This window comes from Chelonia mydas, chromosome 15, assembly GCF_015237465.2.
Source record: "Chelonia mydas isolate rCheMyd1 chromosome 15, rCheMyd1.pri.v2, whole genome shotgun sequence".
Lineage (NCBI taxonomy): Eukaryota > Metazoa > Chordata > Testudines > Cheloniidae > Chelonia > Chelonia mydas.
Genome location: NC_057856.1, coordinates 11,254,799 through 11,360,708, shown reverse-complemented (window position 1 = coordinate 11,360,708; position 105,910 = coordinate 11,254,799). Strand labels below are relative to the sequence as shown.

Here is a 105,910-nt window from a genome sequence, read left to right as displayed (position 1 = left end):
ATTGGGATCCAGGAAGTGGGTGGGTAGAAGCGACCTCTCCCTAGCCTAAGGGGAGGATCCACAGGACCTGGAAGCCAAATGATTCTGGGGGACAACTAATGAAGGAAAAGTTACTATCCCTTAAAGGTGAAGCTCTTAACTATAGATACTTGTTTGGTTTATTGTGTATTGAAAATTTAGTTTCTTAAGCAGTCCAAGGAACTGAGGGCTTTACAAAGAGCGGTTACACTAGCTCTTAAAATAAATTTAAAGTACTACCTAAAAGTGGATTCCCACCCACCTCTTACCTAATAAGTATGTTCTGTGGCTCTTGTGGAGAGGCCTGTGGGTCTCTGATATACCACAAGGACTTAGTGCTGCACAAAAACACAGTCCAAACCTTTGGGTGTCTCCCCACAGCTCTGATCACATGATACTTCCTGTCCTGTTTTAAAAAAAAAAAAAAGAGTCAATAACCATCCTGAAAACATAATTACTAAGACTAACATAACAACCAACCCTCAGGACCAAATAATTCCTAGTTCTATTACTGGTGTAAAACATACATGCGTAGGTGCTTGTCCAGTTGGTTCTAAATTGAAGGGCACCTGTATCTGGCTAAAAACTCATCCCTTTGTAGGTTTTGGTTTAATTAACAAAAATACTAACAATAGCTCTGTTTAAGCTTGTTCCTCAGGCTTAGTTGCTCCTAGGGTTCCTACCTCAAAACTGCTTAGCCTAGACCCTCAGAAAGTAACTCATCTCTCTTATGTCCAGGAGAAATAAGGAGCTACCTGCCTCTGAGCTGGCAGAGCCCTCCTAAGCCTTTCCCAATAGGATCAACATCTCCAACAGTAACACAGCATGGTGTTTCAGGCAAGCACCACCAGCCTGCAACATAACCTTTTACAGTGCAACAAGGCTTATTCAAAGCAGACTAATAATGGGTTACACACGGAGTAATATTCTTTCTCTTTAGTGTGATGCCGGCCTACCAGGAAATACATTTGAATAATTAAATCCAAAGAAGATATTGGAAGACTGACATGGAAATGGACAGGTGTAAGAAGGGCAGTTGGGACAGCTCGGAAAGTGACTGTTTAAGAAGTAAATAGTTGGGGATTGGGTAGTTGGGAATGGACATATGGAGGCACAGTTGGTATTAGGCCCTTGAGCGCGTTGGCTAGAACTGGCGAACTGGAACAGAGCAGTCAAAAATTCAGAGGATACTACTAGAGCACAGAGACAACATAAGGGGGCCCTTGAAAAGGTGAGAGACTGGGAACAGGCTGGGTGGAATGTTAACAGAAAGCTGGATATCGTGTCAGGAGCACGATGTGAGGAAAGAAAAAGGGAAGAAGAAACCAATAGAACCTGGGAGAAAATTAGGAGAGAAAGGGTCAGAAAGACACTGAAAAATCCACCTGAAAGTCTGACTGAGCCCCATATTATCTCCCTGCACTGAGGGGCCATGGAGGATGTGAGTTGCTGCTTTACCTGCCTCTCGTCTTCCTTTTTTTTTTTTTTTTTAATAGAAAAACAAAACTTTTAGCTGAGAAAGTTCTGTTCCCTAAGGCAGTTAGTTCTGATGAATGTAAATGGGTTCAGGGTGATATCCCCACTACAGAGGTAATTATGTAACACGATCAACCTCTCAACTCGCCCAGTGCCTAAACATGGGACACAATTAGGGATGAAGACCCAAAATGGGAGACAAAAAATAAACAAGTATCTTTAAGAGTAGTAGAAATTGGACAGTGTAAATAAATTGGTCCCAGGATACGAGAGAGACAAGATGAGAGATAACTTTTACTGGACCAGCTTCAGTTGGTGTAAGGGAAAGCTTTCGAGCTCCACCAAGTTCTTCTTCAGATATAGAGAAGGTAACCAGAGGTCAAAACTAAATACAAGGTGGGACAGATTGAACCTCTTATGCTTAACAATGTCTCTTCCACACACACAAGTTGGTCCAATAAAAGATTGGACCCACCTTGTCTCTCTCATTGTGTAAAATCTCAACTTCTCTAATCAAACTTTATCAATAATATAAGATAATGAAAGCAAGGTATCACAAGATGGTGTAGGTGGGGAGCAAATTTGTATCTGAAATAACAGATGCTCCTCTGTCAAACAGTTGAGAGGTATTACATGGTGTGGTTTCAGTCATGACTGCTAGAATAAGGAACTGCAAGGCATAAAACCACATATTCAGGTACACAACCACAGCCCATTAGGGTCATGAAAGATTAAAGGGGTGTTGTGGAAAAAAATCAGAGTGGAAGTTAGATGATCTATTTTCTATTCTCAGCTCTACCATTCACTCACTCTACCATTAACACTCTGTGTGATTTTTGGTCAAGTCACTTCCCCTATCTGTGCCTCAGTTTCACTTGCTGTACAACAAAGATAATGCTTACTTGCCCTGCAGCAGTATTGAGCTTAATTCATTAATGCCTGTATGGCACTTTAGATCCTCAGATGTAAGATATTCAGATACCACAGCAATGAGTAGGATAACACCGATACGTGATATGTATTATATGCACACAAGTTTTACCAAATCTCCGATTATAAACAATCTTATTCTTAATGGGCCAGAGCCCAAGTCCTTACGCAGGTAAAACTTTTACAGAAGCCAACTGACATTTTTGAGTAAATTAAGTAAGGATCTTAGGATTTTGGGTAGCTGGTGTAAAATGCAATGATGATTGTATGATTATAAAATTAATAATCCTGTAAATGTCTGTAGTCTCTGCCTTATTTATAGTCATATGTAAAATTTATTTTTAAAGGAGCATTTTGTGTTAACTAATTTCTTCAGTTATATGACTGTTTTCTATAACTGCAAAGGCAAACCATTAATGAAAAAGTAGTTTATTCATAGTGCTGAAAAATACTCCCTTTAACACAAGGACCACTCTGGAAGCTCACAATGGAGTGTTACAGGGTTCTGTAGTGAACCCAACCATTTAGGTAAGTCTTGAGGCACAAGGCCAAAAGTTGTCTGCCTGCTCAGCCCCATAAGAAATGAATGTGTGCCACTGTAGTTACACACTCTGTCATGTCTCTTATTGAGTTTAATCCTTCATGCCAATTACACTCCGTTAATTATTGATACATTTTCCTACTCAGAAGAGCAGATAATCTTCATGTCTTGACTAGTTAATCTGTAAATGTCAGACATTAAGCACTGTTGCCTACTTAAATTACTATCTAACACATTTTATGAAATGGAGAAGATCTATCTAGAGGCAGCTTGGCTGCCCAGGGATGCCCAATTCTTGGTGTGTTCAGCAGTTAGACACTGGATTAGGAGTCAGAACACCTAGATTATATTCTAGGGTGACCAGGTGTCCGGTTTTTGACTGGAACACCCAGTCGAAAAGGGATGCCAGTGACTCCAGACAGCACCACTGACCAGGGTGTTGACTGTCCAGTTGGTGGCACCGGGCAACGGAGCTGGCAGGCTCTCTGATAGCCTCCGCACCGTGCGGCTCCCAGGAAGCAGCCAGCATGTCCCCTCTCCGGATCCTACACGTAGGGGCAGCCAGTGAGCTCCACATGCTGCCCCCGCCCCAAGCACCGCCCTCACAGCTCCTATTGGCCGGGAACTGCAGCCAATGGGAGCTGCAGGGGCAGTGCCTGCAGATGGGGCAGCATGCAGAGCCGCCTGGCTGCACAGGAGCTGGAGTGGGGACATGCCGCTGCTTCCGGGAGCTGCTTGAGGTAAGTGCCACCCAGAGCTTGCACCCCTGCCCCCCTCCTGGGCCGCCACCCCAACTCTGATCCCCCTCCTGTCCTCTGAACCCCTCAGCTCCAGCCCTGCCCCAGAATCTGCACTCCGCAGCCAGAGCCTTCACACATCTCCTGCATCCCAACCTCTCATCCCTAACCCAGAGCCCCCACTTGCCCTCCAAACCCCTCGATCCAAGCCTGGAGCATCCTCCTGCATCCCAAACCCCTCATCCCCAGCCCCACCCTAGAGCCTGCACCCGCAGCCAGAGCCTTCACTCCCTCAGCATGCCCCAACTCCTCGCCCCAGCCCTGATCCCCCTCCTGCCCTCTGAACCCCTCAGTCCCAGTCCGGAGCACCCTCCTAAACCCCAAACCCCTCATCTCCAGCCCCACCCCAGTCTGCACCCCAAGCCAAAGCCCTCTCCTGCACCCCAAATCCCTCATCCCCAGCCCCACATCAGAGCTCATATCCCCAGCTGGAGCCCTCACCCCCCAACCCCCTGCCCCAGCCTGGAGCCAGCTCCCGCACCCTGAACCTAGGGTGACCAGATGTCCTGATTTTATAGGGACAGTCCCGATATTCAGGGCTCTATTATCCCCCACCCCCGTCTAAATTTTTCACCCTTGCTATCTGGTCACACTACCTGAACCCCTCATTTCTGGCCCCACCCCAGAACCTGCATCCCCAGCCAGAGCCTGTACCTCCTCCCACACCTCAACCCCCTGCCTCTTCCCAGAGCCCCCTCCAATGCTCCGAACCCCTTGGCTCTACCTGCCAGCCCGGAGCCCCCTCCTGCACCCCAAACCCCCAGCCAGAGCCCTCACTCCCTCTCGCATCCCAACCCACTGCCTCAACCTGGAGCCCCCTCCCACACTCTGAACTCCTCATTTCTGAATGAGGGTGGGGAGAGTGAGCAATGGGGTGCGGGGGGATGGAGTGAGCAGGGACAAGGCCTCGGGAGAAGAGGCGGGGAAGGGCAAGTAGAAAGTTGGCAATCCTATTATATTCCCATCTCTGCTACAGGCTTCCTGTTTTTAAATCTGGTCACTCTGGGACTAAATGAAGTGATCAGATTTAAAACTGGTTCCTTCCACTCAGGTAACTGAAAATAGAGCCTTTCCGCTCTAGACTGTTTGGAAACACAGAAAGGAGGGATAAAGTGAGGAAAGAAGGGAGGTCGGAACACCAGGAGAAAGAAAATGTTTGTATCTAAGATGGCCACTCATGGTCATGTCAGATCAGATTTTGGGGCATTTGAGAGTAAAAAGGTTTTGCAATCAATGCTCTAGTGCAGCAGTTCTCAAACTTTAGGACTCCGAAGAGGGGGTGTGGGCTCTGGGAGGGAGTTTGGGTTCAGGATGGGGTGTGAGGTACAGGCTCTGGGAGGGAGTTTGGGTGCAGGAGTGCATGCGGGTTCTGGGCTGGGAGTTTGGGTGCAGGAGGGGGTGCAGGCTCTGGGAGGGAGTTTGGGTGTGGGAGGGGGCTCAGGGCTCAGGCAGGGGGGTGAGGTGCAGGAGGGAGTTTGGGTGCGAGAGGGAGTGGGGTGCGGGCTCTGGGCTGGGAGTTTGGGTGCGGGGGGGGCTCAGGGCTGGGGCAGAGGGGTGGAGTGTGGGAGGGAGTTTGGATGCGGGCTCTGAGCTGGGCAGGGGGTTGGGGTGCGGGAAGTGGTGAGGGGTGCAGCGCTTGCTTCGGACAGCTCCCAAAAGTGACTGGCACATCCCTCTGGCAGTGGCTCTTAGGCAGGGGGCCAAGGGGTCTCTGCACACTGCCCCTGCCTGCAGGCGCCACGGCCAATGGGAGTTGCAGAGTCAGCACTCAGGCTGGGGACAGCGTGCGGAGACCCCCCCTGCTCCCCTCAGCCCTATGCTGGGACATGCTGGGCGCTTCCAGGAGCGGCACGGAACCAGGTTCCCTATTCCACCCTCTCCCTCCCAGCACCTCCTTCACGCTGGAGTGTTCCCCAGTGTGAAGGAGGCACTGGGAGAGAGGGGGAGGAGTTGATCAGTGGTGCCCGTGGACCCCCTGGAGTACCCTTGGGGACCCCAGTTTGAGAAACACTGCTATAAGAAATTTCTATAAGCACCAACATGACTATACATCACTAAAATACATGTCCTAGCAATCTACCTGTCACACATTCACATTAATTTCTGGATACAAAATAAGTAAAATTAAGATTGACAATAAGAAGACACCCACCATTAAGAATACAGGACTTCGAATCCAGGAAAACAAAGTTCTAGGAATATTAATACATTCAAATACCCTCTTTTCAACAAAAGTATTAAGTTTTTCAAACTTCTTTAAGAAAGACCTAATCAGACACTTATTCCTTCCCTTTACCTTAGGAAGCATAATAGGACAGATAAAATTAATGTTTTCCATTCTTATTTTTATTCCATATAGTCCAAATTCTCTGGAATCCAGAAAATGTATATCTAGTCATTAGAACCAATTTATCTGTATTACAGTAGCATCTAGAGACCCAACCAAGAAGCAGGGAAGGAAGGAACCAAATTCCAGAGAAGTGTATAGAGTTTAATAAGGAGACTAAAATCAGCCAGCTAAGAAACATGTGCAGTGAAAGCAAGGGCGGGGGATAAATGGAAGATATGGAAAAGAGCAAAAGTAGACAAGCAATTAACATTTTTCAAAAGAACTTTTACCACATTAAAGACAACTAAAATACCTCCATATACTCCCAGTTACTTTTCAAGAATAAGGGCCATACTGGGTCAGATCAAAGGTCCATCTAGCCCGGTATCTCATCTTCGGACAGTGGCCAATGCCAGGTGCTTTAGAGGGAATGAACAGAACAGGTAATCCATGTAAACAATTACTAAAGTTGTCACAGAAATGTTATGCCCTCTTGAATGGGAAGAACTGTTCACATGCTTGTGAATAAGAGGGCTGGTATACCACCAACCACCATCAGTATTAAGATGCAATCCACAATACCACAGAACTTGAGAACCCTTGCTCTTTGGATCAGCTTTCCCATGGGATGCCTCCCTGTCAAAAAATAATGAACTCACAGTAACTTGTAAAACTAGGTTGTTAGGGGCCAAGGATTCTCTTAGTTCTCTTTGTGCAGTTCCTAGCACAGTGGGGTCCTGGTGCCACGGTAATACAAATAAAGTGACAATCAGCCTAATAAGTAGGGCCCTACCAAATTCACGGGCCATTTTGGTCAATTTCATGGTCACAGGATTTAAAAAATCATAAATTTAATGATTTCACCTATTTAAATCTGAAATTTCACAGTGTTGTAATTGTAGGGGTCCTGACCCAAAAAGGAGCTGTGCAAGGGACACAAAGTTATTGTAGGGGGGGGTTGCGGTACTGCTACCCTTACTTCTGCACTGTTGCTGGCGGCTGCACAGTCTTCAGAGCTGGGCAGCTGGAGAGCGGCGGCTGCTGGCTGTGAGCACAGTTCTGAAGGCAGAGCCACCACCAGCAGCAGCGCAGAAGTAAGGATGGCATGGTATTGCCAAACTTACTTCTCTGCCGTTGCTGGTGGGGTGCTGCCTTCAGAGCTGGGCATCCTGCCAACCGCTGCCGCTCTCCAGCCGCCCAGCTCTGAAGGAAGCGCAGAAGTAAGTGTGGCAATACCGTGACCCCCCTAAAATAACCTTGTGACCCCCCTGCATCTCCCTTTTGGGTCAGGACCCCCAATTTGAGAAACACTGGTCTCCCCCATGAAATCTGTATAGTAGAGGGTAAAAGCACACAGAAGACCAGATTTCATGGGGGAAGATCAGACTTCACAGTCCGTGACATGTTTTTCATGGCCATGAATTTGGTAGGGCCCTACTAATAAGTAATGAACACTGAATTCATTGCCCTTTAGAACAGTGGTATTTGACAGGAGTTAAATTCACTGAAAACTCAGGAAAGATATAATTAGTTACTAAAAGTGAAAATATGTCACCATATACTAAACTAAATACTTACTATATAGTTCAGTGAAACAGAATTAAAAAGTAAACAAGTCACATGACTGTCATTATTATACATTACTCAATTGTCTGTTAGGGATTACTCCGCTAACATGTTGTAACCCATGTGGAACAATGTCCAACTAACTAACTTAAAGGTTATCATAACTGAATCAACCTCACAAAGTGCAGAGCATCCTCAAAAGCCATGAAAGTTGAGGATGCACAACTCTTTGAGAGGATTAAGCCCTTAGTCACCCAGCAGGACCCAATTCTACCCGCCTTATTTACATCAGTGGGTCCCATTGATTTTAATGGGTACACCTGTGTGAGTAAAGTGACCAGGAATTGGGCCACTGGGACATGTGCTAAGACTATATTTATTATTAAAAAGCTAATAAAACTCCTGTGTGCTACAATTCAAATAGAGGATATAGCGCTTGATTGGGACTGGGCACCTAAAGAGAAAAAATCATCAAAAAAAGATGTGGGGACAACATAGGAGCAGGAAGAGAGCAACAGAGAAAAGTTGGATAAAGTGGATGAGAAGAATTTTTCCTGCTGACAAAAAGATATTGAACAAAAAATAAATAACATAATCAAGAGAGAGAGATTTAGGGAGAACACGACAGAGAAAGGTTTCAGAGTAGCAGCCGTGTTGGTCTGTATTCACAAAAAGAAAAGGAGTACTTGTGGCACCTTAGAGACTAACCAATTTATTTGAGCATAAGCTTTCGTGAGCTATAGCTCACTTCATCAGATGAGCTGTAGCTCACGAAAGCTTATGCTCAAATAAATTGGTTAGTCTCTAAGGTGCCACAAGTACTCCTTTTCTTTTAAATGGACTGAGAGATCAACCTGGAAAAGCAAGTGAACTCCCTGCACTGAAGGTGGGTGTGAACCCTTTAAATATAAAACTAGTTATTTGTACTCCAATTAGTACATTATCACCAAACCAGTAATTTGCTCGTTCTGATGAGGGTAAACAAGTTACAGGGTGATAATACTTCAAATAAGGTACTTACACGATGTGGTGTGTGGAGGTAGATTGCAGCCACCAGTTCAAGAATAAAGGACTCAGTCTTCCAAGTCTCAGGCCAATAATGCACAACTTGTCTTAAATATAAATTTTAAGAAATGGAGTTAAATTCTATCGAACATGCCTTATTCAACAGCTAATTTGCTACAATCTAATAGTACATATTGCATCTTAAATGAGGTAGCCTGAAATATATTTAACCTTCCAATGTTGATACAATAAATCTGTCATGGCCAGACATTGTAGTCTCATATGAACTCTTATAAATATTAAAAATACATAGAAAGCAATGTAAATGGGTCAAGTATCTATTCTACTGTGAGTGGTGAATCCTTTTAATTAAAAGCATATTTATCTAATAAATAAGTGCAAAGCTCACAAAAACAAGTAATTTATGGAGCATTTGTTAACTGATTTAAGTATTAATCATCTATCGATAGCAATATTCTTTTTCTCTCCCCCCACCACCCTCTGAATCCTCAGTCTTTGGGTTTATTCTGGTTTAAACAGCAAGAAAGCAGCTTTGTGGATGATATGCTTTAATAAAGGGAATAAAATATTGGATTCAGAAAGCTCCACGAGAGTTGGGAAATGACAGTTGATCAGATGGAGGATTGGGTGGGGGGACTATAAGGTAGGGAGGGGAGGGTTGATGGCTTGTGATTGTATATGTTTATGTTTGGGACAGAACAAGCTTGGGATAAAATTAACTTGAGTAGCAATTAAGTGATCAAGTTAAATAGAGATAGAACATGTATGTATTTTAAATCTATTTTAGCATTAAGAATAAACTGCTTTATATTTTACATGAGGGTATTTATGAGTGGTGCTTTAACAGCTGGAGAGACCATAAATATATGAAGGCCAAGGTATTAAGAGTGATAGGGTGAAAATAAAATAGATTAGATCTCAGCCTTAACACTGCAAGAGTAACCTCTGTCATGTAAAAGAGGTGAAGATACCAGTTAAATTTCTGTGTTGCTCTTGGGACTGCAGAAGGCTGCAGGTGATGATCTTTAACAGGCAAGAAACATTAATTAGAATATGAGTATGAAGAATGCTAATCCAGTGCACTATTTAATGGAAAGAATGACTGGCTTCACTTTCCACAAATAACAACACTTTGGAGTTGAATATTTAACTTTCTGAACAAATAGCAGGAAGCATGTTTTGGGTGATGCCCCTTTGCCGGAAGAGATGGAATGTTGGAACCAGAAGGTTCCATGGGAGTTGGAGAAAGGTCTTCTGAAGAAAGTGGAGCGTCAGCAGCAGGAATTCAGCTCCCCTCCCCCTTAAGGAGGAGAGACAAAGAAAAGGCAGGGGGGGAACCTTAATAGGAAACCGGGTGAGAAGAACCGTGTCAGGGAATAGGGAGCTGAATAAAGCAAAAAGAAAAATAAACCAACAGAACCACAGGGGAAAAGACACAGAACTGACTAAAACTCACCAGAAAAGATAGTGAGTTCCTGATTATCTTTGCACTGTGTGTGTGAAGCCTGTGAATTGCTGCCTGACATTTATACTTAAATACAAATATTTTTTCCTCACTATATTGAGTATTCTTGTTTCTGTGACTGGCAAATAGATCTGGAGAACAATATTACTAGCATGTAGTATCTATGCAACATGTGAATATTTAAAGTGGATTTGTCACAGTTGAATCCAAATAGTCAAATCGCCTAACTGCATGTGTGTATATGTAATATACACAAACCTTGATCCAGTGGTAAAAAGCTACACTGGCAATTCTCTGCCTTCAATGTAGACAAGCAACTCCCACTGACATCAACAGAAATACAGCACAGGGATTGAGGGCACTATATGGCCTTAAGTGTTATTACAATAACTCTGTTTTGGAAGTTGGAAGCTGGGTGTGCTCATTTGCACATCAATACCCAGAATGCTCTTTCAGCTCCACCAGTATTTTATACATGTGCTTTGGTCTGAGCTCTTGGGGGGAAAAAACTGAAAGTTTGGGATGTTCTTGGGTGAACAAAGTTCCGTATTTTCCCCAGTATAACATTTTAAGTGAAGAAACCATAATTATCAATTGATCATCTGGGAATGTTTTTAATACCAGATCGAATTCAATTTCACAAGTGTAGAAGAGTACACTTGAAGCCTGTGACTTTTTAAATACTTCCTTAGAACAAAATGTGAACTGAGTGTGGAAGTAGGGGGAACATGTGCAAACACAAACTGCTGTTGCTTCCCACACCAAGACCGAACAAGTCAAATTTAATCCAGAACTGAATTATTATGAAGCCATTAAAAAAGGATTTTATCATGGAGAGACCCTGAGGGCAGAAGGAAGCCAGTCCAGAGAAAGCCCCTTATTAAACCAAAGTAGTCAGAGCTCAGGGCCTGAGGAACCCAGCCTCACCGTGGAGGGAGCCTTCCATGGACGGATCTTGGGGCTTGCTCAGCTCCACGATCCCAATGGTCAGTACAAAGCTAAACCGGGGCAGTCCGGGTTTCCCCAACATGGAGGGACGCGGGGTTGTGTAATCGGCTGCCTCGTGCAGCTCCCCCCCGCCCCCAGGGCAGCGCTTCCCCAATTGTTAGTCTCAGGAGGGATTTTGCCCTGGGTTGGGAGCGAACTCCTGTACTCGTTTTGTCTCTTCCCCCCCATCCTTGTGCCCAGCTTTCCTGCCCAGGCGGAGAAGGGGGTACAGTGAAGGTCTAAGTACGTGGGGTGAAGGGGGGGCTGTTCTCCCTGCAGCCCCTGGCCCCTTTAGGATTAGCTTTCCTCAGGCGTGGGGAGAATAGGTGGGGGCCGCTCTGCAGCGAGTCCAGGAGGGAGGGTTTTGCATTGGACGCTTTGCGCTTGCGGGGGGGTGAGACCGCTACCCCCCCCGTCCTCTCTCCTGCGGGCGGGGTGGATGGGGGGGGGGGGAGAGCTGCAGCCTGGTTGTTTGGGGGAGGGGGTGAGTGCAGCCCCCTTCCCCCCATATGCTTCGGGCGGGGGCCTTGCTCCTGGCTCGGTATTGGAGGATCTCAGCTGGGGAGGGGGGAGGCTGCAGCCCCCAGCCCCCGCGGGCGGGGTGGGGGCTGGCCTGCTGGCTCTGGCTGCTCTTGCATTGGCGGATGCAGGGAGGGAGGGGGCAGGAAGCGGGGGGGGTGGGGGGAGCCCGAGTGGCTGGAGGGGGGGTCTCTATGAAAAGGGTGGGGGGCGTTAGAACCCCAGAAGAGAGGAAAGTTTCCGGCGCTCCTGGTGCGGGTGCAGCGAGGCAGGCGGGGCCGGGGCCGGGCCCGACGGCGGCGGCGCTTGGTCGGGGAACAGCAGCCGGGGGGCCCCCGCTGGATTTTTGTCGGGGGGGGTGGTATCGCCCCCCTCCTTCTCCTCCCCCCAGGGGTGAAAGTGCAAGAGGAAGTGCAGCCGCTGCCATCTTTCCTCCGCTCCAAACACACAGGGACGGACGGAGCCGGCAGCCCGGAGCCCCCTCCCGCCCTGCCCGCTGCAGCCGCGCCGCGCGCCCCGGCCCGCTGCGGCCTCCGCGCCTCGTGGCGGCCGGGCCCGGGCCGAGCTCGCGCCGCCTCAGCTGCTGCCGCTCGAGCTCCGTGCTGCGCGCGCGCCCCTCCGCCGCCTCAGCCTTTTGTTCCCCCCCCCCCCAATCCCCTCGCGCTTTGCAGGCAGCGCGCGCCGCCGCCGCCGTCGGGCCCGGACAGCCGCGGGGAGGGGGAGGAAGCGGCGCGCGCCGCCGGGCAGCCTGAGAGCCAGCGCCGCCTGCAGGCCGCCGGGGGCAGCGCAGCCCCATGGAGCGGGTGAGCGAGGCCGCCGCCTGCGGCCCGTCGTCGGGCTGCTACACCTACCAGGTGAGCCGGCACAGCGCCGACATGCTGCACAGCCTCAACCAGCAGCGCAAGAACGGCGGCCGCTTCTGCGACGTGCTGCTGCGGGTGGGCGACGAGAGCTTCCCGGCGCACCGGGCCGTGCTGGCCGCCTGCAGCGAGTACTTCGAGTCGGTCTTCAGCGCGCAGCTGGGCGAGGGGGCCGGCGCGGGCGGCGCGGAAGGGGGCGCCGCGGAGGCCGGCGGCGGGGGCGGCGGGCCGGCCGCGGGCGGGCGGGAGCTGGAGATGCACACCATCAGCTCCAAGGTCTTCGGGGACATCCTGGACTTCGCCTACACCTCGCGCATCGTGGTGCGGCTGGAGAGCTTCCCCGAGCTCATGACGGCCGCCAAGTTCCTCCTCATGCGCTCCGTTATCGACATCTGCCAGGAGGTCATCAAGCAGTCCAACGTGCAGATCCTGGTGCCCCCCGCCCGCCCGGACATCATGCTCTTCCGCCCCAGCGCCGCCGACCTGGGCTTCCCCCTCGACATGACCAACGGGGCTGGCCTGGCGCCCAATGGCAACGGCATCGCCGGCATGCCCGAGGACGAGGCCACGCGGGCCGCCCTCACCGCCGCCCAGTCCTCCTTGCCCGTCCTGCAAGGCGTCGACCGCCTGCCCATGGTGGCGGGACCCTTGTCGCCGCCCCTGCTGGCCTCGCCCTTCCAGAACGTGGGCACCAGTGCCCCCACTTTGGGCACCAAGAGGGGCAGGGGGCGTCCCCGCAAAGCAAACCTCTTGGACTCTATGATGTTTGGTACCCCAGGGGGCCTGCGAGAGGCTGGCATCCTTCCTTGTGGCCTCTGTGGGAAAGTGTTTACCGACGCCAATCGTCTGCGGCAGCATGAGGCTCAGCATGGGGTGACCAGCTTACAGTTGGGTTACATAGATATCCCACCGCCAAGGCTTGGTGAAAACGGGGTGCCTGGTCAGGACGATCCTGACGCCCCACGAAAGAGGAGCAGGACAAGGAAGCAGGTGGCCTGTGAGATCTGTGGCAAGATTTTTCGGGACGTGTACCACCTGAATCGGCACAAGCTGTCGCACTCCGGCGAGAAGCCATATTCTTGTCCAGTGTGTGGGCTGCGGTTCAAGCGGAAAGACAGGATGTCCTATCATGTTCGGTCTCACGATGGCTCTGTGGGAAAGCCCTACATCTGCCAGAGTTGTGGAAAAGGCTTCTCCAGGTAAGAGGACACTGATGTGAATCATAAATGGAAAAGACCCAGAAGGTTATCTATTCCACCTCTTGAGGACCAGTGTAGAATCCTACGCTGCTAGTTTTAAGTACCCCAAGGAATGGGACTTTCATCCCTTTTTTGGGGAGAATATTTTACAGCTCTGTAGAAGAGTTAACTAGTAATTAAATCACAAAATGGGGAGTTGGATGAATCCTGGGTAACATTCCCAGTTTTTTCGTGATGGTGGGCAAGTTACCCTTCTGTGAAATGGGTATTGAAATAATTGGGTGTTCAGAGGCTTAATTATGGGTTGTGAAGTGATTTGAGCCCTCCACTGCAAGTTGCTATTGAAGTGCAAAGTATTAATAGATCTTAAAATGACTTTTTTTCTGATTAACAGTCTACATTTTCATTGTCTTAACTTCACTCCATTTATCCTAGTGTGTAATCACCCATATACGAATGAAGAGTTGATATTTCAAAGTCTGTGGCAACAGCTATCTCTTTAACACATGGTCTTTGTGTCCTTTGTGTTTACAGCATCCTGAAGGGGATCTTGTTTCTACACTGCAGTATACATAAGATCTGCATTTAATGTGGCTGATATTTGTTGTCACTTAGTGAACTCCCACAAACAAGTGGATCTTTGATACTGCCTTAATATGGCTTGTGTGTATCTTTGAGTTCAGGAATGAATTTGAGACTTGGGTCCTTCTCAAGTTCAGTGTTCAATTTGAGGATAGGGTAGATAAGGGAAAAGAGTCCACACCAGCCTTCCTACTTCTATAACATCCCTAGTTAATGGATCTGAGCTCTTTCACTTGCCCTGGCTGGTGAGAAGGAACTGAGATGTTAACCAGTAAGCAGTGGAATTCTGCTTTCGATAAAGATACCCCAGGAATAGAAACTTAAAAACCTTTGACCCTGCTGAATCTGCTCTGGTAATAAGGACAAGGGCTTTTTGCTATACAAACAAACAAAATCTATGATAAAGATGAGCTCTCCAATAACTGGCAAGTTCAGGAATGTTTTAAGACAAAAAACTTGATACAGAAACAGCATCAACTTGAAATCTAGTCACCATGAGAAGATAAAAGTACTTTCACGTCCTGTACCTGCCCCTGAGATCCCCTGCCAGTTTTTATTTTCCAATCACACTTTAATAAAAGAAAAATCTCCCTGCTGTTGCTGTACTGAAAGACTTCCAGGCATAAAATAAAGTAACTGACTAATTCTCCAAGGTACTGAAAATTCAGTGTTCCCATTGAGTTCAGAAAACCAGGGCCTAATGTTAAAGGGGGAACAGTGAAAATGTCTACATGCTTTTGTAAAATAAAAAACTGAAAAATAGAGAATCTTTTTTTTCTCTAGTCTTCTAGTTTTAGTAATCTTAAGTGTTATACAAAAGTGTGTAAACAAAATAAATCAGACAGAAGTGTGATGTTTAACTTTACAGTATGCCTTTAGTTCAAGGATTGATTCAGGGGGCATCCCTGAAGTCCATAGGTATGTACTAGGAGTTTAAACCTCTGATTAGTCTTTCCAGTTTAATAGCCTCAGCGCACCTGCCCAGACATCAGGTTTAACAGCTTAACTGTGGATTTAACTCCGTCTTCAGTCTCCAGAACTGAATTCCACTCAGCTCTCTCTGACTGGCTGAGACTAGAAAGTTGGGGGAGGAGAGTTGGAGAACTAGTTTCCAAGCAGGTTTGGCCTCATACAATGAAAAGCTTTCTTTCCACCCAGAGAAACACCCACTAGGAAAATCATTAGCTATTCAGGCTTCCCTCCTTCAAAACAAGCTTTACCAATCACTGGGAATGGACTAACTTCTTTCAATAATAATTTGCTCTTCTACAGCATCTTCTAGCTGAGGCGCTCAAAGTACTTTACAAATGTTAATTATGCCTCACAGCATAGTTGTGAGGGAGGACAATATTTTTTCCATGTTATATAGGAGGAAATTGAGAGACAAAAGTGGAACTTCATGCCAAAATTTTCATACTGGGGTGCTTAAAGTTGGATTTGTAAATCCATATTTGGACACCTAAATCAAAGTGGCTTGACTTTAAAATGGTCAGCACTTCTGACACTGAGATCACTTTGATTTAGGTGTCCAAATATGAATTTAGAAGTCCAGCTGTAGGCATCCCAGTATGAAAACTTTGACCTAGATCTCCTGATTATTCTGATCAGTATTTCCTTGCAGAGGGATCGCAGGATATTGATCAGGGTAGAGCTCTGACTGTTTCTGATCTTTGTCTCCAGAAGTAAAATGTCATGGGTTTTTTGAATGAACTGGAGCCCAGACACACCAGAGAGAACTTTTCTTGGAGTGGATGCAATAGTGGCTTCTATTTTTAATGTTTGTTTTCAAGTATATATCTGTGTGTGTGTGTGTCTATATACATATATAAATACATATATATATTTTTTAAGGCCAGACCACTTGAATGGGCACATCAAACAGGTGCACACGTCGGAGAGACCTCATAAGTGTCAGGTAGGAGCAGGGGGATAAATGAGGGTTTATATCTTTTTATTTAAAAAAAAGGCAATGAATGTAATGTGTGCAAAGAATGATCAAACATTGATAGAAATATCATGTATGTGTGAACTGAGATAAATATGTTTGTAACTAATCACGGTCAACAAACTGACAGCTGCTTTACATTCCTCTCTCTACCCTCCCCCCACCACTCCCTGTTGCATCTCCTGCTGCTCTGGTCCTCCTGTCTCCCCTCCCCCTCTACCAGATGTTCTTTCTTGCTGCTCTATCCCAGTCCCCACCCTGGAAACCTTACCCTGCTGCTTTGTCCCTAGCTGTCTCAAATGATGCCCTTTTTCTCTTCTGTAGTTCAGTGGCCACTAACAAGAGGCTCAAATTCTGGCTTTAATTTTTTAATATAATTTCAAATACAGTTGATAATTTAACTTCACTTGCCGTGAAGCTCTTTGTATCACATAGCCTTCAGAACATTGCACTGAGCAAAACTGGAAGCTTTTTTTCAGCAAGGATATGGGTGACATCAGCACAGTATCCTTTGAAATGCAGTGTAATATCAACTCACATAGTTCTTTATAGTTAAACAATAAGTCTTCCATTAAGGTTTAAAACCAAATCAAGATTGACCTTTTATCATCCATTTGCGGGCCGGGTGGGAGAGTAGTTAACAGGCACCTAGGCAAAACAGTTTCCATTATGACCCCCTATCTTCAAACACTTTTATGGGAAATTTCTGAAATATTTGCTTCTTGGGCTAAAATTTTCCATGTGTGGTGTCTGAAGGAAGGTGAATTTTACAGAAAGTTGGAGCAAAATCCCGTCAATTTTCTTTGAGGTCCGTGAGGGTGGGGGAGAAATTTTTCCATTCTAAAAAATTCTAACCCCATCCTGTCTGACTGTTGCCTCTTAACCTGCATTTTTCTGTCTCCTGACACATGCCCCTGTTTTTTCTTCCAAATTGTGGGGGATTGTGGGATGTTTTTGCAGTTTAAAGTAATCCAATGAGCAGATTTTCAGAGATATAGAGCACCTAAAGCAGGGGTGGGCAAACTTTTTGGCCCAAGGGCCACATCTGGAGGGGGAAATTGTATGCAGGGCCATGAATGTAGGGCAGGGGGTTGGCGTGCGGGAGGGGGTGCAGTTGCAGGAAGGGGATCAGGGCAAGAGGTTGGGATGCGGGGTGCAGGAGGGGGCTCAGGCCAGGGGGTTGGGGTGCGGGAGGGGGCTCAGGGTAGGGGGTGCGGGATACAGGAGGGGTTCAGGCTCCGGCCCAGTGCCGCTTACCTCGAGGGGTGGCAGCAGAGCGCAGTGGAGATAAGGCAGGCTCCCTGCCTACCCTGGCCCTGCACCGCTCTCGGAACCGGTCAGCATGTCCGGCAGTGGCTCCTGGGTTTGGGGTGGGGCAGGCAGTGCTGCCATGCATTGCCCTCGCCTGCGGGTACCATCCCCAAAGCTCCCGTTGGCTGCAGTTCCCCTTTCCTGGCCAATGGGAGCTGCGGGGCCTCCAGGGGCCACAGGGACATGGTGCCAGTCGCTTCCGGGAGTGGTGTGGGGCCAGGGCAGGCAGGGAGCCTGCCTTAGCCCCGCTGCACCACGGGGCTGGCAATCCCCTGGGCCGAGTTGAAAGCCCTGACGGGCCAGATATGGCCCGCGGGCCGTAGTTTGTCCTCCCCTGACCTAAAGGCTCCTATTGACCTCATTGGGAGTTGTAGGAGCTCAGCACCTTTGAAAATCAGGCCATAGGGCCTTCAAGCCAATTAAACACCTTAAACCTATCTAAAGTCTTAAATTGGCTTAAGTTTCTTAAGATGATATAAGGCTATAGATCAGGTTAAATCAGAAGAATTCCCAAACCACAATTATTGTAAAAACAAGGTGACTAGTTGTATGTAGTGAGGACGCCTTAAAGATTTTTTTTAAATGCACACTTAACTGTGTGTGTATAAATATCTATATATAATATAGATATTCATACACAGGTATGGACATGTGTACTTAGCCTACAATGCTAGCAGAAACTCATCATTCTTTGGCCAGCTGGTGTGAAGCTTACAGAAAGTATGCAGTTTACTAGTAACACTGATAATCACTAATTGTCCTTTGCTAACTGATACCTGTTAGGAAACAGAGAAATTTTCTTTCATTTAGGAGTATTAAATGTAAAGAACTAAATTCGTGCAAATCTAAGGGTGCATTGAGCACTCAAAAGTCAAGAAATACAAAAGTTAAGGTTCAACGCACAACCTTAACTCTGCCCTTTACATATATGCATTACATGAGCACAGTTTCTTAGAATAATCTCCTATCTCTAGAATTGTAGAAAATGCCGCAAGATATTATATAAGAAAATGGTATAATTAATGGTTATTAGGATAGTGACAGAATTAAGACTGCGAGTTCAACAATAGCTTGTGCTTGACTTTTGACTGCTTAATTGTTCGAACTTAATGTGGCCATAATATTTAATATAAATAAGGTGTAGAAGATTTGTTGAAGACCTACTATCTGTCTTTGCAAAAACTACTTGGCAGCACCCTGTCAGAATTACAACATTTCTCTGCATACACACATACATCTATGTGTGTGTATGATGCACACCACAGAAAGGATATCATTCTGGAAAATAGTGCTGTAAATTTGTTTCAAATCTAAAATATGTACTGTATACTAATGTGCCTTTCATTCTAGTTGTCTTTTGAGAAATAACTTTCCCTCCCATAGAATTATCTTTCCTAGTCACCAAGTTTGGGCACGGAGGAGCAAAATAGCTCAATATTGGTATGTTGCTTCTCCACACCCCACCACCATTTTTCCTTGATTTCACTCGAAAATCAGTGAAGCTGTTTTAGCTCCCCCTAGTGGCAGTTAGAGCTCCTTTGAGAATTCTGTTATGTACAAATGACAAGGATCCTTGAACCATCGTAATTACAAAAGAGAAGTATTGTTTTGGCAAAGAGAAAAATGTTTTCCAGGCTCCTCTATTTTAAAGACATTCTTAAGAACGGTGCTGTACGATCTGTCACTTACCTGAGTCCCTACGTGCATCTCTGCATACCAGTGAGGTGCCAAAGTGGTATCACAGCACTGTGGATTCTGGGCCATCAACACAAACATAACTTCAGAGCAGCTGAAATGAATCTGTGGTGAGGAGGAGATGGCCATGTGCTAAATGCCACGTATACAGGTCACTGTTAGAATTAGTCCACACACAACACTGCACCTACCTCACTTAAAAAGAGAGCTTGTCTCTGCAGACAAGCACCTGATTCCACCTTTTCCCTTCCTCTTCAAACAGACTCCGAATGGGGAAGGACGCTCTCTACAGAGCCAGGTAATCTGAGAAATCCAATCCAATAAGTTGCTTTGGTGTCCAAGGCAGACACCAAATGGAACTCTGGATACTTTTTCTCCCTGGTAACATTTTAATTTTTTTAATCTGTCAATTAAGTGCTTGGCATGGGAGAAGGGCTAAATCAGTTTGCTGGCCATAATGGGATAGTTCAGGTTGTTGCCCTGGGGACCTGACATGGGATTGAGGTGCTTTACCTGCTGGGTTGATTACTTTGTAGGGATTGGTACTAACGTCAGGCTGCAGGGTTGGAGGAATGATGGTTTGAAAGTAATGTGGACTGAACTATCAGGGAAAGATGGGGGAGAGAGATCAGAGGTTCATTATTTCTCAGGGAAGAAGGCACAGCTGACAGTCCTAGTTAACATCTGGCAATTTAAATAAACAAGAGAAAATACAAGTTGTTAAAAATCAAGCTACATTTATTTGAAAACTACAAATAAAAACTATTTATTGAAATTTACCTAAAATTGGCATTCCAAATCCAGTGCTTTTCCCCTTGATTTCAATGCAGAATGAGTTTCTTCCTGTCCTAATTTCTCTTACTTCCTGCCTATTAGCAGGAAAATGGCAGCCATCCTGGAATAAGCTCAGAGACATCCACAGCCATAGAAAAGTTGAAACTTCAAGAGGTATTTCTTAAACAATGTTATTTTAAACTTTTTTATATATTCTTTTTTGGTCTATTTATCTACCTATGCAATGTTTGATAGGAAAGCACTGGACTTTTCCTTTATTATTAATAACAATTAATAATAAATACTTTGCACTCATTTAGCACTTTACATCTTTAAAGCCTTTTACGAACATTAACTAATATTAACTGTAAGAGGTTTTCTCCAAACCTGGTCCTGTCTCCCTTGTATGATTCAGCTAAACTGGTTCGTGCTTTCTCAACTGGACCCTTATTTTTGTTTTTTAGACTTTTTTTTTTTTTTTTTTTTGCATGTCTGATCAGTACATAGCTTATCCAGGAATGGACTCTGTAAAAATTGGCAGCAAGACTGATTACCAAACAGAAATACGATTGTATTACGCCCACCCTAAGCTTTCCACTTGATATGTTCAATGTAGGATAGATGATAGCTTTAATTTTAACATATGAGGATTTGTGTCTGTGTCATAGAACTGATGCCCAGATATTCCGAATGCATTTATACACAAGCTTGCTGTCACTTGATATTGAATTATTGGTGATGGAGCTTTTGACTTTCATGCTCCGCTGCTCAGGAACACACGTTAACTTTACTTCCAACAGGTTGATTTGTTGTTGGAACAGTCCTTACTTAAAGACTTATTTGTTTCCAGTAGCATTTTGCTAAATGAAAGCTACACCTATTTTGCTCGGCGCTGTGTCCTGAGAGTTCATATGAGGAGAAATCTCTTTCTCTTTCATGTTAAAGAAATTACTTTTTTTTTCCCTTCATCATTTGTAACTTACAAGTTTTTCTCTAGCGAGGTCAGTGAAATTCCATATATCACAGCAATCCATGTTTGTATCACTGTTTTTTTTAACTATATTAGGGACTGATCCTGCAAGGTACTGAGTGTTCTGTTTGTTGCAGAGTACCCTCAACTTCCATTGAAATAAAGTACTTAGCACCTCACAAGATTGACCCTTTAGAGCCTGATCCAAAGCCTACTGAAGCCAGCAGGTGCCTTTTTAAATAACTTCAGTGGGCTTAGGATCAGGCACTTAGTGACAGCTATGTAAAATTCTAGAGATGAACTTCTATTGTATTGCCAGTTTCATTTATTGTAAGCTACTGTGTTGTAATCGCAGTGCAGTAGTTACGTTGTTATCCTAACAAAATCTACTTTACAGTGAAACAGCTGCCTAAAAAGTAAACCACTACTTCTGAAAAGCCAAAAAATCATTCCCTAGATCACTTACTGGATTTATATAATCTCCTAGGGAGCTGTGATATAAACCATGTGTCTCAATATTTCACCTAAAGGGTGCTGTGGTACAAGCCAGTCACGGCGCAACCTTGAATTTTGTTGCTTTCATCCAATTGGACTGGTCGCTCTGATATTTCTGGTTTTCTCTGTCCTCCATATGTGAGCAATGTGTTCAGATTGCATTTTTTTCTATAACATGTTGGTAAAGATTTGATTGCTTTCATGTATGCTAATGATATGATCAGCCTTGCAAAACTGTCAAAAACATACTAGCCCAAGCACAAAATCTGCTTGCCTACATTCTGCGATTATGATGATGATGCGGGTGGGGATGGATGTCTCACTCATCTGTCAAATTATTCTCCTGGTGTGAATGGGCAAGTAGAATTTTGCAAGGTTGACATGTATAGTTATAATTATAATTATTGTTGTTTTACCCTAAGTTCATCTTGTTACGTAATAGTAACTGGAGTATGATACCATAACAGGGATCAAGTTATCCACTGTAAACAGATTACACAGTGCCATTCTGAGGTCTCTCTGGACTATGGATGCCAACATGGTTCTCCTTCTGTAGTGCCCTCTGTGATCCTGTCAGTCCAACCTTACTTTCTGGTCTCTGATGCTTTGTTTATACATCATTGGGGAAACCATAGAGACTAAAGTCAAATTGATGAGATCACAAAGTGAATGCAGGAAGGAAATAGAGGGATTGACATGAGCCTGGCTTATGTGACTATGATATCACCATAAAATGAGCTAGGATAGACTCTAATGTGACTGGAGTGGACTTTTCCAGAAGGACAATGGCAAATCTATTTACGTTACTAAATATGACTTGTGAAGTTTTAGTAACACAGATTTCAATGAGGAGCTGAGACGTTTCAGACCTGTTTTTTTACTCACATTTTACAGACTATATTGTTTCAAAGCTTCTTTCTTTATGTCAAGTCCTAATCCTGGTGCCTGCTCCTTTTTGAGCAGTAACATTGCATCCTTTGCAGTGTGGTGGTAACCTGGATTGCCTGTTTGGGGAAAATTAACTCATGATTGTCACTTGTGTCCATATGCAGGGTTTGAGAGTCTTATGGTGGGGGTCACGTAGTGTAGATATGGTTATATGAACACTTGCAGCAGATTTGGTGACTCACACTGTTCTCCTTCTACCTGCAGACCTGTAATGCTTCCTTTGCCACTCGTGACCGACTGCGCTCACACCTAGCATGCCATGAAGACAAAGTTCCATGCCAGGTGTGTGGAAAGTACTTGCGGGCAGCATACATGGCAGATCATTTGAAGAAACACAGTGAAGGACCAAGCAACTTCTGCACTATCTGTAACCGAGGTAATGATGAGCTGTCTCTTTATTTCAGGGGAATAGTGCGAGGCAGAGACAGCGCTAAGCTCTGTAATGCTGTCTGCAGCAGGAAGAGATCATACCATAGCTTCCCTTGTTGTTTTCCTCAATGAACAATAAACATCATGAAATTGATGAAAGTATTGGCCTGGCCTTTGGACATGACTAGGTGTTTAATATTCCTTCTCTGGTGAAGTTTAAATTAAATGCAGAGCCTAGCATTTTTGGATGGATCTACAATTTTTTGCCAAAATCCCCTCTCACATCCCTCCAAAGTAACCAGTTCCTGCTTGCCATGACACTATTCACTGTGCACCTGCTCACTGTCACAGGGCTGGACTAATTACCCTGGGGAGGGTCTGGGAGAAGATCTTTGGTTTCATTTTACATAAGTATATGTGATATCCTGGTTCCCTCTTAGCCTCCTGCACCAGAAGTGGAGCTCAGCTGCTCTCTCATTTGAACCCTAGCAATTGTTTTGTGCTGGGTTACATTTACAAGGTTGGCTTTGTAAGAAAAAGAGCCAGAAACAGACTTTCATTTATAAAACAAACAAAGCTAAGCTTCTCCATTACATATGTACTTTCCACAAATTGAGGAGCAAGGCCTGCAGATTTAGGTAGCATGGGACCTGAAGGTAGGCTATGGATAAACAAGACAAAGTTTCTGGAAGAAAGAAGATTTCAGAGTAGCAGTCGTGTTAGTCTGCATCCGCAAAAAGAAAAGGAGGACTTGTGGCACCTTAGGGACTAACAAATTTAGTAGCTCACGAAAGCTTATGCTCAAATAAATTTGTTAGTCTCTAAGGTGCCACAAGTACTCCTTTTCTTTTTGTGGAAGAAAGAAGCTAAAGGGTAATGGAGTCTTAAGACCAGGCTGACTGACTGATATGAGACTCTTAAAACACTGAAGTAAAGATGCTACTTCAGAACAATGCTGTAGATTGCAAAAGAGACATGCGGCTGGTGCCAGGTGAGCAAAAATACACTTGTGCAGTCTGCACACTTCTGTTAGCAGCGGTGGAATAACAACTGGTTTTCAGAGAGGGTGAAAAGATACCTAATAGAGGATTTCCTCGAATAGTCCATCTGTGTAGGAAGCATCAAAGTTAGTGATTAGGAAAGGGTTCAGAGATAGTAAAAGAGAGCAAAAGGATTCCCAGAATGAAGAGGTAGGATATAGAGGGACTCCTGACACACAAGGAAAGGACTGATCCAGGTATTATATCAAAAGCACTGTATTTTCTGGTCTCCAGAGACATTTGGCTCCTGCTTCACATATCTAGCTATACACTGGTTTATTGCTTGCACAGAACCCTGACCAACACTTCGCTAATTTTTGAAGTGTACCTGCTAGTAATTTGTAACAATTATTACAGGTAAGGGATATTTCTGCATGGAATGAACTTGGTGTTGGACAAAGTAAAACCTGTTAGGTTGTTGAATGGATTGGTTTCATGTGTGGGAACACTTTTGGTGTGTTGGAGGTGGCCGCTGTCAGTTATGGGACTGTCTTTTGGGTTTGTTGAAGGGGTCTATTTTTAGTTCCATTTTCCAATTGAAGGGAGCTGATATCTATTGAGAGAATATAGTTACATAGTTGAAAGGTTGGGGACAGTGTGCAGGATAGGAACACTTGGGTGGTTAGAGTAGATAAAGATGAGTAGTGAGCGACTTATTAAATTATGAAAGAGCCATTGTCCACAGTGGAATTGGGTCCTTAAAGTGATTGCTTTTGCATGGAAACACCAGTTTGCTAGGAAATCCTCGGGGTTCTTAAATTCCATGGATTTGGATATTAAAATGAATATAGGCCTCCTTCAAGGGAGAGCCTGACTTCTGAAAAACTTTCCTTGAACTTATCCTGACAACTCTTGCACTGAGATTCAGAAGCCCCTAATCCAAGCTCTCTTCAGCTATGTCCTCAGTCAAACCTGATGGATAGCACATTGAAAATTCATTCATGTTAACTGGAACTGGAATATTTCTTGGATTTGAGAACCTGGGATTCACCCTAGCAGCCACTGGATGTCACTGCTGCTCCTCAAAAATTCAACCAGGAAAACAAAGGCATTGGTTTGGCCATCAAACAATACAATGATTAATAAAGGCTATTTAAACGATACAGTTTTAAGCAGAAATCTAAATAAAATGTAAGTTCTGGGAGGAGGGGGGGTATGTGGAAAGGTGGAGGGGTCTGATGAGCATCCAAGATAGCAGACAGCTTTTAAAAGTGCTGCTTTTTTTCTACACTTCACTGTCTTCATATGCTTTGTCAGAGAGAGAGACATTAGGCTGTTGTGAACTTAAATTTCTACCAGCACCTACAAATAATAGTTAATCTGTTAAAGACTGGCCATCTGCAGCTAAAATTCAAGGAAGTAAGCTTATTAATCTTTTTAAGTACAGACTGAACTTGTTGAGCAATTGTGGCATCATATGCTAAGAACTCAGTGGGATACTTACTGCTTAAAAGTGACATGGATAAGAAGTTTGAAAGCCCTAATTCAAGATGTCTGATGATAGTCAGTAGACAATGTGAACTGTTCTGTCTAGAAGTCCTATAAACTGCAGACCAGCGAGAAATCATAGATATCAGGGTTGGAAGGGACCTCAGGAGGTCATCTAGTCCAACCCCCTGCTCAAAGCAGGACCAATCCCCAACTTTTGCCCCAGATCCCTAAATGGCCCCCTCAAGGATTGAACTCACAACCCTGGGTTTAGCAGGCCAATGCTCTTGAAATACACTGGAAAATTTCATACTAAAAAGCCATGATAGAGGTTCATGTCAACAGAATCTGTGGAGGTTTTTCTTCCTCCCTGGAGGTGATTGTGCTAAGAATAGTTTATTTTGATCTTCCCCTTTAAATGCGTTTTGGTGCACTGCTTCCTTGGAATGGTAACTTAAGTAATGCTGGCTTTGGTAACTGTAGAGCAAGAAGAAAAGATTTTTAAAATTTTTTAAATGAATCTGGGGCCAGATTCTGGCCAAGCTTGAGCAGCCGAGTAGGAAGAAAGCAAGGACTCTTGGGCAGATGAGAAAGAGGTTCTTGTGTGTACACATATATATTAGTGTTAAAGTGAGGATAGAAAATATGGGCTTACTTTGTTGTTTTATTCTGACAGAGAGGTTTTCTATGGAAAGCTAGTGATGTGCATCTTGCTGTCCTAAAGGTATTGGGGACTCTTCCTGGAACTTGAAAGGAACAGTCACAGATCTGTTACACACAGACACCTAGGGCATCTTTATCTTTCCTGGTTTTAAATTTTTATTTTCTTTTACAGTGGAAAGATATGGTCTTCAAAAATCACCACCTCCAAGTCAGTTCAAGGAGATTTGTATAATTAGGATGTTAATGCTTAGAATGATTATTAGCATCCATAATTAATCTTGTTTACCCTGGGAAGGTATACTTTCTGGGAAGGGGTTTCTATAAAGGAGTTGTGCAATAGAGGAACTGTAATACCTTAGAAATCTAAGTACTTAGAAAACAGTTTTCAAAAATCTATCACTGTCAGTATCTCTGTTTAGTGACTGGAACTCCTCTCTCTCTCTCTCTCTGAGGGGGCAGCCATTTTGCTGATACTTGTCAACAGGGGCTCCATTTGATGATGCAGAGTAGGGTTTAGATGGTTTTGCCAAAAGGAAGTATTGGACACTGAGATTTAAAAGTTGCTGTGAGGAAAGTTCTGTAAGTTCATTTTTAATATTGGTTTGTTTAACTGAACAGTTAATACATCGACTTTAACTTAATTTTAATAAACTTATTTTTTAATCAAAATATTCTTTATAAAGGCAAATTAATTTTATTTACTTAATCAAACTGTCAACTGCTGCTTCCTGTCTAATTGTTACATATTTTCTCTTATTCTATTCTAAGATCCTTAGAAATGTTATGTACTGGTTTAGGTTGGGTTTAGGCTCAAAGGAAGCTAGAGGAGGTAAGCATCCAACACCCTTAGACTCCTTTGACAATCTTAGCATTATTCTTTTTAATAAGATATGGTGATCAGAAAGTGCAACATAAGACAGACACTTCCTGTTAAGTACATGTCCAGTTTCCATGCCACAGGCATCGAATGAGTCAACTAATGCCACAGGTTCTGCTCCTGGTGGACTCACCTTCTGTGTAAGGTGTGGTGTTCAGACTGAGAATACGTTGTAATTATTTTGATAGAAGGATGAATTCCTGCCATTCTTCCTGCTGGGCGTAAAGTGATTGGTAGAGGCCAGAGGCTGGAGGCATTTGCCTGCTGATCTAGCTATATCCAGTTTAGACTCTATGAACAGGGTGCATCCTGCATTTCTTCTTGGGAAGAGTTCATTACAGACCAAACACTTCTGTTTGGTAGGAGGTAGGCTATTTCCTTCCTGTTCCTGTGCATGTTTGAAAGGCTTAAAATGCTAAGAAGAAGCAGGATCTGCTCCCTGGAGCCGTGAAATGTGTATGTGGATAGGACAGTAGATGAGATGGGGGTTGGGTGTTTTTTTTGTTTTGTTTTGTTTTTTTAAGACTCTTTAAATCTCACCATGGTTTGTTTTCAAGAAGGGTTTAAGAAGTGATGGATTATCCCTTGGGAATCCTCTACCTCTCTTGCTAGGATAGACACGTACTTATTTATAATTCTGGCCTTATGTAAATCTTGGACAGTGATCTTTCTCAAGATCTGATTATGCTAAAAATCTCACTTTATCTTAGTTGCCTATGAAGTAGCTTTTATTCATACTGCTTTGGTAGAAGTTGCTGGTTCACCCCTTCATCTACCAAGTGCATAGAAGAAATCAAGGTACTTTTCAGGAAACTTTCACTATATAAACTTTCATTGTATAAAAAAAAAAAAGTGTTTCCTGCAGGTGGAATCACAGAACTTCCCAAAGACTACCATGTTATGATTGTTCCCAATCTAGATCCTTTCTTTTTTGTGAACTGCAGTGAAACATAAGAATGGCCCTACTGGGTCAGACCAAAAGTCCATCTAGCCCAATATCTTGTCTTCCGACAGTGGCCAGTTCCAGGTGCCTCAGAGAGAATGAACAGAACAGGTAATCATCAAGTGATCCATCCTCTGTTGCTCATTCCCAGCTTCTGGCAAACAGAGGCTAGAGACACCATTCCTGCCCATCCTGGCTAATAGCCATTGACGGACCTATCCTCCATGAATTTATCTAGTTCTTTTTTTAACCCTGTTATGGTCTTGGCTTTCACAACATCCTCTGGCAAGGAGTTCCACAGGTTGACTGTGAGTTTTGTGAAGAAATACTTCCTTTTATTTGTTTTAAACCTGCTGCCTATTAATTTTTATTTGGTGACCCCTAGTTCTTGTGTTATGAGAAGTAGTAAACAACACTTCCTTATCTACTTTCTCTGCACCAGTCATGATTTTATAGACCTCAATTATATCTCCCCTTAGCCGTCTCTTTTCCAAGCTGAAAAGACCCAGTCTTATTAATCTCTCCTCATACGGAAGCCTTTCCATACCCCTAATCATTTTTATTGCCCTTTTCTGAACCTTTTCCAATTTCAGTATCTCTTTTTTTGAGATGGGGTGACCACATCTGCATACAGTATTCAAGATGTGAGCGTACCATGGATTTATATAGAGGCAACATGATATTTTCTGTCCATTTATCTAGCCCTTTCTTAATTATTCCCAGCATTCTGTTAGCTTTTTTGACTGCTGATGCACATTGAGTGGATGTTTTCAGAGAACTATCCACGGTGACTCCAAGATCTCTTTCTTGAGTGGTAACAGCTAATTTAGACCCCATCATTTTTTATATATAGTTGGGATTATGCTTTCCAATGTGCATTACTTTGCATTTATCAACATTAAATTTCATCTGCCATTTTGTTGACCAGTCGCCCAGTTTTGAGAGATCCTTTTGTAGCTCTTCGCAATCTGCCTGGGTCTTACTATCTTTAGTAATTCTGTCTCATCTGCAAATTTTGCCACCTCACTGTTTACCCCTTTTTCCAGATCATTTATGAATATGTTGAATAGGACTGGTCTCAGAACAGACCCCTGGGGAATACCACTACTTACCTCTCTCCATTCTGAAAACTGACCATTTATACCTACCCTTTGTTTCCTATCTTTTAACTAGTTACCAATCCATGAGAGCACCTTCCCTCTAATCCCTTGGCAGCTTACTTTGCATAAGAGCTTTTGGTGAGGGAGCTTGTCAAAGGCTTTCTGAAAATCTAAGTACACTATATCCACTGGTTCCGCTTAGTCCACCTGCTTGTTGACCCCCTCAAAGAATTCTAGTAGATTGGTGATGCATGATTTCCCTTTACTAAAACCATATTGACTCTTCCTCAACAAATTATGTTCATCTGTATGTCTGACAATATTGTTCTTTATTATAGTTTCAACCAGTTTGCCCGGTACTGAAGTCAGGCTTACAGGCCTGTAATTGCCGGGATCACCTCTGGAGCCCTTTTTAAGTATTGGCATCACATTAGCTATCCTCCAGTCATTTGGTACAGAAGCTGATTTAAATGGTAGGTTACAGACTACAGTTAGTAGTTCTGCAGTTTCACATTTGAGTTCTTTCAGAACTCTTGGGTGAATACCATCTGGTCCTGGTGACTTGTTGCTGTTTAATTTATTAATTTGTTCCAAAACCTCCTCTAACGACACCTCAATCTGGGACAGTTCCTCAGATCTGTCACCTAAAAAGTATGGCTCAGGTTTGGGAATCACCCTCACATCCTCAGCTGTGAAGACCGATGCAAAGAAGTCATTTAGTTTCTCTGCAATGGCCTTATCGTCCTTGAGTGCTCCTTTAGCACCTTGATTATCCAGTAGTCCCACTGGTTGTTTAGCATGCTTCCTGCTTCTGATGTACTTAAAAAAATATTTGCTATTACTTTTTGAGTCTTTGGCTAACTTCCTCAAATACTTTTTTGGCCTTCCTAATTGCATTTTTACACTTCATTTGCCAGTGTTTATGCTCCTTTCTATTTTCCTCACTAGGATTTAACTTCCACTTTTTAAAGGATGCCTTTTTGCCTCTCATTGCTTCTTTTACTTTGTTGTTTAATCACTGTGGTTCCTTTTTGGTTCTCTTACTATGTTTTTTAATTTGGGGTATACATTTAAGTTGAACCTCTATTATGGTGTCTTTAAAAAGTTTCTATGCAGCTTGCAGAGATTTCACTTTTGGCACTGACCCTTTAATTTCTGTTTAACTAACCTCCTCATTTGTTTAACTAACCTCCTCATTTTTGTGTAGTTTCCCTTTCTGAAATTAAATGCTACATTGTTGGCCGCTGTGGTGTTTTTCCTGCCTCAGGGAAATTAAATTTAATTATATTATGGTCACTATTATCAAGCAGTCCAGCTATATTCACCTCTTGGACCAGATCCTGTGCTCCACTTAGGACTGAATCAAGAATTGCCTCTCCTCTGGTGAGTTCCAGGACCAGCTGCTCCAAGAAGCAGTCATTTAAGGTGTCAAGAAACTTTATCTCTGCATCCTGTCCTGAGGTGACAGGTGCCTAGTCAATATGGGGATAATTGAAATCCCTCATTATTATTAGTGATTTTTTAAATTTTAATAGCCTATTTTAATTTTTAATCTCCCTGAGCATTTCATAGTCACTTTCACCATCCTGGTCAGGTGGTCGGTAATATATCCCTACCACTACAGTCTTCTTATTATTAGAACACAGAATCTCTATGGATAGAAATTTCGTGGTACATTTTGATTCATTTATGATTTTTACCTCGTTTGATTCTACGCTTTCTTTCACATATAATGCCACGACCTGTTCAGTCTTTCCGATATATTTTTACCCTGGTATTACTGATTCCCATTGATTAAGTTTCTGTGATGCCTATTATATCAATAACTTCATTTAATATGAGGCACTCTAGTTCACCCATTTTATTATTTAGACTTTTAGCATTGGTATATAAGCACTTTGTCTCCTTTTAGTGTCTGCCATTACACGAAACACAGACTTTAAAACAGTACTTAACACAGAAATCTCTGGCAAGTTGAAAATAAGTTCCTACTTCATAATCCTCTTTCACAGTTTGGTTCTGAGTTTGCTATATTGCAGCATCCACATACTTCTGGCGCACTTACTGTGAAATAAGGGAAGAAGGTTTCTATCCCTAAGTAGCTTGCAGCCTAGTTGGAAGTGTAACCATCACATCTGTATGATATGTCCATTTCACTCACAACCCAACTTTGATTCTTTCTTCATTTGCTGTGAATTTTAGCAGAGGAAGGATTATATTTTCATTGTCAATGTGATGTACTCAGTATCGCACTTTGAGTCCTTGGAGAAATCTTATTTCAGAGGAATATATCCTTCCCTTCAGTGCTTTTGACAACTGATTTGGCCAAGACACCACTGCTCTGGTTTTTTAAAAGTGAATATTTTTGCTAGGTCACTGTTGTGGTTTTCTTGTTGGATCCACAGTGCTGTCTCCATATTCTGATTCTCGGCAGCTCAGCTGCTCTCAGGAGACAGTCCTTGTTCCACCCCAGGGATAAAAGCAGCCTGTCCGCTTCCTTTTTCTTCTCCAGTGGGTTGCTATGGGCATTCTGTAATTGGGCTTGTAACTAAATCCTCTGAGATAGTAAGGATTTATGATGCATTATTCTTTCTGAACTTCAGGTTCTAGTGAAAGTCTCTGCATAGTAAGAGCCATTCTGTAGGACAGGTATGGGGATTTTTACTGTGAAACAGAGTTCAGTTTAAAGTCAATACCTGGAGTAAATTACTTTGTTTTGCCTATTAAGGCCTTGTTTGTGCGAGAAAGTTGTGCCACTGTAGTTAAAGTGGGACAACCCTCCTACTTTGGATGTATTTATATCAGCGTATTAAGGTGCTTTATACCACGATAGGCTATCCCTGTATGGGAAGGGGAATAAGCTGTACCTGTATAAGGTACCTTTATACTGATATAACTGCATCCACACAAGGGTTTGTACTGGTATAACTATATTGGTTTAAAAAAACACCTCACCAAACCAACATAATTATACCAGTACAATTTTCAAGTGTAGACCAGGCCTATGTAGGTGGCCAAAATGTAAATCTCATTCTCTTTTCTGTACATTGGGGTTTTTTTGGTTTTGTTTGTTTTTGTTTTTAACAAGCAAAAAGAAGAGTAAGTGTCTGCTCATGTGACTGTACCGGCGGAGCTTGTGCCCCATTGTGATTCTTACCGGGAAAGGTTTCTAATATGAAAGTACCACAATGACGTCAGTTATTGATAAGTACCACAATAAGTCTTTATTGATAAGGTTGAAAGATTCCTCAAATATCTGGCCTCTTTATCATCCAGTTATGGGCCTCATGATCCTCAGAGTAATTGCCACAACTTCTAAAAGCTAATGAAAGACTGCTAACAAAAATATTTGAAATAAATGATCACATTACAGGGAAAGGTGAAACAGGTGAACCCCAAAACATGAGCCCTTCTTAAAACCGTAGGAAAGTGGCAAGGAATTACTGGCAGGTTCTAAATAACAGTTATGTTTGTAATTTCTCTTAATATGTTCTCTTATAATATACTCGGCATACGCAGAAAGTTTCAGGACTTCGCTTTTGCAAGGCTGAAGGATTCTATGGTGTCTTCTTCTTTGCAGTAACATTTTGTATACACACTCATGCGCAAGTTTTGTTCTCCCCGCAGAACCAGTAAACCCTCTGTGGAAAGCTCTATTTCACATTTGATCCTTAGTTAGATCTAACATAAGGGTCCTACTTCAGCAAGTTAGTTTGAGTCTCTTAAGGGTGACTAGGGGGGAGAGAGAGAAGGATAAAAGGAACAGGGAAGGCAGATGTGTGTCTTTGCTGGTGGCAGGATCTCATCTCCTTTTATCTTGTTTAGGTTTCTCCTCTGCCTCCTACTTAAAGGTCCATGTTAAAACCCACCACGGTGTTCCCCTTCCCCAGGTCTCCAGGCACCAGGAGCCCATCCCGAATGGGGGAGCAGCGTTCCACTGCGTCAGGACCTATGGCATCAAAGGCAAGCGACTCCCTGCTCTGCACTTTGCTTCTTTGCACAGGACTTGTGTTGTGGGGGGCTGGGTTGGGCATGGGAAAGGGGAGGAGGGAAAGACTGGGTAGTCCTAAGGAGAAGCTTAGCAAGAAGTGAAGAGGTTACATAGAGCTCATTTCTATAGTTTGTGCAAGGATCTCTCTGGGTACCTTATTGGGGAAAGTAGTAGAAATACTTCAACTTTTGGTAGCTTCCTTAACTTTACAGATGGAAAAGACCTGTTAGGTCATCCAGCTCCTCTTCCTGTGAGCAGATTATGCTTGAATCTTACCTGAGGGTTGTGAGTTGGGAAGGATAAACGTATAGCTCAGTCTAGAATCTAGTACTGCCAAGATTCCCCAGTTGCTCTTGAAATGATCCAAGACTGATTCCAACCCCTGTATAGCCCAATTTCTGATTCCCGTGGAGGGAAAGTCCGGAAGATGCTTGTCTGATAGGAGTCATGACAGTCCATTTATTTCAGCTCAAATAGGTGAGGAGCCACACAGATATTTTTAGTTAAACTTTTTTTTGCCTCTCTTACACTGTGGTTGAGAAGAAGGATAAAGATATTGACTGCTTCTTTTTAGATATCACTAATATTTAGTTTTGCTTTTGCTTAAAGTAAGTTATCTTTTTCAGAGTGGTTAAAATTATTTAATTTGTAAATATCCTCTGTAAAATTAGTTATTAATATGTGCACAGTAATTTCCTTTTTGCCTCTCAGTTTTGGACCATCTGTATCCTTGGTCGAAGCTGGAACAGCAGAAAACCTCTCTCTGATATCGGAAACCATGGCTGTCCCAAAAAATTGGGGTTACTTTTGCCCTGGAGATCAGAACAGAGCTGAGTTAAGCATACCCTGTGCTCTGTCTTGTGCTGATGGGATGTCACAGTTGTGTAGCTTTCTTTCTATAGGAGTCCTCGCAGAGTTGCTCCGGAAGCTCCTTGGTTGTGTGCTGATTTAAAAAGGGCTTCTCCCTAGTGGGATCTTGATTTCATGCATGTCCTGTTTTGATTGCTAATGCTGATTCCACAGAAAGTCTGTCTTATGAAACATGGCCTTTCAGGGTTAGGAGTAGAATTAAGTTTGTATTCTGAGATTTGTTTGGGGAGTATGTCTGGGTTTGCCATGCTTATACATATGTCATGAGAGAGGATCATAGAAAAGCTTTCTTGGTACATTGCCAGAATAGGATGGGGGAACACCCCAAACATACCAGTGACACGGCTAGGGTATGTGTTGAAGTAACTGAGAATAATGCACTTTATTCTGAGGAGCCTCTTGAGACTATATAGAACTGCATCTCCAGGAGCAGAGCAACCCCTACTCCCATGCTGGGATATTGGTGATGGAATAGTTCCAGGTTTCTTCACCTCTTGCCCTAAACGGTTGTGCACTGTGATTCCACCCAGAAGTGCCTGCTTCATTTCAGTGCTGGGTGAAGTGACTCCAGCATCTAAACATGCATAATAATACCTCCAGTAGAACCTCAGAGTTACGAACATCTTGGGAATGGAGGTTGTTTGTAACTCTGAAATGTTCGTAACTGAACAAAACGTTATAGTTGTTCTTTCAAAAGTTTACAACTGAACATTGACTTAATACAGCTTTGAAACTTCACTGTGCAGAAGAAAAATGCTGCTTTTAACCATCTTAATTTAAATGAAACAAGCACAGAGACAGTTTCCTTATCTTGTCAAATCTTTTTGTAAACTTTCCCTTTATTTTTTTAGTAGTTTACATTTAACAGAATACTGTACATGGTGGGGTTTTTTTGTTTGTTTGTTTTTTGGTCTGCTGCTGCTGCCTGATTCCATGCTTCCAGCTCCAAATTAGATGTGTGGTTGACCCGTCAGTTCGTAACTCTGGTGTTCGTAACTCTGAGGTTCTACTGTACATTTATATAGTGTCTTACATCTCAAAGGGGGCATCATAAGGGCACTATATAAATATAAGAGGATATTCTGGATACCTCCACTATCACTACAAATCTGTAATATAAACTCGGGGTGCTGGGAGATGGAGCATGTCCAGGCTCTGCAGAAGAGAGAGACCTAAAGGGGCACAGTGCTTCATTACATGGAGGAGTATATCTAGTAGGTCTGTAGCATTCTGTTATTTTGGGTAATAGTGAATCAGCTGGTGACTACACCTTTTACTTAAAAGCATTTTAGAATAGCACTCTTGGGAGATAAGGTTCTGAAAACTTGTCTTGTTGTTTTTTCCATAGAAGGCCAGAAATGCTCACATTCGGACCCGATTGAGAGTTCTGATTCCTACGGCGACCTCTCTGATGCCAGTGACCTCAAGACTCCTGAGAAACAGAGTGCCAATGGGTCCTTCTCCTGCGATATGGCAGTCACCAAAAACAAAATGGAGCCGGAGGGAGAGAAGAAGTACCCCTGCCCTGAATGTGGCAGCTTTTTCAGATCCAAGTCTTACCTGAACAAACATATACAGAAAGTTCACGTCAGAGCCCTTGGGGGCCCATTGGGGGACCTGGGTCCTGCTCTAGGGTCCCCCTTTTCACCCCAACAGAACATGTCTCTTCTGGAGTCATTTGGGTTTCAGATCGTCCAGTCAGCATTTGCATCATCCCTGGTGGATCCAGAGGTCGACCAGCAACCAATGGGGCCAGAGGGGAAATGAGACCAGTTAACCTTAACAAAGCAGCCGTCTGGTTATACCTATAAGACGCTGTGAATGAGAGAAGAAATAATGAAATTTGGTTCTATAGTTGAGAAATTTGTATTCATTTTAGTTCCCCTCCCTGTCTACCCTCCTTAAACCTTCTTTAGGGAAAAGAAGGCTTCTTGCCTGACAACCTGCAGAAAATCTGCATGACCCTGAATGAGAGATGTGACCTAAAACACAACATGGAGTGCCAGAGCTCCAGTGTGGTCTTTTAGAATAAATAAAAGCCACCAATGGTGGTCAGAATTGTAAACAGCCCTAGTGATCCAAACATGTGGGGAACTAGGTTTTATGCCTTTGCCCTCTTCCCCCCCCCACCCCAAAAAAACCCCACAGTAAGTTTTTTACACACACCCATTACTGACTGCTCATAATATAAACAAAAGCCCTGTGGTACCTAGCAGGTAATGGTGCAGATGTCCTTTTAAAAATTGATTTTTAAGAAGGCAAAAGAATTTGGACCCCTTCTGCCATTTGTGAGGCTGTGAGTGCTGCAGCAGGAACTAACCTGCTGAGGAAAATCACCATTCAAAACAGGTTGTTTTTGTTAAATTTTAACCATTAAACTTGCTGTCAGGTTTTTAATTCTCTATTATTATTATTTTAGGACCTGTTGTAGTGAATTGCTACTGAAAAGCCAGACTAAGGCGATATACAGAGCGCTCTTAAAGCAGCAGTCACGTTAGGGTTAGTATTAATTTTTTTTAGATGTATCATAATTAATAACTTGGCTAGTTAATTGTTTTAAGTCTATCGAAGAAATAGTTTTATCCAAAAAAAAAAACAGAAAAGGAAGAAAATACCTGTGTGGTCTGGTTGGTTGGTGCTCATTCAATGTGTGGGTACCTAGAAGATGAACATGGTCAGCAATCGGGTAAAATATCTGTACCACTGACTTGTTTAGTGTGAATAAACCCAGGGTTCACAGAGTGATTTTGAATTAATCGGATTGGACTGTATTAAAGAAGTTAGTATGTTACTTTACATCCCCTTGTTTTGTCTGGTTTTTGAGCAATTTAGCCACCTCTCTGAAAGGTGTGCAGTTGAGATCTAGGAAATGGGACACCAGTCCTTCTCTGTGACATACGCTTAATGACCTGGACCTCTTGGTTCCAACGTAGTACTCCTGATTCCCCTTTACTCAGGTTTTCACACAGCAATCCTATTTTCTTTTTTTCTAGAGAAGAAATGTTTCCACCCTCAAAGAGAGGGATCTAAATCAGAGCACACCTCAGAAGAAAAAGTTGATATAAAATGTTATGGAGTTGAGCTCTAGAGCATTGGATGCTGTGTTATAGATGAACACAGATGCCTATGTAGAGAGGCTGAATATCCCTTTGTAGCCTTCCCACATTTAACTTTGATGAACTTTTTATGTACCAAAAACCGAGTGTCTGGATGATTTAGTGAACTCAGTGCTGCATTAGGAGTCAGGAATCTCCTGAGTTCTAATCATGGTTCTGCCACTGATGCTCAAGATCTTATAGTACAAGTCACTGAACCTCTGCCTTAACTCCCCATCTGCAAAATAAAGATTCTTTACGTCACAATAGTGTTGCAAGGATTAACCTAACAAAAGTTTATACAATGCTTTGGAAATACAAGATGCTTACGTACGTGCTGAGTATTACTAGATCTGCCAAACTATGGAGCCTGAGACCCACATCAAATTTGCATAGAGTGGTGATGATAGCTGCCTCCATCTTTAATGCAGCACTGTGCTGGATCAAGATGGAGCATTGCATGCTGGGACCTGACTCTGTGGGTTGCACCTTTGTGTTAAAGATGAGCACAACCGTGAGCTGCTTCATAAAATTGTCTGTGCTGTGCTTGATTGCTCCTAATCTAAACTCTGTAACTATAGTGTAGCTGAAATAAGACATTTTCTTGCTCTTTTTCACCTGTGCCATTGCCAAAAAGCCTCATGGGTGGGGTTTCTTCGTGATTTTGAGCGCCCTCCTCCCCAGCCACCAAAAAGACCCCAAAATCATGACTTCGCTCATGCAGGAAGTTGTTCTTATTTTTTGTACTGTGAACAGTATTGAGTATGCTAAACCAAAAGACAGATATTCTGTGACCCATTTTGTACAATGCAAGCCCCACCCAAACAGGTGGGCTGCTGTCACACACTGTTGATATGAAATTGACAAGTTGCTGCTAATTTGGGGGGCAGATTGTTCTCCTGTCCTCCCAAAAAAACCCACACAAACAAACAAAAGCAAAAAACCCTTTCAGAATAGATCAGTCTTCATTTAAAAACAACAACAATTTTAAAACCAAGTGGCTCAGGCTGAGAGTTGTTTTTATTACTGATGTATTGATCTCTAGAGTTTACCTTATTTTACATTTTCTGACCAGTAGAGAAATAAGATTTTGGCAAGGTAATAAAACATCTTAAAATCTTACTAATCCAGGCTTTGATCAAACAACTCTTGTGAGCTGCCAGGGGTTTCACCAGGAGCATGTCAAGATATAGCAGGCTTTCCAGTCAGCAGAAGGGTAAGCCAGGATCAGAGATTGGCAACTCCAGTCATCCTCACTCTTATTGATTATCCACATTGGAGGACTTGGGAGGAATTAGGCAGAAAAATGTTGATGAAGGATGTAAACTGGGTAGTGTGTTTGGCAAGAACTTTGTTGCCAATTTGGGAATGAGCTTGCTGCTAGACTTGAGCTGGAAGAGAAAGGCCAGTTAAGAAAAGTCAACATAGCATATGTATCTCCATTTATTGTTTCCATGAGTACTCCAAGAGGGCATTCTGTTCACAGTAGGCATAAGCCTGGGGAGAAGTTCAGACAGTGAGCCAAATTCATTCAAATTTCACTGGAGTTACGGCTGGGATGAATTTTGGCCGGTTGCATCAGAACTTCATTTTGAGTGCTGCAGAACTGGACTTGATGTGATAAAAGGTGCAGAGCTTCTATTAAAAAAGGAGCATTCTAAAAGCATCACCATGCATTCTTCTTACCAAAGGGACTCTTAGATTGAAATTAAATGAAAGTTACTTGCTTCTCAGGCCAGTGGACATGAAACCTATTAGGTAGGAGGTTAACAAACCTGTGATGAGTGTTCTAACTCAGGGATTGATAACCTTTGGTACGTGGCCCATTAGGGGTAAGCCCCTGGCGGGCTGGGCCAGTTTGTTTACCTGCCACGTCTGCAGGTTCGGCTGATCGCAGCTCCCACTGGCTGTGGTTCACTGTCCCAGGCCAATGGGGACTGCGGGAAGCAGCGTGGGCCGAGGGATGTGCTGGCTGCCCTTCCCTCAGCACCCATTGGCCTGGAGCGGCGAACCACAGCCAGTGGGAGCTGCAATCGGCCGAACCCACGGACGTGGCAGGTAAACAAACCGGCCCCTGGTGGGCCGGGGGCCAAAGGTTGCTGATCCATGTTCTAACTGGTCCCAATGTGCATGGGAGAGATTTACACTGACGTGGTGGCTGGAGTGGGCTTGTTAACAATGTAGAAACCAAGCAGCTCGCCAAGAATATTTTATGGTTCCTTGCGTCTTCTGGGGCAAATTGTTAATTTCAGATGGGGTGTGGTTTTTTGTTGTTGTGACGTTGCTGGTTTAGAACAATTCTGCATGCTTTTGTACTTGGGAAGTATGTAGTTCTGATAAAACTGAAAAGATCTGGACAGAAAAATCACCAGATGCGTGTTTCTGCATGATCTTGCAGTGAACACAGCTGCACTCTGGGCAGCCTTACCCAACTTTTTCTATTACCCTTCGAGTCACTGAGTGCCCATATTTGTGTAAACAGAAACTCCTTTAGAAAGAGCTTCCCTTTCCTTCCCACCTCATTTGGTGAGGCTACAATCCTGTTTTTGAGATTTCACAATTCCTTCCCGAGAGACCGGGACTGAGATGCCGCAAACACAGGCATTAGGAGGAGGCTAACGAAAGGAAAACGTTCAGTTATACATATCTTGGTAATCAAAGTGAAATATTTGTATTACAGTAGCGCCTCCAGCCTCCTAACAGATTGAGAGTGCATTCAAATGTAGTAGACAGTCCATGCCCCAAAGATCTATATAGCAAAGACAGACACAGGGTGAGAGAGAGGGCGCATTATCACGATTTTAAAGGTGGGTAACAGGCATGGATTAAGGATCTAATTCAGCAATGCACATAGAGTCTAAGTGGCAGGTTTCCAATGAAGTGAGCTGTAGCTCACGAAAGCTTATGCTCAAATAAATTTGTTAGTCTCTAAGGTGCCACAAGTCCTCCTTTTCTTTTTTTAGAGTCTAAGTGATTTGCCCAAGGTCACACAGGAAGTCCTTGGCAGAACTAGGAATTAAACCTGGGTCTCTCAAGTCCCAGTCCAGTGCCTTAACAACAAGAAAAAAATACATGGGATAAAACAGGTAGAACAAAACAGATGTTTTATTTTCTCAAAGCATAGCAATAGGACTTTAAGGTGGTGAGGACTTTGTCTTCATACCAGTCTTTGGTATAATTGTAAATGCCTGGTCACGGTACTACACCTCTTTTCTGAGTGCCAATGGCTTAGGAAATGTGTTTTCTTTCCCCACTGTTGCCTACAGTTGTCACTCCCTGAACTGAATATCCTTAATAATGAATTACTTGAAATAGAGGACTTATGTGACTGAATAATCTAACTCTTCAGCTGATTGGATTAATAGCAGGAAAACTAAGATTTTGTAGGGTCTGTCGTAGCTTTTTAATGTCTTGTTTTATCCTTAAACCTCAGTTCTTAAAATGTAATATCTGAACGTAAGCTGTTGCCTGTCTTAAGTCTGGAGGGTGATGCAACCTGCAGCTTTAATACAAAAAGAGAAAGTACTTGTGATGCCAAAGTACATTTCGAAAGAACTACTGTCCGACCTTGAAAGGACGAGTAAAACGCTCTGGGTTTCACTACATATAAAATGAGTCAAGCCAAAACAGGAGAAGTTACAGATTCACCCCTCTCCCCCCCCCCCCCCAAAAAAAAAACAACCAAAACAAAACAATGAAACAGAAAAGGCTTCCTTTTATTACCCCATAAAAATAAAATTACATGTTTTCAATTGTTCAGGGTGACAAAATATGAGAGAAGTGCCAAACTAGACTGTGGAGTGTATTGGCCTTATCAGTATGATGAATCCCTTCACATCAGTTAAGCAAGCTCTGTACCATTTACCTTTTGCCTAGGCGCTGTGCTGAATTTTGAGTGAAGTAATATTGAATCTCTGAGCCTGTAGACCCAGTTCTATCCCAGAGAGGAGGAGGAACAAATCAGCAAGGGGCTGGCATGGGAGGAGGAGTGATAATAAAGCTTAGATGAAAACTAGAGTTGTCTGGAATATCCTCTCCTGGGCCCTGCCTTTTTCCATTTCAGCAAACCTCCCTTTTAAAAGCAAGGCCCCACTAGGCCCGTGTGAATGATCCATAGGACTTGGTTTTCACAGTAATCTGCTAGTTCAGGGGTTCTCAAACTTCATTGCACCGTGACCCCCTTCTGACAACAAAAATTGCTTCGCGACCCCAGGAGGGGGACTGAAGCCTGAGCCCACCTAAGCCCCACTGCCCCCGTGGGGGGCCAAAGCCCAAGCCCCACTGCTCCGGGCAGGGGGGCCAAAGCTGAAGCTTAAGGGCTCCAGGACCAGGCCCGGGGCCTGCAACCTGAATCCTGCCACCCAGGGCTGACGCCCTCAGGCTTTGGCTTTGGTCCTGGGCAGCAAGTCTAAGTCTGCCCTGGTGACCCTATTCAAAGGACCATTTTGGGGTCCTGACCCATAGTTTGAGAACTGCTGTGCTAGTCCATGTTCCTCTAAGAAGAAATGTGATCAGTATTCAAAGCATGGGACTGGGAGGCTGGAGATCCTGAATTGTAAACCTGGCTCTCTCGTTGATTTGCACTGTGATAATTCAGGCTCTGAAGCTGTGGAATGCTGACCACCTTCAACTCCCATTAATACCACTGAGAGTGAAGGAGGCTTAGCACCTGGGAGGATCAACTCTTTACCCTCTTCCTAGATTTCATTCCTCTTCCATAAAACTGGGCATGGTAACCATACTTCATTGGTGTGTTGTGGAGACTGATCAGTTAATGGGCCAAATTTTGCTCTCTTTCATCTGTTCAGCACCATGGACTGCAGGTGTAATGGATAAAAAGTTGGACAAACATAAATGTGCAGTATTTAAAAGCTGTCTGGCATTACTGATGTGGTCTTTGGGTACAGCTGAATGTAGTTTTTCCTGGGTGGCCTTTGCAGTTTTGCAGACCTAGAAGTGCTCTGAGAGTTGTTCACTACAGGAAATAATTGGTGCCTAATTGACATTCCAGTGACTCCCTTGTGCGAAATGGGCTGGAGGGTACCTTTCATGAAGACACTGGCTGATGTATAAACTTCTAAGCTACCTGCAATCATGTAGTAAACGCACACCTCTGGTAGGTGCTTTGTATGACAAATTGGTGTCTCATTCTTGCTAATTGCTTTCTGGCTGCTTTATCTACAGACAGGTACCTTCTCCAGGCAGCTTTTATGTGGTCTCCCCAGAATTGTCAGGCTTAATCCATGCCTGCTAACTGTTAGAACCCAAGGGCATGGATTGGGAGATAGACCACAAAGATAAGGCAGAGTGGGAAAGTTGCTGCAATTAATGCTGATACAGGGTGTATTAAGAAGAAAAGACTTTTCTCAGAAGTCCAAAACATTGAATGACTGATGTATGGCATGTGAAAGGTAAATCAGGATAGCTGGTATGTTTCTTCTGATGCAGTGACATATGGAAGGGAGGGAGCAGAGAAGCTTGCCACTGGCTCTGAATAGCCCCAATCCTGCTGCCATTGAATTTCACCACTGTCTTCAATGGAAGCAGGAGGTGAGGCTTTGATAAAGATGGGTGACTCTCTCCCTACTTGAATTAAATTTCTTGCCTAGTTATAGGTCTACCTCTGTTGAAACTGAGCCACCTCAGCTGTCTTAGGGACCCATTTGTATCAAGCAATTACTTTTACTTTTGCTATTTTTTTCTATTGTTTGTATTTTTTGTATGTTCTGTTGGAAGTTGAGGCCTCTGTACAAGGGGTACAGACTGATTTTAAATAGTAATAAACCAAAACAGAATTAACCGTGCAGGGTGCATGCATTTATTTTCTGTAGCCTGACTATAGAAGCCCAGGGTGCAGGGAGAGACAGCCTGTAAGTTTCATAGTTCTGAATTTCCCTCTTTGCAGGGACAGCTCCTGCCAGCCTTACAAGGGCTTCTCTTGCTGCCACCACAGGATTGTGTGAGGATGGGCTTATTTTGAACACACAAAATCCTTTCTCTGTGCCTGATTGATTAGATTTCTCTAACTCCTTCAGGAGAAGGTGACCCAGCAACAAGTGTCTGTGTGAAAGAGCAGCTGCAATCCATTGGCCATCCCCACTGAATACCAGGAGGAGAATGAAGATGAAAGGGTACTTTTAAAATAAACAGGCTTTTATTTAAGAACTAGCCCTGTAGCCTGCCCATGTCAAGTGTTAGCTCACTAATCAAGTGCACTGCATTCTAACCCAGTGTCTTTATTTTGTAAGAAATAGTGTGGTGAGGCAAGGTAACACTGCTTGTCCCACTGAGAAAAGGCCTTTCTGGATCCTTGTGGTCTTCCTCATACAGCAGCTTGGGACCCTCACTTCACAACCAGAGTTGCTGTTGAAGATGGCAAAGTCTTTGACAGGGTTACTGGCCTAGCGGATGGGTGGGAAGCAGTAGACGTGATATGTCTTGATTTTTAATAAGATTTTTGACACAGTCCTGTGCAATATTCTCATAAGCAATGTAGGGAAATGTGGTCTAAATTACATTACAATAAGGTGGGTGCACAACTGGTTGAAACACCATACTCAGAGAGCAGTTATCAATGGTTAGCTATCTAACTGGGAGGATGTATCTAATGGGGGTCCCTTGGATCAGACCTAGGTCCAATATTCAGTATTTTCATTAATGACTTGGATACTGGAGTGGAGAATGTACTTACAAAATTTGTGGATGACACAAAGCTGGGAGGGGTTGCGAGCACTTTGGAAGACAGGATTGAGAATTTAACACTACTGTGACAAATTGGAGAACTCGTCTTAAGTCAACAAGATGAAATTCAATAAACACAAGTGGAAAGTACTTCACTTGGGAGGAAAAAAATCAAATGTACAACTTCAAAATGGGGACTACTTGCCTGGGTGATAGTGCTGCTGAAAAGCATCTGGGCGTTCTAGTGAAACACAAATGGAATATGAGTCACCAATGGGACGCGTTTGCAAAAGAGTCTAATATTCTGGGGTGTATTAACAGGACTGTTGTATGTAAGACTTGGGAAGTAATAGTCCTGCTCTATTCGGCACTGGTGAGGCCTCAGCTGGAGTACTGTGTTCAGTTCTGGGTGCCCCACTGTAGGAAGGACATAAATAAATTGGAGACAGTCCAGAGGAGGAGGAGAACAGCAACAATAAAATGTTTAGAAAACCTGACCTATGAGTAAAGGTTTAAAAAAAAAAAAAAAAAAAAAGTGGGCGTGTTTACTATTGGGGGCCCTGATAAATATACGAAGGGCTGCTTAAAAAAAGGGTGGTGAGCAACTGTTCTCCATGTCCACTAGAGCTGGGAGAAGAACGAATGAGCTTAATCTGCAGCAAGGGAAACGTAGGTTAGAAATTAGAAAAAACTTCCTAACTAGAAAAGCTGTGAAGCATTAGAACAGGCTTCCACGGGAGGCTGTGGAATCCCCATCACTGAAGGTTTTTAAGAACAGATTAGACAAATACCTGTCAGGGATGGTCTAGGTTTACTCAGTCCTGCCTCAGCACAGGGGGCTGGACTTCATGACTTTCTGAGGTCCCTTCCAGCCCTACATTTCTATGATTCAATGAAACTCAAAACCAGAATTGCAGGGGGAGGTGCTCTCATTCTTCCCGGGCCGGCTTCTGCACGTTTGCAGTGGCTGCAGAGAGGTTTTACATACTGTAGGAGTTATAAAATGTGCTGTCTCCACATGTCTGTGACGTGCACAGTTGAGGAAAACCAGAGACATTTGCCTTTCTGCAAGGACAAGACTAGGGCAGCAGAGAGGCAACAGCCGTGGGGGATGAAGCTGGGAGGGGCTGCCAGGGAAGACTGCGGCTGCAGCTCAGATGGTGGCACCCCAAGTGCAGCAATCCGTTCAGCTCCCTGTTGATCCCAGTCCATGCCTGCTGCTCCTCATGTCGGCCCTGCTGCCTGGGCTGTCCCTGGCCGCTGCCCTGGACTTGCACGGCAGCCACTGCTTTAACTCCACCATGTCTCTGGCAGTGCTGCCAGTGTGTGGGCAAGGAGCTCCGCCGGAAGGGCCCGAGGGGCAGACTGGTGGGTGCAGGGATTGCTGGGGGGAGTCAGGTGGGGGTGGTGCATTTGGAGGGGCAAGTGAGGGGGGGGACAGCAGTGTGGTGCAAGGTTAGGCCAAGGCTCCAGGTGCAGGGCTGAGGTGGGATGGCAGTGATAATGTATTTTGCCTTTGTTGCAAGATCTTTACTTTGAATTTCAAATCCAAACTGGCAAGCAATGGCATCTGAGACTGGAAAAATGTATCTGCCACTCTCAGCAGTCATGAAAAATCTCTTGATCACATTTCGTCATTCAGATGTGGAATGGACTGCAGGAGAGATTAAACTGTAATAGCTGATCAAAATAATCAGTATTTACTTAGTGTATAAACAGAACACTGGCATGATGTTCTGCATAGACTTGTCGCTCTTACTTGGACACTTGCTGTTCAGAATTTGGCTCTTGGGGGCCATTCAGACAGGCTGTAGGAACCAGATAATGGAAACTTCCTAAAACTTTTGGAGTTGATGGTCCTGTCTGATGGCATTATGAAAGACGTCAAATAGTCCTGTCTTCATTACATTGGGAAAAAAACATTTCGAACAAGCTAACTGACCTTTTGGCATCAGAAATCAGAGGCAAAATCTTATCCATGGTGAAGGAATCAAAATATTCCTTAGTTGTCCTTGGTTGCACACTGGATAATAGCCAAGTGGTAACATGGCTGTGATTGTAAGATTTATTTCCACAAGATCTGGAAAACAGGGTGTAAATGTTAAAATACAGGAACGCTTCTTAGTATTTGTGAAACTGGATGATTCAAGTGGTGCAGGCATGACAGAAGTTCTTCTCCAGAAGTTAAATAAAATGGGACTGCCTCTTGCAGATGTGAGAGGGCAACACTGTGACAATGCAGCTAACCTGAGAGGAAAGACTAGTGGAGTGCAGAGACAGATGCGTGAGTTTCTCTTGAACAGTTTTGTGCCCTGTAGCACCCATTCTCTCAGCCTGGTACTGAGCAATGCTGCTGGCAATTGTACTGAAGGAGTGAACCTTTTGGGGGTCATTCAAGCTATTTTCATTTATTTTCAATCCGTTTGTCAATGGGATATTGCTTTGAAACACATTGGACACTCGGGTATTACAGTGAAACAACTGCCTGAAAGAAGAATGGAAAGCAGGGTTGAAGCAGTAAGAGCCATGAAGTATTAAGCTGGAGAAGTGTATGATGCATTGCTATCCGTAGCTGATAATGCAACAACGGTTGGTACCTCTGGAACCAAATCTCATGCAGAACCACCAACCATTGCTGGACAAATGCTTACTTTCACATTTCTGTGCAGCTTTGTGGTGTGGCATTGTATATTGTCTGAAGTTAACAGAGCAAGGAAGACTTTACAAGCAGTAGAATTTTACCTGCATCAAGTAATCAAACAACTAGCAATTCTACGAGATTCCTTGCGAAACTATTGTTCAGATTACAATTTTGCATCTGTACCTGCTGCTGCTTGATAATTAGCAGAATCACTTGGCATGTAAGGAAGGCTGCAGAAGAGATCCAAGTCTGAAGTCAAAGGAAAAAAATTTGGCTGACTACTAGGCTTGCAATGAACGAGGTGTCACTAGAGAAGTGAAACTGTTAGTGTTACATTTGGGTTGGTTAATCAAAAAGGGCACCAGGGGAGGCCTAAGCGCTCCCCAGGACCCAGACACACAGCACCAGCCTTTAAAATGTGAGGCAAGTAACTCCAATATAAGAAGACGCTAAACAGCAGACGAGGAGGAGGAAATATGAGAACAATTCCTTTTTAAAAAAAAAAAGAGAGAGAGAGAGAGAGAGGGGAGAAAAAAAACGTGAAAAGCATTTCTAACCTTTAGTTTCATTGTTGGGAAGATCCCTAAGTGGCGAGCTAACGGGGTGTATGTGGGATGTAGGAAAAACTGGATCTAAAAAATTAACATTCATAAATCTTGAGCTCTTGACTTCAAGGCCCGTGCTTTCACCCCTTATATCACAGTGCCTCCCTACTAAAACCATGCTGCCTTCCTCACAGAGGCATTTCTCCTCCACCCTTAAAGAGACATGCTCTGTTTTTCCAGCAGTAGCACACTTTAACTGCAGAGAGACAGGATAAGTGTGAGGCGTAGCCTAGGCTGGCAAATCACCCCCTCCTCAGACAGCTGTGCCTTGCGCCTAATAACACAGCTAGGGTTTGGTGATATCCTGCCATGACACATACCAAGTAAAAACAACAGGTTATGTAATCCAAGCAGTTTTGTTATTTCAGTGTGCCTGGCCCAGAAACCAGGAAGGGGGAGTTCTGACAAGGACAACAGTAATCTAAGTTGAGTCTGTTACAAAATAGTCAGACCAGCATGAATAGAAATAACTCTGGGTTGCTTGCTTGCTTTAGTGATAAGGAGTGGTACCGATTAGTATCACAGTAAAATGCTTTACAAATTATCACAAAAGAGGCCACAATAGAAAGATGTTGTTGCTGTCTGAAGGGTTCCATCATGCTGGGGGTTGTGTCCTGACACCATATGTAGCCAGCAAGAGCTGAAGGCATTCAGCACTGACCCCTTTGTGATGGAAGAATATGACTCCCCCTTCAAGCCCTGCAGTCACCCACAGAGACTATTTTGTCCTCCTCTGAACCACAGGACCCAGATTACACTACTAGAGCCTCTACCCTTTCATTATATACCATGCAGAAAACTCATCAGCAAAGGCACTCTGTGTAAGTAGAGCAAACTCTCTGAACCTGTCCAAACCAGTTCAGATATCACACCAGGTTGTTTTGCTCCTGCTGACTTCCTTGTTAGTCCTGGAGGCTGTGCTGGCACTAACTTGGCAGTAGCTCCTGCTCTCAGATTGGAGGGGGGAGGGGAGAGCCTTTTCTTTAACATGCCAGCAGGAAGATCCAGTAATGGAGTCAGAACTTTCACTCCCTCTCTCCCCTTTGATCTGTAATTAGGGTGACCAGACAGCAAGTGTGAAAAATCGGGATGGGGTGGGGGTGGGGGGTAATAGGAGCCTATATAAGAAAAAGACCCAGGAATTGGGACTGTCCCTGTAAAATTGGGACATCTGGTCACCCTACCCGTAATGCATGCTTTCTCTCTCTGTCTTGTAATTCTGCTGCTGCATATTGGCCCACAACTTCATAAACTCCATGTTTAGTCGGAGTCCCCTTGTCCCAGTCCTTGTGATTGACTCCTACTCATCATTTTTGAAAGCCAGAAATAACGTACTGAAATTTGTTTCTGTCCCCTGGAGCATCTTGTAAGGATGACTTTGTTAGGTGAGAAACCATTACATTGTTTTATGATCGAGCCGGGAGTAGGAATGGTTTGCAGAATTATCTGTTTTTTATTGGAGTGTAAGTACTTAATAACACTTAGTATACTTGTTGCCTTCTGTCTTGTGGGCCCTTTACAAACATTGCTTCATTCTCACAGCACCCTATGTGGCAGGTAAGCTTAACTTATTTTCATACAATTATAGGACTGGACGGGACCTCGAGAGGTCTTCTCATCTAGTCCCCTGCACTCGAGGTAGGACTAAGTATTATCTAGACCATCTGTGACAGGTGTTTATCTAACCTGCTCTTAAAAATCTCTAATGACTGATTCCAAAACCTTCCTAGGCAATTTATTCCAGTGCTTAACTACCCTGGAATATATCTTTTCTTTAAACTTTAAGTTTTTCCACAGGTGAAGAAGTAGAACAAAGAAAACCAAAGGGACAGCCTGGAAGGAGAAGACATCTGTGACAGTTTGGTCTGCTACTATAAGGTAAATGCCATAATATCAGCCTGTACAGACACTGTCTGCATTTGGGGATACAGGTATATCAATGGAAGGCAGTATTGTGTAGTAGTTAAAGCACCAAACTGAGCACAAGACACAGCTGTGAACAGAACCTAGATCAGTGATTCACAATACAAACTTGAGAAAATCACATAGCCTCTCTCTCTCTCCCCATTTCCCTATCTGTAAAATGGCATACCTAGGTACTTCTGTGAAGTGCTTTAAGATCCTTGACTGAGAAGTGCCATGGATATAGCACAGAGGTATCCATCCAGTAATCAGTGGAACAGCTCCTTTCAAATAAAGTCTCTAGAAAATAACAGAAACTCTCAACTGTAAGAACAGAACAAATAGATTCAACCCATTCCTAATGAGCAGGCACAGCCTTTAATTCCCTTGTGCCCCCACCTGGTGTGCCATGGCATCTCATTAAACTTTGCTCTGTCAAATTGCAGGGCCTAAATCTGCTCTGGCACCCCAGAAAAACTGGAGATAAAAGGAAAAAAGAAATGTGTACAAGTCAGACAGGTGGAAAAGGCTATTTTGCTTTCCTGGTAATGTCAGGGCTTTTGAGTCCCTCATAGACTCCCTGATTCGACTGGAAGTTCATAAAGCTTTGAGCGAACTTAGTTGTGTGGGATAAGAAGCACAGCTCATACCCTGATATAACAGGAGGCAGGATTGGGAAAATTTGAGTTTTGTTTCCACAGATGCTCCCCAGCCCTGCAGTTCCTGGATCAGTTTGAGGGTAAGGAGTTGCCTCTTGTGTAGATGGCTATGAAGCTTTACTTTGTCTCATGGGATGAGCTAAAATAAATCAATTTGATTTAACAACGGTTTCACCCTCTGCAAATAGCTATGGCTAAATTCTACCCTTGGATCCCTATATGTACTTCCCATCAGCTTTAGTCTGGGCAGAATTTTGCCCCCAAAATCTTTTTTGAAGACTCATAAGAGACAGAGGGCCTGATCTTACAGCCTTAGCCAAAACTTCCACAGACTTCAGTGAAAGTGCTGCCAGAAATAAGACCTTAGAATCTGGCTCAGCAAGAGTCTGTGCCCACAGTAAAACATAAAGCATTTAAACAGAGTAGACATTTCAGCTAGTGGGAACCAGTACTTACACAGCTTCCTTCACCAGTGATGTCAAAGTCCTTTAAAGGTGGGTGAGTACTAATATACCCATTTTACAAGTGATGAAATTGAAGCCCCAGGAAGCTTAACTTGACCAAGATCATGTGGAGAACCAGTAGAATATACACTTGCTGGATGCCCAGTCACCCATTAGCCATTAGGCCATGTAGCCTTCTGGTGCAAAAATACTTTTCACTCTTTTAGCGGCTTTCATGTGATGATTTTAAAACATTTTATAAGCACTGATCTTCTCAACATCCCTCTAAGGCAGGAAATCATGATTATCTACCCCGATTTTTCTAGAAAGTGAAAATGAAGCACAGAGGAGAGAGTGGAGTGCCGAAGGTCTTACACAAGGTCTGTGGCACAGCCAGAAATAGAACCTTGTATTCAGTCTTGTGCCTTAACCACAGCCCATCCTTCCTCCCTAGACCTTTTTAGAGACTTTCTGCCATCCAGAAGGGCTGAATATTTTTGCTGATTGTTTTTCATTTGCCTAAAATAGGAAACAACAGTCTGTCAATCTAGGCACTTATATGGTTACTCTCATCACAGTATCTGAGTGCCTCCTACGTATTTAAAAATAGAAACAACTATTTTAAACCTATTGTCTGAAATTGCTACCAAAGGTTGCATTATTTTGATAGAATGCCTGCAATGGAACCAACACTAACAGTATTTTTCAGGGAGTTTTCACCTCTTATTCTGCTGTGAACATTTCTCCAGAAAGCTAGGACCAGAGCCACAGATTCTAAATGATGTGGGATTAAATAAAGAAAAGCAGAGAAGCTACAGGAATTGATGTCCTTGAGGTGAAAGCATAGCCTGTATGTTAGTGAGTGCCACTACGTTTAGTGACCCCGTTTGGGATCTCCTGCTTACTATGGCAAGCTCAGAGGAACCCAAATTAGGAAATAAGGGTGTACCTTGGTAGTTACAGGTGAATAGGGAGCTCTTCATTGGCCATCTCCCCCTATGTAAATTTATAAAAGAGAGAAATTCCCCTTCAGATCCAGACTAAAGAGGGCAGGATTAGGAGCCTTGGGAAAACCAAAGATGTCATGAATATAGAGGCCAAGGATCCAGATTGGTAGAGATTGGAAGGAATCACATATGAGTGTGTAAAATTTGGCCTGTGACCCATCCTGTAGGTGAAAATAGGGAAGCTGCATTTGTGAGACAAATGATTTTTTTCTCCCTCTTTGAGCTGTTAGAGTAAGGTAAATATTTTTGGTAATAACAAGCTATAAACACCTTCATCAACTCCAGCAGCTCAGGTTTGTTTCCAATATACAAATTAATTGCACATGATTAAGCTCAGGATCTTGTCTGAAAGGTGCCAATCTGGGTCTATCTCTACCACATTGCGCAGACATGTTCTTTCACTGATTTCAAGGCTGTAGGAAGAAGCTGAGACAGGCAAACACATGCATCCCACTTTCAATAGTACAGATGAACCGTACCAGGTTTCCTGCCAACTCTTCTGCAAAAATATTTTTATTTCTACTTTGCAAGTATCCTTCCCTCAGATACCACAGCACTGCTGTATCAGACCTGAATAGAATAACATCCACCCTTCTTCACTCTAGAATATTTTTCTTCAAACCCCCACTTCCATGGCACTACTCCTGTGGGACCCTTCTGTGACTATCATCACACAGATACCAATCAATCCACTAGACCAGCAAAAACCATCAAATGGCATTGTTTCATAACATGCGTTGTCACACAGGAAATCAAAAAGAAAAGGAGTACTTGTGGCACCTTAGAGACTAACAAATTTATTTGAGCATAAGCTTTCGTGAGCTACAGCTCACTTCATCAGATGCATTCAGTGGAAAACCTGATGAAGTGAGCTGTAGCTCACGAAAGCTTATGCTCAAATAAATTGGTTAGTCTCTAAGGTGCCACAAGTATTCCTGTTCTTTCTGCGAATACAGACTAACAGGGCTGCTACTCTGAAACAGGAAATCAAGTTTACCTAACTCCCTCCCTGGGTGCCTAGTGGCACAGAGGGATTCATTGCTGAAGATGGGAAGGATAAGGCCCTGCCATTACCATAGTGTCTTTTGCAGACAGATCAGCGAGCGCCACTGCTGGACTCCCAAGAACACTCTCTCCAGCCCTCTTGGAACATGAATCTTGCATAATATACAAAGTTTGGATGGAGGGGTTGAAACGAGACTACCTTAAAGGGGGGCAAGTTCACTTCAGGCTCTGCCTCTCTCTCCATCTCTGAATGGTGTGTGTATTCCTTGGTGTGTCTGTGGGCCTGGGGATGAGTGTCCCCGAAAGGATTGCAGCAGAGGGTGGGAGTGTTGTGAGGGGGGCCGCAGAGCAGCAGCGCACCCCCTGCCCTGAGGCAGTGGGCCGAAGGAGTTGCACCGGCTCCACGACGCCTGTGTGCGCGCAACAGCGAGGGAAGGGTTAAGTGCGATTTAACTCCGGCTATAACTGGTTCCTGGGCGCCCCTCGCCGATCTCAGAGTCGTGCAAAACCCTCGGAGGCCAGTGAAGGCTCAGGTGGCCGGAGCTTGCCTGGGAGCGGCTCTGTCACCGTTTATACCACTGAATCCTGGAGACTCCCAGACCCAGGGGTCGGGAGCGGCAGACCCTGCGGTGCCCGCTCCCCTCCGCCACGCTCTCTGCTGCGGCTGTTTTTCTCTCTCTCTCGCAGCCTGCCGAGGCTCTGGAGAGGAGGAGCCTTCGCTGCAGCGAGTGCAGGGAGCTCCAGCCGGGGCTGTTTACCACAAGAGAAAACAACAAGGGCAGATCTGCCAGCTGCAGAGCCGGGGCCGAGGCGAAAGCGGAGCGAGATCGCCGAGACTGCCCCGGCTAATTGTTCTTCAGCCTTTGCTTGGGCACGGGCTGGACCGAGGATGCCGGACTGGGGGCAAGCTTTGCTTCTCAGCGCCGCGCTGCTGACTGCAGCGTCCGCCGCCGAAGGTGAGCGCTAAAGCCCCGAGAACCCCCCGGTGCCACACACACGTGCCCACCTCCCGAGAGCTCGCCGCGCGGGGGGGCCGGCGAAGGAGCCCGCATTGCCCTGGTATGGGGTGGGGGGGGGGGTCTTATTCCGTATGATTTCGGAGCGAGGGACTCCGAGCTCCATCTTTGTTACCAGGAACAAAGACAAATCTCAGCCTCCTGAAAATCCCCCTTTCTCTGCCAGGGGATGACATTGGTAGGGAAGCATCTTCCCCTCCCCTTTCCCTGTGCAGCCCCTTCACGGGGGTGCTGGACCCAGGGCGCGGCTGCTCTCCCTGGCCCGAAGTTGTAATAACAACCGAATCTGTGGTTTCCACTTTCAGCACCCCACTGTCCCTGCGCCCGGAGAGAGGTCACGTCTCTTTTACCCTTTATTCGCAGCACTGGAAGGGGCCCCGAGAGGGTCATTCCCCCAGTCCCCTGCACTCCAGGGGACTGGACTTATTGTATACGCCCGTCTGAAGACCAGAGGAGCTGGTTGCCCAAACCTCCCCTCCTGGGCGGTTCGCGGAGTCTGAAATCGCGTGGAAGCAGCAGTCCCTGTCAGTGGCTTGGCGGCGCTGACAGCCTTTCTGCTGCCCCCTTTTAGAATCTAGTTTGCTCGCCCCTGTTTAACTCGGAAATGTCATGGCGGCAGGGAGGCTGTTCGGTGCTTTGATGTTTTAGAGCTGCGTTGAGGGCAGGGGCGAGGAGACCGACGCAGCGTGGGGGCGAGCACAAGGGGGGGGGGCTGCTGTTGGTTACAAAGCGTGCGGGCGGTTTCAGGGCCTGTGGGGGTCTCTCGCCCTCTCCAGAGTGTGTCCGTGGCAATGGAGTTTCCTACCGGGGCAACCAACAGTTCGCGGCGGGCGGCGTCCCCTGCTTGAACTGGCTGGCGGTGCAGAGAAACGCCACCTCCGCGCCGCTTGCAGGTAGGTGCGCTCGGCTCCTGCTCGGCGGTGGTTGGGTTTTATTGCAAGGGCGGGGGCGGCAAACAGCTGGTCGGTTGTGTTATTGTCGCACGCACGCACACACACGCACCCCCCGCAGCTCCCCGCTCCTGTGCGTGCTGGGGAGGGGGGTCCAAGCCCAGCCCCTGCAGCGCCGTAACTGTCTTTCCCGGCCCCCAGTCTCCGAGGATCACAGCAGCTGCCGGAACCCCGACAGCGACGCGGCCCCCTGGTGCTACGTGAGCGGCGCGGCCGGGACCCCGGAGCGGAGCCTCTGCGCCATCGCCCCCTGCCCAGGTGAGCGGGGTTCCGCCCGGCCGCCCCCAGCCCCCGTGGCGCCGGGCTGCCCGTGCGCTTCCCCGGGCTGGCGCGAGCCCCGCTCCCCCAGTCGGGGGTCCCCACCCGCTGCAGGGCCACGTGCCCGCTGCTCTCCCCGCGTGGCGTCAGCGGGGCCCGGGCACGTGCGCTGGGGGGGGGGAGCGCCTCGGGTGAAAAACGAGGGGGCGCAGTTGCCAGTCCCCACCCCTGCTGCAGCGGGATTGGCTGCTCTGTTGCCGAGCTTCTAGGGGCTTCCCATTGGTCTCCTGTTTTGGGGTGATGTCATCCCAGTGGCGAGAGGTCGGCGTGTAAACAATTTAGCCCCGCCCCCTGCACGTGGAGTGAGCCAGCCTCCCCCTTTCCTTCCAAGGCACCCTCCGTGACGTCATCCCGGCCCTTCCCGGGTGTGGGTCTGCCCCTTGGGCTGTGTCTCGAGCCCCAGAGAGGGCCTCTGCGCAGCCCCCTCCCCGCCAGCCCCTGGTCCCACGTGGTCCTGCCCTAAGGTCACTGCAGGGAAAGGCCATGTCAGGGTGGGCAGCTCAGCTGTTGACAAACCAGAGGGAGCCAAGAGCAGCAGAATGTCAGGGCTCAGGCACCAGCTTGTGGCGAGCTTCCCAAATAGCTGGGGCACCCCGGAAAGCACAGGGGGCTGGAGGCAAAGATTAAACAAGTAAAGCTATCCAGAATGGACACCAGGGGATTGATAGGGGCATGGGCTAACCACCTACAGGTATGGAGAGGAATTGTCTGATGGGAGAATAATTAGGATTAACAGGAAGAAATTAAGAAAGGGAAGAACTGGAATACCAGGAAAATCTTCCTGATAGAGATATTAGAGTGGTGAATAATCTTGTGAGAGACCTATTGTTTAGGACTATTTCAGCGACAGTGTTTGAACATGCACAATATGGAACACATCTGCACTGATCCTGTGTGAACTATCTGCTTGTTTGCTCTCCTCTCTCCTGTCTGAGAGTCACCCATCTTTCATTCCAAAATTTGTTTTGGTTAAAAAACTGTTCCCAGAGAGTAGTCATCAGTGATTCACAGTCAAGCTGGAAGGGCTTATCGAGTGGGGTCCTGCTGGGATTGATTCTGGGTCTGGTCCTGTTCAATATCTTCATACGTTATTTAGATAATAGTATAGAGGCTACACTTATAAAGTTTACAGACAATATCAAGCTGGGAGGATTGCAGGTGCTTTGGAGGATTTCCAGGAGACCCCATGCATGTCTTTCTACCCACCCTTTTGTTCTACAGGAGAGCATATCTCTCCTTGAATGTAGTCCCCCACCCCAGGCAGGAATCAGAATTCTTGCCTCCCTCAGTCTTCTCAATCCTCCTACCCTTGGACTGCTTCTCATTAAGGACAAAGCAGAGCAGATGTTCCCTGTTTATGTCTCTTTATTTAAAAGTCCTAGGACTGGGGAACTGCCTGGGATTGGGAGCCAATATGCTGAGCAATTAGTGCAGTTGCCAGGGATTCAGCCATTTTGTCAGATTAAACCCACCTTCCCTGCTGTGGTATGTCTGCCCAGGGAGGGGCTGTCCCAGTGCTTTCTCTTCCCCAGAAATAGCCCTTGCCAGATCCTGTGCTCTTTTTTTCTGAAAGACACTGTGTGAAGTAACATCCCTCTGCAGAGGGACCCTTATTTCCTGGTGGTCTCCTGCCTGTTACTAACCCAACCCTCCGCTTTCATCACATAATAGTTTTTTTCTAAAAGATATGCTATAGTTCAAAGAGAAATTAATTCAAGGAAGTTCTATGGTCTGTGTTATATGGGAGGTCACTCTGGATGATCACAGACTCTGTGGAGGTATTGAACCAAAACGCTCCAAGGAAAAATGGAAGGAACATTGCCATCGTATGTGTGGGAGGAGCATTCTGAAAAGATGCTCTGGAGGGTGGCTTTCAGTCATGGCAGCATATTGAGTGTGGGGTCTCCTCTAAAAAGGTAGTTTTTCTTGTCCAGGATTAGCCCAGACAGGGAGTAGAAGCGTGTCCTGCTGGTATGGCCTTTGTTACTCCAGAGTGGTCATATGAAATGGAATATGAAGATTAGTGAGCCACATGGATGATGCTTTGCTAGGATGTGAAAGGTTTATATTGCTAGTGCCCTGAGGTGACACCCCCTTTAGCTTTTGTCAGGAATATGAAAGGTGAGCTAGATGGTGGACCCAGAGTGAGTGCTCCCCCTCTTCCTTTCCCCATCATCTTCAGTTCACTCTTTCACAAGGGCTGTTTGGTAGCAAGCTGTAAACGATAAGAGAGCGGTGATGGACTTAAATTCTTTCATAAACCAGTCCCACGCAGGCCTTTCCTGCTCAAGAATGTTGAGGCAGGAGGGAAATAGAACAACAGCGGGAGCTCCTACAAGAGTTCAGTATGGGGATATTGATCAGCTTGGTCATTTCTGTTCAGTGTGTTTGTTTGTTTTTCTCTGTATATTGAGCTATAAATGGATTTACCTGGTGGCCCGTTGATTAATGCTCTGGGTTCAGTTCTCACCTCTGTTCTCTTACTGCTGTTTTGGTGCTTTGCTCTGCCAGTTGCCTAGATTGCCCTTGACCTTTAGCAGCAGTTGAACTGAAAAGTGTATGTGTGTTTTCTCCCATCTGTGCGGAGGCACTGTAATATCTAAGGGGCAGTGGGAGTATTTGTCAGTCTAAGATGAGGAAGGTCCCAGGGTTCTGGGTCTGAGATGGGTTTGTGCCCCATTCACAAGATAGGTGTTGCTATGAAACTTTGGTGACACACTTTAATATTTTAATGTATTTTTTTCCCCAACAGGTGCTACCTCCTCCACAAATACTCTGGTCCCTACAGTCGTGGCTGAGGTTTCTCAGGGGATAGACCAGGTATTTGAACCAGCTGATACTTTACCAGCCCGGAGCGAGGCAGCTGCTGTGCAGCCCGTCATTGGGATCAGTCAGAGAGTCCGGATGAACTCCAAGGAAAAGAAGGACTTAGGGACATTAGGTATGACCTCCAGGAACATTCTCTAGATTCCTCAGTGGGACTACAACAGGATGTTTCTTTTCTGAATCCTAAAGCCACTGCTGTGTATAGAGGCTGAGGTACTGCCTTGTTCCTAATTTTGTCGCTTCTGCTCCTTCTCCATAGGCTCTGTGATGGCCTTTATCATGATGGTGATAATCATTGCCATTGGAGCTGGCATTGTTGTGGGCTACATCTACAAAAGGTAAGTAGTCTCTGGATCAAGAGTTTACATTGTGGCTGTGATACAGGCCTATAAAAGTCAGGAAATTCTGAGCTGCTATAGGGAACACCTAAGTCCCAGTTCATGCAGGACTCTGGGAAGCGTAGGCTCTTATACATTAGTGGTGGTGCTGCTGTGAGATCTGGTCTTGTCATAGCCTCGATGGAACTCATTTGAACACAGAGGTATTAGGTCCCTTAGTAAACCCCCCATCCTCCAGGGCCAGGGGAGGAGCCCACTCCCCTTGAAGTATAGCCTCTTGGATGCTGCACAGTATAGTTTTATATGTCTTGAGTGATGGACCTTTCACCACTTGCCTTGTGAAACTTTTCAGAAACAAGACATATTAACCTCTGGAATTTCATTCCATTATTGCAATTCAGAGGCCCTTGGCAGGGCTGCAGTTATGTAGACACATTGGCCAGTCTGCCTATGATTCCCCAATATGGACCTGCCAGCACATCTGAGTGTCATAAGCACCTGATCATGGGTGGGGCTGAGCACTGGCTACTCTGTTAAATCAGTGGGAGTTGAGTACCTCATAGGATTAGGCCCTAACACAGTGAGACAGGGACGGTAATAACAGCTGTATTTAAAAACAAACACCTAAACCACAGTAACCTGCCCTTTGTTCTGTGTCTTCCCTCGGCTGAGCCCACTCTTCCCCTTCCTACTCATGGCAGTCTAAGCCATCTGTCCCTTTGGTGTTTATACCTTCATCTATTTGAAAACAGGGTAGAATCATAATTCTTTCCCTTTCCTAAATTTGTCCTTTGAATTATATGGCCTAGTTAGCCTGACAGCTGCACATACTCAACTCCCATTCAGTTCAGTCAGAGTTACATGTGCACCTGACAAGCTGATCAGGCCTGCAGTTTGTCTATAGCATTCCAGACAGACATCCTAGAGCCACAGAGCGATCATCACATCCCTGCTGTAGGGCTTAACTCTTGTAGCTCTAGCTGCCAACTTCTCCTAGTGAAGCAGAATGAGTCCCTCCCAGGCTGAGCCAAGTCCTTAAATAAGATGTATCAGCAAGCTTGGACAGCAGAGCCTCGATCAGCGTTACATAAGGTTAAAGCACGAATCTAGCACTTTCTAATGAGTATGATTCAGGGTGCCAGTGAAGGTAGATAGAGAGGACTGGCAGGGGTGGAGTGAAGAAAGAACATTAGACTGCACTAGAACTGTCTGGCAGTAAACCCTGGAAGCTGTTCTAGCCCCTTGAGTGGGAGCTGACTACTGCAGGGCTCAAGCAGAGTACAGTCTGAGATGTAATTTCTGATCCACCAGACTTCCGTTGAACTGTGGCCTGGCTCTGCCAGGACTGTCTTTGCTGTGAGAAGATTTGGATTTTGGGGAGGCTTGACTCTGAGTAGCTCCTCCCTTAATTCAAAATAGCCCAAGTTCAAGCTTAAGGCAGGGTCAGCACTGGATGCTTCAGTTTTTTCCCTTTTCAGCCAGCCATGTTCAGGTGCATTTGCTTCCCAGTTAGAGTTACATTTTGCATGTAGCACTTGTTTTTAAAAACAACAACAACAAAAACCGGGTTTGTTTCTCATTAACTAAAGCACTTGTTACCTTCGCTATAGAGTTCAATAACACCTGTCACTCATTTTTTAAAAAAAGCCACTTCTTGGCACCAGACGTTGAAGACTTGTCACCTTCCTTGCTGTCATGTGAAGGGTCAGGTAGTTTGGAGAAGCAAGTCTCTTTGGCACACAGCAGGCACATAAGCTCATTACACACCTACTCTGAGCAGTGCCATTAACTCAGTTTGCTTTCTGGAAGATATTCAGTGCCTAAAGAGTGTCTTTACCTCTCCTCACCTGTGCAAGTGCCAGCTACCACCCAGAGCTCTTGCATCCTTTCCTACCATTCACAGTTAATGGCTTCTCTAAAAATTGGCGGCTCCTGCTTTGACTCAGCAGTCATGCATATTACAGGGACTCAAGACAAAGCTATAAACTAAAATCCAGTTTGCTGCCACATGTGTTGTTTCCCTATCTACTGTCTGGGCCTTGAGTCCAGTGACAGGTGGGAGGGGCCTGGCTTTAACCTCCATGACATTGTAATACTAGATGAACCAGTCAGAAGCAAGGACTGTTGGAAATCTCACCCCCACCCCCACCAGCTCTGTTTGCCTGGGTGCTTTCAGCACTGTAGTTGGGAGTTTGGGGAAAAACCCAGCACCTCACATTCATGTTGAAGGCCTGATTTTTTGTTGGAGCAGTAGCCTCTTCCCTTCTGCTGCAGTGCCTTTAGGCCAGTGCCCACTTGTAGGGCATGACCTTACTGCAGTAGCACTCAGAGCACCTGTTCTGGTTTTCTTTCTAGGGGCAAAGACTTGAAGGAGCAGCACGAGCAGAAGGTTTATGAGCGAGAAATGCAGCGCATCACCCTTCCACTTTCTGCCTTCACTAACCAGGCCTGTGAGCTTGTGGATGAAAACACGATAGTGGTGCACACCAACCAGACCCCTGTAGAGGAGGCCCATGATGGCAATGCACCTCTCATGGGCCAGGCAGGTACTCCTGGTGCCTGAAGAGCTAGGGCCAGGAGGGCACAGGTTGAAACGATTGAGGCGAAGACCCTAGGCTCTTGTTTTGGGAGCGAGGGTTCATTTGTATTTTTTTGTTGATGAATTCCAGCAAGCGACAGGACTTGGAGATGCACTGAAATGGCGGCTGTTCAGTGTAGTCCAGAACAGTGACGTTTCATTGTGTGGCTAGCAGGACTTGTTTCACTTGGGGACTGGTGCAGTTGCAGCCTCAGGCAATTCCTCTCATCTCCAGGGATTACTGCAGCAGGAGAGGGGGAGTGGTTTCCCAAGCTGGCACTGTGCCACGCTGGCCTAGCCGCCCATATTTCAGAGTGGGAACTCTCCGCATCCTTTTTTCTGTTCTCTTCCCTTTTGAACAGTGCAGCATCACTTGCATTTGAGCCTGTGATCTGACACTGCATCAGTAGCACTGGGACTGGTGGGAGCTTTATCGCAGGGTTATATAGAGACTTTGAATGTAGTTTTACATTTTATTTTAGAAGGAAAAAAGCTTGAGAAAAAGCTGTCCTGTGCAAATTTCTTTTAGAGAAGGGCAGGCGTCAACTGAGAACCATCAGTATGTGCAAGTGAAGAGCTTGGCTTCAGCTGGGAGACAGAAGGTTTTGGTTGAAGGGGAGGGAGATGTTTAACCCCAATGCATTGCTTAAGAGATCTTAAGATGCTCATAAAGCAAAGTCTTCCAGTGCCCAGGACACATTCCCACTCTCCTTGGCTGGTACAACAGGGGCCTGGTTCCAAAGCAGCTACATAGGCTGTGTGCTAGGGCAGGAGAGGAGCAGAAGTATTTCAAAAGTGGAGGGAAAATAGAAAACCCCTCAGTCAGCTTCAGGGAGAGTGGCCATGTACTCTGTGCTGCTTAAAGGGATAGTAGCCATTTCTGAATTCCTTTCAGACTTCCCCCAGGAATGTGTATTTCCAGCAAACAAGAGTTTAAGCCAGTCCTAGGGTGAAGGCAACTGGAGAGCACTTGAGCGAAGGACAAGCCAGCTGCCTTGCTGCAGGCACATCAAGGCCTTGTGCATCCTGTTCTGTGTCCCTTGCACAGGCTGCAGGAGAGGTCATGCTGCAGGGGCTGTTTATCTAAACTGACCCCTTCAGATGAAGGTTTTAGGGCAAGTGTGTCAGCAAGAACCACTTGTTTCTCAGAGTGAGGTAGTTCATCATCTGTGTAGGACTAAGAGAGGGGGATGTGCACTTCTCTGAATGAGTAGGGTTCAAGCCATCCAAATAAGCTTTTCTACCCATCTACTTTAAGGGGACTCACTGAGCAGAGATTAAGTGTTGATGTTTATAGGGGTCAGAAAAGGGATTTTTTTTTTTAAAGTCTTTGAATACCATTTCTTTGTAAATATTTTAAATACCTCATTATAATAAAGATACAGACTATGCTGCCTTGTATTAAAAGCTTAAAAAGGAAAATAAAAGGTTCTGTGGAAACCTGTGTGGGCTCCAGTTGAAGTAGCAGCTCACACCGAGGAAACGTGACCAGCTCAGCCTGCCTTTCTGAACACATTTCAGCTCCTTCAGGGTATTTAGCTGCACCAGCAGGCTAACAGCATTACTCAAACCTGGGAAAGGCCCCCCTACCCCAAACTGCAAAGCAGTGAAAGGAGGGAATAAGCAAGACCAGTGTAGTTCACCCTTGGCTCTATTTAGAGCTACAGCCCCATCCAAGACACACACAAAGCCACAATCTCCTCAGCAATTCAGAGCAGAACATGTCTTCACCTATAGCTAACACCATGGGATGTTTACTCTGGACATGCTGGCCAAGTCTAGCAGCAGAGTAGAGTGGAGCATTCCTAAAAAAGCAGCTGTCTAGGCACCAGCCCAGAACAAGCTACTGTGACGAAGCAGGCTGGGCCTGGGGAGAGATGATCTAATTATTCCTTTTCTGCTCTGAAGGAAGTGGATTCTGCTTTACTTCCTGCTCAGAGGCAGCTCGGTTCCTCTGGCTCTTGCTTTGGAAAGGCTGGCGTAAAGGCATAGTCAGGAGGTTGCACTGGCTGGCATGGATTAAGAGCAGGCAGTGCAGCTAGAGTTCAGGTGATTTCAAAACTGGCAAATGCTGTTTATTTTTAAAGGCTAGGCTGGACAGGAGCTGCTGTCACCACCACCTGTTCCATGACCCGAGCTAAATGCAGTTCTGTAGCAGATTTGCGCATAGGTCAGGCATCCGAGCCTAACTTTCTGTATAGTCCTTGCCCAGTCAAGTCAGTCTGCAGCTACCAGTTAGATGTCCCTAGTGATGCACTGCTGCAGTCCTGCAACAGCTGAGTGAGGGGCCCCATTCTGTGGCAGCCTCATGTTTTTGTTAAGCTCCAAAAGCAGACAAACAGCCTGACATCCCTAGGATATATTTATTGCTTTTAATTTAGTCAACAAACATTGCGCTGTGCAATCACACTGAGTTAAGACTCCCCACCCACACCTCACCCCAGGTCACCCTCCCTTGAGTTTCCTCATCCTACTAAGTAGTAGGAAGAAAGTCCTGTAACAATCAGAATGCCTGAATCCACCAGACCCAACTGGCAACTCCCACACCAGCTCACAGTACAGGACTTCCCTGTTTCTAAAACCACCACCACACACATTAAACACAACCAACTTAAGACAGACATGAGGGCTGGTCCCATGTAATTTCTATGGTCAGGCTTTCACACATTCCCAACTCCTTAGGGAACAGAGGAACAAATATTCCTCACTATTAGATTATGGGTCTGCAAAGGAGAGCAGAGACTGAATCCAGTTTTACCAAGAGGGCATGGAACTCAAAGTGGACTCAGCAGCCAGCCTCTGACTGGCTAACACCAGCCACATATTACTGGGGAAGCTGTTTCCTTCCTCCAACATTTCCCTCTAATGCCCCAGTGAATATGCTGCCTCCTTCCCTCGCCATGCATGGTGGGAAGAGAGGGATGACTGGAGAAGGACTCTGTTTGGAGAATGAGACCAAGTTCTATGTCAGGGGCTCTAGAACAGATAACTGAGTGGCCGAGCCACTCATAGGACTCCCCTCCACTGCAGGTCTTGCTGGAGAAGGGCAGTAATAGCTACTGAATTACAAATACTCCAACTAGTACACGCAGAGGATGGAACACATGAGACTCCAATTCACCAGCATCTGTCCATGAGTAACGGTTTTAGTGTGCCCTCAAATTCCTTCCGTTCATGAGGGTTGTCCATCTCAAACACTCACCTAGTCCAAGCCACATGCCTCAGCCTGGAGCTATTCAGCTCTCCACAAGGTATATTCTGCCACTGTTATGAGGCATGTATCTCACTGCACCAGGCCGAATGCCCAGAAACAGGCACAAGCTCTTGGGGGACAAGTCTCCCATTTATACAGCACATCAGGATCAGAGTGCTGGGGTGTCATCCTCCTCCCTGATCTGAGGTTCCAGCCTGGGGGACTGGTTGTGTGGATTCAGTAGCTGAAGGTGTTTGTAGAGTTAAACGCATATCTGAGAGCCACTCGGTCTCCCCCTTCTTACCCTCTGGACTCAGATCACAGCCTCATTCACATCAGAAGGGTGAGCAAAGCCCAGTTTTCACTGACTGTAGTGTTTCCGAACAGGGCCTGGGTGGGTGAAACTACACTAACCAGGACACATGCTACCCCCAGACACGATACCACAACCATTTTGTTCAAGCTCGACTCAGTTCCTAGAGCTTCTCCCACCCCAACTAGGGAGCCAAGTTCCCAACCCCCAGACAGCTCAGGAACTCCCCCCTTCACATGTAGAAAAGCAATGGTGTCCCTGACGGAGCCCTTTGCCAGGTGCCTGGTTTTCCCAGTTCTAGTCCAGGTCTTCCAAGGAGAGTGCAATCACTAAAAAGTCAGGGACAAGTGATTCCAGGAAAGCAGTTCAAAACAAAGACGACTTCCTATAGTGATTCCCTTCCTGGCAGATAGGCCAGGACTATTTCACAGCTTACAGTCACATGTCAAGTTCTAAGGCACCACAGTGATATAAGGCCAGACAGGCCCCAGAGAAGTGTGTTTTCCCCTTTGTGTTGAGCAGCTCTCTTTGGTGCAGCAGGCAGGAAACAGCCCTTTTCACTTGCAAAATATGTCATAAATCGACAGTGAACCCAGGAGATCAAACAGACATGGCGGTTTAAGTTTCATGCGGGAGGGAGAGGTGATGTGCCAACTATGCAGATGGTGCCCTTTGAATGCCCTGTAGGTGGCTGATGTACATCTCCCCTCCACACCACTCCTAGGGGATCCCATGAAAAGTAGCACGGATCGCAGGATGGGCCGCCTAGGTTGTGTTTTCAGGTAGTTTGTCACGGCTCAGCCCATACTGCATGCTCACATTGTGGTCCAGCTCCTCCAGCTCGGAAGGGAGGGGGATGCCCAGTTCTCCCAGGTAGAGAGAGAGGGCTTCAAAGGAATCCTCCAGCTTTGAAAACGGGGGCCTAGAAAGAAGTGATAACACAGGTGAGTGGGGAGCAAATCTAGAGAGATGGGTCAGTAGGACAGCAGCGGACTAGTTCCTGGGACAGTGATGGGGAAAGGAAGAGAGCAGCAAAAAGACTCCCCCATGAAGTGAGGACGCAGCAACCGAAGTGCCCTGGATATTAGCGCATGCCTGCCATCCCCCTCTGACCCACTTTGCAGAGCAACACCTTTCCAGTGGGGGCAGGAGGAGAGGGCATTCTCCAGCCCCTGAGAGAAGCAAAGATACAAACTGGACACACAAGAGAACCAGAGATTAGACCCATGCCTCACACAGGGGCTTAGCCAGCATTTCACTCTCCGATCAGCCTGAAACCTTACCTGCTCTCTGGTTCCAGCCTGCAGCAAATGGCAGCCAAAGGGAAGAAGGCTGGAGGGCAATCAGCAGGAACAAACTTCTCCCAGAACAGCTTTACATTGAGGCCAAAATCCAGTGTGCGAGGGAGGCAGTCAGGGTCAGCATACACCTGCCCGATAATCTAGAGGGGAAAGAACTGCTCAGGTACAGCGATTGTAGCAGCAGGGACAGCATCTGAGGGCTAACAGGAGGGGGTTGCTCAGTCTCTAGAGCTAGGCTGGGCTCACTGGAAACATAACAATTAGTGTCTGATTACAGGGCAGGGGGAGAAGAGCTAGAATTGTACCAGTCCCCATCTACAGAAGGGCTTGTTCCATGAAGGAGGATCAAGGCAACACCATTTAATACAGGCAAACCTCACAGGCAGTACAGGGGCTGGCCCTAGAAGTCTCTCCTTGCTAAAGCAGAGGAAATCCAAGCCCAAGTTCAATTTCCCCCTCCCTCACGTATTGCTGCAAGTGGTACAACACAACCTTAGCTTTTAGTGCAGACTATGCAGTGTCCTAGCCACTATCAGTCCATGCACTGAAGCAGGAAGCAATTCCTCTGCTCCCAGGGTATTAACACATTCTAGCATGCACACACCCCTCCATGATGTCATTATGCTATCAAAAAACCCCTCCCCCAACACACAGCTCACATGCCAGGGAGCTGGGGGAGGGCAAGCAGGGATTTGCAGCGACCTCTGAAGTACATTGCAGGAGCAACAGTGTCTTCAGTACTGAGGAGGGAGGGAAAGAAATAGTGCAAACATTATTATGGGGACCCAATCGAAAACCTCAGAAGGGAAACCCAAGCAGAGGAAAGAAATGGGGGAGAAGACTGTAGAACACACAGGACACTGCTTCGGTTCTCTGCCTCTAACTGAAGGGCTCCTTACACTGAAGACATTTTGCATTGAATTATACCAGTCATCCTGGATACAGAAGGCCACCAGTCAAAGCCTAGGAATGTAATTGCCTGACTGGTTGAGCCCTGTGGTCAATCTGGTCTAGAATCCCATCTCTGACAGTGACCAACAGCAGATAGTTCAGAGGAATGTGCAACAAACCCCAGAACAGGCAGATGTGTGATAATCTGCCCCCACAAAGGTCTCAGCCTAATCCCTAACACCTAGATTGATTTAAAACATGAGGTTTTATTTCTCTTCCAATACTCTGTTACAATACTTTATGCTAACTGGATGTTCTTGTTATCCATATAAATACAGTCCCTCTTTGAATACTGCCAAGTTGATGACCACAACCACATCATCATGTGGCAAGTAGTTCCACAGTCTAATTATACATTGTGTAGAAAATTACTTGTATCACTTGAGTTTGCTACTTTTCAATTTCATTGAATGTTCCCGTGTGCATTTGTTTGTGTGTGCACGTGTTATGAGATAGGAGGAAGAAAACCTCTCTATCATATATATTCTATCGTGTTTCCTCTTATGTGTCTCCTTTCTAAGGTAAGGAAACTAGATCTTTTCAATCCCTCTCTATAAAAATTTCTAGGCCCCTATTCATTCTTGCTGCTGTTCTCTGAACCCCATCTGCAATTTTGCACTAACCTTCAAGATGGGTTGCCAGCTGTGTTCCCTCTAAGCTGCACAGTCGCACGGCCACCCAGGAGTGAATCAAGTGCTGCGCACTTGATTAGCAGAGCCATGCACAGCAGCGCTTGTTCAGGGGCCCTTCCCCCTGCTGCTCTGCAGCCTTGTTGCTCCTGCCCTCTCCCTTGGAGCCCCTGGCTATCTGCTCCCAGGACCCTCCTGCTTGCTGTGCAAAGCAGGGGGGTTGGGGGTACATAGAGTGCTGATGGCAGGGTGTCCCCCTCCCCCCAGCCCCTGTACCCCATCTCTGCAGAGCAGGGACAGGTCTCAGGAGCAGGAGAGCTCAGCTGCTGCGGTCTGAGCCTTCTGGTGAGTGCCTTAAAAAGAGACAGAGCACAGTGTCTCAGACCTCCCCAGAAGCCAGCACACACGCACTGTCTCCGACACACACTTCCCAACACATACTTGTGGTGGTGTTAGTTCTTGGTACTTCCTGCAATGCACATATATCTTCTCCGTAATTTTATTCTTTCCAAGTGCTGTTATTTTAGTTTGACTGGTCTATGCATTTCATAAATTTTATTTCTCTCTCAGGCTTAAAATTAATTTTTTGAGTAGTGAGTTTTAAAATTCCTAACCTGCCCTGGCTGGAGTAATTATCCCTATGGTAACTTTTAACAAATATAAATACACACACACACACACCCCCACCCACCCCCACCCCCCATCTAGGTTTTTGTTCCTATTGGTGGCGCACACCTCGCTATTGGTGCGCATAACAAAATTCATTCCACACATGGACGGAAAAAACGAGAGGGAACGCTGGTTACCAGTACAGAATTCTAGGTGAGGCTGCACCATTCATGCATATGACATTTTTTCCATATTCGCCACCCAAGCATTAAGAGGAAAACTCCAATTCTGGTCTCCCTGCCAGCCCTGATTGCTCTCACTTCTATACATATTGGGTACTTTAAAAGGCTGTGCTTTCCTTTTGGAACAGTCTGGTGATGCAAGGGAAGGAGGTGGGGAGAAGTTCTAGGCACACAGGATATTGGTTCTCTGATCTGCATCAGACATTCATATCATGGAGAAAAGAGATGGCCTATTCTCTACACACAGCAGGAGTGGGGCAGAGAAGTCTGGCTGTGCAGCCAGACCAGACAGATTCCTTCCAGAAACGGGATCTGCGAAGTAAGCCCCACTTTTCACCTTCAGACAGATTTTGACCACCTTGCTAATGTCAAATCCCACTCTTACAAAAGGCCCTGAATTACTATGGCTAGTTACAGGCTGGAGACCCAGGGTTCAGGAGGAGGGAGAAGGAATCTCAACTCTAAGCTCCCATGTTGCTGGAAGATGCCACCTAAATTCCAAGATTTTTGCACTAGAGCCAGATTGTCTCCTTCCCAGCACTGGCTCAAGTTTAAGGAGGGAACTGCACCAACAGAGCAATAAATGCCTTCTTCCCTCCCACCTCCACACTCGTGGGCGTGAGATGCGCATGCAAAGTGTAACTCCCCAGACTCTAGTCCTAGCCACAGTACATCTGAGTCAGGAACCCCAGACTCAGCTGCACAGAGCTGCCTTCTGTTGTGTATGGAGAGGAAGAGGTAGGACAGGACCCTGGTGATGTTTGACAGGCCTCTTGCTCAGACCCCCTGGACACCCTAGTGCAGCCTGGACTTACCTCACAGAGAACAATCCCAAACGAGAAGATGTCCACAGTCTCATCGTAACTCTGCCCTGCAGGAAATACAAGACAGGCGACTTTGTGAGCTGGGGGGTTCCTAGCACAGTCAGGCCGAATAGCATCCCATGATGCAGCAGCCTCTATGCCAGCACCAGGAAGGAGCGCGGAGTCACAATCCAGGCCCAGGCAGCCTAGCGGGCCAGCGAGTGCTCCGAAGTGGAGTCAAGCAAAGCCGTGCTCAGCCAAGTAAAATGTGACTTTTTTCTCAGCGGCATCCTGGTAAGGGTGGGGGAAAGAGGTTTCCCTGCCTGCACAGATGCACCCAGGACCATTTTACAAGGCTAGATTGGTTCCCCAGGCACAGCTGGGGTTAGTCACTGATGTGGGGGAGCACGAGGGTTTCTAGCATGGCAAAGTAGCAATTCATGTACATCTAGAGCAGCTGAATCTAGTTTCGGAGCCTGGGGGCTGCTCCCCTGTGGCTATTTTGCAAGGAAATGAGTGAATAAAAACCAATTATGTCTTATGTTCAATACCCTCCTTAGCTTTTCTTTATCATGCAGGTACAGGCTGAAGTAGCCAACAGCCCTCCCGCATTTCATGTTTCTGAAGGGACGCTCGGTGAGGGCAGAGCTCTCTGGTTTTGGCACCGCCAGCCTTTGTTGAGCATTTCTGATTAACTGTTGTGGTGCTGACTTAAAGTAGCAGTGAATAAATTCACTTGCTGGCTCCAAACTTACTGGATGCAGCCTGGAAAGGTCATGTGTATTCCCCACTGCAGGAATGGAAGCATGTTACTGCAAGAGTGAGGCACAAGCAGGATTCCAGGCAGCAGAATAAAGCAGTAAAGGTTCCATGGCAACTTTTGACAGACCACCACAAGGAAGTTTGTGCACCAACCATATTCCTGCCAGAGCCCGGGAAATGGGGACAGTGTCTTAGCTGGATAATGACAGACACCATCCAACAACAGGTTGTTGGCTTCAGTTATCACAGGAGCCTTCACCATAACTGGCATTATCCACAGATTGCAGAGAAGGGAATGGGCCATGGAGCCGAAGGACTGCTTAGATGGAGGTTAGTTCAGAGAGAACAAGCAGCACAGTGGAGAGGCAGGGGTGGAAACTGCCACTGCTGTAGTCAGTCTGTGGCTAGCCAAAAAATGTCCATCATTAAGATCAGCTCTCTTTCACTGCCATTATGCACACAAACAATTCGTTTCCATAAGACCTATAATACAGCCCCAGTTTCAAGGGCAGAAAAGGGTGCTCAAGGGAAGAGAGAGGGTTCTATTGCAGAGTCCTAAATGGGCCCCAGGGTTCAAGTAACTGCTGATGTCTAAACAGAGACCCTTTACCATTCACACAGATAGTCCTTTCAATGCATTTCTATGGTACGCTAAGCCAGTGCTGGCCGCAGAGGAAGCTGGATGCCCAGTTTCTGCTGCAGTGACTGCAGACTTAATAAATTAAGTACTAATGATCTCAGACAGCAGAGGGCTGAGACAGGGAAAGCAGGCCTCTGCGAGCAGACAGGATCCACATGGCTGGTCTGGCCAGAAAGAGATAGAGGCCTCCCTCCACAGCCAGGAATGGAACTGTGGCAGAGCCAAGTGAGGGTTGGATCTGGGAAGAGCTCTGGTACCCCAGGATAGGACGTCAGAGCAAACTCTTTTTTAATAGGCTATCTTGGGGACACAGCTGGCAGTTCTCTTGGCAAGTGCCAGGCATGTTATACATTAGCGTTCCTGCATCACTACTCTAATGCCTTGGAAAAGCAGGATAACACGTTGCCAGGCTCCGAAGGGCTCAACACCACAGCTCAGAGGAAGAGGAGGGCAGCATTGAAAGTGGTAGCAGAGAGCAGCAGGATAGGAGAGAGGATTGGGAGAGTAGAGGCCATAAAACCAGAGTCTTCCCTTTCCCAAGAGATTTCTAAGAACAGCCTGATGTTGAAGTCAGCTGGACAATACTTTATAGTGCGACCATGACCCTGTTTGCTCTTTCTGGAGGATTTAGTGGCAGTTCTAGTTGTTCATGTGTTTGCCTTGCAGCCATGCCCTGGTCACAAGGAGGCCCAATTCACCAGAAGTAGTTGAGTTTGCATTCTCCCCTCACTCAGGTCCCACACAGGCAGCAGATCCAATCGGGGACACGTGTTTGCCCTTAACCCAGTGCCAGGGAAGATCTGCCCCTCAAGACATATAGCCACTGCCCTCCTCACTCTGAGTGTGGGGGGAACCACGCAACAGCTGGGATTCCCCTCTAGTCTGTCCAACACTCAACATTACAGGTTTGCCCCCCAGTCCTATTGTACTTCATTTCTATGAAGCACAGCCAATTCACTGCATCCCTAAGGATGTTAGAGACACAAGACTGAAGTGAATTTCAAATCCAGTTGCATTGTTTCAAGCCTCTTGTTCTGTTGCCTCCAATATCTGGATAGCAGCAGGTATAGGCCCGTTACCCCTCCCAAAGAGTCGTGACAACTCCCGGGAATGGGCTCCCCATTTCTTGCTGCGTACATTACTGGCAGCAGGGAAGTTTAGCAGGGCTGACATGCAAGGGAAAGCATGTCCACCAGATGTGTTGACAAGAAAGAAACTCATGTATTAGAAGGTCTAAAGCCCAAGGCAGCTAATAGATTTGATTACTGCCAACGGCGGGAGTTTCTCGTAATCCTGTCATCCCTACACCCGTGCCTGGAGGTGGCTCCTCACCTGCCACAGTATGAGCGTCTTACCATTTAACATCTCCGGCGCCATCCAGTACGGGTTCCCGACCACAGTGTAGCGCTTCTTCCTATCGCTCTTGCGTAGGGTTCGCTTCTTGACAGATGGTTTTTCCAGGGTGGGTTTCTTTCTCTCTTCCATAATCAGCCGTGACAGTCCAAAATCAGCAACCACCACAGTGTTATCCTAGCCAAGGGATTTAATCACAAACAACTGATTCCCCCTCAGCTCCTCCCAGAAGTAACTCATTAGCATAGAGTGGTTATATTTCCTGTCACCTATAAACGGCACATTAAGTGTAATAATAGCCGCAGCTTTGCAGGCAGACAATAAGGAAGTCTCCTGCAGCTAGCTGGAAGAATGCAGTGAACACTGGAGCCCAGCAATCTCCTAGGGAGTAGGGGAAGAGGTAGAGGGGACCAGATCAGAGAGGGTAAGTAAGGAGAGAAGACAGCCCACGAGTCCTCGTGCAGGGAAGGAGGAGTTTTAACTCCATTAACTTGCTTACATTTGCTATAATGCATTTGGCTCTCTCTATCCAGCTTATCTAACTGTACCCAGAAATCTTTCCTAGCAAACTCTCTGCTCAGATTTGACCTTGGGGTTTGCCGCGCAGAGGTAGATCCAATATTCAGACTAAGGGGACATTGAGAGCCAGGGCTGAGGGAATGAAGTCCTCAGCTGAGATCTCACAGCATGTTAAAATATGGAGAGACACCCCAGGATTCTTGGGCAATGAGTGAGACAAAACGAACGACCAGAGTAGAAACAAAAGGGATGGTGGGTGCAATTGATGGACAAAGGTTAGGAGAGCCAAGTATATAGCTCCACTAAGCAACAGCTAGTGGGGAAGAGGCTACAACAGAGTATAAAGGGTTTAAAAATGGGAGAGGACTCAAGGGTGGGACCAGGATTAATGGGGTGAAAGTAAAAGATTAGGCTGTGGAACTGTCATTTATTAGGACATTGAAATGAAAACTGGAATACACACTAGGTTTACAAGAAGGAATCGTCTCCATGCTGCCAGGGAGAGTAACCAGAAGGCCTAGCGTGTCCATGGAAGTTAACATTACATGTAGAAGAGCAGAGAGAGGAGAGGAGAAAAGACAAAGGAAGGACGATGTTCCAGAGCTCACCAGTTTGATCAGACAGTTATGTGAATTCAGGTCTCTGTGGATGATACACATAGAGTGCAAATAGGCCTGAAAAGGAGGGACAGAAAGCAGCGTTAGAGCAAGTCTCATGAATACATCCTTTGGAGTTAACCCCTTCAAAACATTGGTATAAGCACTCAGTATTTCCCTAGCTTCTGCAGGCCATTATATAACATACTATTACATCAGCCCTCCATGCTTCAACCCAGAATCCTGAAGAAGCAGTCTCAACAGAAGACTGACTTACCATTCCTGAAGCAACTCCTTTGGCAAAGCTGACCTTCTGCTGCCAAGGAAAAGGGTCCTGCAAAACAATGACAACTCCTGAGTGATCAGGTCTCATCTCACTAGCTGGCCACCTCCTGCTAGATTGAGAAAGATGATACAGTCCTGGAGAGCAGGATGATCTATTCACAGGCCAGCTACAGCATGGGCAAAGCAGAGGAAGCTTCCCTTCACCTGGAGGAATCAGCTTCAAAGGAGAGAAGACAATCCAGCTAATTGGGCTCTTTGTGGACACTCAGAAGCAGAAAGACAGTGTTGTGTGGCCAGGGCACCTATTTCACACTGGCCAGAGAGCCATCAGGAAGCCTATACATGCTCCAGGAGGCATTTACTCACTGCATTGCGGAGGAAGTCCTTTAGAGTCCCCCCTTCAATGTATTCTGTGAGAAGGTTCAGCTTCTTGTCCTTGTACAGTACACCAATGAACTTCAGCACATTGGGGTGATCCAAACTGCGCATCACTTTCACCTGCGGAGGCAGAAACATCCCCCCCAACCCACATGAAAGATTGGTATAGGCCTTCCTGAGATTCTCAGCAGTTTTACTTACTTGTCCCTGCACTGGGAGAGAAGGGACACATTCCTCTGATACCTCTGGTTGGTGCAGTGGGCCTCCACAAGAGGTAAGTCCATTCAAAACCCAACTTTAAGGCAATTCAATCATCATTGTTGCCCCTTTGTGTCCATTATCACTTGATTCTTGAAAGTGAGTGATCAGGCTGGAGAGCTCCTAGGCTCGTTATGGTTTAGTGGACAAGACTTCCACACTGCAGCGAGCGTGCTGTATGACAGTTAGGGCCACAAGAGAAGCATTTGGGTATTTAGGAAGTTACTTTTCAGATAAGCCTGACTTTGGGGAACAAGGTCGGCAGCCATCCAAATTGGTTGATTTAATAATCCTCTTCTCTGTTGTAACTAAGTGGAACATCTTTCAGATCTTAGTCATTGAGTCAGCTGTTTCCTATTGATGTTTTATACTGGAAAGCTCGCTGTACAGAATGCATCCTACAACCTTTTACACTTATATTCACTAAGCACAATTCAACCAAATAGCCTCTTAGGCTTAGAGTGCCTCTTAGACTTCCTATTCATTAATTTTCAATGATAAGTCATTTTTGTTTTCTGAATCAGTCAGTCATGTTTCATTGTGACACACATTTTCAACCAGGTCCGTTCTTCCCCAACAGGCTGCTTCCCTGCTAAGATCACTGGTATGCATTACTACCAAGGGGCAGGAAGGAGCTCTAACCCCCACACAACTGGCCTGGCCTTACTTGAGATCTTGCTCCTACCTCTGTCAAGAAAGTCTTCTGGGTTTCCTCATCGCAGCGAATCAGCTCCTTCATCACCATCACCTTCCCTGTTGCTTTGTGCGTTACCTGTTGGAAATGGACACTGTCACAACAGGAAGGAAAGCCCTATGAAACCTATAGATGCTTTAGAGCAGGGTTTCCCAAACTGTGGGTCACATCTCCCTCCACACCTGAGCAGGGAGAAGAGAGGAAATTCAGATGGACCAGGTCCAGGGAGTTGCAGGAAATTGCCACCAAAACTTTTCCCCCCAAAAAAGATTCTGTAAGTTGAAAGTGAGAAAATAGACACACAAAGGCCTATTGTGGTGTGGCCCTTTGAGTCCACAATACTGTTGTATCTCAAGAACCCCAGTCAGTGGTCCAGTTTTAACCAGTAAAGGATCTGAATGTGTGCTGCAGGCTGCTAGAGCCTCTGCTAACAGTATTAACCCTGCACCTGCGTGTGCCTGGAATTACCTTAAACCATACAAGCACCATTGAACAAACATGAAAAGCAGGTCCCCAGGCACAGACCTTAACCAACCACTTCAGCTTGTATTCGTGAAATTACTGAGGATGGTTCCCTTTTTCATGGATCAAGAACAACTAAGCAATTCACACCAAGTCAACAGATATCCCTGCCGTCATGTAGCTCCCAGCAAGTGATGGGGTTATTGAAAACTTGTTCTTTTGCAATGCTGTGTGGAGATGCACAACTGGACACTGTTTAGGTGCGACAGCAAGCAGTCAAGGTTCCACATTCGGTGTGAACAGTGGACTGCAATCTCCAAGGAGGGCACCAAGGTGATGACATGTGAGACAGTACCTAAAGCCTCATGGCTTCACTGTGTCTCAGACCACCATGCTCTTAAATGCCTGAAAACCTGTGCCACGTCCTTCATGAAAGTTGTTAAAGTCTTACCCAATGATTCCTGACTTTTTTCACATTGCTCTGTGAGGATTTGGGTGCCTTTTAACCAGCAACTCCTTTCACACCGAAATCAACCTGACTGGATTTAGAGCACGACTGCAGGTTTTCTGGAAGAACTTCTACCGCTGCTGACTCCTTCAGTAATTCAGCTTGGGTGGCAGAGTCTACTTCGCTTACATTTCTGGGCACCTAAACAAGCCGATCTCCTCTTCTCTCAAAAGAGACTATAAATGTTCGGTCCATACAGAACAGGGTAGGAGCTTTCAACAGAACATTTGGAAATTGGTCTTAATCTCAGAGAGGAAACCAGAATAGCTTTCCTGTTTCAGACTTTGTGGGAACTGAAGAACCCACCAGAAACTCTCAGGCCCTCAACTCAGCATTGAGGAACATGAGATCCAGCTGCAGGACTATTCTCCTGGTGACCCAAAGAGAAAAGCAGTGGAACGACCAACCCCCATCATGCAAGAAACAGTGATTCCGCAGTGCTGACTTGGCTATTAAAGACAAGCCTCTGTTGGGAGACTCTGGCAACTTACATTAGCCAGGAGCTCAGGTTTGGGGGGGGTGCGGGGGGTGTTTGAAGGAGTAATTCTGCAGTAGTGGCAGAAGCCATGGAAGTTCTCATAGATAAGAGAATGAAATACAGAGTCCAGCTTCTCTTCAATTACAATTATAAACGAAGCATCACAACTGACTGCTGATCAAAAGTAACTAACTCCCCAGCTGAAATGCACATAGCACATCAGTAAAAACAGGCTCAGTCTCACAATGATGGGGTCCTTTTTGCACCTCTGTTTTCTGAAGCTTACTAAATAATTTCTGGTATGTTGTGGCTACAAAGCTTTACCTGCTCATGTTTAGAGTTCAAGGTCTTGGAAGACAAGTGTTGTAAAGAACATTAGGCTGGAAAGGGGCCACGAGCTCTGAGAACCTGGGAAACCGCTCTAATGGAAAGACCAGTTGTAATAAATGAAGGCGGGGGTGGGGGGAGAAAGAAAGAGGAGAGAAGGGGTAGCTCCATTGGATTCAGCCTTGACACCAGTGCACACTAATGCTGCATAGATTCAAAGGTGAGCAGTAGAATTCAGCGCTACTCTGATCTAGGTGGAGTGTGAAAGCCTGGAGACTCTGGCGTGGATAACAGGGCCAGGCAGCAATACAGCATCCCTTCTCTTGCTCCTATACAAAGTAACACATCCAAACATTAGCCGAGTGCTGAGGAGCACTATGCCATCACCTTCCGCAAAGAGGTGTAAGTGTCTAAAGCACAGTGACAAAGGCAAGGGAAGTGAAGGGAAGTAATGAAGACATAAATGGACTCTTTAGGCTGGTATCAAACAAACTTAACAAGAACTGACGTTATGGAACTCACTGAGGAGATTTTATCTCCCAGTGCATGCACCAACACGAGAGGAAATGCCTCTGTGCTGTTAACCCCATGGGGATCCAGATGGCAAGACATGCTGTAGAGGAAAAGGTTTGCTTACTTGGACATGCTATTTGTCTATGAGCAGAGAAAAGAAATATGCCAATTAGTATAGTACCATATCAAAGATTGAACACTTAAGTGCTATGAATCCCAGAGCACACTGGCATATTCCCAAGGCAGCACAGGAGAAGGATTGATACAACAGTGGTTAAGGAGAAACTGATTCCCACAGCATAGTAGGATAGAGATTAGGGTACTGAAGAGGTCACACTGGCCCTTGGAAAGTAGATAGCGTTCAGGAAACTAACTCAAGGGTCAGCTACAGTAATACCAGAAATCCGAGCAGACTGCAGAAACTCCAGTTACAGGGGTCGGGAGGAAATCTGTTGCTGCAGAATGCCAGGGAGGGTGCTCCTGAAGGGTCCACGCTCCATGGCGAAGATCAGACAGTTAATACAGGGAAGTGGAGAGTAGAGTTACTATTGCAGGAGCTTTTCGTTCTCAAAGGGACTTGTGCACAGATGTGGTCAATCCTCAGGGTAGTAGAGTTAGACTGTTAAATAGTTTACCACAGTAATAGTCACTGGATCCCTTATAAGTCCCAGTCTGTCTAGCACAGACTCTTGCACAGAGGGAACTCCACAATACTGAATTGGGAGATTGAGTGAGCACCTTCAGGAAGACACATTTAACGTAACAGTGAGTCTTCCTCTTGCCCCCTTGACTGAGGTGTGACCCATTCACTCTGCAACTCTGGTTATATACAAACACCTCAGCACACTAGATGCTTGTTAGACTGGCTGCAATTTAAACAGGACAGTCAAACTCTCCAGCAGAATGTAAGCCATCTCTCCAGGATACCAGCTACAGTCAAGCTGAGTGAGTACAAGAGAAGAGAGAACTGTGAATATGGTGAAACAGCCAATCAAGCCCCCAGACCAAGCATGCTACTGGGAAGGAAATAAAAGTCACTCAAGATTTTGTTGTGATGTTTGAAAGTTTCTGTAGGAGGCATATCCTCTCAGTTGGGAATTTGGCAGTAAGTTCATGGGTCATGGTTTTGCCCACTCACCTTGATAACTTGTCCAAAGAACCCTTTCCCCAGTACTTCGCCATGTGTCAGATCACAGGGCCGGAAGATCTGCTGGGAATAGCTGGAGGAGGAGTGCAGAGATTCAGAGCGACTGATGTCACGGCTCAAAATGAGAGGTTCCTTTGGGGAGCTGGGTCCAGGAGACTTGGAAATACTGTTACTTCGCCTGGAGAGTGAAAGCAACAGGAGGATTAGGTCAGCTGCAAGGAAGGTCTATTACCCTAAATGAGTGCATGCTAGTAACCATCCAGCTCACTAGCTTCCCGCAATTCTGCAGATGTGGAAGGTGCTGCAGCATGTACCTAAATTCCTGAGTGAGCCAACAGCAATGTCAATGCTGGCCAGCCTCCACAGCTGCACATCTCTATCCATTTGCATTCCAACTTCCACCTTACAAGGAATGACTCCTGATCGTTCTGAGTAAGGGATTCAGGTGTCAGGGAAGTGACTCTGGATGATCTGCAATTTTTGTAAGACGAAGGAAGTCGGTGGGGGACAGAAGACCCCAGTATGGGGAGGGCAGGTTTTCTAACATTGAAGACCCAAGCCTCACTTAGCAGGGGCCAGTCCCTGAGGGGTAAGCTCTCATCACAGCCATCTGAGCCTGGCAGAATCTTTGACTTTTCAATTTTTTATTTCAAGTGGTTAGCAGATTTAGAGCCCACAATTCAGCCTTTATTTAACAGTCTAAACACTATTAAACAAGCCAGCCCGAAGGGGAGTCCATAGAGAATGAGTGAAGGGATCTGCAGCTTCATCTCCTGGGCAATGCTTCATTCCAGGCTTGGCTTGGCCATGACTCAGTCATTTGCGATTGCAAGACTGAGCATTGTACAGCCCAGGCTCCAGGGTGCGCTAAAACACACATAGCTAAAGGAGAGGCGACAGTCAGTGGTGGTATTCTCAGAGTCTAGAAAAAACAGTTTCTCAGAAGATTTGCAACTGCTGCTCTAGAAGCACTAGCTGCAGTGCAGTTTTCCTAGGGTTTGGTACCTGAGGGAGTGCCTGTGCAGTGTTCCTTCCAGATTCCCCTTAATGTCCAATGGGGAAATGGAGCGCGAGGTGGTGGTGGTTTTTATGTGGGTTGGGAGCCTAGGGTCCAGACGCAGTCTGTCTAGTCGCTGAGAGACAGGGTCATGTTCTATGAGCAGCTGAAGTGTCTGGCTTGTCCTGCGAATCAGGTCCTCCACCTGAACACAAATCCAAGGGCAGGGTAAGAGCCTTTGAAGGGGACTGTTGTAAAAACATGAAGCCACCTGGATGTCCTTCAGTAGACCACTAGAATCTACAGTGTCTCAATCAGGTCACTGTGGCTGTGGTTTAGTTACACACAATGTAAGTGTCCACCAGACCAGTCACAATCTAGCAGCATGTAGATCTTCATTCTAGCTAGTGCCTCTTCCGCTCTGATCAGCTACAGGAGACTCAACTCACTATTTTTCTAGAATGAGGCCACATGTTACACTGAAGAAAGCAAGTCCAAGAATATGGAGATCACGCCTAATGCTGATCAATACACTTTTATAAGGGAAATGTAAAGCTATCCAGGTGTCTAAACCCAGATCTAATTATTCTGCTTTAGAAGAGAAGGCTCAAGGTATTAGCTAACATCAACAGCAGACAAAAAGTATTTGTCTAGCGACCAAAAGGGTAGCCTAATATCATGCGCTGAGTGCTCAAGCATTACCTTGAAAGTGATTAGCTGTATAAAGCATTTAATATAGTAAATGAAGACAGAAAACTGGTCGCCTGCTATACCATACACAGCTTCCAGATACACTCTCAATTGACAATGCCTGGCATCCTTCCTCTCTCAAAACAGGTCTGGCTGATGATACATGTACACTGCCTTCAACTCAGTCACTTGGTCAAACTCTTTCCCTTTGAGACAACCTGCACTCCAGGCTTCCTTAACCACTTACTAATTGTTGAGGTTCACCTCCCCTATTCTAAACTGCTTCCTAACTGCCCTCTCCCAGCTGCCACCTTCCCCTCCCTAATGGAGCTTAGATGCTGACTCCAAACCAAGAGGCCGCAAAAGCTTACTCTTGCATTCAAGCCAATGGATTGTTCTGTCGTACAAATCAATGACAGCATTACAGCCCCACGCAGTAGGCACTGCTATGGGGGGAATATTGTAAAAAAAGTCCCAAGGTAGAAGGGGTGGGGGGAGCGGGGTATCAGTCTGGAGTATAGACTTTAGGATTACTCAAGATAAAACTAAACCTACTTCCTCCACTCGTAATGTGCGAATAGGGACTCCATTGATTTCCAGGATCCGGTCTCCAGAGTGGATGGCATTTTGGACATCGGGGCTAATATGTCTTCTGTTGACTCTAAATCAAAGTCAAAGGAAAGAGTCATGCTAAATCCGCCTAAACACAGATTACCAGAAGTTCAATGGATCTCTACTTCCCAGCAAGTGTTCTTCCCTTTTAGGATCCAGAAATAAGTGAAGTGTTCTCAGGTCTGCTAATGTGAGACAACACTAAGCTGTGATGGTAAGCATTCTCTGAGGTGCCCAGACCTCAGCAAGCTTGGCGAATAAAGGACCTTCTCGTACACCCACAGGAAAGGGAAACAAACAGTAGCTAAGCCATAGAGAAAGGTAACTAGCTTCTATTATTTGTTACTGCTATAATCCCGTAAGTGTTTTCTGGATAGTGGAGAATCCCAGTTTAAGTTAGCCATAACAATGTGGGAGAACAAAAGACTGCCCCACCAAGAAACACTCATGGTTTCATTTGCATCTCATTCCTACCACATGGTCACTGAATGAGAAATTCTATTTCAGCAACTGGAGAGATTCTCATAGAAACAGAAGTTAGTCAGAAGCTCCCACTTTCCTTTGCCCAGATACCTCTGCACAATTACAACTAATGTAGCTATTACGGCCTCTTCATACTCACTCTTTCACCTGGACACTGGTGGCATAGCTGGAGCAGCCACTTTCGACAGCCACAGAGAACCCTCTCTTGCCATCAGTGGCTGCAGGCATAGAGATGAGGGTCAGCGTATAGGGTAGCTGTTCACGCAGAGATTCCGTGGAGAGAGTTTCTATCATTGGTGTCAGCACAATCTGGTTATGGCATTTTCCACTACAGAAAGAACAGAGGAGAGTCACTGGCCATTTCCCATCCCTTCTTGCCAACCTATGTAGCCGGATCCTGCTGCCCCAAAAGGTTGGAACAATGTGATTGTTCTTATCAGCTATCAAGGCTTCAAGCAGTGCTCCACTACTCCTAGAAATGTACTTGATCATTCCATTCTGGTGTTTACAGATTCATAGATTCCATGGCCAGAAAGGACCACTGCATTCATCTACTCTGATCCCCTGTATAAGCAAGATGATAGAACTTCCCCAAAATAATTCCTAGAACACAAGGTTTAGAAAAACATCCTCTCGATTTAAAAATAGTCAGGAATGAAGAATCCACCACTACTGTTGGTAAATTGTTCCAATGGTTAATTACTCGCACCATTTACACCTTATTTCCAGTCTGAATTTGTCTAGCTTCAGCTTCCAGCCATTGGACCACATTGTACCTTTCTCTGTTCGATTAAAGAGTCCATTATTCAATGTGATCCACATGCAGATACTTCTAGACTAATCAAGTCACACTTTAACCATTTCTCTATTAAGATAAGAGATTTAGATCCTTGAATCCATCACTATAAGGCATGTTTTATGATCCTTTAATCATTCTTATGATTGAGAACCCTCTGAAGCCTCTCCAATTTTTCAGCATCCATCCGTGTTTAAACCACACTGACCCACTAGACAGAATGGGGAAGTGATTTGCACGTACAGCAGGCAATGGAGCGCACAGTACCACAGGATCATTTTAACAGGACAGCAATGGAGTGTCATGTGCCCGATCTTACCAGTAGAGTGTGGAGTGCTGTACTAGCGCATACGTGTCTCCATCTTCAATGATTACTTTGCAACTCATACAAGCAAAGCATTCAGGATGGTACTTGTATTCTCCAGCCACCTACACAGACAAGCAGAGGAAGTTCTGATCAAGGAGAGAACACTGTTAAATCGGGGCTTGGGAAGCAATAACTGCACCTACTAACAGTAAGTCTACATGGACTCCAAGACTAAGCAGCGTTCATTCTTAAATACCGGACAGAGCAATGCAAATCCACCCTGCCTTTGCTAAATCCCCTCCCTCAGTGCCTTGGTTACAATACACTGCTGTTAAGTTTTATTAGCCTGGAGCAAAGTAGGTATTTGAGTGAATATTAGACTTCCCACTAGTTACGATACAGGCGAGAGTAGATATTAAGCCTTAATTGATAAATCTGAGAGATGATTTTGCAAGACTAGTATTAATGCACAAGATTCAGCTACTGCCGCCAGCTACCAGAAACCAGAGACGACGACTTAAAAAAAAAAATTGGCTTGTTCATATTCCATGGTTTGCAATAGTTCTTACATGAGACCTTTCCCTACTGTTTGTATTTTGGCAAAAATTCCATTAATAGTGAGAATTCATCTGCACTATTTTCACTAGCAGATGTCGGTACTGCCTCCAGAATAGTGTTTGTTGGCTGGTACACAATATATTGCTTTTATTTAGCCTACCTAAATATTGGATACTTTTCATTCTTGGCAAAGATTGATTTAAGAGGGTTAGGATTTCCATTTTGGTGGGTTACTTGGGGCAGGACAATATTCTGTTACACTCGAACACGTGAGAGGTGCTTGATCACTTAGAAATGCTTGAGGGACTGTGGCTCTGCAACCAGCCACTAGAGGGCTTGGAAAGCCATTTTTAGACATGGTCCCATTTTATCATTTAGGTTCAGAAATGCTTCAGTCTAAGCCTACATCTACACTACAGCAGCAGCACTGTAGTGCTTCTGGTGAAGATGCTCTAAGCCAGGGGTTCTCAACTTTTTTTCTTGCTGAGCCCCCGCCCCCAAATATACTGTAAAAACTCCACAGCCCACCATGCCACAACTGTTTTTCTGCATATACAAGCCAGGGCCAGCATTAGGGCGTAGCAAGTATGACAACTGCCCATGGCCCCATACCACAGGGGTCCCACCAAGCTAAATTGCTCAGGCTTCGGCTTGAGCCTTGGGTGGTGGGGTTCAGGGCCCTGAGCTTCAGCCCCGCATAATGGGGCTTCAGCTTTCTGCCCTGGACCCCAGAGAGTCTAACACTGACCCTGCTTGGTGGACCCCCTGAAGTCTGCTCACAGCCCCCCAGGGGGCCCCGGACTCTTGGTTGAGAACTGCTGCTCTTGGCAGATGGGAGAGAGTTCTTCAGTCGGCTTAACTCCTGCCTCCATGAGCAGCAGTATCTATGTCAGCAGGAGAAGCTCTCCTGCCGACATAGCGCTGTCCACACTGGTGCTTAGGTCATTATAACTTACATCGCTCGGGGAGTGTATTAAGTTATACCGAAGTAATTTGTAATGTAGACATAGCATAAGACTGCCAATTGACAATTGCAGCCTTTCGTAAGGCAAAGAAAAGTGTAACCCCTCACTGGATATGAGACTAACTCCTCTAGAGGAATTTGAGAATCAGGCGACAAGAGCGTCTCAGTTCCCTTAACATCACTTTCATTGATGCACAGCTTGGGAGCAGGACGGAAAGTGTTTTGCCTCATCTTGTTGGGTTCTATGCATTTCAGCTCCTTGTCATCTTCCCCAAAACGCTTCTGGTCCTCACACCCCTCCTTCACAAGTTGGCCTATTTAAGGTCATCTATATCCCAAAAGACGCAGATTGTGCATACTTTTAACACTTCATATCAACAGTTGAATTTTAAGACTAAAACCCCCAGTCTGCTGCAGTCACCAGATACCTGGTAACTGACACTCCTGTCAGTCAGGGGTGGCTGGGCAGAAAGAGGCATAGCAGAGTCCTTACCATCACAGGTCCAGTCATCAGCAAAGAGCAGCCATGGCAAGATTCCCCAAATTTCCCCCAGTAGTCTTTGTGACAATAGAGCTTCCCATCCTTTTCATAGTACCAGTTCGTGAGGGGGTCCTGACATTCAGAGCACCTAGAGGATGACAAAGGGACATGGCTAGCAACAGTTCATCATGGACTAGCCCCAGTCAGAGTTAGTTTTCCTCCAGCCAGTCTTTAAAAATCACCCCAAACAGAAGGAACCCTGTACTGAGCAGGAATTCTGCTCCTGAATTTTGTGTGTAATACTTTATCCTTTGAAGAATGAGCTTCACAAGACATTTATCCTTTTAAGCTCATGTTTATTCACATAAAGTAGCGGATGCTGCAGGTATTCACTCTCCTTCCTCATGCCGATAACTGGCCCCAAGGAAAGATTTAGTACTTCTAGAGCATCTTCCAGCCAAGAGTTTCAATGCACTTCAGACATAAATTTAGCCTTAAAATCTTTGTCAAGCAAACAGACAAATATAACCAGCCTCATTTTACAGATGAAGAAATAGGCACAGAGATTGAACAATTTGCCGAAAAGGAAAATCTGCAGCAAAAATACAAAATGGAATCCAAATCTGCAGGCTCCTTCTGCTGCTCTTAAGCACATTACTGTTATGTTCTTAGCAGATGCACTGGAGTAGAAAGAAAGATTTTTCTTTTAAATGCTCTCTCCCCCTTTCCTCAGTTCGCATCATGTGACTTTCATTGAGCTAGGAGGCCTGTACAGGTGGGGGTGTTGCTGAAAAATGCATGCTGAACACCCTGTTGCTCAGGTTGAGGGGACACATTCACCCCTCAACCCGAGAAGCAAGATTAGCCATTCACATGATCGTGCACAGCACTAGACAGATTAAAAGAATACCTTGAATCATTTAGAGTCGGAACAGCTTTACTAACATGATATTTTCATTAAGATCCATGAGGCAGGCATTGGATGGCCTCACCATTAGTAATGGGATAAAATCTTATCCCGGCTGGTAGTGACCAAGACTATCATCTACTTGGTTTCCCTAGCCTCTGTTTGCCAGAAGCTGAGACTGGGCGACGGGGGGGTGGATCACTTGATCATTACCTGTTCTGTTCATTCCCTCTAAAACACCTGGCACTGGCCACTATCAGAAGACAGGATACTGGGCCGTTCTTATGTACTTGCAATTTTAGACCAATTCACAGGAGATGTCTATAGCACTACTGGCATTGACTGACTCCCTTGGCAGCAGAGGGGCCAAAGACTGAAGGCTAATCTACACTTAAAACACTACAGGGGGACAACTGCAGCAGCACTGCTGTAGCGCTTCAGTGTACCCATTCATTACAGCCATGGGAAGGGTTCTCCCATCACCATAATTAATCCACCTCCTGAAGAGGCGACAGCTAGGTGGACGGAATAAAAGTGTCGATCTAGTGCTGTCTATGCCAGGAGTTAAGTCATGTTAACTATGTCGCTCAGAGGCATGGCTTTTTACACAACCCTGAGCAGCGTAATCTGTTGACCTAACTTTTCAGTGTAAACCAGTCCTGAGACCATGGAGATAAATTTGCTCTCACCTCCTAAAGATAAAATTCCCAGGTCCTTGGGAAGGAAGTTACTACAGTCACCTAGCAGATAGACTCTCTGCCATCAGTATCACCCTGTCATCCTTCACACAAGCACTACCTTAAGACTCTTCCTGGAAGTTTAAGTTAATTTGTGCTAAGCTTCCACTTGGGAATTCCAGCTAGTGGAGATAAAATTGGAATGTGCACATTCCGAGAGGAAAACCAGATTTTGCCTCAACATGAAAACCCACTTTCATTCCATTCACATAGATGCAGAAGGAACAAGATGAAATTGCTTACAGATAGCCAGTGGTTTGAGGGAAGTGACTTCATTGTAAGAGGTATTTGGAGCCATTTCCCCCCCATGGATGAATAAACTTCTCCTCCCAAACTAGATTAATGGTTCATGAATGTTGTGAACATAGAGATGCTCCCAGCTTGGGGAGCCGCAAATCCTTTTCCCTCATGAGGGGACAGAGCTTTGATATATGCAATAGGCCCTGACAATTTCATTAGCAGGAGGAGACTCTTTGTGCCTTAAGATACACAGTGCATTTGTTATTACAACCTCCAGACCTGGGGCACTGTAACAGTTACACCCTCATAATGGTATGCATACACTCCACCTGCAGGGCATCAGAACAATGTCTTTCCTTCAACTGATAGCCTTTGGCTTTCATTAGCTGTAAGCATACCTGGCTCAATGATCAAGCGGGTGGGAGGGAAAAGAGCAAGTGGTGACTAACAGCAGAGATATGTATCAGCAACGCACTGCAGGAACATCTGGTCTAACACCAGCAAATAAGATCCTTCAGAGTTATCCCACCTCCATGTGCATGCCTGTACCAATGTGAAAACCTAGAGCTCGATTACAGCTTTCGACAAGTAAAGCTCCATGATCAGACTTGCACTTGAGAGGAAGACAGTAATATTGGAGAGGACAGGAAACACCTACACAGCCACTTAAAAGTTACACCCAAGTGTTGAAAATACCCAGCAAGGTCACAATTCAGCGATATTTTTCCTTCCTGTACTTCCCCAGTTTCAGTAAGAGCCACATGGCTGCAGCTCCAGGCAGTGCTGCTGCTCCCCTAGTATTACTTAGACTGGATCCACTGTTAAAATTTAGGCTGATATAGCTACATCATTCAGGGGTGTGAAAAATCCACATCCATGAGTGACCTACATATGCTGACCTAACCCCCCATGTAGACTTGATGGAAGAATGCATCTGTCAACCTAGCTACCATTGCTTGGGGAGGTGGCATTTCCACACTGAGGGAAACACCCTTCTGTCACTGTAGGTTGCATTTACACAGTGGGGTTATGCTGGCTATGGTGCCATTAGTTTTATGCCACTGTAGTCAATGCTACAGAGGCGTGGCCTTAAGGAGGGGGCATACAAGGTGCTCCCCTACCTTCCCCATACTGATTTAGCAATTGATCCCAACCCTAGGACAGCGTGATTAGCAGTTTCTACCAGGAAATAGCAACTCTGGATACTGCTGTTGCAACAAATCCATAGTAAAGGGAAGGTGAAAGGGGGTGGAGTCTGTAAGCAGTCAGCTCTTTGCTATGTGATTAAACAAATCTGGGCAAGATAAATTTGCAGCTGACGGCTCAACACCCCACTCAGAACAATGAGGCAACAATAAGTGTGTCAGGTCCCAGAGAGACAAGACTTTGTTCAACGGTGCTAACTGGCTGCCTCAGTCATGAATCATTGTTGGCAAGAACTACCTCACTGAGTAACACACCACAACGCAGCCCCTTCTGCCACCATTACACTTTATATGTTCTAACAAGGAAGATGCTTAAAGAAATCTGAAGTCTGAAAATTTGTACATAGCATAGTGCTAGTCACCAGAGCCAACCTTTTGACTAAAATCATGTCTTTGGCCAGGCTACAGAGGCACCATGTGATCCTCAAGTCCCCAGTTAGAAAGATTAAGAGGGGATCTTTATTCATGCAAGACAGTGGGACAAACTCCCCTCCATCTCGCTTGATGTGCATTAACTTTAGCACTGTTCATTTATGGGTTCATCTTTCTAGGTCACTACATCCAGAAGCAAGGCTGATTTCACTTTTCTGTTCAGGATATGGACAATGGGAAGGTCTAATCCCAGATTTACTTTTCTCCACTGTGTTGAGAGAATACCCATAACATGACCCATTCCTCAGGGACTGGAAACTACCACAGCTTACACCTGATCATGTCCCCCTTGCTGGCTGGCTGCTGCTAACCCCATCAAGTTCAGGCAGGTTCTCTTTTCCACTCCATCAGGTAGGATGCTTGAGCCCCTGGTAAGGGAAGTAAATCTCCATGAACAGCTCTCAATCAGTCCATTTTTCCTGGAGCTGCAGACATGGGGTCATATTTGCCAAGATTCACAGGGGCTGGAACTAGGGGTGCTGCTTGAAGCAATTTCTATCATATAGAGGGTTTACGGTTTGATTCAATGGCTCTCAGCATCCCCTCTATACAAATTGATCCAGCATCCCAGATGAGATTCTTGATTTTTGGACATCGTTAATTGCGAGGATACTTATCCAGTCCTGCAGTGGCAAAGTAGGAGATGAGGGCTACAACAATCCTCTAGGCCTAACAAGGGAAGGTCTTCACTGCACATGTGAAAGCCCCCCATCCCCACATCAGCTGATCAAATATGTTCTTGAAAAGCACAGCCACTTCTCCACTAAGTGTGAAAATGCAACACTACCGGGGTTTAGATGAACAAGGTTGGGTTGGGGCAACACAACAGGCTGCCAAGGGATTAGGTGAAGCCAGTTTGGACACTGAGCTCCCACAGGTTAGGAACATTGTGGGTGCAGCATGTTCAAACCCCAAGAGAAGAGACAACCCTCCAAGTGTTCTAGTGACTGATGGAGCAACAACCTTGATGAGTATCCAAGGGAGTTGCAACCATCCCTACTCAGAGGGAGGGTGCCATAACACGGGCCTTATGGAAGGGGAAGAGCTGGGGTTCCTATGGATCCCCGAGCCTCCTAAATTTTTTCTAAAGCAATTCAAGAGGCTTTGATGCTGCCTTTGCCATCACTTACAACCATGACATGTGAATAGAGGCTTTAAACTGGCAGCTCCTACCTACTCATTTAATGATGCCACAGCCCTGCATTTAAAGGCATTGGAGCTGCTTCCATGGCAATCATATAATCAAGAATACTAAACTACAGCTGAACCAGCAGGCAGGACAGCCAGACAGAGAAGAGTGTGCCACTCCATGCTCAACTCCCTCCCTTCCCCATGCATCATTCCTAAGACTCTAAAGAACTTTTCTAAAGCCACATTAAAATGACCATTTATTGAATTATTTTACAAAATATATAGTCCTTTAATAGCTGCCTCTGGAAGGTTGCACCTTTGTTTACCTCACATGGGAACAAGGGGGAAGATGCAGCAAGAGAATCAGTGGCCCCAGGAGGAGGGAAGGTTTTACAAATGAAGCAGACACTCACTGATGTAACTGACCTGAATGCCCAATCCCCACCATAGCCCATTCAGTCCCTATGCTTTAGGCATACCTCCCAACATTTAAAGTAGTCAACGCAGGATGAGTTCTGCCTCCAGGAAGTAGGAACTGCAGAGTAAGCCTGCCTCACCATCACCCCGCAGTGCCATTCAAAGCCCAGCTGCCCATTCCCTCCCCATCAGGGGAGCCAAGCCAGGACAAATCAGAGCAGCACTGTGACCCCATGGGCTGTGGCCAGGTTGCAGTGCATGGAGCAAGGAGCCAAGCCCAGCCAGCCCCACAGGTCAGACACCACTTCAACTGTGATGTGGGTTTTGTGAGTCAAAGTGTAGTAGTCACACAAAACTCCGGAGGTCTGCTTTAGGTCTCCATGGTACTTGGAAGACTGGTCACATCTTGGTGTGGATCTGGGTGTTACTGTGTCTGTGCTGCTGAGTTCTGTAACTGAGCAGGCACAGATGTCAGAAACTCTCACCTGTAGTCCGTTTGGTTTTTGGGGGATGCTAAATGAATCAGACTACAACAAGAAACCAACTTGACCAAGGGTGAGGGTGAAGATTCAGCACACAGGACAAAGTCTCCTTTACATCTAAAAGGAAGCCAGTATCTTAACGAAGAGAAACCTCACACTAGCACTGAAACGGCTGCACCCTCTCAGTAAAGGTCACTAATGGAAACCCTCATGGATCATCAGGTGAGAGAGGTCAACCATACACTAGATAGGGTGCCCAAATAGAAAGTGTGAAAAATCAAGACGGGGTGAGGGGTAATAGGTGCCTACATAAGACAAAGCCCCGAACATTGGGACTGTCCCTATAAAAATCGGGACATGTAGTCACCCTTACACTAGGTCTACATCTCCAAAGATGGGGAAGTGAAAGAACTGCCATGCTGAGAAAAGGATCCTTCCAGGACATAGCGCTTCCCTAAAACTGAAAACTTCCCTAACCACCTTCTTACCCAGGACCTAGCCAAAGCACCAAATTGGCTAATGCCCCAGAAACCTCCAGGGCAAAGAGACAACAGAAAGCATATCTAAGGTGCTACAGACAGAAGGCAGGGCATAGAAGCTCAGCTTCCACATGCATCTCTCCCATGGCACTTTTTAGGCACCAGCAATTGGAGCATGTATTTGTGAATAATCCCCATATATCCCTTATACTAGTATGACTCTACATACTGTTAGAGGGCTATGGCTCTGACTGCACTTCCTCCCAATGGTAGGAAATGGGTTTTTAGAAGCCTGCCTGTGAAGTTAGGTCAGTCGTGTCTAAACTGGCCTGCCCTTGTTCCACATGAGATAGGAACTTCAGTCTTGAGGATTTTAAGACCCTTTTAGCAGAGTTTTCCCAGGCCTTACTGGCCAACATAACTGTGTTTGAGGGAACAATTTCAAACTTGGCTTGCTAACATTGAGAAACCAGTGCAATCAAGGCCTTGCTCTGCAGTCATCTTCTTCCTCAACCCGGAGTCATTTAAATGGATTGAAGTTGGACATTCAGATAAACAAAAGGGGTTAATGTAAGCAAAACATCTGAGATAAGAGCTCATTCCAAGATAACCAGGCATTTACTGTTACTAATTGCCTGCAAAACACTTGATTTCATTCATTAGATATGGTCACACCCTGCTGCCTATGGATTATGGCACCTTCCCAAACTCATCCCAGTGAGGAACATATGGCACTCACAGACCTCATATTTTGTGTCATTCCCATGGACACACACTGTCTCCCTTTCTATACATCAGGAGCTTTCCATGAAATCCTATTCTTTCTGGCTGCTGCCTGGAAGACAGTGAAGAAGCTGACATCTATGGTTTGAATCCGAAAGGGAGCCTGCCAGCACACACTTGGGCTGTGCACATAAGCACAGTATTACTGAACAGATATACACACATGCCACACCCTCTTATCAATAATGTATACAGATTAGTTTTCAAGAACTCTGCCCAGTCCCTTCCAGTTCACAAGTCATAGAGCTCCTAGCTTCAAGCCTGCTGCTCCCCATACACAAGCAGCTGAAGTTCATTCTGAGAATCTCAAACACAAGGCACCTAGGACAACATTACAGGGTGCCAAGTGGAGGCAAGAACCGGAGGGAAATCATCCGTGAGAAAAACACTTACCGAAAGGGATCCTTAGGAGTGAAATAAGCTGGGGCAGACAAGTAACTTCCCATCTTCAAGTACTGGATAAACCAGCTCAGTTGCAAACCTGTCCAACTGCCTCTAAACAACTCCACTTGGCCAGCATGGCAGCTGGAAGGTCTCACTTCACCTTGTGCTGATTCAGGCTCCTCTCCCCTTTCTGAAACTGCTTAAGGAGTGCCAGGTCTCTCAGACACTCGTTTCTTTTCAGATCCTTCCTGGCTCCCATGGCTGTAACCATCTCCTCCTTCTCCACTCAGCAGCAATTGCACCCTTGGGTGGGATAGCATAACCAATAACCTTGCTAAAATTCTGACATTCTTGTCCAGGAGCTGGTAGAGTTTGCAAGAACGAATTGCTGTCAAGTTAGTTTTTCCTTCTTTGGTTCCACCCCTGAAGGTGTGAGAGGAGGAGGAGTCATCCTTCACAAAACGAACATGGGCAGTTAGAAGCACCAGGGAAATAGGCCCTTTTCACAAAGGGGTGGAGCTGTGATCTAACTCCAGAGAGAGGCTATGTGACAGACACCCTGAAAGGTCTGGAACTTCTGTTACAATAAAAGCCAAGTGTATGAACACAAAGCTCCTCTCTCAGTACACTAATGGTACTGATACTGAAGTCAAGCAAGGGCAGAGTCAAATGCAGAGAGTTAAGCCTCTGCTTATATCAGATAAATGCTAATCAGTTTCCTAGATCACAGTGGAGTGTGCGCATTCCACCCTTTACAGTCCCCTCCAACCTGCTTGTTGATCCTCTGCTGCACAATGCCCTTCACTCTGAGGAAGGCTAATCTGCTCCCAAAGATACAGCCTCAGCTGCCTCAGAGCAGAAAGAAAAGACCAGGCCTGGCAGCTTAACCCAGCCCAGGGCTCCTGAATGGCAGTGCAAGATGTAACATTAAGACAGGTCAAAGACTGGTTAATCTGAGAGCAAACAAGTCACTTGATCCTTGACTTAAAGCTGCAACAGCTGCACAGAGAACTGCTTCAACCTGCTCGGCCTTGCCCATGCCACTGACTGACCAGTGGACAGAGTTCTACTCAGAGCCCTGGTCTACCCAACACAAAGCACTGGTGTTTGTACAGTGCTCTGTTGAGTGGCTAGCCTGTTACACATGCTACTGCTGCTATTAGCCCTCCTCCTATTTGTGCAGTCAGTAAAACCTGCCATTTCTCACAAGAGTCTCAAAACCCTGCCATGCACCAGAGATGAAAGTTCCCAGATTTGCTCCGACTGAAGGTCCTCCATCTCACACAGCTGGCACTCTGCTCAATAGAGGCACTGGCTGCAGGTTTGACAGCTGTGGCTGGCTTTTCAACTCCATTAGAGAGCCAGGCACCTAATTTTGTAATGACAAGATACAGCTACATTTATGGGAAAAAAGAAGCCTGTTTCTCCCACTCAGTTTGATTTTTAACATTGACTAAGACAGTGCAGAGAGAACCAGGACTGTGAAGCCTGAAGCAGCCGTCAATTCTGATGCAGGTCTAATTCCTTCTGACATTTCCGACAGCTTCACTGGAAGCAGCAATGCTGTGAGTCTGTGTCTAGGAATGCACTCCTTTCTCCCACATTCCACATACATTGTATGCTGAGAGTGGGCCAGTGCTCACATCCCAGTGCCCCCTTACTATCAACGCCACACCACAGAACAGGCGTCACCATGGAAAATTGGAGAGCCCCTCCTCCCACTGCATATCACCTTCTGACAAAAGCAGCCCGCTTAATGCCGCTGTCATGGACTGAACCCCCTCCACGGTCGAGTCCATGTGACCCCATAAATCTCAGCTCTTCAGACTAGACCTTTGAAGATCTGATCCAGAGATGTGATAAGCAGCCTACTAGTCTGTGAAAGAAGCCAACAGATAAAACCCAACTTCAAAGTAATAAAAGGCACCCAGACAGCTAAGAAACTGGGAAGAGATTTTGTCTGGGGTTTCCTTAAAGCCAGGGGACATATATTCAATCTTCTATTTAAACAGGAAACATCTTATCAAGAAAATAATTCTACTTTTGAAACAAATGCTGGCCATCAAGCAGCAGCAGTTACACTCCACCCACTGAATTCTGTGAACAGAGTTACTTCCCTTCTCAATTGTTTTATCAACCAATTATGAACATGATAGCTCTGATAAAAGGGTTTCTCTCAAAGAGGTAAAAAGAAAAGGAGTACTTGTGGCACCTTAGAGACTAACCAGTTTATTTGAGCATGAGCTTTCGTGAGCTACAGCTCACTTCATCATAGCTATGCATCCGATGAAGTGAGCTGTAGCTCACGAAAGCTCATGCTCAAATAAACTGGTTAGTCTCTAAGGTGCCACAAGTACTCCTTTTCTTTTTACGAATACAGACTAACACGGCTGTTACTCTGAAACCTCTCAAAGAGGTGTTAATCTGTTTTTTACGTCTCAGGTTTTAGTTCTGAACTCCTGGCCAGAACCACCAATCTTCCCCAGGTAACTTTGCAGTAACCACTAATCTCTGCTGGACAAACAAGTTGCACTAAAGGTGAACACACAAAAAAGTCAAGAAATTCCAAAGTTAACATTCCTACAGCTAAATTAGGTGGGCCACCTAATGTGGGGTTTTGTGGCAGGGGCCAATATTTCCAGCTTGTGCATTTAAAATGCACAACTGAAGTCTATAAAAAACACAAGACTATTTAAGGCCACCTATGGGAATTATTTAGGATCTTAGAGTGTGTGTTTGCAAACTGCATCTTTATCTGGTTTTGGGAGGTTGTCATGAATTCTGTGTTTCTCCTGCAAGGGTTAGAGACAGAATGCACTAACAAACTTGCCACAACAGGGGCTGCTTTCTTTACAATGCTTTTAGACATTTGACATTAACTGTTGCAAGAGAAACAAAGAAGCCTGAACTCTGGCCTTGACAGGTAAAAGGAAAACTTCCATTTACAAATTAATTCCATTTTAAATCACTTTCCAGGCTCCCCACTGGTTCATTTTAGATTTAGGAACTCAAACAGATTTTTATATTTCAGGGATGTTTTTGTTTTTTTGTTTTTTTTTTTTTGCAAACTAACTAACTATCTTGGTGTATTTAAAGCAAGCTGTATACAGATAATCCTAGGGGTTCTGAATGGCAAGGGGTTACACGCTGCACATTCTAAAATGCTCTGGGGTTTTTAAAGTGGCACTTTAGATGCCAGGGATGGTAGTGAACAAGGCATGGACTGAGACTCCTCAGCACTTCCACAGTCCTATAAGATACGCAGATCACTGTCAATGCACAGAGGGGCACTTCAGTTTATTCATGGGACTGGTAGGAACTGGGGGAGGAGGAGGAGCTCTAAGCAGGCTTGCCATCTACTGGGGAGGCTGTAGTGTGCCTTTTTTTCCTTGTCCTGGAGGCACTCCAAGTATCTTGATGCAGACCCAATGCCTCCTTATACTTCCAAGGCATTTACAACACAAGATGTGCCTAACAGGGGTCATATTGTATAACGGAAGGTCTGATCGCAGTGATCAGCTATTGAAATATTTCATCATGTATCTGAGTGAAACTCCTGTAAGCAGTCATACCTCTCAAACTGTACAAAAACGGGGAGTGAAGTACCGCACGTTTACTATGTTATTGCCTATTGCTTCTAACTTTAAACCATAACATTCTCAAGCCATGAGTGACAGCTCCTCATAGGGATACACAGATAAGCACGATGCTCGAAGAATGAACATCTGAAATAAGCAGCAACAGATGGATCTCTCTCATCACCACCACCACACACTTGCCTAACTCAGAAAGCTTAAAAGCTTCCTGAACGTATTTACCTGCATGCTAAGAAGCAAGCAAGAGAAATTCTGTAATTGTCTATTAGATGTGTTTCTGGACACAGCAACATGTCCTTTGTAAACAGTGCACATCTCTAGTAACAAAACGTGCACTAACCTCACTGCCCTCATGCTTTAGGGACTTCCCAACCCATAGCTTTTGTCTATTTAGATTAAATTCTTCAAGCACCCCTTTGTCTCATTTGTTTGTAAACCACCATGCACACTTCGGGCACAGTCAGTAATGACTTTGATAATAATGCCCTGGAAGACAACCTGAACTAGACAACTGAAAATAAAAGCTCAGAATGGAATATCCAACTCTACCTTATATAGAGTGGCCACCGAGATCTTGCAGCAGCTACACCCTCCCTGAAGAATTCTAACTATTCAGATGACAGACCACCTGCAAAGTGCTTCATTGTTTTTTTAACCCCAATGAAAATTCAGGGCGACCTGTGGGCCAACAAGCACTTAGGAACGGTTTCTCTCTAAATCGGATAGCCAGAGTGAGATTCAACAGCTAAACACCTCATCCACTGCCCAGACATCTCTAAAGAGACACTCCCATGAGGATGACTGGATAAAGCATTGACCTTTCACCCCTGGAATTCTACCAGGAGTTTACTGTAACTGCCAGAATATGCAAGGGGGTGGAAGGGAGGAAGAGAAGAGAAGAAAAAGGACAAGAGGCGGGTAGAGATGAAAAATGATGCATTTTGTAACTTCCTTTCATTACAAGGAACATAATGAATCTCAGCCCTAAATGTATCTGCAGCACACACAAACCTGGTAGTATTTACAAGTAAACAGCAAAAAGAAGGCCAGAGGAAGTGTTAGATATCTGTCGCACATTTTAAACTGTATGCTATATTCTTTATCCCACAAAATGTAGCACATTAGCCTTGGAGCCATCTGAAGTCCTAATCCTGTCCACAAAAAATTTAAAAAAAAAAATTTTTTTTTAAATCTATTTGACCACTTGTCAGTGGAGGGCAAGCAGATTTTCTTGGAAAGTGTGGAGTCTTAAGTCAATTGCTGCTAAATTTAAGCATGCACTTAAAAGTTTCTACTTCCATGATGCAGTGGTGTCTTCCTGTTTCATGTTGCAACTTTACACTGCTCCATGGGGTAGCTATGAAGTACAATGGAGGAAAGCACCAGACTACTACTCAAAAAGTGAGGTTGCAATACAACACTACCCCTCAGCATGGTCACAGAGGTGTGTTGCTGTCCCCAACAGTAGACAGCATTAAGATATGGACACAGTTAAGACAAAATTGTGCTAGGAGCTTCCCCCCCACCCCGAACTTTCCTGAAGGAAGAGAGTCAGAGAGACTACAGCACACTGCATCCTTTATCACAACTGTTTCTCTTTCAAACCACAGAACTCATTTCAGATGGCCAGCTCACCCCTCACCTCTGCCCCCCATTTCTGATCACCCACTCTCATTCAAACACACCCAATATCCCTATGGCAAACATAATTCTTTATACAGAAAAGCAATATCAGTGATGTATTTTTAGCTTTAGTAGGATATTTTCAACTAGGAACAAGGAAGAGAAACTAGCATCAAGTAACCAACGCAGGCCATCAGTAGCCTGATGTTTTATCTACTGTCTATCATAGGGTGATCTACCTACCTTAAGGTGATACCGTGGAATACAGTCACACTCTGAAGGCAACAGAACTTGTGTCTCTATGTTGCTAGGGTAGGAAGTTTAATTATGCCCAGACACAATTAAACAGATTTTCCTTCCAGTAATCCTATTGATGATAATTCACACATAAGCATCAGCAAGAAGGGGACACCACTATGCCTATTCAGACACTCCTGAAATCTAAAGGAAAGCCTGACAAATGGAAACCTTGGCAAGACCTCATATGGCCATTGCCCACGGGACTGAATCTCAGTGGTGGCTGGGGACATCTGGAAGCAGAAACAGGTGAAAATGGCCTCATGCAAAGGCATATTTAGAGTAGACAAATGCCTCTCCTAAAAAATATCAGCAAATAACTCAGTAGGTTCAAGCCAAAGCACTAGCTAGCCAACAGACACAATTTAAGATGTCCAAGATACATGTCAAACAGGAACTTATCACTTTCCTCTCCAGCCATACCTACAGAAGATACAGAATCTATGGACACAGCCTTTGCATGCTATTCAAGAAAGGAGGGAAGTGACAAAGTTTAAATCCTCAGAGATGCACACGTGTCAGTGGCTACCAGCTTGAAGTGTTATCAGAAGGCTAGCCTGACTGAGGATAAACAAAGCTAACGGGCCTGGACAGGCGCCAATCTGCATGATGGGAAATTATGTGCCAGGCGAAAAAGTCAGCTAATCCACAGGAAGCCTGTAAACAACTCTCCAGAAGAGCTGCCGGAACTCTCAGCTACCAGAGTCTTCCTTCCAGTAGAGGCCTTTTAAAGTTTGGCATTGGGATATTAAACACAAGATTAGAGACAAGCTGAGCTGCAGAGCGAGAAGAGAAAGGGCGAGTCAGTCAATTAAACCTGGAATTTGTTGTTTTAGCACACAGCCCCACCCTGGAACAAGAAGAAAGGGAAAGGCAGTTTCCTTGATTGTAGTTTCTCACAGTGTAGTGTAGGTCAGCACAGTAGCTTAATCAAGTGTTGTAGCCAGTCAAGGGAACAAGGCAGTAAGGGAAGCACAATATCAGTTAGACCCAGTGATTTGATGCATGTCACAGGACAGGAGAGTTTGGCATCTTTTGTTGGCCTGGTATGATTAGACTCTTCACTAGGAAATCAAGCTAGTGCACAGCACAACATCCTGCCTTTACTTGGACTCGTGCAGCTCCACTGAAGGCCATGCAGGCTGCGCAGGTGTCACTAAGGGCAGAATTTGATTGTCTCCATCAGCCCATTATGAAGATCATGTGCTTCACATCTGCAACGACATCACTTGAGAGCTGCCCCACATCTTGCATAGTAGCCTGAAAGGTCACATAGCAAAAAGCACTTAGACAAGTGTAAGCTAAAACCTGTATTCAAAGTTAGTTTACTCCAAGGAAGCCCTACAGGCATCAGGTAGGGAAGTCTTTGCTTTGTGATGGTGCTCTGTACCGTCATGCACATCTGAGTTTGACTACTGGTACCAAGTTGGCAGGGGCTAAGGGAGAGGAAGCCTGAGTGCTTAACCCCAAGGTTGTTTTTGAGCGTGGACAAGAGAAGACTAGAGTTCTGGGACGTTTATCATCCAGTACCTTTGACTTGACATTATGCCACTGAACCCTAGCTCTCCAGTGCTATGGTATTTGACAAAGTATTAGTTTCCAGTATTTGAAAACTGGGAGATAATTTTAGTCATTATTTAGATTAACGTCTCTTATGACCTGCCAGAGCTAGAAACATTTTGAAAGCCCAATATGTTTTTCTGGACACCAGTAACCAGAATGTAGGATCTTTACTTTAAAAACACAGGACAGACACTTCTCCTGGCACATATCACCCAGCTCCCAAACCCCCCTTTCCCTGGGCACAGACAAAATAAGCAAGGGTGAAAGGAAAAAGCCAAATGAAAGCTAGAACCTTAAGAGACAGATCAACAGCTGTTATACAACTGCTACTCATAGTGGAGTCAGCAGAAGCTGCATGTGTTCAGAATCAGGACCCCTTAGAAAATGCAACTAATGTAGCAAGAAATGGATAAACTGCTCATGGAACAGATTACATGCATGAAATCCTGCTGCCAAGGAGCAGAGGATTTCAAAGGCCTCTTCACTCTCTGCTGCTAGCAATGTGGCCAAAGGATATTATGGAAAACTCTAGATCTAAATAGCTTGACAGGAAGAAAGTATGTTTGGGGAACTCAAAACCTTCCTGCACATCAGCACCTCTCCCCGCCAAGCCTCAATAGCTCTCTCAAGCCATAGACATATGGCAAAGAGAGGGAACCACAGCTACTCAAACTGCCTCAACCTAGTTCAATTGGCACTATCTTGGGATGTGGCTGAAGAGAAATATGTAGCATCTCACCTATCTGCTTCCACCACTAAATCAGAGTTTTCATTTTTATTTTAATCTTAGTTTGTGTGTTGTACATGTGTAAGCAGCACTTCTCCAGATTGTTTCAAATGGCTATTAGAATTGCAACCTAGTTTCAAAGTGCTATGCCAGCATTAGAATATAGTAGTGAGCAGGAGCACGTGATCATTCTGCAAGATTTTCCTGAGTTAGGCATAAAGGTGGCATAAAATACTGCAGCCAGTTTAAACCCTGTAAGCGTCAATACTCAGCATACAGGCTAACACACTGGTGGATGAACACAGGGAAAAAGTAATGTCTAAAAACAGGCTAGATTTAACCTACCGGAAGCAGGAGCTGTGCCAAGCTTCATTAACAGTCCTATACAGTCGTTCACCAGCAGCAATGCTGTCCCCACAGCCCAGACATCTCCAGACCTCGTCACCTACACATGAAAGCATAGGGTTATTAGAATGGCTATCAAACAGCATAAGCTCCCTTCATGCTATCAGGCAAGAATTCCCATAACCTCTGTTAGGACAATCCTTGAGTTACATGTTCAATGTCAGTTCCTCCATGGATAGAAAAGTAAAAGCCAGTGCCACACTCTGACAGCCAATCCTAGAAAATGGGGGGCATTTCCAACTGGAACCTTAACACACTTGTGCACATTTTTGTCCAAAGATCTGTATGCCTCACTGTCATGGCCATCAGTGTCATTGTGCTCTACAGCATAAAGCAGGACTCTCAGCAAAATAAATCAAGCAGTCACACTTGGGTGCCTTTCTCCCATGCACAGAAATGACAAGGACAAACTGGTTCAGTATTTCAGCTCTTACTCAGAAGCGTTATATGCTATTTTCTAGCTACACAGAGCTCTTCTTCAGGAACTGATGTTGGTGTCTTTCCCCAGCAGAAGTTGGTCCAATAAAAGATATTACCTCACCAATCCTGTCTCTCTAATATCCTGGGACCAAGAGAGCTACATCACTACTACAAGGCATTTATACGGCCTAAAGACAATTCCAGTTGAAAGCGGCAACTGGGTTTTGGAAAAGATTAACAAATCCCATAGGCTTACTGTTTCCTGGGGTTACCAACCCTTCAGAAGCAGCTAGAGACTGCCAGAAGGATTTTAAGGCCTCTACTAGAATAGCCATGATGATATGACAAGTTCCCAAGGAGTTTACAAGCTTGAACAACAAAAGGATTTTAAGGATGGGGGAGTGTGTGCTTGGCGTAGGAGGACAGACTACTTCAAGTGTAGAGGGCAGCATGGCAGTCATGAAGCTAGGACTAAAGGAAACTAAGGAGGAGCTGGTGGGGGAGGTTCTGTGGCCTGTGATGTGCAGGAGGTCAGACTATATGATCATGATGGTCCCTTCTGGCCTGAAAGTCTATCCATCTATCAGGCAAAGAGATGATTGGGAAGTGAGAGCAAAGTTTAGGTGGTGTCAAGAGTGTGGAAGGACAAGGCACATAACTGGGCAGTTCTAAAAATGCACCTTTTTTCTCCCCAAAGTTTTCTTCAATTGAGGTTGCATGGAAATGATATGCTAAAAGAAAGAACTCACTCCTTGTTAACAAAGCATTGATCTAAAAGGCCAAACTTCCAATTTATGAGCAGCCAGTTTTAAGAGAACAAGAAAGCCTGACAGAAGCTCAGTCAACCTCACCACCTCCCTGAGCAACATGTGACAAGAGTTGGCTCCTGTTCAGGGTCACCTGTTAGCACTGAGTGTCTGCAGCAAATTAGAACTGGGCAGGGTACAGCACTGACATATGCAATGGCTTCCTGGGGAGCAAAAGCCATTTCCAAATGTCTTTCTACAGTTACCACCCTCTGTGCATTCATAAAGAGTGGCCAAGGGAGCCAGAGTTTCTGCTCAGTGGATTAATTTTTCTGGGACTCTCAAACTGCAGGTTCCCTGTTTGCTCAAGACGCAGAAGCAAAGATTCCACTCAGGATCCCCCAGCCCCAGATTCAGCATTAATCACTCTGAAGGACTCAGAGGGCTAGAAACTAGGATGCACATGCATCTATTTACAGGTTGTATTTTCCAAATCTTCAAGATACTGCACTTGAGACATAGATCCTGGGTATAAGACCACAAACACTGCAGGGTTTCTACTCTTCACTAGAAACTTAGAAAGAAAGAAATTTAATGCCTGAAATCCATCCTTCACATGCTTAGGTAACCAGACCAAGCAGAACAGAGCTCCTATGTTACTTTTCTCCTCACGTATGATCAACTCCAGCAGAGACACTCCATTGTCCAATGCTGAAAGGAGAACACACTGGTGTGTTTCAGGATTCACAACTGAAGTCTCTTTTCAAAACAACCCCAGGTGTCAGGGGGAGTCAGGTTTATTTCCTCATCTTGTCAATTCTTTGCCTGGTTCTCCAACATCAAGGTTTGGGATGGAGATGAAGTTGCCAGATCAAACTCTCAATCTCCACAACAACCCACGCACGTTGAGAAATGCTTGTCTAGAACAAGAATGAACAAAAGACTATATTTAGCCGTTACATAGCTCTTCAGAGTTTGAAAGCACTGTATGACTGACTAGCCAACTCCTGTATGAGGACAATTACCCTTGTTTTGCAGATGGAGAAACTGAGGCACAGAGACAGGAAATAATTTGCACAAGGCCATAGAGCAAATCCATGGCAGAACTGAGATGCGAACCCACAGTTCCTGGCTATTTCCCAACATATTCTATCTATTGAACTATGCTGCACCACACCAAATGCTGGAGGAAATCACTTTAAAAGAGTTAAGTTAACCCAGCTGCCATGAGACTACAGAGCCTAGACTGACATTCTGAATGACAGCATCACTCAATGAGCCCAGATGCCACAACAAGCAGCACACTTTACATCACTGAATAAATTGCTTCAGGGTCAAGCCTTTTTGGTGATCCTCTTGCCCAGCTGCAATTAAGCTAAAGGCTCCCTTGTCTTTAAATGCTTGTGATGGATGAGTGGCCCCACTGTAACTATTCCCTCTCAGCACCATTAGATGGTTCATGTCAGTGAAATTTTAAAAACACAATCCAAAAACACGACAGTAGTGATTGGGGGGGTTGCATTTCCAGTGTCCCAGCTTTCCTTTATGCTTTGAAGAACTAATCTCTATTACCTTGGTGCCACACTGCTTGGGAGATCCCATCTCAGGGTACTGTTCAAAAGGATGATTAGAAGCACAAAAGCAGGAGCATGACACTGGGCTGCAGTTCCCTTAACAGTGTCAGCACTAGAAACCTCCAACATCCCAACAGCTGCACTCCTGGAAACAGAGTGGCAGTGGGGATTATGAAGGAGACTGAACTGTTCCAATTTACTCAGGCTGATAAGCTCTCTCATGAAACACTATGGCGCTCTTTTGCGAGTCCATATTGGACGAGGCAGCTCAATTGCATTCTCAGCCTTGCTCTTTGGATCACATCCAATAGTTAGGGAATTTTCAATCACCAGATATGAGAAGCCAATCTAAATAACCTGCCATGGACCTCTAGGCATAGTGCATTCTGCACACCTCAGATGAAAAGATCAACAACTTGCTCATCAAGGACAATGAACAAAGAATCTGTGCATTCATGACAGCTCAAGAGCTAGCAGTTAGTTTCTATTGCACCAGGTAGAAACAGATGAGTAGAGTTATCCTGACAACCTATGGCAAAGAAAGAACCTGGAAGAGTAGACAAGGCAGGGCATCACAATGGAGAGGAGCCAAGACTAGAAGAAAAACCTGATTCTATAGACCATAAATTAGACTTCAATAATTATTAACACTTGCTCTAGGTACTCTCCTCAAGCACCCTTAGGAGAATCTTTCATTGAAGAACCTCTCCCCCTAAGTTGCTTATGGCTTTTCTAAATATTAACAGATATTTAACTCAGTTTCCTGGTCTCATCCTCAGCATTCGTAATGAGACAGGAAGCTGCAAGGGATAGGAAGTCACGAGTCTCTCACCCTTAGTGCAGAGATCAATATATGTACACGTATCTAAACTTTTCAAAAACAGCAGCAATGTAACTCAAGCCACTAACAAGACCCGCCCTAACAAAAAAGGGTTTGCTAGTTTAAGTGACACTGTCCATACAAATTGAGTCAAGCTCATCTAAACTACAAATGTATCACATAATCAATTCTTCCTCCAGTTAGCTTTGGCTCAGTACCATAAGCTTCTTTACCCCTTTCTGCTGGAATATAGGACTCCAATTGACCTTATTCACAGATACTATGTTGATCTAAAACCCAAAAGAAAGCTGCAGAAGGCCACAGCCTCTGCTTCATTCACTCAGTATAGGAATGCGTGTTTCAGTTTCCAAAAAGCTGAATGCATGTTCCAGAGTAAAGGGTGAGTCCCCGAACCCATGTGCCTGAAAACTTACATATGAGGACAGGGAGCAAAACCGCTCAACTTGCCCAAAAATGTAAATAAAAAATGCAATAGGTGAACTAGTTCTGGACCCCTGCCTTCCTGTTGGATAAAACAGTCTCTGTGCATGAGATACATATTCTTTACATCCAACTCCCTCTATTTAGTGCCATAAGCATGCAATGTACTGTACAAAACAGAGCCTTCGCTCCGAGGAGTTTAAAGGCACAAGTTACCACACTGTTAGTTAACAGTGACGGACAGTCATCCAAAAGACTGATGCAGGACTTTACAAATTCAAGTAAGTTCTCAGTAACCACCTCACTTGCTAGGCAATGTTAAACAGCTGTTGCATTGCAGTGGCAAGACTACACAATAGTTTAGGAAAGCAAGTGAAAAATTCTGTATTCAGCTGAAGCAACCTCTTGTTGGCTTACGTATCCGGGAGAAACAGTGAGGATGAAAAAGACAACAGAAGTATGTAATCAACGAAGTATGTCATTCAACTCAAATTCCCCCTGGACAACAAGAATGCTGCTGGGTGAAGGAGCAAAGGACGTGCCTCACTGATTAGCAGTGTACCCTCTGCAGATAATCTGTAAGGCTAACCCTCAACAAGAAAGATGGTAGCTGCAACGGAATATCTCAAAGTGAGAGGAGTATAAAGCATGGGTGGAACCTCAACAACAAAGGACCCCATTGGGATTTTGCATGTCTAGGAATGCAAGTCTCTGCGTAAAGAGAAATCAGACACAATAAAAGACCACAACTGAGTACCAAAAACAGATTAGTCTGGATGCCTACACAGAGAAAGAGAAAACAGCCACTTGTGGAGCACGGGGACAGGAAAGCAATTTACAATGCGAGTCACCACTGAATTCTACTCTTTCTTTCAAGCTTTCCGTATGACTGCCAGGCCAACATATCTCAACAGATCTGTCTGAATGCCCAGCTCGCTATGCCTGCAGGACAGGTTGGAAAATTCTGCTGAAATTTTCACCAAAGCTTTAAAAAAAAACTGTTATAGATCAAAATTTAAGACCAAGAGGGAGTTGCAATAGCCAATGAAAGAAACTATAAAGATTCAACAGCAATTTTACATTACCAAGGGAGATATTTACATAGTCTTTCAGCAGAAGTAACACTGTGCAAATTAAGCCTCAAGTTGATGCCCAGGTTCCACTGTCCAGAAAAGGATGTAAGAGACTGGAAAACATAAAAATATCTGCAGTCTCCGCCACTGGAGAAAAGCAGGGTCACTCTGAACTTACATGTCAGCTATGACATGTGCAGCAGTTCAAGGAGCTGCACACCCAGCCTTTAGCTGGGTTGTTATTAGGCACAAGCTTATAAGTGACTTCCCGATACAATGCATCCACTTCTGTGTCAGGCTGTTCTGCACTCAGCTGGCAATTCACAGCCTAAACCAGTCTCTCCCACCCACCCATATGAGTGTGCTCGTGATGGAGAAAAAGCAAAAACTTATAGCCCAGCACTCATACAGATGGCTTGGCTGGCCCTGTCCACCAAGCCCTAGAGTTGGTGAGTGGAGACTATAGGGAGGATGTGAGGGGAGAGGCTTCACCAGGACTCCATGGAAGGGGTATGGAAGGGGCTATACCCTGACTACAGGGGGATGTGAGCAGAGAGGCTACGCCAGGACTCCAGGGAAGGGGCTATACCCAGACTCCAGAGGGATGTGAGGGGAGAGGTTGTACCCGGACTACAGGGAAGGGGCTACGCCAGGACTCCAGGGGGATGTGAGGGGAGAAGCTACGCCAGGACTCCAGGGAAGGGGCTACGCCTGGACTCCGGAGGGATGTGAGGGGAGAGGCCGTACCCGGACTCCAGGGAAGGGGCTACGCCAGGACTCCGGAGGGATGTGAGGGGAGAGGCCGTACCCGGACTACAGGGAAGGGGCTATACCCGGACTCCAGAGGGATGTGAGGGGAGAGGCTACGCCAGGACTCCAGGGAAGGGGCTACGCCAGGACTCCAGGGGGATGTGAGGGGAGAGGCTACGCCAGGACTCCAGGGAAGGGGCTACACCCAGACTCCGGAGGGATGTGAGAGGAGAGGCCGTACCCGGACTCCAGGGAAGGGGCTATACCCCGACTCCGAAGGGATGTGAGGGGAGAGGCCGTACCCGGACTACAGGGAAGGGGCTATACCCCGACTCCGAAGGGATGTGAGGGGAGAGGCTACGCCAGGACTCCAGGGAAGGGGCTATACCCCGACTCCGGGGGGGTGTGAGGGGAGAGGCTACGCCAGGACTCCAGGGAAGGGGCTACGCCAGGACTCCGGAGGGATGTGAGGGGAGAGGCTACGCCAGGACTCCAGGGAAGGGGCTACGCCAGGACTCCGGAGGGATGTGAGAGGAGAGGCTGTACCCGGACTCCAGGGAAGGGGCTATACCCCGACTTCGGAGGGATGTGAGAGGAGAGGCTACGCCAGGATTCCAGGGAAGGGGCTATACCCCGACTCCGGGGGGGGTGTGAGGGGAGAGGCTGTACCCGGACTCCAGGGAAGGGGCTATACCCCGACTCCGGGGGGGTGTGAGGGGAGAGGCTACGCCAGGACTCCGGAGGGATGTGAGGCGGAGGGGCTGTGCCAGAGTCCCAGGACAGAGAGGTTATGACACGACCCTAGAGGAGAGACAGTGGGGGAGAAAAGATGGGCGCAGAGCAGCGCCCCAGCTGCTCGCTAGCGCCTGTTGCCTGGGGCGAGCAGCCGCCGGCAGCACCTGTCCCCGCTGGGGCGGTCCCGGCGCGCAGAGCGCTCAGCCCCTCCGGCAGCCCAGCCAGTGACGGAGCCGCGCCCTGCAGCGGCCCGGGCCAGCGGGGCCAGACACCCCCAGTCCCAGGGCGGGGCGCGGGGCCGAGGCAGCGCAGAGACCGGAGCTCACCTGGCGGCCCCTCCATCGCCCGGCCGGGCTCGCTCCCCTCAGTGCGGCACACAACCAAAGCGCCTCCACCGGGTCTCCGGACCTCACCCGCACATGTGACGTCAGCCTCTACGGAGCGCGGGGTGGGTCATACCGCACCTGGCCCGGGGGGCCTGCAACGCCCGCCCCGGGGCAAACACCGCCCCGCCCCTTCCCTGCCGCGGGCCAATCACAACCCCGCCCACCTCTAGAAGCCCCGCCTCTTTATGGTCACAGGCCAATCCCCGACCTGCCCATTGATAAGAACCCCGCCACTTCCGTGCCACAGCCCGCCCCCTTTTCGGGTGTGGGCCAATCACAGCTCGGCTTCGCCCGCTCCCACCTCCTCCCTAACTCCACACGTGCTAAACCAGCTGGGAGATTGGGGGCGGGACGTGGCTGCATCCTATCGCCGACGCTCTCGCTCCGTGAACGGGGGAAGTTGTAAAGGGAAGAAACTAGAGGGTCGACCCGCATCTCCAGCCCTACTCTCAACCCCAAACCTCGCTCCCAAGCTGTGCCATGCCCCCTCCTATTCCACCTTCAGGCACCACAACCCTCTTCCTGTTCTCTAACAGCATGGGAAAGGCTTGATGCCCTCCCCTGATACTCACTGTGGCCCTCCTCGTTTTAACCTGATGCGTGTGTGTTCCTTCTCTGTTCAATAGCGGTTTCTACTCCGCTCAACCCCTCCCCCATTCAGACTTCTATCCTATGGTTTAGGTTTTTTGGTTTTCCTCTGAAATCGCAGGACTGTTAGTGGTGGTGCAACTCTTTCAACTATGTAAATGACATTAAAGGATAGGAAAGATTGAGTCCAGGCAGAAATGCAAAAAGGCCATTCATGGGTCCCCACCCTTGATCAGATTCATCCCCATATGCAAGATAGCTTCCCCATTTTAAAAAATATTAATGTTACATTATTTTTTTCTCATGACATAAGTAATAAACCAAAGGGATGCCTGCTTTTTT

The 105,910-nt window shown here is 45.7% G+C and overlaps 3 protein-coding genes across 15 annotated transcripts; 2 read left to right on the top strand and 1 right to left on the bottom strand.

The window, feature by feature from the left end:
• Positions 1-11,888: 11,888 nt before the first annotated feature.
• On the top strand, positions 11,889-36,510 carry PATZ1 (POZ/BTB and AT hook containing zinc finger 1). 10 transcript variants are annotated; one of them, XM_037879037.2, is made up of 8 exons: positions 11,889-13,713; positions 16,147-16,210; positions 19,509-19,544; positions 20,123-20,194; positions 22,638-22,809; positions 32,744-32,816; positions 33,556-33,678; positions 35,063-35,246. In XM_037879037.2, exons 1-8 carry the CDS (start codon positions 12,449-12,451, stop codon positions 35,094-35,096), a joined length of 1,839 nt encoding a protein of 612 aa, XP_037734965.1. In that variant the 5' UTR covers positions 11,889-12,448; the 3' UTR covers positions 35,097-35,246. The 10 variants fall into 10 exon arrangements, 9 of the variants coding, with proteins under 9 accessions (XP_037734965.1, XP_043385204.1, XP_037734966.1 ...); XR_005222407.2 differs by having other exon boundaries at positions 11,894-13,713; positions 32,679-32,816; positions 35,063-35,198; XM_037879034.2 differs by lacking the exon at positions 33,556-33,678 and having other exon boundaries at positions 11,904-13,713; positions 20,126-20,194; positions 32,679-32,816; positions 35,063-36,510.
• A 15,267-nt stretch (positions 36,511-51,777) lies between these two features.
• PIK3IP1 (phosphoinositide-3-kinase interacting protein 1) lies at positions 51,778-61,218 on the top strand. Of its 2 annotated transcripts, XM_037879187.2 has the most exons (6): positions 51,778-52,708; positions 53,545-53,661; positions 53,860-53,976; positions 56,789-56,977; positions 57,122-57,200; positions 59,556-61,218. In XM_037879187.2, the coding sequence occupies exons 1-6, from the start codon at positions 52,642-52,644 to the stop codon at positions 59,761-59,763; spliced, it is 777 nt and encodes a 258-aa protein (XP_037735115.1). In that variant the 5' UTR covers positions 51,778-52,641; the 3' UTR covers positions 59,764-61,218. The 2 variants fall into 2 exon arrangements, with proteins under 2 accessions (XP_037735115.1, XP_043385217.1); XM_043529282.1 differs by lacking the exon at positions 53,860-53,976 and having other exon boundaries at positions 52,026-52,708.
• Positions 52,152-105,173, bottom strand: LIMK2 (LIM domain kinase 2). Of its 3 annotated transcripts, none has more exons than XM_043529271.1 (16): positions 104,921-105,103; positions 97,976-98,075; positions 82,640-82,775; positions 80,637-80,746; positions 79,661-79,849; positions 78,982-79,087; positions 77,745-77,941; positions 76,731-76,917; positions 73,296-73,382; positions 72,341-72,472; positions 71,967-72,023; positions 71,702-71,767; positions 70,577-70,751; positions 67,832-67,887; positions 64,544-64,725; positions 52,152-52,162 (listed from the first exon to the last, which is right to left on the bottom strand). In XM_043529271.1, the coding sequence occupies exons 1-15, from the start codon at positions 104,934-104,936 to the stop codon at positions 64,564-64,566; spliced, it is 1,776 nt and encodes a 591-aa protein (XP_043385206.1). In that variant the 5' UTR covers positions 104,937-105,103; the 3' UTR covers positions 52,152-52,162; positions 64,544-64,563. The 3 variants fall into 3 exon arrangements, with proteins under 3 accessions (XP_043385206.1, XP_037735110.1, XP_043385207.1); XM_037879182.2 differs by lacking the exon at positions 52,152-52,162 and adding an exon at positions 61,069-64,206 and having other exon boundaries at positions 64,568-64,725; positions 104,921-105,173; XM_043529272.1 differs by lacking the exons at positions 52,152-52,162; positions 104,921-105,103 and adding exons at positions 61,069-64,206; positions 96,448-96,600 and having other exon boundaries at positions 64,568-64,725; positions 97,976-98,077.
• Positions 105,174-105,910: the final 737 nt, after the last annotated feature.

What these genes read in the sequence shown, in the direction of transcription:
- PATZ1 (XM_037879033.2), top strand. Translation starts at nt 12,449, where the DNA reads ATGGAGCGGGTGAGCGAGGCCGCCGCCTGCGGCCCGTCGTCGGGCTGC. An exon ending in GACGCTCTCTACAGAGCCAG is followed by an intron (nt 19,545 to 20,122) that starts GTAATCTGAGAA and finishes CCTGCCTATTAG; the next exon opens with CAGGAAAATGGCAGCCATCC. An exon ending in CAGGACCTATGGCATCAAAG is followed by an intron (nt 32,817 to 35,062) that starts GCAAGCGACTCC and finishes TTTTTTCCATAG; the next exon opens with AAGGCCAGAAATGCTCACAT.
- PIK3IP1 (XM_037879187.2), top strand. Translation starts at nt 52,642, where the DNA reads ATGCCGGACTGGGGGCAAGCTTTGCTTCTCAGCGCCGCGCTGCTGACT. An exon ending in TGCAGCGTCCGCCGCCGAAG is followed by an intron (nt 52,709 to 53,544) that starts GTGAGCGCTAAA and finishes CGCCCTCTCCAG; the next exon opens with AGTGTGTCCGTGGCAATGGA. An exon ending in CACCTCCGCGCCGCTTGCAG is followed by an intron (nt 53,662 to 53,859) that starts GTAGGTGCGCTC and finishes CCCGGCCCCCAG; the next exon opens with TCTCCGAGGATCACAGCAGC.
- LIMK2 (XM_037879182.2), bottom strand. An exon ending in AGAAGACTTTCTTGACAGAG is followed by an intron (nt 72,473 to 73,295) that starts GTAGGAGCAAGA and finishes CTGCCTCCGCAG; the next exon opens with GTGAAAGTGATGCGCAGTTT. An exon ending in TTGGGATTGTTCTCTGTGAG is followed by an intron (nt 64,726 to 67,831) that starts GTAAGTCCAGGC and finishes TTTCCCCTCTAG; the next exon opens with ATTATCGGGCAGGTGTATGC.